This window comes from Perca fluviatilis, chromosome 18, assembly GCF_010015445.1.
Source record: "Perca fluviatilis chromosome 18, GENO_Pfluv_1.0, whole genome shotgun sequence".
In the NCBI taxonomy this organism is placed as follows: Eukaryota; Metazoa; Chordata; class Actinopteri; order Perciformes; family Percidae; genus Perca; species Perca fluviatilis.
This window is the reverse complement of record NC_053129.1, coordinates 8,436,824-8,576,945: the sequence shown is the minus strand read 5'-3', so window position 1 is coordinate 8,576,945 and position 140,122 is coordinate 8,436,824. Positions and strand designations below refer to the sequence as shown.

General features: G+C 39.8%; 6 protein-coding genes and 1 long non-coding RNA gene across 7 annotated transcripts; 4 read left to right on the top strand and 3 right to left on the bottom strand.

Annotated features, from left to right (window-relative positions):
* Window positions 1-3,625: 3,625 nt before the first annotated feature.
* On the top strand, window positions 3,626-4,543 carry LOC120546382 (trace amine-associated receptor 1-like). The gene is made up of 2 exons (XM_039781309.1): window positions 3,626-3,869; window positions 3,942-4,543. The coding sequence occupies exons 1-2, from the start codon at window positions 3,626-3,628 to the stop codon at window positions 4,541-4,543; spliced, it is 846 nt and encodes a 281-aa protein (XP_039637243.1).
* Window positions 4,544-10,804: 6,261 nt separating this feature from the next.
* Window positions 10,805-11,803, top strand: LOC120546380 (trace amine-associated receptor 1-like). Its single transcript, XM_039781307.1, has one exon. The coding sequence runs from the start codon at window positions 10,805-10,807 to the stop codon at window positions 11,801-11,803; it is 999 nt and encodes a 332-aa protein (XP_039637241.1).
* A 5,672-nt stretch (window positions 11,804-17,475) lies between these two features.
* Window positions 17,476-18,477, top strand: LOC120546379 (trace amine-associated receptor 1-like). The gene has a single exon (XM_039781306.1). The coding sequence runs from the start codon at window positions 17,476-17,478 to the stop codon at window positions 18,475-18,477; it is 1,002 nt and encodes a 333-aa protein (XP_039637240.1).
* An 8,288-nt stretch (window positions 18,478-26,765) lies between these two features.
* LOC120546378 (trace amine-associated receptor 1-like) lies at window positions 26,766-27,767 on the top strand. Its single transcript, XM_039781305.1, has one exon. It carries the CDS (start codon window positions 26,766-26,768, stop codon window positions 27,765-27,767), a length of 1,002 nt encoding a protein of 333 aa, XP_039637239.1.
* A 5,964-nt stretch (window positions 27,768-33,731) lies between these two features.
* Window positions 33,732-55,220, bottom strand: LOC120547076 (adhesion G protein-coupled receptor F4-like). Its single transcript, XM_039782479.1, has 19 exons — window positions 55,208-55,220; window positions 54,600-54,671; window positions 52,869-52,937; window positions 52,660-52,731; window positions 52,482-52,550; window positions 52,329-52,400; window positions 47,928-48,034; window positions 47,776-47,834; window positions 47,548-47,687; window positions 47,255-47,464; window positions 46,683-46,892; window positions 46,451-46,603; window positions 46,171-46,346; window positions 38,377-38,544; window positions 36,870-38,255; window positions 36,711-36,752; window positions 35,979-36,038; window positions 35,714-35,780; window positions 33,732-35,636 (listed from the first exon to the last, which is right to left on the bottom strand). The coding sequence occupies exons 7-19, from the start codon at window positions 48,018-48,020 to the stop codon at window positions 35,566-35,568; spliced, it is 2,835 nt and encodes a 944-aa protein (XP_039638413.1). The 5' UTR covers window positions 48,021-48,034; window positions 52,329-52,400; window positions 52,482-52,550; window positions 52,660-52,731; window positions 52,869-52,937; window positions 54,600-54,671; window positions 55,208-55,220; the 3' UTR covers window positions 33,732-35,565.
* Window positions 55,221-55,573: 353 nt separating this feature from the next.
* LOC120547077 lies at window positions 55,574-56,025 on the bottom strand. The gene is made up of 3 exons (XR_005637026.1): window positions 55,984-56,025; window positions 55,712-55,783; window positions 55,574-55,603 (listed from the first exon to the last, which is right to left on the bottom strand). It is a non-coding gene; the product is annotated as an uncharacterized LOC120547077 (long non-coding RNA).
* Window positions 56,026-56,090: 65 nt separating this feature from the next.
* Window positions 56,091-117,411, bottom strand: LOC120546377 (mucin-5AC-like). Its single transcript, XM_039781304.1, has 90 exons — window positions 117,328-117,411; window positions 114,250-114,342; window positions 112,249-112,352; window positions 112,097-112,148; window positions 109,549-109,701; window positions 108,511-108,675; window positions 108,130-108,273; window positions 107,869-108,039; window positions 107,570-107,611; window positions 107,254-107,406; window positions 106,487-106,657; window positions 106,178-106,222; window positions 105,908-106,060; window positions 96,108-96,278; window positions 95,799-95,834; window positions 95,530-95,682; window positions 94,726-94,896; window positions 94,404-94,448; window positions 92,752-92,904; window positions 90,553-90,723; window positions 90,244-90,288; window positions 89,975-90,127; window positions 89,174-89,344; window positions 88,852-88,896; window positions 88,586-88,738; window positions 87,778-87,948; window positions 87,469-87,513; window positions 87,203-87,364; window positions 86,912-87,076; window positions 86,760-86,795; window positions 85,999-86,046; window positions 85,460-85,504; window positions 85,193-85,345; window positions 84,383-84,553; window positions 84,080-84,124; window positions 83,810-83,962; window positions 82,996-83,166; window positions 82,772-82,807; window positions 80,870-80,917; window positions 76,641-76,709; window positions 76,430-76,498; window positions 76,287-76,325; window positions 75,274-75,336; window positions 74,994-75,065; window positions 74,848-74,886; window positions 74,647-74,715; window positions 74,438-74,509; window positions 74,293-74,331; window positions 74,021-74,092; window positions 73,875-73,913; window positions 73,674-73,742; window positions 73,465-73,536; window positions 73,320-73,358; window positions 73,119-73,187; window positions 72,910-72,981; window positions 72,765-72,803; window positions 72,493-72,564; window positions 63,284-63,322; window positions 63,005-63,076; window positions 62,855-62,893; window positions 62,412-62,480; window positions 62,203-62,274; window positions 62,055-62,093; window positions 61,775-61,846; window positions 61,629-61,667; window positions 61,349-61,420; window positions 61,201-61,239; window positions 60,921-60,992; window positions 60,745-60,813; window positions 60,392-60,430; window positions 60,112-60,183; window positions 59,966-60,004; window positions 59,694-59,765; window positions 59,518-59,586; window positions 59,309-59,380; window positions 59,165-59,203; window positions 58,885-58,956; window positions 58,739-58,777; window positions 58,530-58,601; window positions 58,385-58,423; window positions 58,105-58,176; window positions 57,958-57,996; window positions 57,686-57,757; window positions 57,510-57,578; window positions 57,301-57,372; window positions 57,154-57,192; window positions 56,874-56,945; window positions 56,728-56,766; window positions 56,409-56,447; window positions 56,091-56,200 (listed from the first exon to the last, which is right to left on the bottom strand). The coding sequence occupies exons 3-90, from the start codon at window positions 112,348-112,350 to the stop codon at window positions 56,091-56,093; spliced, it is 7,281 nt and encodes a 2,426-aa protein (XP_039637238.1). The 5' UTR covers window positions 112,351-112,352; window positions 114,250-114,342; window positions 117,328-117,411.
* Between the last annotated feature and the right edge of the window lie 22,711 nt (window positions 117,412-140,122).

Sequence of the window (140,122 nt, the reverse complement as noted above, 5' to 3'; positions counted from 1 at the left end):
CACTTAGAGAACCAAGGTTACAGTGTAACCGAGTATTCTCTATCATATCGAGACTTATATCTCTCCACCGATACATATTCCATATGTACGGAAAACTCTATAAGACACCCTGTGAGGAAACAGTGCTGCCCAAGCCCAGATGGTGTAAAAACAAGTTACACACCCCTTCAAAGCCCCTGGTGCGCCTGGAAAGGCCACAAAAAATATCCTGTGCACAGTCGCGTACCTCCTGCCCTCACCGAAAGAGGGAGGCACGGAAAGCTGTTGTTGGCATAAGCAGAGGTCGCAGGCCCTGCCAGGGGTCTCTGCCTAATCCCTCATAATAGGTCTCACTGAACTGAGGAAGAAATAGAGGAGGGCTTAATACATCAGAGGGAGAGGCCCACAGGCAACCTGCTCCATAGGATCTAGACCACTTGTGAGTGGCTGGCGGAGAGACACACAAGGTTTGTGAAATCAGGTTTCTACCAGTGTGGAGCGAACCTTTGCACCCTCATAGCTTCTCTTTTAACTGAGAGAGGAGCGCTGACAGGTTTACAGGAAGGGCAATGTCCAGAGATGTGGCTGCCCTGCAGAGACGCTGTTTAAAATCATGAACAATTGAGTCACTGCCATAGTCTACTGCCACATTCTGCAGGACTGAATGAAACAGGCAAGCCTGGATCGGGTCTGTCTATTTTGTATTTAAGTCGACTTGACAGCAGGGTCCCCATCAGGTGTGTCAGCTTACGACTACAAGCAATACGCCAAAGAGGGAGACACAGCCGCTGCAACCGGGAGGCCACTTTTTGAAGGCCTAAAGATAGAGGGAGGAAGGGAACCTGCCAGGACCATGAACACTGTCCCCACTGTACACAGATTTTCTACAGTGGCCCCTCAGAAAGAGAAGGAGTTGCTTGCTTCCTTTCAAAAAAGCAGCAACGGCCCTCTCTTGTACGTTCCTTTTTTAAATTATATTTTAAGATACACGTACGAAAGTTTTCCCTGGGCAATATTGAGTCTTGATGCTCCAAACACAATACATGCCCATCTTCTAAAGACAGAGAAATACCACAGCCATAGAATATGTCCCTGTCGGCTTTCCATATCTGTGGATACCAGAAGGGGGTGGGAGCTAGCAAACACTTCGTTGTTTATAGTAGCCCTGGAGAGCTAATAGCTTTGTGCTAACAGCGACGTCTGCCTTTCCCTTTTCTCTCTCTGTAAAGTGCAATTCTCCCCGAAGCTCTATATGGAAAACAGAAGCACTGTGCACCGTAAACTAACTAACCCAGTGCCAACACAGACCTTTTTAGGGGTCCAAACCCGAGGGGTGGGAGAACCGCAGTAGCAAAGCTACACGGTTCACACAGCAGGGCTGTGGAACCCTATTGTTTTCGCAACGAATATTATACTTCCGCCGATGAAACGCACGCTATAGCCTAAACCGTACATGGTGAGGGGGTGCCATTTTCAGGACTGGTCCAGAACCCTGCACGAACCTCAGGCGCAACAATTGACCCACTTCCACAAGTAGGTGGCAGAAAAAAAACGCTTTTGGCCCTATAACTCCCAAACCGTTCATCGCACATTAAAAATACACATATTCACGCGGTCCCTGAATTTAGCTGAATCTCCGGATATACGACATGCCCATTCCCATTTTTTTTTAGCGGATAAAAATTGCGCAAATTACGCACAAACAAATTTGTGTAGCTAGCTTTGCCATATCTCAGCCAACAATTACAAAGATTGGCCACTAGGGGGCACTACAAGTACAAAAAGTTTTATCTTATAAACGGCTGATCCAATTTTTACGAAATTTTGAGGGTGTCATCTAGGGCCACTCCTAAGGCCACGCATACAGTGGGGTACTAATTCGTCAAAGTGGGCGTGGCCTATGGGACCCAGGTTTGGATTCAAAATTTACACTAATGTGAGCAACTTCAAATTTACAGTGTATATGTACAGGTGTGTGAGGTACTTCCCTCAATTAATTAGACAAGTTCCAACACTAGGTGGTGCTGTAATGACGTCAAACGTGTTTTTGCCTATAACTCCCACATCACACATTAGAAACCCTTACACCCACGTGTTCCTTGAATCGAGCTGAATCTGATGATATAGGTAACGGCCATTTCTGCAAAGATGTTTTTTCGCAATATCGCGCAATGTACTCCTCCTAGGCGAAAGATTGCACAAAACCTGGTACGTAGCATCTCAGATGGACCTGACAAAAATGTATCAAAAGAAATTTGCTACGTTAAACTATGCGCAATTTACCACCAAACTAAATTTCGTAGCTAGCTACGAAACACAAACTTTATCATATCTTGGTCAAATTAAATGCTATCAGCAAACACCTTGAGATTTTAGTTCGACATACCACTGCGATGCTTTCTACCAAATTTGGCGAAGATTGGCCATTAGGGGGCGCTATAATCAGCGTTTATGTGTTTTGGCCAATAACTCAATCCATGTAAATGGGACATATGCGATTGCAGTATCTCTGCCATAGTAATTGCTATCAACATGAAACTTGGCGAAGATCGGCCTTTAGGGCGCGCTATGATTGAGATAGAAGCATTTTGTCCTTTTAATCAATGAATGGGAAATTTGCTATTACATTTCACTACAGACTTTGGAGCTTGCACTTAGTGAAATTTCCTGGCTTTTGCCTTGCCGCTGTCGTGCTTTGGGTTCTCCTTTTGCAGGCTCCGCTTTCATGGGCCATGCTTTCATAAGCTCCGCATGTCATCAGGGACGACTTGCGCCAGGGGGGACTCGCGCCGGGGAGGCTTGGACCCCATCATAACTGCTTGCAGTTCTAGTTTTGTTGTTGTTTTTACTGGCCACTTATAGCTCGAATGTAAGCAGTGTAGCCGATTGTTTCGCGCTCACACCCCGCTTTCATTTCGGGGAGATGTAACGTACAGTTTAGCTGACAGTTTGTTTTTGGTTCTTCTGGCAGGTAGATCGAATTCACCTGCCACCGGCCAAATTCATTCGCCAATTTCCAACCTTGACGTTGGCCCGTTCTTAAATCTTAAATAGATAGGTTTAGGGTTAAAAACAATTATTTTGCCAGGAGACTTTCGGTTTCATGTCCTTAGAAAAAGATCATAGCCTATAAAGTCTACTTAAATGGTATATCTGATTTTATAAGAAATAAGACTTAAATCTGTTTTTATCTATACTGATAAAATTAAAGGTTCAAAAGGGATTTAAAGTGTTTGTCTCATTTACAATACATTGCTGCCCTGGCATCTAATGTCGTCATGATGAAAAGTCCCACATCTGATTGGTGGTGGTAAAGAGACAAACGTTGATAAAAGATTGTGCACAGTGACACAGTAATGAAGAACACCCATCAATACTGATGCAGAACTATCTTGAGCTGTAAAAAGGTATGATATGAACTGAAAATATGTATTTTAGTGTAGAGAACTACTAAAACTATCATTGTGGTTAAGCATTCATTCATCAATCTATTTTAAAATAAATATTTTTTACTTTAAATATTGCTAATCATTCAGTGAAAACTGATTTGCAGGAACCCAGAAACATGGCACCAGAAGTCACTGTCAACCGCTCTGATGTTGATTACATGCATCTTTGTTATGAAATAGATAATTTCTTTAACATAATGAAAGGCAACCCTTCTGCAATGTGTGTTTTATTGTATATTTTCCTTGGCTCATTATCTGTTGTCACAGTATGTGGAAACCTTCTTGTAATAATCTCCATAATCTATTTCAAACAGCTCCACAGTCCTACTAACTCTCTCATTCTCTCTCTGGCTGTGGCTGACCTGCTTGTTGGTGTTGTAGTTTTTCCTGTCAGCATGGCATTTACTGTAACCTCGTGTTTTTATTATAAAAATATATTTTGCAAAATACGAGACAGCGTTGATGCAACACTGAGCACAGCTTCCATTTTGAATTTATTTTGTATTTCTATAGACAGATATTATGCAGTGTGTCAGCCTCTGATGTACAGAACTAAGATAAATGTTAACGTTGTCATGGTCATGATCCTGCTCAGCTGGGGTGTTTCTGTTCTAATTGCCATTGGCTTTATGATTCCAGATTTAAAACATGAAAAATGTGAAGAAAATTGTTTTATTGATGCCCTACTTGCAAACATTTTGGGACCCGTCTTCGCATTTTATCTACCAGTGATTGTAATGCTCTGTATCTACCTAAAGATTTTCCTTGTTGCACAGGAACAGGTACGCAGCATCCAGAATAACACCTGTCAGAGTAAAAAGTCTGGAGCAACTGTCAGTAAGATGGAGAGAAAGGCCACTAAAACTCTTGCGACCGTTTTGGGAGTTTTCCTGATGTGTTGGACTCCTTTCTTTCTCTGTTTTATCTCTCAGCTTTTGCCCCATGTGTCAGTGCCACTTCCATTGTTTGAAACACTTAACTGGCTTGCACTGTTAAACTCCATGCTCAATCCATTTATTTATGCATTCTTTTACAGCTGGTTCAGATCAGCTTTCAGAATGATCGTTTCTGGGAAAATATTTCAAGGTGATTTTTCTAACACAAAACTGCTTTGACATATTCTCTGGAGTACTGAATAAAGATCAAGAATGTGTGATTATACTTTCCTACCTGCATCTCAGCATCATGTTTTGTCATCTTTTTTTATTATGCAATATAAATGACTTATTAAGGCACAACAGTGCATTATAGTGAGCTGTCTGTTTATGCTATTGTGTAAAAGATCATCTAAAAGTAACTATTCACAAGTTACAGAGCAACAACGTCCTGAAGGTTGCAGTCAAAACAGGAAGTTATGAGCATTATTTACTCAGATTAACAAAAAACTCCACTCAGTAGTTCCCCATGCTCCACTAAGGCTGTGTGCAAAAGTTGACGTCAATCTGCCGCTACGTGGCACACACTATGTACACACATAGACTGTTAGATATATTCTGATTCTAAATATGATTGTTGGCCACATTTTGAGCCTCTTGCATAAGATTCATTTTTTCTCTGAGGCTATGTCATCTGCACTTTCATTTTGCGCCACTATAGTTGGCACAACAATTTAAAAAGGTATGAGACAAGCAAGAAGAAGAAAAAAAAAGATTCATCACCACAACTACAACTTTAGTGCTGCGCTATGAATACAATCTTTAGATTTTTGAAGTTGTAGGTATCAGTATATTTTAGAGGCTATAGCTGCACAAGAGGTAAGAGCAGAGCAGGGGGAGCCTGCTTTCTCCTCAGTCACTGAAAAGAAGAGAGAGGTGCCTGGCGAAGACCTTGCACTCTCGCTGGACAATACTGCTGTATCTTTAAAAAACAAAATAACAACACATAATTCTAAGTCTATTTCCCAACAATGTATATAATCTGTATATAATCTGTAGATTTTGAAGTTGTAGGTATCAATATATCTTAGAGGCTATAGTGCGCGACTATTTGATATTAATGAACTTCTGTAACATTCAAGCCAAAGCCAAATTAGTTGATTCAAAGCTAATTAAGCCTATCAGCTCCACAAAAGTTGCAGTATTTCTCAGTATGGATATGTTTACAAAATGTGTTTAAAGAAAGGACAAGCTATATTGATACCTCAACTTCAAAATCTACAGATTATATACATTGTTGGGAAATAGACTTAGAATTATGTGTTGTTATTTTGTTTTTTAAAGAGACACCAGTATTGTCCAGCGAGATTCCAGCGGTTTGTTTATATTGCAGGCTCCCCCTGCTCTGCTCTTACCTCTTGCGCAGCTATAGCCTCTAAAATATACTGATACCTACAACTTCAAAAATCTAAAGATTATATTCATAGTGCAGCACTAAAGTCTTCATAGACTTTGAAGACAAAGGCTACGTTCACACTGCAAGTCTTAATGCTTAATTGGGATTGTTTTGCTCAGATCCGATTTTTTGTTTGGCTGTTCACATTACCTTTTAAAATGTGGCCTATAATCATAATCCAGTGTGAACTGTTTGCGGTTTCGAACTGACCCGCATGCGCAAAAGAACAATAACAATGACATCAGACACAGCACGCTGTTGCACTAAAGTAGGGAGGTTATGGAGGAAGTAAGCATTTTCGCTTTTATTTCAAAATGTTTGTGTAATGGCAGCCATAACATTAATGAGCAGGTGCTGAGGAGGAGAATAGGAATAAAAAAAATAAAATAAAATAAAAAATATCAGATCTGGGCAAGATTTGAGTGTTCACACTACTTCTGAAGAAGTCTGACCTGGTCACTTGACCCCAAAATAAATCTGATTTCCCTGCAGTCTGAACATAGCCAAAGAGGACTGCTGCAACAGGTGAAGGCATGGCTGAAAACCTGAAGAAGCGCACCCACGAAACGTTTCAATCAGTTATCGCACTGCTAAGAAAAGATCTACACGTTCAGCTGGACTAAAATCCAAAAAAGAAAGTGACGACCGCATTTCTGTTGCCTACAAATTATAAGATAATTACCTCTTTTGAAAAGTCCATCATGTTTTTTTAATACTCCGTGTCCTCCTTGATTTGAGGGGATCAGTGTTGCCAACTCTTCTCCAATGAAAGTAGCTAGCTTAACCCTTGTGTTGACTTTGAGTCAAATTGACCCGTTTTCAATTTTTGTTTTAGATCAGAAAATATGCGATGTAGAAATAAGTGCTGAAAGTGTGTAGAATAAAAAATTAATAATTTAAAACGTTGGAAAAAGCAAAAAAATACTGTGAAAAAATGGTGTCAAAAACGTAGAGAAAAAAAAGTGTTTTTTTCAAGGATGACGGGAAGACAACACAAGTAGCTAGATGATGTCATAGAGCAATAATGTGCATAAAGCTTAGTGGTTGTGTCAGGTGCAGCAAGTCAGAGATCAAGAGCAAAGTAGATAGAAATAGATACAAATCTCTAGCCAAATAATCACAAACTCACTACAGTAACTTATATTATAATTACTACTTAGGTATTATTTAAAGTTTTAAAAAAAAACTACAAAAGAGAGGCTGAAGAAGGCTGGCTTGGTTCAGTCCCGAAGGACTGGATGCCCAGCCGTGCCCTGTCCCCCCACCCCTTTTAAGGCCAGAAACACACCGCACGCTAAAGCGCCACGAACAGCCACAAAGCGGAGCTATTTTCATTTCCGCGCCCATGTTATTCAATTTGTCCTATTTCTTGTGGTGTGAGCCGTGAGCGAATGTGTCAAGGTAGGTAGGTAATCACATGCAGGAGGGCCACAGTGCAGCTGGATCCTTTACAAAATTAACCAGTTTCAAAATAAAACACCCAGGTTTATGGTGATTTTTGCTGTCTTGACTTCCCATCTGTGTCGCAATTAGAGACGCAATTAGGCACACGGTGAGAGAGACCGACGGATGGACGGACAGACAGGCAGTGAACCACACACATACACACACTGGGAGAGAGAGTGGTTTTGTAGAGTGGAGAGAAGGATCGCTTTGTGATCGGCATGGAGAAATGCGCGTCTGGTATGAACAGCCAGGCCCGCGATCATGCACGAATCTACGTGTCACGGATATTCGCGGCGCTTCAGCGTAAGGTGTATTCCTGGCGTAACTGCCTGCGCAGTGCTGCTGCACAATAGGTAAGGGCAGAACGGGGGAGCCTGCTTTCTCCTCAGTCACTGAAAAGAAGAGAGAGGTGACTAGCGGCCACAAGGGAAAAAGACCTTGCTCCCTCGCTGGACAACAGAAATCTGGTGACTACAGAAAGTCACCAGATTTGTCACTAGTCGCTTTTTGGCAAAAAAAAAAAAAAAAAACATGCGAAGGGGGTCTTAAAAGTTGCTAAATCTTTTTCTTTTAAATTTTTTTTTTAACCTTTATTTATCCAGGTAAGTCGATTGAGAACAAATTCTCATTTGCAACGACGACCTGTCACATTCACACAGTTCCACATTCATACCTGGAAGCTGCCCAGTACAACCACAGTGTGATCTGCTGGCCACTGAGCAGCTCCACTGGAGCAGTTGGGGTTAAGGGCCTTGCTCAAGGGCACCTCAGTGGTGGTGGTGATGAGAGAGGGACAAGTGCTGCTCTTTCAATTTCCCCACCCAACAACATTGGAGGGAATAAATGCTACTAGCAATTGTTTGGAGGAGGGGTGGGGGTGGTGCATGATCACCAAAGGCTTGCCTCATGTGGATGCGCTGACAGTGTTGTTGTCATTACTTAGAATTCCTCATGGGGGCGACAGAAACTACGCACTATAGCTTTAAAGAACAGATTTGGATTTATAAGTTTGTCATAACATCATCTTTAAATGCCATTATGCAAGTTCAAAATGTTATGGGTTGCTATGAAGTAGTATGGACCAAAAAAGTGGACCAACTAACAGACTGACAGACAAACTGACCGACATTGCCATTTGTCATCATTAGAGCCTTACAGTACTAGCATTGCTAACCGCAAGACAAGTACGACTGCGACTCTCTTTTATCGCTTGTATCTCCTATATGGTCACAGAATATTGCTAGATATCTATATATAAGCAGTTAAAATGAATGAAAGCAGGAAATTCAGGGATACTGACACACCAACGTTTATAGTGGAACAGTGCAGTGAATGCAATTAATTCAAATTAAGTGGACTGATCTTTAAGCAGAGGATCCTCTGCGACTTAAAACTTGCTCATTCACGCTGAAACGTTCTCGTTCCTCTTTTATAGGCCTTTAAAAGTCTTAAATTCACTGAAGCATTGTGTTCTTGGTCTTGAATAATATCAAACAGGTCTCAAACAGGTCTTAATTTTCCTACGTCCATGTACACCTTTAATGCTCATTGTAACGCCTAGAATTTTTGTTTTTTCAATTCCATGGTGTTGTAGTTCTTTCTTTTGCTTGTCCAAATATAATTTGCTGTATTACATCTACAATTGAGACCAACATGCAACTTATTCTGCAGCCAATCAGCTTTCATATTATTGCCGCAAGTCTCTTTCGGATTGTATCATAGGCTATGGAGAAGTGCAAGTTTAGGGATACTTGGCTTGGAAAAAAATAGAATTTTGGGCTTGGTTTAAGTCAGTTACCAATAACGTATTTTGAAGCCTACTGCTTTTAAGCAAGAAAGCAATTCCTTTTCTTTCTTTTTTTAATGTCGTTATATAGCTCTTAAAGGAACACGCCGACGTATTGGGAATTTTGCTTATTCACCGTAACCCCCAGAGTTACACAAGTCCATACATACCCTTCTCATCTCTGTGCGTGTCTGACGGCTCCAGCGGCAGCAGGCCAGCACAGAACAGGCAGGTGAATGGTTCCAGCAATCCTACTGCTCCGAATAAGTGACAAAATAACGCCAACATGTTCCTATTTACATGTTGTGATTTGTAGAGTCACAGCATGTACAAAAAACAACGTAACATGAGACATAGCCATCTTCTAACCTTAAACAAACCGGGAACTAGGAAATAGTTCCCGGTTTGTTTAAGGTTATGGCCGTATCGTATCGGTATCAGGTATGGCCTGATACCGCTGGAGCCGTCAGACAGCATTACAGCACGCACGGAGATGAGAAGGGTATGTATGGACTTGTCTAACTCTTGGGGTTGCGGAGAAAAAGCTAAATTCCCAATAAGTCGGCGTGTTCCTTTAAATGTAATAACCAATGTAATGATGTTTTTAAAAAGTCTTAAATTTGACTTGGTAAAACCCGCATAAACCATGATTTTGTATACTTATTTTGTATTTTTGAAATTATATCAAAACAGACAATATATTACAGTGAAGTATTAATTTGAGCGTGCTGTAACATTTTAATGAATGTGTTGCCATTCAATTTAGACTTGGGTGTTGAAAATGATACTAGCAAAATAACACTGACAACCTGAAGTAAGATGAAATCAAGAAAGCAAGACAGAGGCCATAGACAATGACCCAAGGTTAGAGCCGACACTCTCTCTGTTCTCCCCCATAAAATGCTCCCTCAGGTCTTTTGTTCAAACAGCAATTGCGAATATGTAGTATATTCACATTTATAGTGGGGGCAACCCTCTAGTGACCATAGTAATTATGTTGGGAGTAAAGAAAGAAGTAAGATGACAAAGTCTAACAGTGCCAAATTTCCATATAAAGAGGCCCGTTGGGTCAAACAAGCACAGGACTTTCACCCAGGAGGCTGGAGTTTGTGTCCCATTTGAAAAATCAAAGTAAATGGGGAATTTACATGCATAACCAAAGTGAAGTAAGGTCTGACTACAAGCTTTTTTTTATAAACTTTACTAAGAAGTTATAACGTTTCACAACCTTAAAGATGTGTTTAAAAGCACAACCTTTACGTTTGAAACCGTGACCGATGTTCTGTGGTTTAGATGTTGACGGGAAACGCTCCTGTCGGTTGTAGGCCTCTACAGGGTAGAAAAAAAACAACCCATATCATTGTATGGCCTGAAGATTTTGTTGTCAGATTTAGGCTGAAAATGGATCTCAATCTGGGAGTGTATCAGCGTCTATACAATAATTATGTTAGCATTGTGGACAAAATGTAAATGTACACACACACACACACACAGCAAATTGTTACCTTTCTTTGTTGTAAGGCATCTTACAGGCTGCTGTATCCTCCATCTGATTGGGCAAGAAAAGTTTGCATAAATTATTCTAATTACATAGGAACTATTAAATATTAAGTCCATGTCCTGCAGAGTGCAACAGTAACCAAGAACATCCATACTGGTGTTTAGACTACCCAGAGGGTTTAATAGGTATAGTATGAACTTTTCTTGAGAGGTATTATAAAAGAAAATTACTGTTTGAATTGTACATTAAAACTGAACATTTCTCAATATCATTTTACAATTTATGTATGCTGAATTACAGGAAGACACAAGCATGGATATGGGAATCAGCATTAACAGGACTAATGATCTTACTGTGATACATCCCTGCTATAAAATAGATGCCTCTTCCGTACTGACAAGCAACCCTTCCGGAATATGTGTATTGTTACATATTTTCCTTGGCTCATTATCTGTTGTAACTGTATGTGGAAACCTTGTTGTAATAATCTCCATCATTTACTTCAAACAGCTCCACACTCCTACTAACTACCTTATTCTCTCTCTGGCTGTGGCTGACCTGCTTGTTGGCTTTTTGGTCATTCCTCTCACCATGGAATTCTCAGAAACATTATGTCTGTACTATGAAGGTTTATTTTGTGAAGTACGGAGCACCGTTGATGTATCGCTGTGCACATCTTCTATTCTGCACCTGTGTTGTATTTCTATTGACAGATATTATGCAGTGTGTCAGCCTCTGACCTATAGAACTAAAATAAATGATCATGTTGCTGTCATCATGATCTTGGTTAGTTGGGGGGTTTCTGTCGTAATTGTAATTAGCTTCATAATTGTAGGAATAAACCAAGAAAAGTGTGCCGCAACATGTTTAATTAATGCTATAATGGCAAACATTTTTGGACTTATTTTCTCATTTTACCTCCCAGTGATTCTAATGCTGTGTATCTACTTTAAGATTTTCCTTGTTGCACAGAAACAGGCACGCAGCATCCAGAACACAACCTGTCCGAGCAAAACGTCTGGAGCAACTGTCAGTAAGAATGAAAGGAAAGCCACCAAAACTCTGGCTATCGTTATGGGATTCTTTTTGATTTGTTGGCTTCCTTTCTTTCTTTGTACTACCGTTCGTTCTTTCAGTCATGTCTATGTGCCACTTCCTTTGATTGAATTACTTAACTGGCTTGCAGTGTCAAATTCAATGCTCAATCCATTTATTTATGCTTTCTTTTACAGCTGGTTCAGATCAGCTTTTAGAATGATAATTTCTGGGAAAATAATTCAAGATGATTTTACCAACTCAAAACTGCTCTGATTTACTGTTAGGTGTGCAGAATATGGTTCTACTGAATATGTGTTGAATAGACATGTCTATAATTGAAATGAAAGCAGTCACACGCACAAACACACACAATACTATACACTGTACTCTACCAGAGAAAACAATATAAACATTTACAGTACAGGCCAAAGGTTTGGACACACCTTCTCATTCAATGTGTTTCCTTTTTATTTTCATGACTATTTATATTGTAGATTCTCACTGAAGGCATCAAAACTATGAATGAACACATATGGAATTATGTACTTAACAAAAAAGTGTGAAATAACTGAAAACATATCTTATATTTTAGATTCTTCAAAGTAGCCACCCTTTGCTTTTTTTATTAATAAGGGAAGAAATTCCACTAATTAACCCTGACAAAGCACACCTGTGAAGTGAAAACCATTTCAGGTGTCTACCTCATGAAGCTCATTGAGAGAACACCAAGGGTTTGCAGAGTTATCAAAAAAAGCAAAGGGTGGCTACTTTGAAGAATCTAAAATATAAGACATGTTTTCAGTTATTTCACACTTTTTTGTTAAGTACATAATTCCATATGTGTTCATTCATAGTTTTGATGCCTTCAGTGAGAATCTACAACGTAAATAGTCATGAAAATAAAGAAACACAAACTTATGGCCTGTACTGTACATGTTGAAAAATATATTGTGTGAAGGTTTTAGTAGATTTCATCAACTTTTAAACAATAGGCTAATAAAAAAAGAAATATGAACAACATAATTGTGTCAATCAATTACAGGTACAACATGACACACACAAGGTTGTAATTTTGATTTGAATAAAGTTTAGTACGGAACAGGGGCGGATCTACGGGGGCAAGGGGCAGGTGCCCCCACCCTCAACTTTGGTGATCCAAAAACTGTACTTGTAAAAACAAACCGCCACTATGTCCACAAGCTTCTCAAAACATTGAACTAAACAATACATTTACCAAAAGTGAACAATTTAATTTTTAATTTTATATGTAATCATAGCCCCCTGCCCCTCAAATACTTAATACGCCCCCATTCAATACACAAGCCGTCGGTCGCTCAGCCTTTCTCACACAGAGTGAGAGCAGTTGGGGCCGGTGGCCCTGCAAACCCGGCTGGAGAGACTGAGCTGTCCCCGAGCCTCTGAAGGTGAAGTGAGTTTCCCCAGGTGCAGTTTAAACACACGTTTAACTTAAAGTTACATTTGTAATAAATTATATATAGATTGATTATAAATTGTATTGTATGCTAAAGACGATTCAGCATCAGCAAAAACAGCGAGTCGATTATGTTAGCCAAAATCAGCGGTCAAATCGCTCCCTCGTGATTTATAAGAGCACTCTGCCCTTTGATTAGCCTAATTTTGATTTTAGTAAAGACAAGAATTTTTTAATATAAAATATAAAATCTTGTTTGTATCCATAACATTTACACAACACACAATACAGTGCCAGTTAGGAGATCATCATTGTTATTTGATTAGCTAAGCAGTCCTATAAAATCCACTTACTCTCACATATCACAGCCATAAGGCTGTAATGCAATACAAGGATAACCAGAGGTTTTCACATATTGACTTTTGCAGGCCAGAGTAGCTGAAGAAAGTAGCTGGAGCCTAAACATGAAAAGGAAGGCTAAAAGTGGGGATATTGCCAGCTTTTTTGCTAAGAAAATTCAAAGAAGTACACAAGAGGAAGAGCGTGAGGGAAATGAAGGAGAAGGCAGTAAACTGGAGAGACCATGGAGGGTCAGAGCAGGAGAAGACCACAGAAGGAGAAGATGAAATAAGTGATGGAGAAGATGAAATAAGTGAAGGAGATGAGGAAATAAGTGAAGGAGATGAGGAAAAAGAAGAATGGAGAGGGAGGGATGAAGAGGAGGCTGCAGATTCAGAGAGAGGGACAGAGGCAGGGAGTGATCAGGAGGAGGCAGATGAAGATGACAGGGAGGAAGAGGCCTCTAGTTACCCCTGGACCATATGGTATGTTTTTATTCTTCTTCCATATAAATTGCCGTACAGTAGGATAATATGTAATGTCACTTACATGCATTGGCTATGTCCATTTCAAACTCTAGCAGCAAGATAATGAGGGGTAAACAGGCTATAAACCCATAAAACAATGACTTCTTAAAGGAAGAATTGGTGTTGTTAGTGGCTGAGGAATATGGCTCTGAAAAGTATTAAAAGTATTTAAAAGTTTTTTTGTGTTTGTTTGGTTAAAGCCATTCACATATAGGGAATCCCATGTACCATATACCCATGCCACCCTGCCTAGACCTCTTGCCCCCCCTTTGCCAACCCAGGTAAAAGTTTCTAGATCCGCCACTGGTACGGAAGGCTGTTTTTTAAAAGACCTCCTCAGGCAAGGTTTTCTGAGGCCTGGCTCTGACAGTGGGGTTTACAGAGCTGAGGCTCTGAATATGGAAATCACCTGGACCAGTTCAACCTCCACATTACATTTCTTCAGTGCTGCCAAAAGAGCCACAACCACAACTTGTTTAATGTTTTAATTTTAAATTCTTGGCAAGCACAAAATAAGAGTCACATGTTCTTAGACTAATACTTTTACTATAAAAATACTTAAAAAAAAAAATACATTTACAGCAAACATTGCCACCCACCCATCCCACCTGCCTAAACATGGAGTACACTAACGTAGATCAGAAAGCAAAAAAACACATGACAGGGTTACATTTAGATGTACGCAATGTCATTATGTGTATAGTAAATGCAATATACATACATATTAGGGGAATACCTAAACTATTTTTAACATTTGGATTGCCGTGTGAAGAGAAACAGAGCACCCAAACTATTTCTTATCCGGACCCTGTTGTAAATCCAAATTGACAAAAGCCAATAGTAAATCAAGTCTACAAGTATAAGAATGACAAAGCCACAGCTGTCCCATCAATCAGTAACAGGCCAGCACAAACAGTTTTTTTAAACAAAGATAGAAATAATAATATATATGTATATAATAATAACTTGATGCATTTTGTTTGCTGAGTTTACGATGGGGCACAAATGATCACAAATCTGTCGTAGACAGTGTTTACAGGGTTTAAAAAGTCTCCCTTAACTCAACAACTCACAAAACAATGTGATTTTTGAAGGAATTATGGGGATTTCTGTTTAAGTTGACATGTTGTCCCTCATTAAGATAGTGGGACCTATTTTAATGAGATTTTCCCTTTAAAAGCCAGGCGTGTTTGTACCTTGGCGCATTCCTACTATGATGGCAGCAAAACTCCACAAAGTAACACAGGCGTGGGAGGAGGTAGCGGTGAGCGTGTCCTCCTCTTCTCGCTGCCTCTACCTTCAGTGTGGAAAGGACCGTACTGGAAATAAGTATTTTACTTTAGCATGTTATCCTTTGGATTACTGATCCAGAAATCAATCAATCAATCAATCAACACATGCCACAAAATGAAATAAATTAACTGTAACTTTCATGCAGCTCCGCTGGCTGAAGCTTGTGAGGCCGGTCCCAGTAGGCAGGAACAGGGCGTAGTTGTGGGGGGGAAGAGACGGTGGAGCAACCATCACTGAGGTCGGGAGGAGAGGGTAGCCGACCCACATCTCGACATGGTAGCCTCATGAGGGAGGAGGACCATCCATTCCTCGAAGTCCAGCAGGCTGGATTTAGTATGCTGGAGAGACCACACTGTGCCCTGCTGTTCCTGGAACCTCCCGTGGCCAGTCCCATTGTCCTCCCCGCCTGCGAACCCGAGGAGGAAGAAGGCCAACACCACTTTAAATTAAGAATTAAATTGTTAGTATAATTTTATTCTTTTTATTATCAATCAGGAATTAACAGTTGAAATGCTTAAATATTGGCTACCTGATCACTAATGTTAAATAAAGAATATATGGTAAATATTTGCGCCAAGTGGTAAATATTGTTCAAAGATAGTTTTCACCATAAAGACACACTGAATCCCCTGGCTCGTATTGATAAAAAAAAAAAATAAACATTGGTAAAATGCAATGTGATTAAAAATCCACATAAATGCACTTTTAAATAAACAATTGAGCTTTCTTACCTGGCTACAGATGAAGCAGCTCTTCTGTCAGTTGATCTCTCCTCTCCCGTATTGCTGCTGGCGTATTTGGGTTCATTGGCATCGGCACATGCAGTTCAGCATCACGCCTTATAAAGTCCTGTAATCTGTCAGTGTTATGCAACACACAACATTCCACGAAAAATGCTCCGACCTTCTGAGGACTATATCGTAATGTTCTCCCTGACTTATCCAAACATCTGAAGCCCATTTTCAGCATGCCAAACATTGTATCTATTACAGCGCGTTCTTTCGTTTGTTTTGAAAATTCAGGAGTGGTTCCCCCTGGATGACTACAGGAATGACAGAGTTGGCCAATATAAAGGAGTCACATCCTGATCCAGGATAATTGGCAAATACATGTGTAACCTTACGTTGCATCGCAAATCACCTGGCTATTGTGCCTCCCAACCGTTGGGAGCAAAAAAACACTGATAAACTTGATGGAATGGGTTCCCTTACGGTTCACATAGACCAGAGTGTTCTCTGATGGGGCACATAGTTGCACATGTGTGCAATCTATTGCACCCAAGACCCCAGGGAACCCAAACCTCGGCCACAACTCCTGTTTAAGCCACTCTTGACGGGCAGGTGTCAAGGGTAATTTAATGTAAACATTTGCATGTTGGACTAAGGCTAATGTAACTGCATGTATGGCCAAACTTATGGCAGATTGGGACAGCCTCTAATGTCAGGGGATGCTGGATGCTATATAATATATATACAATATGTACCCTCAAACACCACAGGACCCGGAGCGCCTGAGCGCCGGAGCGCAAGAAGGACTGAAGTTGCGGCAGATGTGACGACATGGTTTGACATTACCAGTACTTTTCTTCTAATGGTATTTGGTTTCTAAATAGTGTAATTTGGTATAATATATTGTCTATATATAGTATATTTTTAGTTTAATACAGCAATATATGCGTTTCTAGTGACAGCATAATTTAGGTGTATGGTTTCTTATTTCATTAGGGTATACAGTAACTGTTCTTTTTCTGTCTAAGAAAAACAACATTATTTCTAGTTTAATTTGATACAAAGTACGGTGCATTACGTCTTTTTAATGTACCGGAAAATAAAGTATGACCAAAAATACATTAAACAAATGATTCAAAAGTGCTTTTGCACACCTCTTTTTTGGGGCAGGTGCGTCGGAAAAGGTAAAGGTTACCAGCAACACGAGGAAGGTCTGTGTGACCGAAACGTTGTGAAATAAAGTATTTGCATGCATAATGGACAGTGGGCAGGACTTCTTCAACAAAAGAAAGTTAATTTAAAATTATTGAAACAGACACACATAGTGTATTATTATTCAAATCACATGCGAACAGAATGCAGTTTATCCCATCTGATTGGACAAGAGACCTTTGTCTCATGGTAGTTAGGTGGGGATTGATTATTTTAATATCAAGTCCAAAGGTTCTTCACAGTGGCACAGTTAATAAGGACTCACACCCACACTGACGCATCGGATAACCAAAGGTATATGATATGAAACATAATAAACTACAAGCGTTTTTGTTTAAGAACACTGATGTTGGTAAATATTCCAAATATTTACAAAGTTTCCTTAATATAATTCAATTTCAGGAATCTACAAGCATGGAACCAGAAGTGACTGTCCCCGGGACTTACAATGTTAATGAAATACATCCCTGCTATGTATTAGCTAACACAACCTACATATTTACAAGCAACCCTTCCATAATATGCGTTTTATTATATTTTTTCCTTAGCACATTGTCTGTTGTCACAATATGTGGAAACTTTCTTGTAATAATCTCCATCATTTACTTCAAACAGCTCCACATCCCTACTAACTACCTTATTCTCTCTCTGGCTGTGGCTGACCTGCTTGTGGGAGTTTTAGTTTTTCCTTTTAGCATGGTATTCACTGTAACCTCGTGTTGGTATCATGAGGGTTTATTTTGTAAAGTACGAGGAAGCTTTGATGTTACACTGAGCACAGCTTCAATTTTGAACTTATGCTGTATTTCTATTGACAGATATTACGCAGTTTGTAAGCCTCTTGTTTATGAAAGTAAAATTAATGATCATATTATTAGGATTATGATCCTGGTGAGCTGGGGAATTGCTTCTTTGATTGGGATTGGCATCATTATTGCAGGTTTTAATCAAGGAAAATGTGAAGAAAGTTGTTTAATTGATGCTCTAATATCAACCACTCTAGCGTGCATATTTTCCTTTTATATCCCAGTCATTATAATGCTTAGTATCTACCTGAAGATCTTCCTTGTTGCACAGGAACAGGCACGCAGCATCCAAAACACAACCTGTCAGAGCAAAAAGTCTGGAGGAACTGTGAGTAAGAATGAGAGAAAGGCCACTAAAACTCTGGCTATTGTTTTGGGAGTTTTTCTCTTGTGTTGGACTCCTTACTTTCTTTGTATCATATTTCAGCCTTTAACATATAACGTTACACCAATTGCTGTGATAGAAACACTTAACTGGCTTACACTTTTAAATTCAATGCTCAATCCATTCATTTATGCTTTCTTTTACAGCTGGTTCAGATCAGCTTTCAGAATGATCATTTCGGGAAAGATATTTCAGGGACATTTTGCCAACTCAAAACTTCTTTGACTTGATGGTCTGAATGTTCAAATACCATTTTAATTATAGAGTTATGGTGAAGGTTGAAACAATAAAGATTCATATTTTACCACTACTGTATAATATATACCGTTCACTGAGAAAAAATTTCTGTATATAAACCGGTATTTTGCATTTAAAAATAATGATACGTTAAGGTAAATATAAGAACAGTTTGACATTTAATTTCAACACAATGACAACATTAACATAATATTTTAGGTTTTGCCCTTACTCAGAAAAAGCCAATTTTCCGACTAAGCTGTTTACATGGCTAATGAAAGCGAATTTTCCACTAATATTCCAGTTTACATGCAGCCGTGAAAAACAGGATTTTTTTCAACGTTTTCTACAGACCGTGCAAACACAGCCTCCCTCTTTCATTCCTTCAACCGCCTTCTTGAAAAGGTCGGCATTGTGATGTTTGCACATATCCAAAAACCTGTTGAACCTGTTTGTCCTTTTCTTTTCTACCCCAGCCATGCAAACTGTTGGCTAGTTGGTTTGTGTACAACAACCATAGCAATGCACAGAGCTGACTGTAAGCCGTAAACAGGCAAAAGGCCGTAAACTGTGGAAAAAACCCAAATTGAGACGCATATTCTCAATGTGCTGTCCAAAGAATGCGTCTAAAACCCAAATATCACCGGCATATTCCACGTCTTAATCTGAAAATGCTAAATTAGGGGGGGAAACGCTGTTTACATGACCCTTATCAAATTCGGAATATTGTCATATTCGGAAAATTTGTGTGCATGTAAAAATACTCATTAACGCATGCAGATAACAGGAATTGGAATTTACAAGGGGGAATTAGTTAGGACCAGCTACAGACAACACAAACATACATAGCACACAAGCCTACATATAGGTCTACACCCTAGAGAGTAGATAAATAAATAAAAATACAAAAAAAAAAATATATATATATATATATATATATATATATATATAGAGAGAGAGAGAGAGAGAGAGAGAGAGAGAGAGAGAGAGAGATATTTTATCCATTTAAAAGCAGGTAAAATATAACGTCTTGATGGCAACAGAGAAAATTTACTCTGAAGAACATGATCTGAAGAAGACAAAATGCTACACAGAAGATTTGTTGATTACAAAGAGAATTTAAATCTCTTCGTTTCATACCAATAATTTTAGAGCAGATTTTGACTAAATTGTTTAGGCTGTTTCTGTCTTACAGTGTAAGGCTGTAAAACCAGCAGATAAAAGAAAAAAAGTCATACAGCTTTCGATAAAAGATTGATAAAAATAACAGACAGTGACTGGCCTGACAGAAAAGGTTCAGTTTCCTGAGTAAGTGAATTCTCTGTTGCCTATATTTCACAATAGCCTCAGTATTAACATTTAATTTAAAGTGGTCATCAAAAATGGTACCTAAATATTATCATATTTGGCATATCATATCACCTCATATATATGAGGTGACCATTTCCAGCTTTTTATTGTGAATGATAGACTCCATGGCTGCAGGTTTAACACGTCTAAAATCGATGAAAAGTTCCTTGGTTTTTGAGACATATCTCAACAATATCTCAAGTCCAAAAAGTACATAAAATATATATATATATATAATGCATTCTTATATCACTTTTCAAAATAGATATTAACAAAGTACTATCTAAAAAATAATAATAATATAATTAAAACAGAACATAGACACATATAACAATAATAGCATGTAACTATAAAGGTAGGAACCCCTGTGTTTTTGTATGAATGTGTGTCTTTCAAACATCCTGCATGCACAGAAGACGTCACAATAAAACGTGGCAGCTAAAAAGCTGAAAAAAAAGTGTTTGCCAAAGTCATCATGCCCCAAAAATTTTTTTTTTTTTAAAAAAATGATGAAACTTATCATACAGAAACACATGTTGAATAATGCCCAGGCTCTCTCCAAAATGTTGTTTTGTTGCCGGCGGTTGCGCACATTTTTCACATTGTAGAATTCCTACTGACCCGACTGTTTTATTACTTAATGATGACTCTAAATTACACTTGCTTGGGAGACAGAGGAAAATTTGGCTAGTCGGCTCAACTGCAACCAAGAAAATGATAGCTCAACGCGGGCAGCACACGCTTTGTATAAAACAGTGGTTGGTGTATTTTCTAGACATAGTTATGCTTGAGCTCTTTACAGAAAGAATTAACAAAGCTAAATCATCAACTGTCAACCTATGGAAAAGCGCAGCAGTGCAAATATCAGACCTAATGACCTCAGGTTTTTGTTCTTGTTCAGTTTGTGTTTCTCTGTTCTGTATGTTTGCATAAAAAAATAAATAAAGTTGATCTAAAAAAAAAAAAAAAAAGTTTACCTTCCAAAGTCTTTCTTCCGAGCAACAGATAAGCTACTTTCAAGTTTTTTAGGGGGAGGTAAAACTTCTACGTAAAAAACTCCTTGAAAGACCAAGACAGAGTGGTGGACTTACCCTCCCAAACTTAATGATTTATTATTGGGCTGCAAATTTACAATTAATTTTTTTTACTGGTTTCAATCTCCTGAAACAGACTGGTGTAAACTAGCGTCACTTGCTGCACTGATTACATCAAAACTCCCCCTCCTCCCCATCACGATTCTCCTCTAGCCCAGTAGTAAGTTCAACACTTAGGATTTGGATACAATTTAGGCAAACGTTCCATTTCTCTGATCTTTCCATACTCAGGGCCTAATTTACTAACACTAGCGCAGTTTGCGCTGCGTCTGTTTATGCGAGTTCGGTAAAAGCGCACGCTATGCTTCCACATTTTGCGTAGTATTTATCAACCCTGACACCCATCAGGCAATCAGCGTCTTTCTCTGCCCACTATACCGTAAATTGCGCTGTAGCAAAGCGGTACTTGTGCTATGATATGGCTGAGTGCAGACTGCGATATTCCCACTGCTGATGCTATGACTGTTTGAAATGATCCTGATGCCAATATTTGTAATGTAGTGAGGAGTTTAACTGGAATGGGATTTGAACGCTGAGTGGGAGATTCAATTTCATTTTTGATTTCATCCAGTAACTCTAATATTGCATGGCTGCTTGTTCTGTAACGCTAAATTATGTTGTGTTCACTGACAAGTGTGATTATTGTGTTAAAAATATTTTCAGCCTCGCCTATGTCTTCGTCTTACTCAAATTACTGTTGCCATTTCACCAGCGGCATAAAGGTCTACGAGGAAACTCGATTGCGGCTGGTTTACACCTGCTTTTAAAAGGCGGAGAATTTTCCCCCGCAGAATAGAGGCGCGCTCTTACTGACAGTCTTTGTAAATACCACGGAATATATAATTAGGTGCACTTTGTGCTTATCCTCCCACCTTTTTGGGTGGAACTCCCACTTTCCCCACGACCCTCCCACGAACGCATATTGAAAGCGCAACTTGTCTCTTCTCGCTCATGTGGCAGACAATCTGCGTGAACCGGTGCCATATTAGCACCGGATTTTAACATGCACCGTTAACGTGAACAGAAAATTTCGTTGCCTGTATCTTTTCATGGCAAATTTGCATGTGGAAAGCGGTTGTTATGGTTTTGGTGTTTTGCCTTGCTTTTGGTTTATGTCATGTTTTCTGTCTGTGTTCCTGTTTCCTGTTTTATTGTGATAGTCTGGTTTTCTGGTTTGTCTTGTCCAATTTACTACCTGAGTTTTCCCACCTTTGTTGATTGTCCTGCCCCACCCTGATGTGTTTCACCTGATGTTACCACCTGTTCCTTGTTTGCTCCCTACCTCATGTATTTAACCTCTGTGAATCCCTTTGTGTCTTGTCGGATCGTTTTGTAGCCATGCCCTTGTGTTTCTTCCCTGTGCCCTGTGCCTTGTGTCTGTTTTTGTGTCAGTTTATTATTTTGTGAGTTTCCAGTCCCTGTACTGCCGCTTTTTTGTTATTAAATTCCTGAGTACCACAACCTCCTGCCTGCCTGCCTGCTCTCTCTGCATTTTGGGTCCTCAACGTCCCTCGCCCCGTAACATAACGATCCGACCAACATGGACCCAGCGGAGAGACTCTGTGTACTAAGAAGGTGTTGGAGTTCGGCTGGACTGTGCGGTGTTTGCTCTGCTCTGAGCCGGACTGGCGTCCTCCTTTCCTGAAGAAGCTTGCCATTCAGCGGCAGTGGCTATCAGAGAGACCTTGGGTGAGTCACTTGGTTCCCCAGCTGGAGGGCTTCAAGCACCAGCTGGACTGTTTCCTACAAGCCACCTCCAGTGACTCACCAACCACCAGCCTGCCTCCTCCCCACCGTGGCCGTCGGTGCGTGCTTTGTCAGCCAGCCTGCCACCTTACCGGCTTCCCCAGAACTCTCATCGGACTGCTCGGACGCTACCCGGTCAGCGTACGCCCCCAACCACCAGCAGTCCTATGAAGGAACCCGCATGGCTGTCTTCACAGGGACCCGTGGAGGCCGTGGACGGAGGAAGGGACGACACGGTTCTCAGCGCCATGTCCCTAATCAGCCTCTCATTGGACCTGAGCCCAAGCTGCCCAGCGGACCTGAGCCTGACCTAACCTGGGTGCCTGAGCCTGGGCCGACCTGTGTGCCAGATTCGCCGCTGACGTGCAGCCGCCCAGATTCGCCGCTGACGTGCAGCCGCCCAGATTCGCCGCTGACGTGTGGCTCTCCCGACCCCGGGCCGACGTGCGGCTCTCCCGACCCCGGGCCGACGTGCGGCTCTCCCGACCCCGGGCCGACGTGCGGCTCTCCAGACTCTGAGCTGACGTGCAGCTCTCCAGACTCTGAGCTGACGTGCAGCTCTCCAGACTCTGAGCTGACGTGCAGCTCTCCAGACTCTGAGCTGACGTGCAGCTCTCCTGACTCTGAGTTGACGTGCAGTCCCTTCCCAGACCCCCGGCCTGCTTGTGGCCTCTCTGACTCTCAGCTAGCTAGCAGCCTTCCTGATTCCCTGCTAGCTAGCGATCTCTCTGAGCCCCAGCTAGCTGGTAACCCCCTTGAGTCCCATCTAGCTAGCAGCTTCCCCGAGTCCCAGCTAGCCAGCAGCTCTCCTGAGTCCCAGCTTGCTGACAGTCCCCCTGATTCCCAGCTAGCTGGTAGCCTCTCTACTGTCCCCGAGCTCTCTTGTATCCCCAAGCTGCCCAGTGTCCCAGCAATGCCCAGCACCTCTGTGACTTTGCCGGTCTCCGGCTCCCATGAGTCCGCCTCTGGGACCGCCTCTGGGACTTTGTCGGCCTCTGGGACCACCTCCGGGTCTTTGCCGGTCCCTGGCGCCCCTGGGACCACCCCTGGGATTTTGCCGGTCTTCGGCGTCCCAGAGACCGCCCCTAAGACTGTGCCTGTCTTCGTTCCTGTCACTGTGCCTGTCTTCGTTCCTGTCACTGTGCCTGTCTCCGTCCCTGTCACCGTGCTCGTTTCCGTCCCTGTCACCGTGCCCGTCCTTGTCCCTGTCACCGTGCCCGTCCTTGGCCCTGTCACCGTGCCCGTCTCTGTCCCCTTCACTATCTGTGTCCCTATGGCTTTCCCTGCGTCTGAGTCTGTCCCGTCTGTCCTGTCTGAGTCTGTCCTGTCCGAGTCTGTCCTATCCGCGTCTGTTTTGCCCCAGTCCGTCCCATCCGAGCCTGTCCTGTAAAAGTCCGCACAGTTCCGTGTTCCCTCTGTCCCCAGCCCCAAAGTTCCCTGTCCCTTGTAAGCCCTCTGTTTTCCCTAGGCCTCTCCGATGCCCCGTGTCCTCTGTGTTCCCTGTGCCCCAGGGTCCTCTGTTCCCTGTGCCCCAGTGACTTTTGGCTCCTTTGTCGCCCTCCCTGGGTTGTTTTTTGTTTTTTAGGGTCGTCTGGGTTCTGTTATGGTTTCGGTGTTTTGCCTTGCTTTTGGTTTATGTCATGTTTTCTGTCTGTGTTCCTGTTTTATTGTGATAGTCTGGTTTTCTGGTTTGTCTTGTCCAATTTACTACCCGAGTTTTCCCACCTTTGTTGATTGTCCTGCCCCACCCTGATGTGTTTCACCTGATGTTACCACCTGTTCCTTGTTTGCTCCCTACCTCATGTATTTAACCTCTGTGAATCCCTTTGTGTCTTGTCGGATCGTATTGTACCCATGCCCTTGTGTTTCTTCCCTGTGCCTTGTGTCTGTTTCTGTCTCAGTTTATTATTTTGTGAGTTTCCAGTCCCTGTACTGCCGCTTTTTGTTATTAAATTCCTGAGTACCACAACCTCCTGCCTGCCTGCCTGCTCTCTCTGCATTTTGGGTCCTCAACGTCCCTCGCCCCGTAACAGCGGTCGCACAACAGCTGTAATGTTGTTACTGTAATGCACGTAGTGTTTAATAATATTGACTTCTTTTGAAATAAATTTTAAGTTTTGACTTTTTTTATATATTGAAAAAACTAATATTGAACAACCGAGGCAATGAAACGGTTGCCAATTGACTCAATCTGGTTGCAAAGGGCAACTGGGTAACTGTTACTGTCGAGCCCTGCCTTGTCACATGACCAATTTATGTTTCCATGATGAAACTCCAAAATTCTGATACAATGGAACCAGCACTGGAATTGTTTTTTAAAAAGTGACAGACTGAGCCTATAGAAAATGTGTATTGTGTTTGGATATACAATTTAAATTAAACACATGAAACTAATAATGAATGTGATATTTTATGTGATGCGATAAGTTCATTTAGCACAATAACAATATGTTGTTCTATCCAATATTTCCGATATTTCTAAGCATATTCCCCCCCCCCCCTCAATAAAGTTAATGAATTAACTTAGGTTTGGGAGCAGGGCCACGCCTCAAACACACCTAATCACCTGACAAGCCTTTATATTCCTCAACAACCCACTCAATGCTGTTTGTCTCCGACCTTTCGACCCACCCACCCTTTCCCTTTGATACCTCAACCTTCTCCTTACCTCATTCCTTCATCCCCTCTTCCATCATCCCACCCTACTCATCCCAGTATATACCTCTCTCATTTCTCATAGGTACCGTCCAGTGGGGTCGGAAATCTGCTCGGGTGAAAGCACCTCAGGAAACCCCACACTGAGTCTCACTCCAACTAGTCTCCAGTCTCAACATTCTATAATCAAGCATTCATTAAAACTTTAAACGACATGTTGTGATGTGTTACTTGCTAGTGAACTGATTATGGGTCCCCCCTGTGCCACCCCACTTAAAAAATCCTGGAATTGGTTGAAGGTAAGGCACCGCTCCAGGGAAACTCGATCATTATTGTTAGCTGCTGTAACGTAGCCCCCCGAAGTCCCCTGGCAGCAGCCGAGAAGCCAGGAGACTGGGTGACTGTCTGAAAGAAGCACGGTCCATCAGATGTCAGATCCAAGAAAAAACTACGGCAAACTGGTTTGTAATTAACATTAAAGATTTCAAATTAACTATAACTGATTAACCGGCACAGACTCTATGTCTAGAACAATTGTAGTTCTGAAGGTAAGTTAAAAGTAAGTAGTTAAAATCGCTTTAATATTGGAGTAGGACAAACCAATCGCTGATCATCCGAGCGAATAATGCGATTAAAAACAAATGGTCCCAATATGATCCCGCGATCAAACTCACACAATTAGCGCCATTGCACGTGCACCATTAGGATTCAAAAATGATAACACAGTCAATAGCACACACTGTGCAAGAAATGTTTTGCCATGTAAGTTGCAAGATCTGGCTTTAGGTTAGCTGGGTATTACAGTCATCATTTTCTTCAAAATGTTCTGAACTTTTTTTACTGTTCAGGAAATAACTATATTTGTATCGATATATTCACTCATTTTATGCCAGTATAATATCTTCATATCATAATGATGTATAATCATTATCATACTGGCGTATAATACTGCAATAAAGGAGACAGTATAACTTATTTCAGTCCATCTCATTTCAAAAACGTTTAGAGATTATTTAAACACTTGCAAACAAGCACAAATACACACACACACACACAGTTGTTGTAACATTACTCTTCACTTTGCATCTTTGTATCTCATGCAAACCCACATCTGATTGGATGACCACATTTTCTGTTCATTTAGGTAATGAGATAGGGGTTTATAAATACTGAATCAAGTCCAAAACCTCGGCACAGTGGTAGTGAATAAGAACACGTAACACTGTCCTTGCATGGGTTATACTGAGGTGTTACATTTACCTGGTAAGGGACACAAACTTAATGAAAAATGCAAATTAACTGAAAATGATCATGCCTTGTTTTCTTTAAAATGATTGCTGTTGCTGTAATTGTACATATATGCTGACTCAATAGATGTTAATGCTTAAATACTAAATAAATATAGATTATTATTTCAGAAATCAAAAAAGCATGGAACCAGACGTGACTGTCAATGGGACTTACACTGTTAATGGCATACATCCCTGCTATGAATCTGCTAATACAAGTTATGTATTTACAAGCAACCCTTCCATAGTATGTGTATTAGTATATATTTTCCTTGGTATACTATCTGTCGCCACAATATGTGGAAACCTTCTTGTCATAATCTCCATCATTTACTTCAAAGAGCTCCATACTCCTACAAACTACCTTATTCTGTCTCTGGGTGTGGCTGACCTGCTTGTAGGAGTTTTAGTTTTTCCTTTTAGCATGGCATTCACTGTAAGCTCATGTATGTATCATGAACATGTATTATGTAAAATACGAGACAGCTTTGATGTATCACTGTGTACATCTTCTATTCTAAACTTGTGTTGTATTTCTATTGACAGATATTATGCTGTGTGTCAGCCTCTTACCTATAGAACTAAAATAAATGTTCACGTAACTGTGGTTATGATCCTTGTGACTTGGGGGGTTTCTGTTCTAATTGGAATTGGCATCATAATTGCAGGATTCAGCCAAGGAGCATGTGAAGGGATGTGCTCGGTTGATGTTGTAATGGCAAACACTATTGGACCTGTTCTCTCATTTTACCTCCCAGCGATCATAATGCTCTGTATCTACCTGAAGATTTTCCTTGTTGCTAAGAAACAGGTGAACAGCATCCAGAACACAACGTGTCAGAGCACAAAGTCTGGAGCAACTGTCAGTAAGATGGAGAGAAAGGCTACCAAAACTCTGGCTATAGTAATGGGAGTTTTTCTTTTATGTTTGACTCCTTATTTTCTTTGTATTGTCTTTCAGCCTTTATCTTATAATCCTCCACCAGTTGCTGTGATTGAAACCCTCAACTGGCTTACACTATCAAATTCAACGCTCAATCCCTTTATTTATGCTTTCTTTTACAGCTGGTTCAGATCAGCTTTCAAAATGATAATTTCAGGAAAAATATTTCAAGGTGATTTTGCAAACTCAAAATTGTTTTGATTATTTTATGGTTTGCTAAAATATATCATTGCTTATTAAGATGGAATAATAGATTATACTTTACTTCTGAAGTGCACATTTTTAAGCATCATATTATTGTGCACTGACAACATAAAATAAAACTAAAGTTTCACCTCTGTGTATTGATGCATGGTATCTTCAGTAGGAACATTAGTTAGTCTGAGTGCTGTTGTGACTGGGGAAGTGTTATCCATTACCCTTAAGAAGCAAGTAAAATGGAGCAAATTGTTATTACACATCACTTCATTGTCTGGTGTGTGTGTGTGTGTGTGTGTGTGTGTGTGTGTGTGTGTGTGTGTGTGTGTGTGTGTGTGTGTGTGAGTGTATATGTGTGTTCATCGTGGCTCTGCGTCTACATGAGAGGGGCTTGTGCTGATATGTGCTTAGAAACACTGATCACTTCTCTGAACTAGCAACGATGTTGAAAGCAATTAAAGGGTCATTCATTGTGTGTGTATATGTTTGGCACAGAGAAAACGTGTTACTGTCAGTGCTCAGATAAAGGAATGACTTTTTTTGTTTTATTTATTTATAATCTTTTTAAGATTTCTAGAGTCTAGTCTCAATTCATTGAGGGGCAAGTTCAAGTCAAGTCTCAAGTCTTTTGCCACGAGTCCTTGTAAAGTCTCTCTGGCCATCTGATCTGTCCCTAACACCGTATTGTTAAGTCTTATGAATTCAAATCATGTCCTGTAGCTACCATCCATACAGTACAGTATCAAAATCAGTTGTAGAATAAGTTCGTGGGGGTCTACTGCAATGCAATCTGAAGAAACACAAATGAAGAACTGTTTCAATTTCATAACTGTATTTTTCAACATTTTGGTATCTGCACCAAAGAATACATGTTTGCCTGTGTTACTAACTGTGTTACAGGGAGATACAGAACAGACCCAAATGCAATGTTCACAAAAACAGGTTAATAAAGGAAAGGAGGGAGGTGAGGAAAGGCGGACGCCAAAAACAGGAGCGAAAGACACAAGGGCTGGGGATAGGATGACGAGGGACGCACTGGGGAGGATGGCGAGGGAGCTCGGGGAGCACGGGGAAATCTGGGCCGAGAGGAACCGAGGGGGAAGCACTTGAGTCCGGGGGAACAGGGGGGAGTCCAAGAAGGGAAGGCTGGAAGCGGGAGCAAAGGCAGGGTGAGGTGGAGAGCTGTAAGAAGGGAACCCGAATGGTGAGGCCAGCTAACTGAAGGCAGGAACGAGGCGTGGAGCGATGACTGCGGGGAGAAACACAAGGAGAGGTCAGGACAGGCACAGGACTACGACAGATAGGTCTGCAACTGTTTCTTAGAGAGCGCTTGTGTCTAGTGTCACCAGTGTGGCGGAGAAAACGATCCAGCGAAGATGGTGAGTGGAGCCGGGGTTGAAATACTGAGCTTGACTGTAGATGGCTGGCAGGTGTGTGTGGCGGGAGAGCGGTGATTGTGGAATGAGGAACAGGTGTGCGTCGTCAGCTGGCAGTAGCAGGCAGGGGAGGGAATACACAGGAGACACGGAGAAGGGCAGGGCCAACATAGAAACGCACAAAAAATAACTAGAAAGCTGGAAACAAAAACCCCAACCACGACAAATTGACTGTAAAGCCCAACCTCATCATGCATTACATTTTTATAATGAATGACTCAATGCTGCTCTGTCCCTCTCCAGTAGTACCTTTTTTAGCATTGGTGAATTCTGTAAACCTGTAGATGGACATTGGAAATTATCTTGCTTGCCACTAATAAAATCTGCATAAAACTGACATATGTGTAGTGTTCTGTGGGGGAAATAGCTAAAGTAATACTAAATGTCATCATCATATCATGTTTATATATTTTTTTTTCTGAAATAAAATGTGGGCACTGCAGCCAAGAGTGGATGTGAACTTGTGATGGGAAAAATATCACGTACACTTTAATGGAGCTAGCTTAATTTTGTTACATCCAGAACTTACCTTGGGTCTCCAACTTAGGACATCATATACTCTAATCTTCTGCTACTAAACACATCCCTCTAGCCCTCGGACCTGGTGAAATATTAACCTAAGTCTGTCACATCATATGGATACAACTATAAAGATACAATTGGCCTGTTCCCAGCATTAGCACAACACTTTGCGATGGTTAGCTTGTTACCTGTGATGATATATGCTAAATGTAACGTCTCTTTCACATTAGCAAGTGACTGACCTACCTGGGTGCGTTTTGAAATGCCTGATGAAGTCCGACGTTGTTGATCCGGCATCGTTTATCTTGGTGTCACACACCTTGCATGTAACTGTTAGCTTACTGCCACTGTTTATGAAGTTATTCAAAGCAAAACTAATGACAAAAGGCACAACTCTGGGAGGACTTGGTGTCGCCATCGTCAATGCATTTTTTTTATATGTGGGTGCGCGCAAATAGGCATAGCGCATGCGTTACGTTGCATATTATTGCAAAGGGCAGGAGACATGCAGCTCGTCATACGTTTCCCCAACGTATATGCGCCAATGAAAGTAAATAGAAATACATGAATACATTTAGATTTAAAACGCAATAATTGCATGAAAACAGATTGTTGACAAGTCTCGAAGTTCGAGTCTGAGTCAAGTCTGAAGTCTTTTGGGTTGAGTCGCAAGTCAAGTCTGAAGTCACTGTTTACGCAACTTAAAGCATAACTCTTGCCAAAATACAACCTAGGGTCTTTCTGTGAATATAAAATTTAAAAGCATAATTAGGACAGAAACGCTACTTTTAAGATTGACCATACTCTCGTTTTCGGTCAAATGGCCTCTTGAATGGGAGTGCTAGGGGCACTACTATGATCGTATCAAAATCACTATTTTTAAAACACTAAGAAGGCTCGACACAACATGAAACTTTGCTGGAATTATCACCAGGGGCTCTACACTGAACTCGAGCATTGAGAACATTGGTTGTGTACACAGAGTTTACCAAAAGCTGTTCACTTTAGCTGTTGGTTTTTCCAGTCGCCGCCATCTTGCCAGTCAAAAAGTATCGATCTCCGAATGCGAATGAACGGACTCCATAGCAGGAAATGTCATTCTTATATGAGGCTCCTTTTTCAACTACAAGGTCAATATTGTTTTTCACTAACGACAAAACAACAAATTATCTGTGCATTTCTATGGAACTAAGCTTTAGGAGATTTCCATCTTTACTCTCCTCCCTGTTACGTTGCATTCGGAGATCGACACTTTGACTGGTAAGATGGCGGTGACCGGAAAAACCAATTGCTAAAGTGAGTTGGTCTCTCTCTCTCTGTGTACACGTGTAGAGCCCCTAGTGATACTTCCAGCAAAGTTTCATATTGTGTCGAGCCTTCTTAGTGTTTTAAAAATAGCGATTTTGATGCGATCATAGCAGTGCCCCTACCACTCCCATTCAAGAGGCCATTTGACCGAAAACGAGAATACGGTGAATCTTAAAAGTGGCATTTCCGTCCTGACTATGCTTTTAAACGAAAGTTTGACTTGGGTACATTCACAAAAAGACACTAGGTTGCATTTTGGCGAGAGTTACGCTTTAAGTGCGACTCGAGTCCGAGTATTAGACTCAAGTCCCCATCTCTGGCCTCAGTACAGTAGTTAGTTAGGTAACAATAACAAAAGTTATAGTTGCAGTCACCATGTCATTCTTGTTATTACTCAGCTGCTCTTATTTTGTTCCACTTTGTAACTTTGTTAGAAAAGTTTTACACATAAACATTACATAATCGCCTGGTGACAATTAGAGAGTTTGCTTTCAACGTACTGTACCTCAGGGAAAAGCACAGCCTTGTGCACCACCAGAGCTGCTCAGGGACCAAAATCTCAACAGTCATTCACACCTCTAATGGGAGAGGTCTCTGTTTACATAATATCATTGCAACACACTTTAAAAAAGCTAAATGTATAACTGTAAGTTAAGATTTTATGAGTAATTACTTAGTAATCTAACAATATATCTGTGTGTGTGTGTGTGTGTGTGTGTGTGTGTGTGTGTGTGCATGTGTGCGCATGTGTGTCTGTTGTCTTTGAAATATCTCATAAACTGTTTATCCCATCTACCTCACACTTGGTTTCCTGGGTACTCTATGAACTTGGCGTTTGAAATTTCAAGCTTTTTGGACCGTTTGGACCTCTGTCAGCATGATCTCCTTTTTTTTCATCATTGTTGACTTCAGCAGACCGCTATCTCAGAGCAATGGAGTTCTTGGATGTGGGACTTACCACGGTAAATGCAGTTAGCAGGTGCAGGTGGCACTCTTTACAAACACCTGAAGCAAAATCCTTCAAATTTAGATCACAGTCAATGGTATTTGCCATCTCCTCTACATCTTTACTGGAAAGAAGCCCACAATTGTAAAGACTAGAGGACATTAACTGTAGGTTCTCATGTGTCTTGCACTGACAAGTTTCCCTGTCATCTTCAGTTGATGAAGCTAAAATGGCCTTTGACTGCAGAAAAAGGAGGACGACAAGCCTGGGTAAACCCTGACGAACTTCCGGCAAATTTGAGATTTGCTCTGCAAGTCAGTCTGGCGAAGAGCCCATTCAAACCCATTTCCAATGTCCCCAAAATCGAGGCACCAATCACAACCGTTGAGGCGGGCTTTACGCGACGACGATAGCGCAGCTTTTTTTCAGCAAGTCCGCTGTTTGGAAATTCTTCAGCGTGTGTGCAGAAGATAACAAGTTTGCAATATGCAACACCTGCAAGGAAAAAGTAGGGCGTGGAGGGACGACACCAAAAACCAAAATCAATTTTTTTTTGTTGGATATTGGATGTGAAAAGAATCACCCAGATCGTTGGTCTGATTAGTTGAAGGACTATCCAATGCGCCCAGAGGCATTTGAGTAGCGTCCGTTTGGAAATGAACTGTCAATGAACTTTTCCCACACCCACTCTCAGTTACAACTGAGAAGGGTCTGATGTCAACCAGGCTAGAGGACGACACCTTGTATTTACTTTCAGAAACACATGTCCTGTATGTTTTTGCTGATGTCTGTCAGCAACCTCTTCTGCATTTTCCATTTCTGGAAAGTGATGGTTTGCCTTTTGCCAGTTGTCATTGAGTGCGTCAATAACAATGCCAAAGGCACCTGACTAAGCGTCCGTATTTTCAACACAGTCTCACGGCAGTTTGTGAAATGGTCACGTTATTTAATCTATTGATTCGTGTAGACTGACACGTTAATCTTGTTTATTTTGTGGTGGTCAGCACGTAATGGGAAGCATCTATACGGAGGTTGAGTTTAGGAAAAGAACAATGGGGAAAGTTAACGTCACACACCGGGACACGATCCGCAATCTCTGGGGGACGCGCGACAACAACGGGGTGGTTGTGTTTAGGAAAAGAAGAACGGGGAATGGACACATCACACGCCGGGACACGATCCACTGTCTCTGGGGGACGCGTGACAACAACAGGACGGTTGAGTTTAGGAAAAGAACAATGGGGAAAGTTAACGTCACATGCGGGACACAATCCCCAGTCTCCGGGTGAAAGTCCTGTGTTGTTTGACCCATCCACCACCCCAACCAACATCCCTGCGCGGGTTTTCGGCATTTCATACTACTCGCTACTGGAGTCGTGCTGTGATCACGAAAGATGCTTCCCATTGAAATACATTAGTTTAAAATATGTGCTGACCAGCACAAAATAAACAACATTAACGTGTCCGTGTACATGAATCAATAGATTATATACCATTTCACAAACTGCCGTGAGACTGGGTTGGTATTTTACACGATGGGAGCGAAAATGTGTTTTTCTTTCGATCATTATAAGTACAGTATATGTTCACAGCATTTACTGTCTAACTGGGATGTGCTAGCAGTTATGGAAAACGTTTTATTTACCAAGCGAGTTTCAAAGAAATATGTAATAAAAGCAATAACATGATAGATTGATCACAGAAAACTATTTCACCCTCATATCTGCTTCATCATCTTAAATAAAAGAGTTCAAGTAGAGTCAAATAAAAACATTTATTACAGCCAAATAGTCATTGAACATGTGCAAGACAAAAGATAATTTCATATGTGATAATGCTATAAATAATCGGCGACTATCGGTAATCAAATGGTTTTGTGTTTTAACAGAGTTAGCAATGTGTTGCGTGTTATCTTGCATGTTATAAAGTAAAAACACATCCTAAAATTTATAACTCAAAAAATACAACAATTAAAACTAAAACAAAATGTAAATGCCACTGTTCATTCACATTCACTACAATGATGGCAATACTTGTGAAATTACACATTGCCACTACTAAGCTAACATACATTATTGAGCTACACTACTACCAAGACTCAATTTACCTTTCCATACCAATGTGCAAACTAGATTTTCTGGTACAAACTTACAGACTGATTGTGCAAACGTGATTTCCTGCTACAAACTTATAGGCTGATTTTGGTATAGTGCAAAGCAGTTAACTGACAGTGCTTTTCAAGCAATGTACATCCATACGGAGAATATATCACACAATACATTTTGTCCCTAAAATAAGTTATAGATTTCAGCCTTCCATTAAATAGTGGTATTAGTGATAAATCCTTATTAGCTACTTTTCAGATAGGAAGTAAGATGTTCTACTTACTTAAGGGGACATAGGCATGGTAGGTAATGTAAGGTAATCACGAGAAACCTAATAACTAGTCAGGACTTAAGTTTACGTAAAAATATTTTACGATTACATACATTTGATATTTGAGTCATTGATTCAGAGTTATTCAGGATCGACTTGTACAACACTCTCAGCGCGTCAAAAACCAATGCTTGGTCAGTGGAGCATCTCAGTCAGACGCAGGGGGCTTTCAATTTATTCCAATGTAATCCCATCCGCAGCGATATATGACGCTCTGGTTACCCCCTACCTCCTTGGTGTCATTTACGACCCTTGATGTCACTTTTTTTGGCATTCACGCTTTGGGTCGATACACCTTGGCTTCATTTTTTTACATGCAGGGTAAAGTTAGGGTAAGGAAAAGAGCAAAGGTGTGTTTAAAAAAAAAGTATGTTCAAGTCACAGAAGGGACAAGAATGAGACAGTAAGGATGAGAAAAGATTGTGGGTGGGGTTACAAAATGTTCATTTAAGGGACACGTGGGACAAGAACAGGACACAAACCCCAGTCTCCTGGGTGAAAGTCCTGTTTTTTTGATACTACTCGCTACGGTTGTCGCTCTTCATACTACGTAATCCCACAGCGCTGTGGTCGAGCTGCTGCTATGCCCATCGCCCCCCATAGAGATGCTAAAGGGTGCCCTTTGCATCGGCATCTGATGCTGAGAGCCACCAACCAAATATCCGTATTATAACTTCGGTAATTGAGTCATTGATCCAGAGTAATTCAGGATCTACTTCTACGACATTCGTTAATTATAAGTTGCTTAAGTTGTTGGCTAACAAAGCAGCAATGGACTTCACATTTAAGAATCAGAAACAGTTGCTTCATGCTGCATCAACGTTTAAAAAAATACATTTCAGTTACATTCACAATATAGTATATCTAAACTTTTTCAGATATGTCTCACTTGCTTTCCTAGAGCTTCTCATTACACAAACGGGAACAGTAACATTACCATGCAATCATTTTGCAATGCTGTTTATTTCGAACCACACCATTTTCTTCTGATTTAAATGAATTAAAAGCTTTTACAATATCATCCCAGTAAGCTTTTAAATTTCTTCACTTTCTGATTTTTTAGTGAATAATCTTACAATAACAGTGATACAATGACCAGATCTTTTGAATCAGTAATTAAATAAATTGTATGTGTACAGTTTGATGTGTGAATTCAGATATTGACAAATGACTCCGATGCACCAGTGCTGCTTGAGTTTGCAGCTTCTGACACACGATACATATCTGAAAGACAAATAAATTGTTAATAAGACAGCTTATTCAAGTAAATGGCAAAAAAGCCATATTTTAACACAACTTACATCTTCTTCCACGCAGTTGATTTATCCAGTTTAGGCCACGGAGAGAGGAAATGCCTCCACTTGTACTCTATAGTAGAAAAAATAAATATATGTAAAATGAAGTTCTTGCAGGAAATTTTAATAATGTCTGTATAATTTCTATTCTTACAGTATATTCATTTCAGGTCTGTAGATTCAACCAAAGGTAGGATACTTTACAAAGAAAACCTGCACAAACTCAAAATGTTTATGCAATGGTTTTGGGATATTAATAAAATGCACTTACTCTTGTTGTATTTGAGCCTGTGCTTGCTGTAGGTAATTTTCTTGAGAGGATAGAACGGATCTACAGGCACAATAAAATGGATGTCAATGTCAAAATCATTAGTATTCAACTACTGTGTAATTTGGAAAATATTTAGCAAGATTTTGGGAAATAACTAAGAAATAATAACTTGAACTATTATTTTTTGGGCATTTTAGGTCTTTATTTGACAGGACAGCTTAAGACTGTAAAGGGGAGAGAGACATGGAGCGAAGGGCCGCAGGTCAGAATTGAACCCACTTCCGCTGCACTAAGGACTGGGCCATTGTTCATGGAGCGCACGCTCAACCAGATGAGCTATCCAGGCCCCCAAGCTTATTTGTTTTTGAATAACATTCAGTTGCTGGATTGTTTTGCTTTGGACAGACCTAGGCTAGCCGCGCCCAGTCTTTATGCTAAGCTAAGTGTCTCCTGTCTGTAACTGCTCTAGCTTCTGCTCCATAAGGAGTTTTTTTATTTTTGATACTAAGTACATTTAGCTAATAATACTTCATTTGAGAATATTTTAGAATCCAGGAAATTAAGTTGTGAATGATTTTTTTTAACATTGTGGTTCTGCTGCCATTAGTTAATAAAGGACTTAAATAATTTCTCCATTACTGTCAGAGTGATAGCTATCTTCTCATCTACGGCAGCACTCTGAAAAGCAAATAAGTATATTTCGCAAAATGTCTTTCTTTGAAGTCAACATACCTTTGAATCGAATAGTGTCCCAAACACTAAAATGAAGAAACCCTAAGGAAAAACAGATGACATGCACTTTTTTTATCACTGGAAGAACACAAAATGTTTTATTACACAAAATACTGCCACAAGTATTAAAGAACTTTGTATTTCAATGAATGCAAATACCTGTAGTGAATTGAAGAATGCAAAAGCAATGTGGATTCCCTTATTTGTTGACGATATCGTGGTTCCCACTCCCAAAGCCCAGGTCAGTCCAAATAAAGGAGTCAAAATGGCTAAACACCTGACAATGACCACCAGCGTTTGCTTTTCATCTCTTTGGGTGGCGTCTCCTACACCTCTTCTCAGCATTTTGAATAATACCACGATCACAATTATAATGTTGATGAAAATGATAGTCAAGGCAGGTACCACTAAGGCCAGCAAAGCATGTGTCTGGATCCAGTTGAGCCAGCAAGCATCGTCTGCCCTGATGTATCCATTCCCTGGTGCTGTGACAGCAACAGTAATAACAGCTATAATCAGAGGGCACCCGTAGCCTAATAAGAAGCCAATGGCCAACATGGTTGACTTGGACATGTGGGAGAAGACCATGACCGTGCGGTAAAAGAGCAGAAGGCCCGACACAAGCATCCAAAAAAACAGAGCAAGGTAGAAAAAGTGCATAAAAAATGTTGCTGTGCTGCATGGTCCAACTGGAACTGGGTTTTCAAGGGGGTTCTTGGCAATAGAGGCCCCGATGATGAAACAGATGTCAGCGATCAACAGAGACAGGGCAGTGTTAATGATGGAAACATGGCGCATGAAGGAAGTGCTATTTCTAGTCATGTCTTTCCACACGTATCCTTCGATAATGAGACATATAACTAAGCTTGCCAGAGATATCCCAACTCCAATATAAGTGATTATATCCAAGGCTTCCCTCAGGTCTCGAGGGATGTCTGTTGCCATCAGAATTGAGAATGAGGTGAGATGGTTGCAGCTGCAGGTTACAATGTTGTTTATATCGGAAACAAACGTACAACCCTCATCATCCCAAACCCCCAAATTATTTAAGAGTGTGAAGTTCCAGAAGACACACTGTGGGTTTAGTAATAGCGAACTGTTAAGCTTGTTGAAGCTCAGAGTAACATTCTGAACCATTGCATTTGTTTTGACTAGCACCACAGCAGCATTTATTGCATTATCTGTAACAGTGTAATTGCTGGTGGTGTTGAAGAGGTTGGCGTCAAAGCTGGAGTTCCGTGCTGGCATAACATTATTAAGGGTGGAGAAGGTGATGGTGGTGAAAGAGACGTTATTGTTGATGTTTGGAACATGTATGGAAATGCTGTTGTTCAGATTGGCCGCGAAGGAGTTGTTAAACGTAGTGGTTCTGTTGAGCGAGATCCGTGGAGTCTCGAAGGCAATCTCCCCTACCAACCTCTCAGACAGGGACTCCATTGAACCCAGTAGTGCTGAGCTTGCATTGCCAGTTCTATTTGCATTCAGAAATGTCCAGGACTGTCTTGATTCACTACCAATGATGACATCAACTGTTTCAAGTACATTCTGCAAATGAAGAGACATTTCATTGTTAAGTGTACAACAACTCATCAAAAAGTTGAAAAGTTTTTAATGACAAAACACATAACCTTTACTAAAAGGCTACAGAGTGGAAGGTTTAGCCTACCTCAATGACAGATGCAGTGACAACACCAGTGGAAACACTTGCAATGTTGTTTAGGATGTCAACGATAGCTGATATGGTTGCAGATGACGTTGCTATTTTGTCTTTTACTTTTTGGACCGTGCTACTTAGATTTGTCACAAAGACTGGTACTTGAGCCTCCTTCAAATTCTAAAAGATAAATACACAGAAAAGTATGACACCACATGTTAGCATTAGATTACAAACTATTCATGATAAACGCAAAGATGTTTTTTTCTTGCCACTAGAAACTGGCAGGGCAGGCTAACAGAATGTGTTTTAAAGCTAAAGTGTGGAACTTTTACATATAACTGAATTTCCGTTACATTCAAGCCCTTGCCAAATGAGTTAACACAACGCTGCTGTCTTTGTTAACAATCCTGCGCTGGCGGACCGGAAAGATGGTAATATGTGGAGAGAGAGGGGCAGTGGTAGACTAGGTAAACCCAGCCCGATCTGCTGGCAATTTGATTTTGCCCTGCAGTTCAGGCTGAAAACCTGTACGTTTATCTATCCTGCTTCCGTTACGAATTTGCGGGAACCAATCACAAACTGGTTTATCCACCTGGCGCGCTATTGGCAGGTTTAACATGATGACGATAGGGAAGCGAAGGCAAGCAGCTTTTTGTTTACATTCAACATGACGGCCACTGGCTTTCACTCTGCCTTGCTCTGCAAAGTACGTCACCCGGATTGTTGGTCTGATTGGTTGAAGGACTATCCAATTACATACAATGACATTTGAACTATGCCCATTGATCCAGCGTGTTGTGCAGTAGAAAATACAGAGCAGACTCCCCAGACTAATGTTCAATCTTAAAAGATTGAGCTTGGTCTGGTGATAGCCAGACTAGGGCAGTGGTGTACCACAAAGGTCTCTGGCACCAGAGACGCTGTGATCACAGCATGATGTTCTTAAGCAGAATGTGACCAAGCAGCCTGCAAAAATGCTTTCTGAAGTTCAGCTGAAGCTTGCAGTCTGAGTTTGCCATGTAGAAAGGGGTATTAAAGTTAGTATTTTTGTTTCCCCACACTGTTTTCTTGCTGAGCTTCAACAGGGGGTAGATCCCAGGATAGAACACCATATATAAATCTACATGTGATTGCCAGCAGAGCCATTTTTGGACATAGCATAGCTAGGCAGTAGCTTAGGACGCCACTAGCTGGAGGGGTGCTAAGGAAGAGGAAGAAATCATTTTATTAATTTACGATGCCAATTGCCCAATCAAACCAAGTCGGTCACACTACTGTCCCAAGTATCCAGCTTACTGCTGGCTGCTGCTTTTTTTGTGACACTGTTGTGTGAATCATGTTCCATACAAACATAATAGGCTTCGGGACAAGACCCCATAACAAGGACAAGTATGTCCCACTTTGTGCACAGGGGCATTTTCAATTCTCACAGGTCCGGTAACAAAAGATACAATGATAAACAAGGATCTACATCCTGAAATTAAAAATAAAGGTATTGGCTATACATGTAACTGTGTTTTGGGTTTGCTCAAACAAGTGACCCGCTCAGCCAAACAATATATGAAAACAGCGGTCAGGAGGACTTCCGGTGCACCTTTACAATGGCATCAGCATAAAAAGTGAGCTCCCCGACTTTAACTTTAGAACGCCCTGCGATTTGTCAAAAAGCAACTGGCATACAGGTTAAATATAATTCGGAAAGGGCGAAGAGTATGCCGAGAGGAAAGTTAGGAAGAAAGTTTCAAAAACCCGAGGTACACGCCAGTGGAAGCGAAGACGAAGATACGTTAGCATCAGAGCTAGCAGATCAGGGCGAAGAGGCCACTCAAAGCATGGCGAGCCTGGAGAAGATACTTTGTGAGCTGCGAGATTCCCGTCGTGAAAATTCAGACACTCTAAAAGGAATTAAGGAAGACATTAGAGTGGCAAATAACAGAATTGATAATGTCGAGGGGCGGATATTGGAGGCCGAGAAACGTTTGCAGGGTGTTGAGGATGCTACACTTGAACTCCTGGAGCTACAGAAACGGTTTGAGAACAGGCTGGTGGATCAGGAGGGACGCTCGCGGAGGGAAAATGTCAGGATTCACGGGGTAAAGAAGGGAGTGGAGGACAACGCCACGTCGATGATTGATTTTATTGAGAATCTCCTGAGAGAAAAGTTGGAGTTGCCTCCATCACTTAACCTCCAGATCGAGAGAGCCCACAAGGTGCTTTTGTCACGCCCCCCCCCCCCCTGGATTCCCCACCGAGGTCCATCGTGGTAAGATTCATGAGTTTTAGAAGCAAAGAAGAGATAATAAAGATAGCATGGCAGGAAAGAGGCTTCGTGTACGGGGAATGAAGGTGTTTCTGGACCATGACTCCCCCCCGGAGGTATTGAGAAAGCGGAAGGAGTATGCAGAGGCAAAGAAAGTTTTGAAGGAGAAGAAAATACGCTTCCAAACACCGTTCCCGGCGAAACTACGGGTGTTTTATGAGGGAGAAATCTGCATTTACAACACAGCTGAAGAGGCGACTAAGGACATGGTGAGGAGAGGGTTTCAGGTGGAGGTAGTGAAAGAGGGTCAGGCGCCTAACCTGGCAGGTCAGCCGAGCTAAAAAGTATTAACCGTCCAAAGAGACAGAATCCAGATTTTAAACAAAAACTGTATACCATTGAGAGGATCTACGACAAAGTCAGATGGTCTTCAGATTTAGGGACAAGGTTTGAATAGTTTCTGTGTACTCTGATTATGATATGCACATGATTAAGGTGAGAAATGGACATCTATTCATTTGAGTTGTGTTGAGTTAAAAGGGTGATTTCCTCTACATATTTTACCAAAATTTTTATATATTTATATTTTTATTTTTTCCGTTTGCTTTTTCTTTGAGCTGTTGGTCACATAGACAGAGCGGACCACAGCAGAGAGAGCCCACCTCCCCTAGGAGGAAGGGGACATCCCTCAGAGCGGATTTGCCATCTGGACTCAGATAGGGTAGAAACGCAGACTCCACGCAAGAAAGTTTTTCTGGTTAATCACTAGTTCATCAGTGATTAGTTTTGTTTCTGTATCATTAATGTTTAGGGCAGTTTGCCAATTTTGTAGCATAAGGGGTAAGCATAGGACGGACTAGACGGAACATCAGCGAATATGGCAACCCAGAAAAGTTTATTAAAGATAGCATCATATAATGTAAATGGGTTACTCAACCCAATTAAAAGATCCAAGTTACTAGGCAAAATGAAGAAAGAGGGGGTGGGGGTGGCTCTGCTGCAGGAGACCCACCTGTCAGAGAGGGAGCATGATAAGCTTAAACGAAATGGATTTAATCAAGTATTTTCTTCATCCTATAGAACAGATCATAGGCGGGGATTGGCCATTGTAATATCAGGGAAAATCATTTTTGAAAAACTTTCAGAAACATCAGACAAACAGGGTAGGTTTATATTGATTAAGGGGAGGTTGGAGGGAGAATTGGTCACCATTCTCAATGTTTATGTGCCCCCAGGGTCAGACTGGTTATTTTACAGGCAAATGTTTGATTTGATGACATCCGAGGGGGAAGGCATTTTGATTTGGGGAGGAAACATGAATCTCAGAATAAACCCACAACTCGACTGTTCGGGCAATGGGATACAGAAGTCCACAATTAGCAGAAAATTCAGAGGGCTATTGGCAGAGTTGGGAGTAATCGATGTATGGAGAGAACTAAACCTTAAAGGAAGAGACTACACTTTTTTCTCATCACCCCATTCGATATATATTCAAGAATAGATTATTTCTTAATGTACAGTAAGGACTGTTACAGGATTGAAAAATGTGAAATCGGGATAAGAGACCTATCAGACCATAGTCCAGTATATTTGACCTTAGCTATGTCAAGAGAAACAAAAGCAACACTTTGGAGGCTGAACATAAATGTTCTAAAAGGACAAATGAAGGAGGAATTGGTTAAGGAAATTAAGACTTATGTAAGGGAAAATGATAATGGAGAGGTGTGTCCATCGGTGCTGTAATTAGAGGGAAACTAATTGCTAAATCAGCATATTTGAAAAGGCAAAAACAGGAAAAACTCAATAAACTTGAATCAGATCTTAAGAAACTAGAACAGAAATAAATGACATCCTGCACAGGAGATTCAAAAAAAGCTGAAAGAAAGAGGTATTACGAAACAGGAAGTAAGTCGACAAAGCTGCTGGCCTATGGGTTAAAAAAGCAAATGGCAATTAATAATATTTACAAAATCAGGGATCCATTTACTAATTCAACAAAATATATGACAGAAGAGATACATAATTGTTTTGGAATGTACTACAAAAATCTCTATTCTCAACCAGACATAGAGAATAAGAATCAAATACTCTCATTGTTAGATTCTTTAAATTTGCCAAGAGTAACTGGGGACCAGAAATCAGCTCTAACCAGGGAGATCTCGACTGAAGAAGTCAACTTGGCAATTTCGAAGCTGAAGACAAATAAGGCTCCTGGCACGGATGGATATACATCCGAATTTTATAAAGTGCTGCGGGAACCATTGATCCCCCTGCTGAAAAATGCTTTTAATTGGGTACTCAAAAATGGAGAAATCCCGAACTCATGGAAGGAAGCCTTCATTTCGGTTATTCCAAAAGAGGGAAAGGACAAATTGGAACGCTCTAATTATAGACCAGTGAGTGTTCTTAACCAAGACTACAGACTATTCACTGCCATTCTAGCCAGACGTTTAGAAACAATTTTGCCAGATATAATTCACCAGGACCAGACTGGATTTATAAAACAAAGACAGACACAGGATAATATTCGGTGCACAATGCATGTAATGCAGACCATAATCAAAAAAAGATTAGAAGCAATAATAGTGGGTCTGGATGCAGAAAAGGCATTTGACTCTGTCAGGTGGGATTTCCTGTATATGGTGCTGGAGCAATTTGGTTTCCACGAAACTTTTGTCAAAACTATTCAATCTCTCTATAATAAACCCACAGCCAGGATTAAGATCAATGGAAATCTCTCAAGCTCCTTCATACTAGAACGTGGATGTCGTCAAGGCTGCTCAATTAGCCCTCTCCTCTTTGCTATCTATTTGGAACCCCTGAGCCAATGGATAAAACAAAACAAAAATATTAAAGGTGTAGTCATAGAGGGGGATGAACAGAAAATAGCATTATTCGCGGATGACGTATTAATATACCTGACGCAACCCACTGAATCTCTTCCAGCACTCATGTCAACACTTGAGGACTTTGGTTTATTATCAGGCTATAAATTGAATGTGAAAAAGACACAGGTCCTCACATTCAACTATGTTCCGGATCGGGCTGAAAGAGAAGGATTCAAATTTAATTGGGATTCAAAATCCATTAAATATTTGGGAGTCAATCTACCTCAAGACCTATCTCAATTGAAATCCATAAATTATGATTCATTAATTTCAAAAATAAAATCTGATATGGTAAAATGGAACCTAATCCCATTCACAAGTTTAGCTTTGAGGGTAGAAGTGATCAAAATGAACGTTCTTCCAAGGTTATTGTATTTATTCCAAACACTGCCAGTAGAAGTAAAAGACAAAGACTTTACAGAATGGGACAGGTTCATCTCTCGATACATTTGGCAAGGAAAGAGACCACGGATAAGATATAGAACTCTACAGCTTCCCAGAATTAAAAGGGGACTAGCCCTGCCCTGTTTTAAGAGCTATTATCAGGCGGCGCAACTAAAAACTATGTGGAACTTGTGCAATCCTGCCTACAGTGTGGGATGGAAAGACATTGAAGGCCATATATCAACCACCATTCCAATACAAGCTATAATAAATGATAAAAAACTGAGAAAGCATCTTAATGAGGAACTAAATCCATGGCTGGGTTTATCCCTTAACATTTGGTTTGAGATTATAGCAAAGAATAACTTTATAGAGCAGAGTAGGTTACTGCGGTGGATTGCACATGATTCAGATTTTACACCCAATACAATGGATGGGAGCTTCAGAAGATGGGGCGGGGGGCCAACAGTATTCTGATAGCTCTTTAAGAAGAAGAAAATTAAAAGTTTTCAAGATCTAAAGAATCAATTTGGTTTAAAAAATCAGGATCTTTACAGATATTTACAGATGAGGCATTATATGGAGCAAACAATAAAAAAAGTCCAGTTTAGATGAGGCAGAGTCTGGAATTATTAAATTATTTATTTTAGCATATGAATCAGATCTGGGCAAGAAATTAATCTCAAAATTATATATAGAAGTGGAGAATTTAAAAGGTCATAATACAGGACATATAAAAGAAAAGTGGGAGAAGGACGGGGGAAGGATGTTGTCGAAGGAGGAATGGAAAGAGATCAATGAACATCAATGGAAGACAACATGCTCCCTCTCATGGAGAGAATATGGTTGGAAGAACATAGCAAGATATTTTATTACACCAGCACAACAGAAATCTCAGGATACGAGATGTTGGAGACTATGTGGAGAAAGTAAAGCCAATCATTTTAATATATTTTGGGAATGCTCCTCTATTATACCTTATTGGCTTGAATTAAAGAAATGCATGGAAAAAGTTATGAAAATGGAACTTCCATTTACATTTTTTGATTTGTATTTGGGAAAAGGGAACCAGAAAATAATATATTCGGGGGACAAATATTTATTCAGAGTAATGTTAGTGGCAGGTAAAAAAGCCATCACCAGGAAGTGGCTGAAAGCGGAGGTACCTAAAATGGAGGACTGGGTTGAAGTAATCTACAGGATGGAAAAGTTGACTTTCTTAGTTAGACTAGAATCAGATAAATTTAAGAATTTCTGGAGTAACTGGGTTGATTTCATAAAACCATTGAGAACAGACTTTATTTGGTGAAAACAATGTATCTTATGGATCCCCTTGGTTCTTGCTACAAATATTGACTGTTAATAAGATTAGGTTCGGCCTTATCCTTCACCAGGAGAGAAAGGTCTTTACAAGAGGGGAATGAAAATGTGGACTGAAGTGAAAAATGTACGCATTTCGAGTCTACGGAGTTTTGTGTTCAATTGTGAATTTTTTGTGTTTGATCCCTGGTGTGAAATATTTGTATGCTCTGTATACGTGGAAAACATATGTGTCAGATGTTAAATGCTGGATGGAATCAATAATAAAGTAAAAAGAAAAAAAAGAAAAGTAAGTTTAAATGAATTATATGACAGATATAAGCATGAACGATGTGAGCAATGTGGTACTTGTAAATCTTTTTTAGTGATGTCTTACTGCAACAGATCCACACCAACATCCACTCTTAATAGATATTATAGAAAATACAATGGGAAATACAATTTTCTTGATGCAGAACTATTTAAATTGCTTCATCATTATAACGTGTGCATTGTAAGTTGCATTATGTAGAACATCACAACTGAAAGGCAGATACTGATACCACCTGCACCTCAGTACATAACAGAAACCACACATCACAGAAACAATCAGAAACCTGCATAATAGCAGAAACATACATAAAGATGAATAACCAGGTTTCATACTGTATGTTTCAGCCACAACTTGATTAAAAGTGAGTGGCTGATTCATGACAGTAGTACGGAACAAATGTAGTGCAGTACCTGTCGTGTGTATGTGACTAAACACCTAAAATTAGAAGCCATTAAGGACCATGAGTCATCAACAAATTTGGCGGTTGAAAAGCCTGTGTGGCTGGTGGCCAAAAAAGTTAACTGCAGGCCCTGGTGACATGGCATTACGTTTTTGTTATTAACTAATATTTGACCGTATGGTATTGTATCTTCAGGGGAGTTCTAATGGGGATGATTTGTTTGCAAAAGATCACCTACCGTTGAAACAATGAACAAATTGTTGATTGCTGTTATGATGCAGGTGTCCTGCAAAAGCATCCACCCTGTTTGCTGACAGACCGCAGTCCTGCTCCCGTCCTGACCTACATCACATCCTATGCGTGATATGTCGCCTACTTGTCCAGACCCATACGGAGTACCAACACATGTTGGAACTAAAGAATTACAAAAATCAATTAGTTTTACACAGAAAAAAAGGTAAAACAGCTAACAGCTATTAGCTAAGCCAATATAATCACATTTCAAAGGTTGCTCTTACCTTGTGTGAAAATGTTCATTACTGTTGTTTTATTATAATCCTTTGGATTATCTACTTTACAAACTAAATTTATTTTATGTAATTCACTGCAGCTCCCAAGCACGTAATCATACGTGATGCAGGTTTCTTCACTATTGGAATCTATAGTGGAACCTGTAAACATTTAACAGTGTTGTTAATAATATAAACTGTTCATAGCTATATCCTGTTTTCAACGTCACTTCATACTTACTTAATTGTTCATTAGCTGAGCTAAACCACGTGACCGTATAGGGGGACTGCACGCAACACTCAAGTGGTTGTTTCTGTCCTTCTGTCCCATTACAATAAACGTTAAGATTACTCTGTAGTTGTACAATGGGAGCTTGTTGGATTTTATTCGTTGTATCTCCTTTTTGGGTGAAATTAATGACTTTGCCTATTAGAGTACATTCGTAAATTCCTGTGATGAAGAGAAGTAAATATTAATGATTGCATTAGTATACTGTAAAATAAAGATTCATTTATAATTTGCCACATTTCACTTTAGCTGACTGAATATTTTGATTATATTATATAATATTTGTGTAGGAATAGGACTGCTGTTGGTGCTTTCAGTCCAACATTTATTGTGAGATGCAGTAAAAATTAGCGATAATGTCTTAATAAAATCCCCAAATGCACTATATCTGATATCACTTCACAGAATCATGAAATGTAAGACCCAGCTTTAGAAGTGTTTATATAACTGCATTGGTAACATTTTATAGTAGTTTCAGGTTTACTGATTTCTTAGTAGTTCAAATCCAGCTATCTTTGACTTACCAATATCAGCAAGAATGACGTTGTCAACTGTAAGCATAGACACCATGCCAGAAGTATTTACTTTAATTCTTGCACTTTCTGTAATTTCCCCTTGATTTAATGTCCACTCAGAACCATTAATTTGTCCCACATTAATCTCCGGAGGCCCACATGTCAGCGTCATGCTTGTACCAGTATACGTGATCTGGGGTATGCTGATTGGAGTTTGACCTTTAAAAAAAATTAAAAAGAGATCAGTTTGGAATTCGGTCAAGCAAAAAATAATTAGGTGCTATTTTTTTTTTTTTACTTACTGTTGTAATATGCAGTAATTGAACCAATGACTATGGCAATAGACTTCATTGCATCAGGGATATTTTTATTTACTTCAGCCACTTCAGTCGGCTTAACTTGTGTTGCCTGAACAACAAAGTCTGTAATTATACTTCCTTCTCTGTAAGAACAACAAAAGACACAGTTGTGGTGTAAAATGTGTACAGAGTCCTGCCGGAAAAAAATATATAAAGCCAGAAATTCCATACCTGAATCTGTTAACAGAAACACCGATAAACCCTGTGATTACTTTATACTGCTCATTTAACTGTGGGAGAGATATGGATATGATATCAGTATTGTAACATGGAGAACAGGAAATACAAGTGACAATTGGATATGGAGTAATCAATGCACTTACCACTGACTCAATGCTTGATTTAAGATTCTTGTATTCAGAACTTGTTGCATCATTTAATGTGGCTGTGAATTGCTTGTCTAGTTCCATTGACATCGCCACTTGGAATACTGTTCATTTAAAAGATATGAAAAATATGAGCAAAGCTATGGATAAATACTTTCTGTTTTTTCATGATGTAAAGAAAAGGATAAACACCAGAAAAAGGTCACGTAGACAGGACACAAAAACAAAAGAAGGGACAGTTGTAAATGATGGCTCCTTTTAGTATTTGTAATACCACTGCAGATCAAAAGGTATATGAAACTATTTCTCTCAAAAGTGCTCATATCTCTTTAAGCTATGTTTATGTCATGTGGCTGGCAGAACTAAGCAGACCAATATTAAAGCAGTGTTTAGTGCAATGTATTGGATAATTCAACAAAATGCACTCTGGTAGCTGTTATTCTGTCACGGCCTGGCCATGACTCGGTATGCTGTTTTCCTTTTTTGGTCATGTGTGGAGTGAGTGAGTGTGTGTAGGCGTGGTCTTTCCATCAGGGCACCTGGCTCTCCAGCGCAGCTGCAGGCAATTCACCAATCAAGCTCCAGCACTAGTACTCCTGTGATCCAGGCAGCCAGCGCCAGTTCGTTTCAGTCCGTCAAGCGGTAACTACTCTCGGTCTCTCTTGCTAGTCTCTAGTTAACTTTGTTGCCATCTCAGTGTTTATCATTTACTTAACACTGTCGTCTATCTACGTGCAGACGCTGAGGGTCTACCAACTCTTCGCTTCCAGCCACGCCTGCCGTGCCTATCTCCACTCCTCCACTCCATTTGGGTCACCATCCTCCTACGTGGAATTACAAGATGTCTGTTCAGCTGAACTTACATTAAAGAACTGTTGTTAACTCCCAACCATCTAGTCTGTGTTCGCTCTCGGGTCCACACCTCACCCTAACATATTCTTTTTGTATCAAGTCTCATATCAACAGTTAATTTGGCAGTCTATTAAACATACAGTATCTTTTGTCTCCATTAAATAAGTTCACATCAAACTTCATATCTGCACGTTGAAAAGTCCAGCAAGCTTACATGACAAAAGTGATTTCTGAGAGGCCATGTTGCACATCAAGCTATTTAAATGAAGTTAGTATAATTAAAACATATTCATAAAAAAAGTAAAGGTAAAAATGGGGACAGTAAGTAGAAAGATGTACAATATGAGACATTACAGCATTATGATATATTTTTACATTTGCATGACAAGTGGTCTTACTGTCATACTGTAAAAGAGCAGCCGCGGCTGTCTACTTAACACATTCTAGCGTGGGCCTTGGCTGCTGCTCCCTAAACGTTAAGCTCCCTGTCTGTGTATAGACAGAATCATTGTGACAGCTTGATAACACAAAAATCACTTCAAGGTAGACAAATGGCTATGTAAAAATCACTATCCAGAGAGGGAGAGAGGGATAAGGTGTTTAAATTAAGATTTTTACGGTATACAACATTATTTTATTAGTTAATGTTGTAATGTGTATGTACATCTTTAAAATATATATATTATTGGTTATGTCTACCATTGAATAAGACTGAAACACCTTCTTTTGCATCAGCACCAGAAACAAGCTTTCCATGTTTCTGCAGACCGCTGATACCCCACCAGAGAGCAGTGGACTCCTGCATGCCTGAATTATTAGGTTAAATAATGACTGACCCAAGTCAACGGGGCAGAATAATCCCCATGGCCACAGTCAGGAGTTTAAGGTAGTCTACCCTCACCCTTAAAGTAGCATAGAGAAACACAATGTTGAGAATGTTGTAATGTTCATATTTTCAGTGAAGTTGTGAATGTTGTGTTATAACGAGAGCTACGAATTTGAGTAGACCCTCAGTTGTTATTTATCTATTATAAGAGGGGAGGAGATGTTTTGTATTTTGGGCCGCTGTGAGATCCGTAGTTGAGATACACCTGAGGGGTATTGCACAAAACCAAGATAAGGGATTAAGCCGGGATATTCAGGTTATCCTGGATGAATTTAGCTTTGACTTGGTTGAATTAAACCCAGCCAAGTAACCATGGTGATTTATTCTTTGCAGCTAGCCTGGTCCAGAGCAGGCTAACAGCCAGGCTAAGATTAATCCTGGAGTCTGATGTGTTAAATCAGCTGACGCTCTGATCCGAAATAAATGTGTTTAACAGTTATTCCGTTGTCTTCTGAATGTGTTCTGCTTCATTTTATTAACATGCATTACTTGTCACTATTGCTGTCACGAGTTTGATTTAAATCCTACTACTACAGACAGTTGTTGAGATGGTAATGGTAAAAAGTGGGACGATACGGAGGAAATGGGCTTTTCCTCCGCTGCTGTCCCCGTGAAATGTGCCCCCGCCCGTGCAAGGCGGGGGGAGGCAGGGGGATCCTCCCACACCGTGCAGTGGACTCTAAAAGGGGACTTTTAGCGTCAATAACGATGACAATGGCACCTGATCAAATGTCCCTTTTTTACCAAATGGGAGTGAGAATGTGTTGGAATGCCACAAAGCTTATTAATAATTTTATTTTGGGGCTGTCACTTGTCATCTTGGGAGTGAGAAAAAAAAACATGAATAACAGGCTACATTTTTTTACAGATATGCTTACAGCGTGTATTGAAGTCACTTCTTTTTCTAGTTTTTGTCCAGTCATGCTTGTTCTGTATGAACATTAATTGTAGAAAGATATTTAGAATTAGACATAGCTTATGGAGATTTGTGCATATGGTTGTAAAACATATTCTCGCATTATGAATAAGCTTTGAAATTAAGCCTAGTCCTTATAAATTTCCCAGGAACAAGACTTTTTTTTTTTTTATTTATATAGTGCTTTACAGGCTACTCAAAGACACTTTACACTAAAACCAGCACATTTAGCGCATAAAAACAGATACAGCAATAAAACCAACACATAAAACAAGCATATTAAAGCAATTAAAACGTGGAGTGACTAAGTAGATTTTTTTTAATCCATACATATTCAGTCGGTCCGCTATTGTCTGTCAGGCTTTTTTTCCGTTTGATAACAGCCGTATTTCCCTTTTTGCATATTATATGTTTCCCCTCCTCGTAATTTTCCATTAGAAGCTGCTGCTCAACGGGTGAAACATATGCTGCACACGTCTTTTCCATTTCTGCATCAGTAAATCTGTGATCGATACCGTGGTCTATTTAAGAAAGCCGTGAACGTGCACTTATCCCAGCTATGTACACCTGGCTTGACATAGCTTCACCTACTTATCCTGGCTCGGCAAACGTGCAACCGATTGAGCCGCAATGAGCAGATCACACTAAGTCAAGCTGTGCTTTTTCATTTATCCTGGATTTCTTTATTCTACTTTTGTGCAATAGGCCCCTGATGGATTGTGGGTAACTTTAGCTTCTGTTGTTGGTGTTAGCCATGCTGCTGTAAAGACATGCTGTTGGGCAATCACAATGTTTGTTTCCAATAACTTTCAGGTAGAAAACTCCTTTGTCCTGTTCAAACAATTTAACGATGCTGAGCATACAGGGGTGAGGAAGAACTGAATAAACTCATCTCATCCATCTATCATGCAAGTTTGATGCTTTCATACGTCAACAGTTTCACTAACGTTAGGTTGGAGAGCTAATTTATCTGTTAGGCCACAGACTAAAGAAAGGGACAACACCCAAACTAGCTGTTAGTCCAACCAATTATGTCCCTAGCAAGGCAACACAGTACAGAAAATAAGCACAGCAGAAACTTCAGCTCACCAGGTTGAACTATATATCGTTAAATGTTACATTTACGGCTTAAAATTACAACAGAAATAAACAAGTTTGTCGATTTCACATATCACGGCAATTCAACTCAACAGTTGTCCACCCGGAGGCGATTTTTGTGTTAGCGCGACATCACAGTGATTCGGTCTATAACATGGAAGAGTAATGTAACAATTCTTTTGAAGCATGCACTTGTTGTTGCGGACATTGTGGATATCATAGCACTCACATGTGGTGTAACAGTAGCTGTTGAATCTAAAAAGAACATTTTACAATCGTATATTACAGCTGACAATAGAAAACAAAATGATTTACACTTAGAGAACTTACTGTATAGCTTTACTAAAATGCATTATATTTTAAGTACCAGTATGTCACATATTCTTAACTTACACACTAACTGCTTTGTTATAACGAGGATGGACATCTTAACAATCAATGTTATTGCTAAAATCAAAAAGATTCAAGCCCAGATTACTTGCTGTAATTTTTGCTACATTTCTAAATTTGGACAATATTTTTAGGTGTTTATATGTAACAAATGTTTGTGTTGTGGCAACTTTCAAGTCAATGTGAATTACTGAAAGATTTCAAACAAATGGTAACCAGGGAAGTGTTAGCCCATGCCTTATTTATGGAAACTCACCGGTAACTGCGGTTGTTGCTGAAGTTAAAGGTGTTGTGGTGTTCAGATGTGTTGTAGAAATAGGTGTTGAATCTAAAAAAAAATATATATATATTTATGTGTGTTAAACAGAGAGGTACAATTTAATAAACAACAATATTTCTAAGCACTTACTTGTTACAGTTGTTGGTGTTGTAGTAGCTGTTGTTGTGGTCACGCCTGTTGTAGCAACTGTTGTTAACTCTGACAAGAAAGAAAATCATAATTATGTATGTTAAACAGAGAGGTACAATTTGATAAACAACAACAACAACTAGTTATGGAATGCTACACCATCTTTTGAAAAACTTACTAGTAACTGCAGATGTTGGTGACGTCGTGGGTGTTGTGGTGTTTGGATGTGTTGTAGCAATAGGTGTTGAATCTGCAACGGTCATTTTGTTACCATATGTTATTGCTTGCAATACAAACCAAATCTATTATAGCCCAAATTACTTACTATACAGTTTTAGTACATATTTTATGGACAAGTATGTCACTTAATTATTTCTAAGAACTTACTTGTTACAGTTGTTGGTGTTGTAGTAACTGTTGTTGTGTTCACACCTGTTGTAGCAACTATTGTTGAGTCTGAAAAAGAAAACAAATCATAATTAAAGCTGCGAGCAGCGATGGACGGGCCCTCGCGCCTCTGCGCGCGTCGGGGTTACCGGCGGACGCCGCTCCTTGCGACCGTGCATTCGCGCGGCACTCGGACGCCGCAAATCGTCACTAATTAAAAGGGAACTCCCCGCCGAGTTCAACGATACCTCACACAAGACTCTACGTCATACGATTCATTAGCTGTGAAAAGGGGCGTGGCTAAAGCATAGGGGGCGGGTCAAACCATCACCAATTAAAAAGGAAGTCTCTGCTGAGTTCATTGATACCTCACACAAGGGTCTATCTTAAAAAGTTCAAATTGTATGAAGGGGGCGGGGCTTAAGCATAGGGGGCGGGTCAAACCATAACCAATTAAAAAGGAAGTCTCTGCTGAGTTCAATGACACCTCACACGAGTCTCTACCTTAAACGGTTCAAATGTTATGAAAGGGGGCGTGGCCTGAGTAAGTGGGCGTGGTCATATTATAGGAGGCGGCTCAGTATCACATGTAGACCACACATTCTAAGTTTCATGTAAATCGGATGATGTTTGTCATATAAGGCAGATTTCCTGTGGCCAGGGGGGGGGGGCGCTATGACCAAAAGTCACTTTTGGCCTGTAGGTGTCCTCAGGCCCGGACCCTTGTCCATCGTGACAAATTTCGGGCAGATACGACAACGTACACTCAAGTTACAACAACTTCTTTGGTCATCGCTAAACACTCAAAATGGCCGCCACGCCACGCCCACACCGTCTGACAAAAAGTTTTTCTTTTAATAACTTTTCATCGTTAAGTTTGAAGTCCATCGGATGAAATCTCTAGGAGGAGTTCGTTAAAGTATAGCACCTTGACTTTTAGGCCTACTTCCTGTTGCCACTAGGGGGCGCTATGACTAAATATCGGCCTTTATTTGTCCTCAGGGTTGGACTCTTATGAATCCTGAAAAGTTTCGAGGTAATCGGACAACGTATACTCGACTTACACCCACTTCCTGTTTCGGCGGCGAAACGCACAAAATGGCCACCCCGCCACGGCCACGCCCTATGACGAAAAGTTTTTCTTTTAACAACTTTTCATCTTTAATATCTTAAGATGGCACAGACCGAGTTTGAAGTTGATCGGATGAAATCTCTAGGAGGAGTTTGTTAAAGTACGACATGTGGAAATGGCCAAAATCGCACTAATTTCGAACATTGAGATCAAAATGGCGGACTTCCTGTTGGGTTTAGGGTATGGCTGTAATGACGTTCTTTGTACATCTTGACATGTTACATATGTGTACCAAGTTTCGTGAGTCTACGTTAAACGCACTGCAGGGGCTCAATTTTCTTAACTTTCTAGGGGGCGCTAGCGAGCCATTTTTGTGCGCCTATTCCCAAAACCCTTAAAATACGTAAATTTTCACCAGACTTGATGCGACCGCCAAATTTGGTGAGTTTTTGAATATATTAAGCCCCTCAAAAAGCCAATTCATTTGACGGGAAAATAATAGAAGAAAGAAAGAAAGAATAATAATTCCTTCAGTTTCAATAGGGCCTTCGCCGCTGTCGGCGCTCGGGCCCTAATTATGTGTATTAAACAGAGAGGTACAATTTAATAAACAACAAGAACTAGTTATGGAATGCTACGCCATCTTTTGAAAAACGTACTGGTAACCGCAGATGTTGGTGATGATGTGGGTGTTGTGGTGTTTGGATGTGTTGTAGCAATAGGTGTTGAATCTAAAAAGAAAGTTTTATAATCAACAAACAGTCATCGAGTATGACAATATGAAAGGCATAGTCACATCTAAATGTAACAGTCATTTTGAAAACTTATTAAAAAAAAAAAATTTTTAATATGTTATGTTTAATACACAATTATTATACAAATATTTATAATTTAATATTTTTTAAATTACTTAAATTAACACTTATTTTACATTTTATAACTGTTGTTGAGTCAAAAAAAAACATAATTATTATAAACTGAGATACAATTTAATAAACAGCAAACTAGTTATGGAATGTATATCTTTTGAAAAACGTACTGGTATCTCAGATGTTGGTGATATGTGGTGTTGTGGTGTTGGATGTTAGCAATATTTAATCTAAAAACGTTTTATAATCACAAAAGTACAATATACAATATGAACATAGTCACATAAATTTAACGTATTTGTAATGTGTATTGTTACACAAATCTATTCTAGCCCAAATACTACTATAAAGTTTAGTAATATTTTATGGACAAGTATGTTTATTATCTAAGCACTTACTTGTTACAGTTGTTGGTGTGTAGTACTGTTGTTGAGTCTGAAAAAAAAAAAAATCATAATTATTTGTGTGAAACAGAGATACAATTTAAACAACAACAACTGTTATGGAATCTATGGATCTTAAAATTTACTATAACTGAATGTTGATGACATGGTGTTGTGGTGTTTGGATGTGTTGTAGCAATAGGTGTTGAATCTGCGTAATTTGTTACCATATGTTATTGCTTGCAATACAAACCAAATCTATTATAGCCCAAATTACTTACTATAAAGTTTTAGTACATATTTTATGGACAAGTATGTCACTTAGTTATTTCTAAGCACTTACTTGTTACAGTTGTTGGTGCTGTAGTAACTGTTGTTGTGTCACACCTGTTGTAGAAACTGTTGTTGAGTCTGAAAAACAAAACAAATCATAATTATGTGTGTTAAACAGAGAGGTACAATTTGATAAACAGCAAGAACTAGTTATGGAATGCTACTACCATCTTTTGAAAAACGTACTGGTAACTGCAGATGTTGGTGATGATGTGGGTGTTGTGGTGTTTGGATGTGTTGTAGCAATAGGTGTTGAATCTGAAAAGAACGTTTTATAATCAACAAACAGTCATCAAATATGACAATATGAGAGGCATAGTCACATCCAAATCATTTTGTTACCATATGTCATTGCTTGCAATACAAACCAAATCTATTCTAGCCCAAATGACTTACAATAAAGTTTTAGTACATATTTTATGGACATGTATGTCACTTAATTATTTCTAAGCACTTACTTGTTACAGTTGTTGGTGCTGTAGTAACTGTTGTTGAGTCTGAAAAGAAAAAAAATCATAATTATGTGTGTTAAACAGAGGTACAATTTGATAAACAACAACAAGAACTAGTTATGGAATGCTACGCCATCTTTTGAAAACGTACTGGTAACCGCAGATGTTGGTGATGATGTGGGTGTTGTGGTGTTTGGATGTGTTGTAGCAATAGGTGTTGAATCTAAAAAGAAAGTTTTATAATCAACAAACAGTCATCGAGTATGACAATATGAAAGGCATAGTCACATCTAAATGTAACAGTCATTTTGTTACCATATGTCATTGCTTGCAATACAAACCAAATCTATTCTAGCCCAAATTACTTACTATAAAGTTTTAGTACATATTTTATGGACAAGTATATATCTTAATTATTTCTAAGCATTTACTTGTTACAGTTGTTGGTGCTGTAGTAACTGTTGTTGAGTCTGAAAAGAAAAAAAAATCATAATTATTTGTGTGAAACAGAGAGGTACAATTTGATAAACAGGTGTTGAATCTGAAAATGCTACGGTGATGATGTGGGTGTTGTGGTGTTTGGATGTGTTGTAGCAATAGGTGTTGAATCTGCAACGGTCATTTTGTTACCATATGTTATTGCTTGTAATACAAACCAATCTATTATAGCCCAAATTACTTACTATAATGTTTTATTACTGTACATATTTTCTGGACAAGTATGCCACTTAATTATTTCTAAGCACTTACTTGTTACAGTTGTTGGTGCTGTAGTAACTGTTGTTGAGTCTGAAAAGACAAAAAAATCATAATTATGTGTAGTAAACTGAGAGGTACAATTTAATAAACAGCAAGAACTAGTTATGGAATGCTACGCCATCTTTTGAAAAACGTACTGGTATCTGCAGATGTTGGTGATGATGTGGGTGTTGTGGTGTTTGGATGTGTTGTAGCAATAGGTGTTGAATCTGAAAAGAACGTTTTATAATCAACAAACAGTTACCAAGTATGACAATATGAAAGGCATAGTCACATCCAAATTTAACGGTCATTTTGTTACCATGTGTCATTGCTTGCAATACAAACCAAATCTATTCTAGCCCAAATTACTTACTATAAAGTTTTAGTACATATTTTATGGACAAGTATGTCACTTAATTATTTCTAAGCACTTACTTGTTACAGTTGTTGGTGCTGTAGTAACTGTTGTTGAGTCTGAAAAGAAAAAAAAAATCATAATTATTTGTGTGAAACAGAGAGGTACAATTTCATAAACAACAACAACTAGTTATGGAATGCTATGGCATCTTTTCAAAATCTTACTAGTAACTGCAGATGTTGATGACATCGTGGGTGTTGTGGTGTTTGGATGTGTTGTAGCAATAGGTGTTGAATCTGCAACGGTCAATTTGTTACCATATGTTATTGCTTGCAATACAAACCAAATCTATTATAGCCCAAATTACTTACTATAAAGTTTTAGTACATATTTTATGGACAAGTATGTCACTTAGTTATTTCTAAGCACTTACTTGTTACAGTTGTTGGTGCTGTAGTAACTGTTGTTGTGTTCACACCTGTTGTAGAAACTGTTGTTGAGTCTGAAAAACAAAACAAATCATAATTATGTGTGTTAAACAGAGAGGTACAATTTGATAAACAGCAAGAACTAGTTATGGAATGCTACGCCATCTTTTGAAAAACGTACTGGTAACTGCAGATGTTGGTGATGATGTGGGTGTTGTGGTGTTTGGATGTGTTGTAGCAATAGGTGTTGAATCTGAAAAGAACGTTTTATAATCAACAAACAGTCATCAAATATGACAATATGAGAGGCATAGTCACATCCAAATCATTTTGTTACCATATGTCATTGCTTGCAATACAAACCAAATCTATTCTAGCCCAAATGACTTACAATAAAGTTTTAGTACATATTTTATGGACATGTATGTCACTTAATTATTTCTAAGCACTTACTTGTTACAGTTGTTGGTGCTGTAGTAACTGTTGTTGAGTCTGAAAAGAAAAAAAAATCATAATTATGTGTGTTAAACAGAGGTACAATTTGATAAACAACAACAACAACTATTTATGGAATGCTACGCCATCTTTTGAAAAACGTACTGGTAACTGCAGATATTGGTGATGATGTGGGTGTTGTGGTGTTTGGATGTGTTGTAGCAATAGGTGTTGAATCTGAAAAGAACGTTTTATAATCAACAAACAGTCATCAAGTATGACAATATGAAAGGCATAGTCACATCCAAATGTAACAGTCATTTTGTTACCATATGTTATTGCTTGCAATACAAACCAAATCTATTCTAGCCCAAATGACTTACAATAAAGTTTTAGTACATATTTTATGGACAAGTATGTCACTTAATTATTTCTAAGCACTTACTTGTTACAGTTGTTGGTGCTGTAGTAACTGTTGTTGAGTCTGAAAAGAAAAAAAATCATAATTATTTGTGTTAAACAGAGAGGTACAATTTGATAAACTACAACAACTAGTTATGGAATGCTACACCATCTTTTCAAAAACTTACTAGTAACTGCAGATGTTGGTGACATCGTGGGTGTTGTGGTGTTTGGATGTGTTGTAGCAATAGGTGTTGAATCTGCAACGGTCATTTTGTTACCATATGTTATTGCTTGCAATACAAACAAAATCTATTATAGCCCAAATTACTTACTATACAGTTTTAGTACATATTTTATGGACAAGTATGTCACTTAATTATTTCTAAGAACTTACTTGTTACAGTTGTTGGTGCTGTAGTAACTGTTGTTGAGTCTGAAAAGACAAAAATCAATTATGTGCTAATTAAATGTGGAGAGGTACAATTTAATAAACAACAAGAACTAGTTATGGAATGCTTCGTCATCTTTTGAAAAACGTACTGGTATCTGCAGATGTTGGTGATGATGTGGGTGTTGTGGTGTTTGGATGTGTTGTAGCAATAGGTGTTGAATCTGAAAAGAACGTTTTATAATCAACAAACAGTCATCACGTATGACAATATGAAAGGCATAGTCACATCCAAATGTAACGGTCATTTTGTTACCATATGTCATTGCTTGCAATACAAACCAAATCTATTCTAGCCCAAATTACTTACTATAAAGTTTTAGTACATATTTTATGGACAAGTATGTCACTTAATTATTTCTAAGCACTTACTTGTTACAGTTGTTGGTGCTGTAGTAACTGTTGTTGAGTCTGAAAAGAAAAAAAAAATAATTATTTGTGTGAAACAGAGAGGTACAATTTCATAAACAATAACAACTAGTTATGGAATGCTATGGCATCTTTTCAAAATCTTACTAGTAACTGCAGATGTTGGTGACATCGTGGGTGTTGTGGTGTTTGGATGTGTTGTAGCAATAGGTGTTGAATCTGCAACGGTCATTTTGTTACCATATGTTATTGCTTGCAATACAAACCAAATCTATTATAGCCCAAATGACTTACTATAAAGTTTTAGTACATATTTTATGGACAAGTATGTCACTTAGTTATTTCTAAGCACTTACTTGTTACAGTTGTTGGTGCTGTAGTAACTGTTGTTGTGTTCACACCTGTTGTAGAAACTGTTGTTGAGTCTGAAAAACAAAACAAATCATAATTATGTGTGTTAAACAGAGAGGTACAATTTGATAAACAGCAAGAACTAGTTATGGAATGCTACGCCATCTTTTGAAAAACGTACTGGTAACTGCAGATGTTGGTGATGATGTGGGTGTTGTGGTGTTTGGATGTGTTGTAGCAATAGGTGTTGAATCTGAAAAGAACGTTTTATAATCAACAAACAGTCATCAAATATGACAATATGAAAGGCATAGTCACATCCAAATCATTTTGTTACCATATGTTATTGCTTGCAATACAAACCAAATCTATTATAGCCCAAATTACTTACTATAGAGTTTTAGTACATATTTTATGGACAAGTATGTCACTTAATTATTTCTAAGAACTTACTTGTTACAGTTGTTGGTGCTGTAGTAACTGTTGTTGAGTCTGAAAAGACAAAAAAATCATAATTATGTGTATTAAATTGAGAGGTAAAATGTAATAAACAACAAGAACTAGTTATGGAATGCTTCGTCATCTTTTGAAAAACGTACTGGTATCTGCAGATGTTGGTGATGATGTGGGTGTTGTGGTGTTTGGATGTGTTGTAGCAATAGGTGTTGAATCTGAAAAGAACGTTTTATAATCAACAAACAGTCATCACGTATGACAATATGAAAGGCATAGTCACATCCAAATGTAACGGTCATTTTGTTACCATATGTCATTGCTTGCAATACAAACTAAATCTATTCTAGCCCAAATTACTTACTATAAAGTTTTAGTACATATTTTATGGACAAGTATGTCACTTAATTATTTCTAAGCACTTACTTGTTACAGTTGTTGGTGCTGTAGTAACTGTTGTTGAGTCTGAAAAGAAAAAAAAAAATCATAATTATTTGTGTGAAACAGAGAGGTACAATTTCATAAACAATAACAACTAGTTATGGAATGCTATGGCATCTTTTCAAAATCTTACTAGTAACTGCAGATGTTGGTGACATCGTGGGTGTTGTGGTGTTTGATGTGTGGTAGCAGGTTTGATGTTAAATTTGCACGTTTTGACCAAATGTTATTTGTGTTGCAATACAAACCAAATCTATTATAGCCCAAATGACTTACTATAAAGTTTTAGTACATATTTTATGGACAAGTATGTCACTTAGTTATTTCTAAGCACTTACTTGTTACAGTTGTTGGTGCTGTAGTAACTGTTGTTGTGTTCACACCTGTTGTAGAAACTATTGTTGAGTCTGAAAGACAAAACGAATCATAATTATGTGTGTTAAACAGAGAGGTACAATTTGATAAACAGCAAGAACTAGTTATGGAATGCTATGCCATCTTTTGAAAAACATACTGATAACTGCAGATGTTGGTGATGATGTGGGTGTTGTGGTGTTTGGATGTGTTGTAGCAATAGGTGTTGAATCTGAAAAGAACGTTTTATAATCAACAAACAGTCATCGAGTATGACAATATGAAAGGCATAGTCACATCCAAATGTAACGGTCATTTTGTTACCATATGTCATTGCTTGCAATATAAACCAAATCTATTCTAGCCCAAATGACTTACTATAAAGTTTTAGTACATATTTAATGGACATGTATGTCACTTAATTATTTCTAAGCACTTACTTGTTACAGTTGTTGGTGCTGTAGTAACTGTTGTTGAGTCTGAAAAGAAAAAAAATCATAATTATGTGTGTTAAACAGAGAGGTACAATTTGATAAACAACAACAACAACTAGTTATGGAATGCTACGCCATCTTTTGAAAAACGTACTGGTAACTGCAGATATTGGTAATGATATGGGTGTTGTGGTGTTTGGATGTGTTGCAGCAATAGGTGTTGAATCTGAAAAGAACGTTTTATAATCAACAAACAGTCATCAAGTATGACAATATGAAAGGCATAGTCACATCCAAATGTAACAGTCATTTTGTTACCATATGTTATTGCTTGCAATACAAACCAAATCTATTATAGCCCATATGACTTACTATAAAGTTTTAGTACATATTTTATGGACAAGTATGTCACATAATTATTTCTAAGAACTTACTTGTTACAGTTGTTGGTGCTGTAGTAACTGTTGTTGAGTCTGAAAAGACAAAAAAATCATAATTATGTGTATTAAATTGAGAGGTACAATTTAATAAACAACAAGAACTAGTTATGGAATGCTTCGTCATCTTTTGAAAAACGTACTGGTATCTGCAGATGTTGGTGATGATGTGGGTGTTGTGGTGTTTGGATGTGTTGTAGCAATAGGTGTTGAATCTGAAAAGAACGTTTTATAATCAACAAACAGTCATCACGTATGACAATATGAAAGGCATAGTCACATCCAAATGTAACGGTCATTTTGTTACCATATGTCATTGCTTGCAATACAAACCAAATCTATTCTAGCCCAAATGACTTACTATAAAGTTTTAGTACATATTTTATGGACAAGTATGTCACTTAATTATTTCTAAGCACTTACTTGTTACAGTTGTTGGTGCTGTAGTAACTGTTGTTGAGTCTGAAAAGAAAAAAAAAAATCATAATTATTTGTGTGAAACAGAGAGGTACAATTTCATAAACAATAACAACTAGTTATGGAATGCTATGGCATCTTTTCAAAATCTTACTAGTAACTGCAGATGTTGGTGACATCGTGGGTGTTGTGGTGTTTGGATGTGTTGTAGCAATAGGTGTTGAATCTGCAACGGTCATTTTGTTACCATATGTTATTGCTTGCAATACAAACCAAATCTATTATAGCCCAAATGACTTACTATAAAGTTTTAGTACATATTTTATGGACAAGTATGTCACTTAGTTATTTCTAAGCACTTACTTGTTACAGTTGTTGGTGCTGTAGTAACTGTTGTTGTGTTCACACCTGTTGTAGAAACTATTGTTGAGTCTGAAAGATAAAACGAATCATAATTATGTGTGTTAAACAGAGAGGTACAATTTGATAAACAGCAAGAACTAGTTATGGAATGCTAACGCCATCTTTGAAAACATACTGATAACTGCAGATGGTTGGTGATATGGGGTGGGGGGTTTGGGGTGTTGTGGGGGGGAAAAAAAAAAAAGGATTTATAATCAACAAACAGTCATCACGTATGACAATATGAAAGGCATAGTCACATCCAAATGTAACGGTCATTTTGTTACCATATGTCATTGCTTGCAATATAAACCAAATCTATTCTAGCCCATATGACTTACTATAAAGTTTTAGTACATATTTTATGGACAAGTATGTACACTTAATTATTTCTAAGCACTTACTTGTTACAGTTGTTGGTGCTGTAGTAACTGTTGTTGAGTCTGTGAAAAGAAAACAAATCATAATTATGTGTGTTAAACAGAGAGGTACAATTTGATAACAACAACAACAACTAGTTATGGAATGCTACGTCATCTTTTGAAAAAAAGTACTGGTAACTGCAGATATTGGTGATGATATGGGTGTTGTGGTGTTTGGATGTGTTGTAGCAATAGGTGTTGAATCTGAAAGAACGTTTTATAATCAACAAACAGTCATCAAGTATGACAATATGAAAGGCATAGTCACATCCAAATGTAACAGTCATTTTGTTACCATATGTTATTGCTTGCAATACAAACCAAATCTATTCTAGCCCAAATGACTTACAATAAAGTTTTAGTACATATTTTATGGACAAGTATGTCACTTAATTATTTCTAAGCACTTACTTGTTACAGTTGTTGGTGCTGTAGTAACTGTTGTTGAGTCTGAAAAGAAAAAAAATCATAATTATTTGTGTTAAACAGAGAGGTACAATTTGATAAACTACAACAACTAGTTATGGAATGCTACACCATCTTTTCAAAAACTTACTAGTAACTGTAGATGTTGGTGACATCGTGGGTGTTGTGGTGTTTGGATGTGTTGTAGCAAACGGTCATTGTGTTACTGTAGAACTTTCCAGCAGGTGTTGCTATTGTTTGTTTGTATATATATATATATATATATATATATATATATATATATATATATATATATATATATATGTGTATATATATATATGTGTGTATATATAAAAAGTAATGGATGTTATGATTATGTTCTGTAATATTTGGGAAAATAAGTGTATACATTTACTACCTTATTCCAAATGCAGGCATGTTTTATGTTGTATTTCATATATGTTATAATCATGCCAGGTTACAGGTTTGTTTTATTATCATTCCTGGTCACCAGACTGTGTGTCTGCTCAATTAGTCACAGTGCGCAGGTTTTTTTTTCATTCAATTAATGGTCAGGACTGGTACGCCTTGCCGGTGAGTGACTATAAACTAGCAGTTTGCTAGTAATTCAAACCAAGGATTAATATCATATGATTGTATCATTTCATTGGTTAATTCTGGGTTTTGTGTTTGTGTTTTCATTACAGGTTTACAACCTGGCTTGCTAACTTACTAATTTGCTAACGTCACTAACAAGCTGACAGGCTAGCATAGCGGTAGCAATCAGGCTACCTAGTGTGTGGATACTTATGTGTTGTGTGCGCAATAAAAGTTCATAAAAGTGGCCCGAGTTGTATCCGCCGTACTTGTCCTGAAACCCTTCCAGTGGGGAGTTTATTGAGCTATAGTGGTAGCTAGCTTAGTGAAAACTGGACAGTTGTAAACCGCCGTCGGAGCCGTGCCAGAGAGTACACGGACCCCGAGCGGAGAATAGCCATCGTTGATGACCGGCGCCGGGACCAGAGGCACGGTGTCTGGGAAGGAAGCGGCCGTCAACAACGCCACTACAACGGAGGAGCCGAAGCCGGGAGCTAACGGGGCCGTTAAGGGCTGGATAACTTCCACAACCGTGAGTAAGGCTGTGTGGATTATATAACAGCTACGAAGCTAATAAAGTGACTTTGTAAACAACGCCGCTACTAGCCGTAGCAGCCGAAAAAAGACGTTCGTGTGTCGTTCGTGGACGAGTCGTTTTGGTTTAAACGAATCTTCAAAACGAGTCTTTTGAACGAGTCATTTGCAAAAAGGTGGTTCTAGTGATTCCGTTCACCAAGAAAAACGAAATGGCAGATGACAAGCCAGATCTAGAGAGCTTAAAGCGGAGGTGCTCAAATGCGCAACAAAACTTTACGACACGGACCGCCTTGATGTTAGTGATGGCCGTTTACGTGAAGTTGAGTTGTCAGAAGAGTTAGCGAGATTGAAGGGTGATTATGACAAACTCCTCGATGTCAGTAATGAATATATCAACGAACAGAGCCAGATAGACCCTACAGGCGACGACAGTGAGTTGCGGGACGCCCTGGCGAGAAGAGACGCCAGTGAGCAACGCTTCCTTGAAACGGAGAGCAAGATCATGGAGATGCTGTGGTCCAAGTATGCAGCGCCGGACATAGATGCTCTTGTAACACAGTTCAAGTCTGCTTTTGATCGGGCTGAGGCGCTCGGGAAAAATAAAGTAGTGCCATGGACGCAGCAAGGGGTCGAAAGTGGTAAATTGGATAGGAAACTCCATGAACTCAGAGAGGCTGTGTACACTTGGAGAGACTATCGGCCGCATGGAAAGGACAAATGGATGCTCCTTTTGTCATTGAGAGAGGACAAGGAGCAACTGATGGATCAGTGGACATGTCGACGTGATAATGAAGTTATGAATAGGAACAGTACAGACCTAAATTACAATGGCAATGGTGACGGAGGTGAGGAGGAAGAGGACGACGATGTGGGAGGCGATGACGCGGTCGGTGGGCATGTCACAACAGCTAGCGAGAGCCTTACAGCCGCGGATAACATCACCTTCACCCAACCAGTAACTCTTGCTGTTGCAACTCCACCTGTTAACACCCAGCCTGCTGTTGTCAATCAGCCAGTTGATGGGCGGGGAACTGTATATGTCACAAGCTCTCCTCCATTCACGTCCACTGACAGAGCAAGCCCCACTACCTGCGCTGCTCAAGGTGCTATTGTCACTAGTCCACCTCAGAGCAGATATGTAGCAGCTACCACACACAGTAACCCCAAACAGACATTGCAGCCCACCTTGCAGTCACAACGGCCTGATGGTGGACTTGGTGTCAGTTTCGCTCTACCACCAACCCTTGCTAGCACGCCACAACTGTTGGGTGTTCGTGCCGCTCCGCCTGTAGATCTCAGCATAGGACAAGGTAGTAGCATTCCATACAGCAGCCCTGGTGCGTATGCTGGCGGGGATCACGGCTCTCAATGGGCCCGACCAAAAATAAGGCTCACACCCATAAGTTTGCCTAAGTTCTCCGGGGATAGGAGGGACTATTGGCGCTGGAAGGCTGAATGGGAGAGTATCCAGGCGCAAGCGGAGCCTACGGGGTCAAGGGAATGCAAGAAACTTCACTTGTTGGACAGTATAGGTGAGACTGTGAAAAGTGAACTCAGACCGTTGCGTTGCAGAGATGCAAACGATATCTTCAGAGAATTAGAAAACCGTTATGGGGATAAAGCACAAACAGCAGAAGAGATTGTGATGGAGCTACAATCACGACCTGCTGTAAAGAACCACCAGCCACGGGAGACATTAGAGTTGATCCTAGCAGTGGAGAGGGCAGCGTTGGACCTCACGGACCTGGGGTGCACAGACGCTATACAGAATCAGCTAGTGATTCGGTCTTTAGAGAGTAAACTCCCTGATGTCATGAAAAGAGAGTGGCTCATGTGTGTGAGAAACCCTATTAACAACATCTACCCTGGAAACCGTTTCGACAGGCTCTTGCTGTTCCTGGAAGACCAAAAGTCATTGCTCGTGAGGTTGGAGCAGTTGCTGCCCAGCAAGCCATGGTCTGCAAATGCTCCTGAGAGACCAAGCTACCGGGGGAAATCAAGTGACAAATGGAGAGAAAAGAAGTCGTTCACTAAGACTACAGCAAGTGAAGTCAAAAGAGACTCCAAGGAGTTACCATGTGCTCTGTGTGTTGATGAAGAACATGGAGGTAAGCTGTTTCGCTGTAAAACTGTCAGAAAAAGGCTCAGGTGAAAAGGGCAAAAGCATGTACGAAGTGCCTGGATGTTCACGGGGTCGACGGTGCCTGCACTCCAAAGTTCCTCTGTCGTAAGGAGGAGTGTCAGAAAGGCGACACTCTGGTTGATCACCACTATTTCCTCTGCCCTAAGACATCAACGAAGAAGGATGCCGCTAAGAGGGAAAACAAAGCAGAGGAAAAGAAGGGACCTCATGGTCCAACGGAGGAGCAAGAGGCTGTGTTCGCCGAGTTGGGACTGACCCCCCACCAGCTAGAGGCTGTCCGCAGAGCCTGTACTAACAAGGCAACGTCAACAGCGTGTTCTGGCAAGGGTCTGGTAGAACAGAGTAGCTTGAAAGAACATCCAGTCCTCATGATGCTTGTACCTGTCACGGCGAAGAGAGGAGACAGTCTTGGAGCCTTGGTCGATCTCGCTTCTGACACTAATTACATTACGCACCAAGCTGCTGAAAGACTTGGACTGACAGGTGAACCGATCTCCCTTGTTGTGTATGGTGTCGGCACGATGAAGGTGAAAGTTGATACAAAAAGGTATCTTGTAACTATAAAAGTGTGGACCTCACGAGGAACCCTGAAGTTCCACGAGATGATCTGCTACGGGATGGAAGACATCGCCAAAGTGGATAGAGTGGTGAGATCGGAGCGGCTGGAGCAGTTTTTCCCTGAAGCTAAGCCGGGAGAACTGGCCCGCCCAGAGAAGATCGATCTATTGATCAGTACTCGAGAAGGCCGATTGGCTCCACAAAGACTGCAAAGGGTCGGCGACCTGGTGTTGTGGGACGGTCTTCTAGGCAAGATCGTGAGTGGTGCGCATCCAGACCTCTTCGAAGTAGTGGAGGTTACCACATGGCAGTCAGAGACGCACTTCGTGCGCTCCATGAGGGCGGTAGCCGTCAAAGTTGATGAACACTTTGTGGGAAGGTCAGGAGGCCATTTGGAGCAAGAAAACAGTGTGGGAGTTCGAACGACAGCAGTGTGCAATAAAGAGGTCCTTGAGTGGCTAAGATGGGATAGCATTGGTGCTGCCTGTGACCCTATCTGTGGAGGGTGTCGTTGTGGAAAGTGCCCACCGGGAGGAAAGGAGATGTCCCTGGCTGACGAGAGAGAGCTGGAAATAATAAGGACAGGTCTAACCTTCAGAGAGAGTGACGCCCACAGCGACCAGCCACACTGGGATGCGAAGTACCCCTGGAAGGAAAACCCAGCCTCTCTCCCCAACAACCGAAAGGCTGTGGAAGCAACGTTCCTGAGAGCTGAGATGCGGCTCATGAAAGACCCCTGTGGAAAGAAGCTTACAAGAAGCAAGTTCACGAGATGTTGGAGAGGGGAGCTGCTGTTAGGCTCACTAAGGACGTGATGGACAGCTGGGATGGTGCCGTGTGGTGGGTGAGCCACCTAACCGCTCCGAATCCCCACTCAGTGACTACGCCGGTGCGACTCGTCTGGAATAGCAGCCAGGAGTTCAGAGGGGTGAGCATGAATAGCATTTTGCTCAAAGGCCCAGACGTCCTAAATCCCATCAGAGCGGTGCTCCTCAGATTCCGGGAAGGAGAACATGCAGCGATTGGAGACATCACCAAGATGTATAATTCGGTATGGTTGGAGGAACAAGAGGTCCATGTGCACAGGTTCCTATGGAGAGACTCACCGAAAGATGAGATTGAGGATTATGCTGTCGTGAGGGTGAACATGGGAGACAAACCAGCATGATGTATTGCGCAGGTTGCCATGCGAGAGACCACGAGGTTGCCCCAGTTCTCTGGCATGAAGGAGGAAAGAAGAGTCATTGAGGAAGATTCCTATGTTGATGACCTCCTCACGTCCCACAACGACCCTCACCGTCTAGACAAGATCCTAGAGGGAGTGGAGAAGATACTGAAGGCTGGAGGCTTCTACCTAAAGCCCTGGGTCCGGTCTGGTCAAAGTGGGAGGCGGGATGGGACAGAGTCCAAGCCAGTGACTCTGACGTTACCCAACCAGTTAAGGGAGGAAGATAACAAAGCCCTGGGGGTTAGTTACCTCGTGCAAGAGGACAAACTCTTTGTGATGGTCTCCATCAACTTCTCCAGAAGGAAGAAGAAGATGAGAACTGAGATTGACCTCACTGAAGATGAAGTGGAAGTAAAGACACCAAACCCACTGACTCGTCGTGTTCTACTGAGCCAGATCGCTGGGCTGTATGACCCGATCGGTCTAGTAATGCCTGTGAAACAGAAAGGAGTGATCCTTGTGAGAAGAGCCTTCCAGGAAGCCGGCAAGCTTACTAAAGACACCTGGGATGAACCTCTGTCTGACGAGCTCAGAGTAAAGGCAATTGAATTGTTCAAGGAGTACCCTAGTCTGGGTAGCATCAAGTTCCACGGAAGCCTCACGCCCTCCGTTTGGATGGGTAAACCCTGGGGTATCACGTTTTCTGACGGGAGCTGAGAGTCCTATGGCGCTGTACTGTACTTGCGATGGGAAACATCACATGGTGTAGTCACTCGGCTGGTAGAGTCAAAGGCCAAGTTAACCCCTCTCAACCAGAAAGGTGATGCGGTCAAGGCTGAGGTCTGTGGGGCTGCCTTCGCCACACGTCTAAAGGGATACGTATTGAAGCATGGACGATTGGACGTGGAGAAGTGGTATCACTTCATTGACAGTCAGACGGTGCTGGGCGCCATCCAGAGAGAAAGCTACGGATTCCAAACCTTCTTTGCGAACCGAGTCGGGGAAATTCAGAAGGCTGGGCCCGTAACTGACTGGTGGTGGATACCAGGCGAGGTCAACGTCGCTGATCTAGTTACGAGGGGGTGCTCTCCTGAGCTGCTGGGTGAGACCTCTGCGTGGCAGAAAGGTCCCAAGTTCCTGTCAAGTCCAGTCGACGATTGGCCCATGAAGTCCGCTTCAGAAGTGGCAACTGATGCTAGGGAGATGGTGAGTAAGCTCCAGAGAAAGGCCTTTTCGGCAGTCCTCACCAGAGCTCAATCCAAGAAGTTGTTAAGCCCTGAAAGTCCTAGTGGCGAAGATCCAATACTCGCAGATGGAGTTAGCAGGGCTCCAGCGTCCCCAGGTAATGGGAGGAAATCAACTGAGACCAAAGAAACGGAGATGCTGTGGGGAGCCACGCTCATAGACCAAGTGGATCCAACAAGGTGCAGTTCTCTAGTTAAGCTCTGTGGAGTAGTCGGTTATGTCCGCAGAGCTGTGAAGACGTGGTTGGCCCGTGTAGGCAGGGCCTCTACGCCAGCAAAGTGGGAGGCAGTATTGACGGTAAAGGAACGCAAAGCTGCATTCCATGACCTGTGTCTAGCCGCCCAGAAGGGAGTTACGTTTCCTGTGACGACACTAAACAGACTCGTTGTCAGCAGGGATGAAGCTTCAGGGCTCCTGAGATGCCATGGTAGGGTCCAGGCCATTACCCAGGGAGAGACCGGTGTGCCCCTGGTCCCCTACAATGCGTGGATCAGCACCCTTCTCACACGAGAGGCCCATGAAGCTAACCACGAAGGTGTTGCTGGCACACTCCTCCGGGTGAGGTCTAAAGCATGGGTAGTGCTCGGACCAAGGATTGCAAGGAATGTCATTGACTCCTGTATGAACTGTCGAAAGACGAAAGCGAAAATGTGCAAACAGGTGATGAGTGAGCTCCCCCTCGAACGAACTGAACCTGCCGCGCCCTTCGAGTTTACGGCATTGGACCTTTTCGGCCCCTATGTTGTTAAAGATACTATAAGACGAAGGACAAAAATGAAAGTCTGGGGTGTGGTGCTCAGCTGTATGGCTTCGAGAGCTGTACATGCCGACATTGTGGAAGATCTGTCAACGGAAGGATTCCTGAAAGCATACCAACGCTTCACAGCTCTCAGGGGTCACCCAAGAAAGCTGTGGTCAGATCAAGGGACCAACTTTGTGGGCGCCAGGCCAGTATTACAAGAGCTTTATGAGTTCTTAGGAAGCATCGACAAGGATCAGGTCCAGGAGAAGGCGGCAGCTGTGGGAACCGACTGGATGTGGGTGTTTCACCCGGCGGACTCTCCCCACCGAAATGGGGCAGCTGAGGCAGCTGTCCGTGTACTAAAGAGAGCGCTGAGCAGTGTTGGCAAAGAAGGTAACCTGACGGCGCTGGAGTTCCAGACCCTCCTGTACCTGTACCTGGCGGCTAACCTGTCAAATGAGAGACCAATCGGTGCCAGAGCCCAGGTACAAGATGAGGCCGTGGAAGTTATCACTCCCAACTCTCTTCTGCTCGGTCGTGTAGGACCCAGGGGGGACTCCCGAGGGTTTGAGTATCCAACTTACCCTGTTGTGCACCTGAGAGCAATCCAGATCGAGGTCGACAAGTTCTGGAAGCGGTGGAGCCAGTTGGCGGGTCCGGGCCTCTACATCCGTCAGAAGTGGCACGCGCCTGCTAGGAACGTTGCAGTGGGGGACCTGGTGTGGTTAGCTGACCAGAACGCGCTGAGGGGCCACTTCAGGCTGGGTCGAGTCGTGGAGGTGCGTCCTGACGTGAAGGGCGTAATACGAGATGTGAGAGTAAGAACATGTCGAAGCTGTCCGTGTTTTGCGCGGACAGCCCAAGAGAAGCCGAGGTGTGGAGAACTATCCCTCCACCATCCTCCACAGGACGTTCGGAGGTTGGTGGTCCTGCTTCCAGTGGAGGAGCAATAAAAGGCTACCCCACCATGGTGTGTTTCGGTTGGTAAAGGACGGTAAAGGATCCCCACCATGGTGTGTTTCGGTGAAGGATCAAGACCCCCCCCCCACTACCATCCTCCCGGAGGCTGGTGGTGTGTTTCGGTGAAGGAGGTCGTAATGTCAACGAGGACAATGTATGTTGTTTATGGACATTAAAACTGCCTTGAACCTAAAGTTATTCATGTTGTGACATAGTATGTTCATATGCAAGAATGCGATGTTATATGCATGGTCATGGAGAGGATTTCATGGTTAGAAGTTTAACTGTTTATTATGGTGGCCTATTTGGATTCTAGAATCAGTAGGCCAAGTGGGAGGTGTAGAACTTTCCAGCAGGTGTTGCTATTGTTTGTTTATATATATATATATATGTATATATAAAAAGTAATGGATGTTATGATTATGTTCTGTAATATTTGGGAAAATAAATGTATACATTTACTACCTTATTCCAAATGCAGGCATGTTTTATGTTGTATTTCATATATGTTATAATCATGCCAGGTTACAGGTTTGTTTTATTATCATTCCTGGTCACCAGACTGTGTGTCTGCTCAATTAGTCACAGTGCGCAGGCGGTTCGCCTTTAGGTTTTTTTTTCATTCAATTAATGGTCAGGACTGGTACGCCTTGCCGGTGAGTGACTATAAACTAGCAGTTTGCTAGTAATTCAAACCAAGGATTAATATCATATGATTGTATCATTTCATTGGTTAATTCTGGGTTTTGTGTTTGTGTTTTCATTACAGGTTTACAACCTGGCTTGCTAACTTACTAATTTGCTAACGTCACTAACAAGCTGACAGGCTAGCATAGTGGTAGCAATCAGGCTACCTAGTGTGTGGATACTTATGTGTTGTGTGCGCAATAAAAGTTCATAAAAGTGGCCCGAGTTGTATCCGCCGTACTTGTCCTGAAACCCTTCCAGTGGGGAGTTTATTGAGCTATAGTGGTAGCTAGCTTAGTGAAAACTGGACAGTTACCATATGTTATTGCTTGCAATACAAACAAAATCTATTATAGCCCAAATTACTTACTATACAGTTTTAGTACATATTTTATGGACAAGTATGTCACATAATTATTTCAAAGCACTTACTTGTTACAGTTGTTGGTGTTGTGGTAACAGTTGTTGAGTCTGAAAAAGAAAACAAATCATAATTATGTGTATTAAAAAGAGAGGTACAATTTAATAAACAGCAAGAACTAGTTATGGAATGCTACGTCATCTTTTGAAAAACGTACTGGTAACTGCAGATGTTGGTGATGATGTGGGTGTTGTGGTGTTTGGATGTGTTGTAGCAATAGGTGTTGAATCTGAAAAGAACGTTTTATAATCAACAAACAGTCATCAAATATGACAATATGAAAGGCATAGTCACATCCAAATCATTTTGTTACCATATGTCATTGCTTGCAATACAAACCAAATCTATTCTAGCCCAAATGACTTACAATAAAGTTTTAGTACATATTTTATGGACAAGTATGTCACTTAATTATTTCTAAGCACTTACTTGTTACAGTTGTTGGTGCTGTAGTAACTGTTGTTGAGTCTGAAAAGAAAACAAATCATAATTATTTGTGTTAAACAGAGAGGTACAATTTGATAAACTACAACTACTATTTATGGAATGCTACACCATCTTTTCAAAAACTTACTAGTAACTGCAGATGTTGGTGACATCGTGGGTGTTGTGGTGTTTGGATGTGTTGTAGCAATAGCTGTTGAATCTGCAACGGTCATTTTGTTACCATATGTTATTGCTTGCAATACAAACCAAATCTATTATAGCCCAAATTACTTACTATAAAGTTTTAGTACATATTTTATGGACAAGTATGTCACTTAGTTATTTCTAAGCACTTACTTGTTACAGTTGTTGGTGTTGTAGTAAGTGTTGTTGTGTTCACACCTGTTGTAGCAATTATTGTTAAGTCTGAAAAAGAAAACAAATCATAATTATGTGTATTAAACAGAGAGGTACAATTATAGCCCAAATTACTTACTATAAAGTTTTAGTACATATTTTATGGACATGTATGTCACTTAATTATTTCTAAGCACTTACTTGTTACAGTTGTTGGTGCTGTAGTAACTGTTGTTGAGTCTGAAAAGAAAAAAAATCATAATTATTTGTGTTAAACAGAGAGGTACAATTTGATAAACTACAACAACTAGTTATGGAATGTTACACCATCTTTTCAAAAACTTACTAGTAACTGCAGATGTTGGTGACATCGTGGGTGTTGTGGTGTTTGGATGTGTTGTAGCAATAGGTGTTGAATCTGCAACGGTCATTTTGTTACCATATGTTATTGCTTGCAATACAAACCAAATCTATTATAGCCCAAATTACTTACTATAAAGTTTTAGTACATATTTTATGGACAAGTATGTCACTTAGTTATTTCTAAGCACTTACTTGTTACAGTTGTTGGTGTAGTAGTTAGTGTTGTTGTGTTCACACCTGTTGTAGCAATTATTGTTAAGTCTGAAAAAGAAAACAAATCATAATTATGTGTATTAAACAGAGAGGTACAATTATAGCCCAAATTACTTACTATAAAGTTTTAGTACATATTTTATGGACATGTATGTCACTTAATTATTTCTAAGCACTTACTTGTTACAGTTGTTGGTGCTGTAGTAACTGTTGTTGAGTCTGAAAAGAAAAAAAAATCATAATTATGTGTGTTAAACAGAGAGGTACAATTTGATAAACAACAACAACTAGTTATGGAATGCTACGTCATCTTTTGAAAAACGTACTGGTAACTGCAGATGTTGGTGATGATGTGGGTGTTGTGGTGTTTGGATGTGTTGTAGCAATAGGTGTTGAATCTGAAAAGAACGTTTTATAATCAACAAACAGTCATCAAATATGACAATATGAAAGGCATAGTCACATCCAAATCATTTTGTTACCATATGTCATTGCTTGCAATACAAACCAAATCTATTCTAGCCCAAATGACTTACAATAAAGTTTTAGTACATATTTTATGGACAAGTATGTCACTTAATTATTTCTAAGCACTTACTTGTTACAGTTGTTGGTGCTGTAGTAACTGTTGTTGAGTCTGAAAAGAAAAAAAATCATAATTATTTGTGTTAAACAGAGAGGTACAATTTGATAAACTACAACAACTAGTTATGGAATGCTACACCATCTTTTCAAAAACTTACTAGTAACTGCAGATGTTGGTGACATCGTGGGTGTTGTGGTGTTTGGATGTGTTGTAGCAATAGCTGTTGAATCTGCAACGGTCATTTTGTTACCATATGTTATTGCTTGCAATACAAACCAAATCTATTATAGCCCAAATTACTTACTATAAAGTTTTAGTACATATTTTATGGACAAGTATGTCACTTAGTTATTTCTAAGCACTTACTTGTTACAGTTGTTGGTGTTGTAGTAAGTGTTGTTGTGTTCACACCTGTTGTAGCAATTATTGTTAAGTCTGAAAAAGAAAACAAATCATAATTAAGTGTATTAAACAGAGAGGTACAATTATAGCCCAAATTACTTACTATAAAGTTTTAGTACATATTTTATGGACATGTATGTCACTTAATTATTTCTAAGCACTTACTTGTTACAGTTGTTGGTGCTGTAGTAACTGTTGTTGAGTCTGAAAAGAAAAAAAAATCATAATTATGTGTGTTAAACAGAGAGGTACAATTTGATAAACAACAACAACTAGTTATGGAATGCTACGCCATCTTTTGAAAAACGTACTGGTAACTGCAGATGTTGGTGATGATGTGGGTGTTGTGGTGTTTGGATGTGTTGTAGCAATAGGTGTTGAATCTGAAAAGAACGTTTTATAATCAACAAACAGTCATCAAGTATGACAATATGAAAGGCATAGTCACATCCAAATGTAACAGTCATTTTGTTACCATATGTTATTGCTTGCAATACAAACCAAATCTATTATAGCCCAAATGACTTACTATAAAGTTTTAGTACATATTTTATGGACAAGTATGTCACATAATTATTTCTAAGCACTTACTTGTTACAGTTGTTGGTGTTGTGGTAACTGTTGTCACACCTGTTGTAGCAACTGTTGTCGAGTCTGAAAAGATAATTACATATGTTAAGCTGAAGATAGACTTGACAAGTCATTGTGGGTTTTGTAGTGTTCACATGTGGTGTAACAGTAGGTGTTAAACCTGAAAAGTGCATTTTACAATCATAGGTAACACATTCTTTGAAGGGGTGTGCATAAGACTGACATAACGGTCATGAACCTGGAGTCTTAATAAATGTTTATGACTGTTACATTAAGTGTAATTTGTTAAATCCTGACATTTTTAATGCAAAGTTAGCATTGTTCGAGACGTTTGTTTTTTGACATCTTCTCATTAACATGTTATGAGACCAGACTGACGACAGTGATAACAGTACCAAGGGGATTTAATAAGTTTTGGACAGATAAAGTTAGCTTTAGGCTAACATGACTTGTTACTTAGTCTCTCATTGTCAGACCTTCCTCCACAGTGCTGCGGAGGAGGGTCTGGCTAGTCCACACAGCATTCCGGGATGGGAGAAAAACGTGCTGTGGTTTATTGGCATTTTGTTTTGGTGGAACATGTGTACGTTCTAAGGTTGTTTTAGTCATGCAACCGAAAACTCAGATTGGACAGATAGTCTAGCTAGCTGTCTGTATTTACTCTGCAGAGATCTGAGGAGCAGTTAACCATAGTCCTCATAAATTGACCGGTGTTTAAAATTTAAAAAAAGAAAGCGGAAGGTAATGGACATCTGGCCAAAAAGTATGATCATCTGTTATTGCTGATAATAAAAATCCAAATATATTACGTACTGTAAACCTTTACATTTTTCAGGTAAAACTATTTGACATTTCAATAAAGTCAAATTTGGACTTTATAAAATGCCATGAAGTGATTTCACTATTAAATGCTTTTATAACTGTGTCATGAATAATTCCCTCAACCTCAAGTAAAGTGGAGCTCAGATCAAGTACTGTACTTTATACTATAACAATTATTTCTAAGCACTTACTTGTTACAGTTGTTGGTGCTGTAGTATCTGTTGTTGAGTCTGAAAAGAAAAAAAAATCATTATGTGTGTTAAACAGAGAGGTACAATTTGATAAACAACAACAACTAGTTATGGAATGCTACACCATCTTTTGAAAAACTTACTAGTAACTGCAGATGATGACATCGTGGGTGTTGTGGTGTTTGGATGTGTTGTAGCAATAGGTGTTGAATCTGCAACGGTCATTTTGTTACCATATGTTATTGCTTGCAATATAATCCAAATCTATTCTAGCCGAAATGACTTACTATAATGTTTTACTACTGTACATATTTTCTGGACAAGTATGCCACTTAATTATTTCTAAGCACTTACTTGTTACAGTTGTTGGTGCTGTAGTAACTGTTGTTGTGTTCTCGCCTGTTGTAGCAACTGTTGTTGAGTCTGAAAAGAAAAAAAATCATAATTATGTGTGTTAAACAGAGAGGTACAATTTGATAAACAACAACAACTAGTTATGGAATGCTACACCATCTTTCGAAAAAAAAATTCTGAGATTATTTCTGATCAGTCAAATAATTATAATGACACATTCAGATTTTTTTGGTCAATATCATTGTATGTAAAATGTGACCAAAAATCGAGCCTCTTCCTTATTTCATCCATAAATTCCTGTTAAATGAAAAAAACAACCAGGGGATGGGAAAAGGGTATTTTACAATAACTTTGAATGCAGCACGAGGCTGGCGGTGCGCATCTGTTGTTTTTCAGACAACGGCAGCTACAGGAATCCTCTACAGTGAAATACAGACAAACTTCTACACTTAGCTGTCAGCATTTTAACTGTGTTTACTCCAGCTGCTAGCTAACGGTAGGCTAATGTTACCTGCTGCAAAGTGTAGTGTTAACTAGCGTGACATGCGGCAATGTTTTGGTTGCCTCTAAGGTCCATTTAGGAGCATCAGAGAGAAGCGCAGGCATTTAAGTGGAATGAGGCACCGGTAGATAACGGTCGTTAAGGCACCGGTGCCGTAACAGCTGAATATTCTAAATCATGATGAAAAAGTAGAGACGATTGTAGACGAAAATGAAGTAGGTTTTATTTTATGCAAAACATTTGAGTCTCGTCTTTTTTCATCAACAATAATGCATGTTAATTTAGTCTTAGTTAGCCTTTTTGGACATTGGTGCAGTCTCGTCATCATCTCGTCTTAATCATGGAAAAAAGGTCGTTGACGAACATATTTAGTCTCGTCTCGTCTGACGAAATTAACACTACTCTGAGCTTAGTGGTCTGTGGATGGTGGCACCTTGATGCTGTTTGTTGTGTTTTTGGCGTAAAGGTTAAGGGTCCAGATTAACTTAAGTCACACAATAACACAAACTAACAGAGACAGCAGGAGACCATCAACTCCTGTATAACTGCAGTTGTTGGTATAGCTGTGGGTGTAATAGTGTTGAGTGTTGAATCCAGAACAATAATAACATTTACTTAATTTATTTAACATGCAATTCATCTAGTTTTGTTGTATAGCTTCTAGAAATTCTGCATTGACCTGAATATAATACGTTTTTGCACCCCTTTGAATAGGTTGCCCTATATTCCAACAGGTTCTCACTCCCATCTCATAAAATACGGACGCTTGGTCAGGTGCCTTTGTCGTTGTTAGACGCTAAAAGTCTCCTTTAGCGTCATATAACGCGCTTTAACTAAACGCCTTTTGACGCAGTTATGTTAAGGAAAATGTCGTGGGTGGGCTTACATTTCCGTGACACGTGGGAACGGGACGGTTGAGTTTAGGAAAAGGTCGTGGGGGGCTTACGTTTCCGTGACACGCGGGAATAACGGGACGGTTAAAGAAGAAAGCGACTTTAGGAAACGTGACAAGCGGGGACACGAACCCCCGTCTCCTGGGTGAAAGGCATGTGTTTGACCCATCCGCCACCCTATATACCCTCCCTACGCGGAAGTTTGGTCTTACATACTACTTGCTAAACCTCGTTTAGCTGCCTGCTCTCCCCGGTACGTTATACAAACACGCTGAAGGAGGCCTTTTTCGTCGCTTCAGCCACTGTCCAAACGTCCGTATTTTACGAGGTCGGAGTGAGAACGGGTTGTATATTCGGGGTCTAGACTTTTAAACACCAATATACAGTACATCCACAACAACAGGTGGCGCCAATGACTGTAACCTGAATCAAGTCAATCAAAACTCATAATAATAATTCAGACTGCAGGCAAAAGTGACCCAAATCCGACTTTTTTGCTCATATCTGATTTTTTCATGACAGTTTCAAAAGCCCAAGTCACATGACATCAGATCTTTTCCGGTTCTGATTTGGGCCACTTTCATAGGCAGTCCAAATCCGTTACAGGTCGGATAATTAAAAAATGTGACCTGAGTCTGGACAGTCAGATCGGCATTCATGCAACTCTGACGTCACTCTAGAGCAACCGTCATCACAATTCTGTGCCGAGAACAGCAAGCCCCCAGGAACAGCGGCAGGCTTTGATACAGAAATGAGCATAGCAGCCAATGGTGGAATTGCAACATTTTTACCATAGACTTTACATGGCAAAAGACACTTCTATATATCAGTGAATAAATGTTTGAGTTACATGAACTTACAAGTTGGAAGACTTAAATAGTCTTTATTTAAATCATTATGTTTTAAAAGTTGTAACATGTAATAATAGCCAAATCCAGAGTTCTTTAACTAGGCAGACCCACGGGGCAGATCCGCCCTGCACTACAGGCTCATATGACGGTTTTCCCGAGTTGCTGTAGCTGTAATAATGGATATAATGGCTGTAATTCATCATGTGTATTATCTTATAATACATCCGAGCGCTGTATGCTATAAAGCCTTTAACATGGATGTAATGTTATTAATGTCTCTATTCCCAAACTGCAGTTAAAAAAAAAATTGGATCTGTGAAAATATCGGAATTGAGCATTAAGGCCTGCAGTCTAATTGTAGCCGAATACTTCTTGAGGCCGTATGGGTTGTGCAATAATAATATCATGGTGTTCTGTTTATGTGGCCTGTGCTCTTATTGATTTGCACTTTGCACACTTGTGGATGTTTTTTTTTTCTCTATTTATTAAGTCTTATTCTATTTATTGATTTTTATTGTTATTGTAAGTGCAACTAATGTTGTCAATGCCGGAGTCCAAAAAGATTCCCTAAGTGGACAATAAAGTACAAATAAGTAGTGAAAATTAGCAAACAAATGACAGGAAGTTTTGATGAACACATTTGTCAAACTACAAAGCAGCAAATTAATTGTTGACCTATTATTTTCCAATAAAAATATTTTCTTCATTAAAATAAGATTTGTTCTTCATTAAGTCTTTTTCCAAAAGATGAGACTTAAAAAGGGGGGGGGGGAACTGAACCTTGATGATGTTATGTGAGGATTTGTTTGGTGCATTTTCAGGTAAGACTGACATATTTCTGCAGATAATTAAACATATTATTAAAATGTTTTGGGGGGTGTCTGAGTAGGGCCAAGGGTAGCGCACGGCTAATCCTGTACTGTATCCAGTACTAGCTTCCTTTTGCCGGCTCTTGTAAAGACAAAGCCTAAGTAAATTGTTAAATGATATTCCATTAGAAGTTACACTTTAGTTTGATCATTAAATCAACTGCAAATATTCATTGATATTCAAATTTAAACAGATAGAACATAAGCCCAAAAGTGGACATGTTGTAGGAATGTTTACATCTGTTGTTACAAAAGGTGTCGTGTCTGTAACGAACATTTTGTAGTAAAAACACATTTCAGCCCAGATCATTCACAGAATCATAATGATTCAGCATTTTTATTGTATATGTTTTAGATATAAAAAATTACGTAGTTCATGTATAAAAAGTAATAGTAATGTTAACAAATGCATTTACTTGTTACAATTGTCATTGGGGATGTTGCGGCTGTAGTAGTGTTTAAATCTGTTGTATCAGTAGTTGTGGGTGTTGTAGTGTTCAGGTCTGATGTACCAATTGATGTTGTGTCTGTAAAGAACATTTTGAACCATTAGCAACTGTTAATAATGGAATACACAATCGCTTCATTTAAAATCATAAAAAGGACTACAACACTTGTTAGAATTGTTGGTGTTGTAACTGTTATAGTGTTTGCAGTGTAGGATCTGAAAAGAACAGGCATTAGTTATATACTTATAATGACAATCTGATCTTGTCAGTGGCAAAAACAGCACTTTAAGCGGACGTACTGTATATTGAGAATGCGCATTTGCCCTAAATGATTACATTGCAGCATGGTTCACAGCTGCCGGTTACCGCACTCTCACTCAGTACTGAAACAATTTCAAAGCTCTTTCTTCATATTAGTTACTTGGACACAAATGCATGGAAAAATAGGTTTCAGGTTAAAAAATACCAAAATTCCACTTAAAGTTTATATCATGTTTACTATACAATTCTTTTGCATAAATAACACTTAAAAATATGCTGTAATTTAATAAGAAACAACACCTAATTTAACCCTAACCACAACTCTGTAGTATTGGTGCGGAATCTAAAAAGTATGCCGATAAAATCAGAGGAGTGTTACCTTTACCTTATTTGTAAATACTTACTGGTCACAGCAGTTGTGGGTGCTGTTGTCGTATAAACAGGTGTTGTGTCTGAAAAGACAATTTAAATACCATTTTATTGAAATCAAATTCATTGGACTACCCATGCACTATGGATTCCACTGTTCTTTGCAATTCCATGCTTGATTGGTGATAGCAATATAGACATAAATATGCCAGTGTTGTCTTTTAGTTTACTGTATGAGTTTATCTCTTCTGTTATTGAATGTATCACTTAGTTGTTGTGGTAGTTGTAGTGACATGATTGGTTCCAGCAAAATCTCTCTAAGTTTAGGCACCAAAACATCTAGTTAAGATTAGAAAAAAACATTGTGGTTTGGATTAAAACACCGGTCCCCGTAAGAATTACTCCAGGGACAAAACCCCCTTTTCCTGGGTGAAAGTCTTGTGTTTTCCCTGGGACACACACTCTGTACCGCCACTTGAAACCCCTGTGTTTTATGACCCACCCATCCACCACAACCTCCTCCCTAATGGAGCCGAGCGGTCTTATGCAGCAGCAGTTAATGTAGTACATACAGCAATAAATACAGTACGTGAAATACATACAAATTATGGTGCATTACTCTTCATAGTTGTATGTACGAATGGTTCATGAGAACAGCCAGCAGAAGCTCGATATATCAGAGTGAATAAGCAACAGACTGAGTAAAGAGGTAGAAAAAGTAGTGGAGCACCAGGCAAAAACACATTTAGGGCCCTATCTTGCACTCAGCGCAATTGCCTTTGTACACCGACGCATGTATCATTCCTATTTTGCACCCGACGCACAGCAGACTTTTCCCTCCACAGACGCACGTCAGTAAATTAGGGAATGTATTTGCACTTCCGGGGGTTGTTCAGCGAAAAGAGGAGGCGTGTTCAGGCGCAAATGTTCTCTGGTGCTATTTTGCAGTTTCAGAAAACAATTCCGCCACTGACCAGGAAAAACCTGGTCTAAAGTCAGTGGCGCTAGTCTAAAGTCAGTAGCGCATTATTCAGATGCTATTTTAGGGGCGCATGCTTGGCCATAATGTAGCGTGCGCACAACACGCATACACTTTGCTTCTCTCATCTACAGAGCAGTTCCCATTTTTGCAAACCATACATTATTACAAGGAAAAATATTACTGAAAATGCGCTTCAAGTGTTTGGATAGATCAGGAGGCACTTTACAGTACAGTCCTCAAAAAGTCGCAGCATTCTTTGTGGCTTGTTGTGTTTTACACAACATTTCCATGAATCATGGATGTGTTGATGACATAAATGAGGAAATATTAGAGGACTTAAGGAGACGTGATGTTGAACTACGGTGGGATTGGACAATTGAAGGTCCGGGATTGGCAATGCTTGATGCGCTCCTAGTGGAGCGGGTGGACGGAGATGGAGTGGGGGGAGGAGGAAGGGGCACAACAGGAGCAGGTGTTGCGTTTGGAGGCCCACGCTCCATGGCTGCAGCAATCCTCTCCAGACTTGAGGAGATGCGCCCGAGAGGCCGCAGCAACATTGCCACCCGGCCAAGACATTTATTACTTTGCCGCATCCCGGACAGCTCCCACTGGCGTGCGCCAGGCAAATCCACCATCATAATAGCAACCCGCCACGGAACAAGCGTGCCTGCTCTTAAAGGGAATGTGAGATGACGCTCTGATTGGTTATTTTCACGTTACACCCAAACCACACCTAGCTACTTCAGACCAACCCATTTTAGATTTGCGTCGGGCGCAAGACTCATTTATCCCGCCGGTATAATAGCAACAGCGTCCACAACACAAAGTTACGGTTTTGCTTTACTGTACTCGATAAAATAGACTTTGGCCCCTGATCGAAACAAGTAGGCGAATTTAGTGTGAAGAAAAACTTTACAATTCATACAGGTCTGAAAAATACACTGGTATTTCATACCATTTGGAGTAGTTGGTGATGGGCAAATGAAGAGATCTGTTTGAAAAACAGATGGAGACAGAGTCATTCCTGAAAACAAGTACTTGTATCTTATTTTCATAACATCTTAGTAGTGATAATAAGTTAGCTCAAATCCCTTTAATATTGGTGTAGGTAAAACCAAATGCCGATCATCCCTTTAATCGTCAATATATGAGTATATAAGTTCAAAACTGATTGCTTACTGTATTGATCAGCAGGCCGGCAGTATTGTCCATCAGGAGGAATGGCATTGATACATCCACATGTGTCATCAGTGATGTTGTCACAGGATCCATATAGGAAACACTGGTCACATGGCCAACGATACTGATCCTCACATAAACACTGGTAACCACCACTGCTCGGATAGCAAACTGGAAACATACGTATTCATCAGTGTTTTTAAGGAACACAATAACACGTGGCTTTTTTGTGAAAACATTTATATAGCTAAACAAATGTTTTCAATCTACACTGTTTAAGCAAGAAGTGGGCAAGAAAGCAGTGATTGTAAAATAACAGAAAAAACTGGGTTTTTGTAAGCGCCCTATTCACACAGGACTAGTATTACCAAGGAACCTCATGTGATTCAGAAGTTACCCTGCCACATCTGTGTTTTGTGCGGCGCATTTTTCATGTGATAAGTGAAGTCTGTATTTTATTTAATTTACTGACGTTATCCCCCACATATGATTTCAAGGCTTTCCTTTATCATTGCCAACACAGCCAATACAACCCTGAATCACAGAGATGCCAATTCGCACAAGACTAATATTATCACACTCTGTGTGCCTCTGTGTTTGGCAAAATATGGTAGGTAATTTGGGGTACAATTTTTATTTGACAAATTACAGCTATGGCAGATTCGCACGGATTTAAGATCACGACCACCGCCGTAATTATTACAAATAACGAGAGGTCCCCAGGTAATACTAGTATGTTACCGATATAGCTTTGAGAGAGCATACAAAATAAATAATGGTAAAAAAAAAAGTTGTGTACAGTCACTATTCTTACCTGTAGAAATGTTGGCCTCAGAGATTTGTATGTGGTTGTTGATGCTGAAGGGGTAACTGATGCTTCTCAGAATGGTCCTCAGTTGATTTATTAACGTAACATCTGTGGTGTTCAACTCAACAGAAATTATGTATTCATAAACAACTGGAGGAGCTGCAGAAAAAGAAATTAAAAGGCAAGATGAGGGACAAGATAGTCTCTTGTTTCACAATAAGGTATAACACATATTTGATGATGTTGAATGATTAAATATTGTCCATTAAGTCTTACTTGTAGGGGGTGGAGAGGGTGTTGTCACAGGACAAGCTGTGAAATCTGGAAAAAGAGAGAGGAGTAGACATTAAGTACAATAGAAATCTTGCAAATCTGCTTTTCAAGATGTGAATTTTGCTCATTTTGTGAAATGATTGTTCATTAATTATAGACAGTACCAACCACAGACGTAATAAAAGACACTGTAAATTATGCACAATGCGAGGCGTCGGCCATGATTGCTATTAGAATTGTTGCAACATATTACATGTCAAAGTTATTAACTAAATTCTTTTAAAACAGTTGCTTAAACTGCCTTACTGTATTGATCAGCAGGCTGGCAGTATTGTCCATTAGGAGGAATGGCATTGATACATCCACATGTGTCATCAATGATGTTGTCACAGGATCCATACAGGAAACACTGGTCACATGGCCAACGATACTGATCCTCACATAAACACTGGTAACCACCACTGCTCGGATAGCAAACTGGAAACATACGTATTCATCAGTGTTTTTAAAGAACACAATAACACGTGGCTTTTTGTGAAAACATTTATATAGCTAAACAAATGTTTTCAATCTACACTGTTTAAGCAAGAAGTGGGCAAGAAAGCAGTGATTGTAAAATAACAGAAAAAAATGGGTTTTTGTAAGTGCCCTATTCACACAGGACTAGTTTTACCAAGGAACCTCATGTGATTCAGAAGTTACCCTGCCACATCTGTGTTTTGTGCGGCGCATTTTTCATGTGATAAGTGAAGTCTGTATTTTATTTAATTTACTGATGTTATCCCCCACATATGATGTCAAGGCTTTCCTTTATCATTGCCAACATAGCCTATACAATCCCAAATCACAGAGATGCCAATTCGCTAATTCAAAGACTAATATTATCACAAAACCTCTGCATTTGGCGAAATACGATAGGTCATTTGGAGTACAATTTTTATTAGATAAATTACAGACATGGCAGATTCACACAGATTTAAGATCACGACCACCGTCGCAATTATTACAAATAACGAGAGGTCCCCAGGTAATACTAGTATGTTACCGATATAGCTTTGAGAGAGCATACAAAATAAATAATGGTACAAACAAGTTGTGTACAGTTACTATTCTTACCTGTAGAAATGTTGGCCTCAGAGATTTGTATGTGGTTGATGATGCTGAAGGGGTAACTGATGCTTCTCAAAATGGTCCTCAGTTGATTTATCAGCGTAACATCTGTGGTGTTCATCTCAACAGATATGATGTATTCATAAAGAACTGGAGGAGCTGCAGAGGGAGAAATTAAGGAAGAGGAAAATATAGTCTCATTCTCGTTTCATAATAGGGTATGACATATATTTGATGGTATTGAATGATTAAATATTGTCCATTCAGTCTTACTTGTAGGTGGTGGAGAGGGTGTTGTCACAGGAAAAGCTGTGAAGTCTGATGGAGGACAAAGAGACAAGAGTGGACATTAAGTACAATAGAAATCTTGCAAATCTGCTTTTCAAGATGTAAAAATGTTGCTTATTTGGTGAAATGATTATTCATCAACTATAGACAATGCCAACTACAGTACATATGTGATAAGAGATATATGATTACATTGCAGCATGGTTCACAGCTGCCGGTTCACAGCTGCCGGTTACAGCGCTCTCACTCAATAAACCAATTTCAAGGTTGTTTATATATAGTTACTTAGACACAAATGCATGGAAGAATAGGTTTGAGGTTCAAAAATACAAAAATTCCCGTTTAAGTTTATATCATGTTTACTATACTAAAAAAGTATTTTACATAAATAACACAAATCTGCTGTAATTTAATAAAGAACAGCATTTACCTTAACCGTAACCCCGTAGTATTGGTGCGGAATCTAAAAAGTATTCAGATAAAATCAGAGGAGTGTTACCTTTACCTCATTTGTAAATACTTACTGGTCACAGCAGTTGTGGGTGTTGTTGTCGTATAAACAGGTGTTGTGTCTGAAAAGACAATTTAAATACCATTTTATTGAAATCAATTCATTGGACTACCCATGCACTATGGATTCCACTGTTCTTTACAATTCCCTGCAAGGCAGTTGATGATAGCAATATAGACATAAATATGCCAGTGTTGTCTTTTAGTTTACTGTATAAGTTTATCTCTTCTGTTATTGAATGTATCACTTAGTTGTTGTGGTAATTGTAGATGCTGTAGTGACATGATTGGTTCCAGCAAAATGTCTCTAAGTTTAGGCACCAAAACATCTAGTTAAGATTAGAAAAAAACATTGTGGTTTGGATTAAAACACCGATCCCTTTAAGGATTACTCCAAAGACAAGACCCCCTTTTCCTGGGTGAAAGTCTTGCGTTTTCCCTGGGACACACACTCTGCACCCCCACTTGAAACCCCTGTGTTTTATGACCCACCCATCCATCACGAACTCCTCCCTAAATGGAGCCGAGCGGTCTTATGCAGCAGCAGTTAATGTAGTGCATACAGCAATAAATACAGTACGTGAAATATATACAAATTACGGTGCATTACTATTCATAGTTGTATGTACGAATGGTTCATGAGAACAGCCAACAGAAGCTCGATAAATCAGAGGTAGAAAAAGTAGTGGAGCACCAGGCAAAAAACATTTAGTGTGGTATAGAATAAAAACTTTACAATTCATACAGGTCTGAAAAATACACTGGTATTTCATACCATTTGGAGTATTTGGCGATGGGCAAATGAAGAGATCTGTTTGAAAAATAGACGGAGACAGAGTCATTCATGAAAACAAACAGTTAGTACTCGTATCTTAAATGTAACTGAGGCACGAAAGTAAAAGTTCAAAAGAGGCGTTCAGCTCCTACCGGGCAGTGGCTGGCAATAAGCCCCATCTGGAGGAATGGCATTGATGCATCCACAAGTATTGTCAATTACATCATCACAGTTGCCAAAAGTGGAGCACATATAACAAGGCCAACGGTACTGTTCTTCACATCTGCATTGGAACGTTGTACCATTTGGGTAACAAACTACAAAGAAAATGGTAATCAGACAGGCAGCTTAGCATATAAAACATGATGAGATATTTGTTAACGTCATTTGCAATGATTTTCAGTGCATGTTAATACATTTTGTAGATGTGTTACTGTTCTTACCTGTAGTAATGTTGATATCATAGATTTGTATGTGGTTGTTGATGCTGAAGGGGTAACTGATGCTTCTCAGAATGGTCCTCAGTTGATTTATTAACGTAACATCTGTGGTGTTCATCTCAACAGATATGATGTATTCATAAAGAACTGGAGGAGCTGCAGAGGCTGAAATTAAAAGGCAGAAGGAATAGATAGTGTCTTGTTTCACAATAAGGCATGACACATATTTGATGGTGTTGAATGATTAAATATTGTCCATTCAGTCTTACTTGTAGGTGTTGGAGAGGGTGTTGTCACAGGACAAGCTGTGAAATCTGATGGAGGACAAAGAGAGAGGAGTAGACATTAAGTAGAATAGAAATATTCCAATTCTGCTTTTCCAAATGTGAATTTTGCTCATTTTGTGAAATGATTGTTCATTAATTATACACAGTGCCAACCACAGATGTAATAAAAGACACTGTAAATTTAGCACAATGCGAGGCGTCGGACATGATTGCTTTCAGAATTGTTGCAACACATTACATGTTAAAATTATTAACAAAATTCTTTTAAAATAGTTGCTTAAACTGCCTTACTGTATTGATCAGCAGGCTGGCAGTATTGTCCATCAGGAGGAATGGCATTGATACATCCACATGTGTCATCAGTGATGTTGTCACAGGATCCATACAGGAAACAATGGTCACATGGCCAACGATACTGATCCTCACATAAACATTGGTAACCACCACTGCTCGGATAGCAAACTGGAAACATACGTATTCATCAGTGTTTTTAAAGAACACAATAACACGTGGCTTTTTTGTGAAAAGATTTGAAATATAGCCAAAGAAATGTTTTGGTTTTAACCTGTTTAAGCATGGTGTGGCCAAGAAAGCACAGATGGTAAACTAATAGATAAAATAGTGTTTTTGTAAGTGCCCTATTCACACAGGACTAGTATTACCAAGGAACCTCATGTGATTCAGAAGTTACCCTCCCACATTTGAGTTTTGTGCGGCGCATTTTTCATGTGATAAGTGAAGTCTGTATCTTATTTAATTTACTGACGTTATCCCCACATATGATGTCAAGGCTTTCCTTTATCATTGCCAACATAGCCTATACAATCCCAAATCACAGAGATGCCAATTCGCACAAGACTAATATTATCACAAAACCTCTGCATTTGGCGAAATATGGTGGGTAATTCGCAGTGCAACTTTTATTTTACAAATTACAGATATGGCAGATTTGCACGGATGTAAGATCACAGCAACCTCCGCAATTATTACAAATTAATAGAGGCCCCCAGGTAATACTTTTATGGTACCATTAGAGCTTTGAGAGAGCATACAAACTAAATAATGGTACAAACAAGTTGTGTGCAGTTACTATTCTTACCTGTAGAAATGTTGGCCTCAGAGATTTGTATGTGGTTGTTGATGCTGAAGGGGTAACTGATGCTTCTCAGAATGGTCCTCAGTTGATTTATTAAGGGAACATCTGTGGTATTCATCTCAACAGATATGATGTATTCATAAAGAACTGGAGGAGCTGCAGAGGGTGAAATTAAAAGGCAGAAGGAATAGATAGTCTCTTGTTTCACAATAAGGCATGACACATATTTGATGGTGTTGAATGATTAAATATTGTCCATTCAGTCTTACTTGTAGGTGTTGGAGAGGGTGTTGTCACAGGACAAGCTGTGAAATCTGATGGAGGACAAAGAGAGAAGAGTAGATCAATACAGTAGACATTAAGTAGAATAGAAATCTTGCAATTCTGCTTTTCCAAATGTGAATTTTGCTCATTTGGTGAAATGATTGTTCATTAATTATAGACAGTGCCAACCACAGATGTAATAAAAGACACAGTAAATTTTGCACAATGCGAGGCTTTGGCCATGATCGCTATTAGAATTGTTGCAACCCATTGCATTTCAAAGTTATTAACTAAATTCTATTAAAATAGTTGCTTAAACTGGCTTACTGTATTGATCAGCAGGCTGGCAGTATTGTCCATCAGGAGGAATGGCATTGATACATCCACATGTGTCATCAGTGATGTTGTCACAGGATCCATACAGGAAACACTGGTCACATGGCCAACGATACTGATCCTCACATAAACACTGGTAACCACCACTGCTCGGATAGCAAACTGGAAACATACGTATTCATCAGTGTTTTTAAGGAACACAATAACACGTGGCTTTTTGTGAAAACATTTATATAGCTAAACAAATGTTTTCGATCTACACTGTTTAAGCAAGAAGTGGGCAAGAAAGCAGTGATTGTAAAATAACAGAAAAAAACTGGGTTTTTGTAAGCGCCCTATTCACACAGGACTAGTATTACCAAGGAACCTCATGTGATTCAGAAGTTACCCTGCCACATCTGTGTTTTGTGCGGCGCATTTTTCATGTGATAAGTGAAGTCTGTATTTTATTTAATTTACTGACATTATCCCCCACATATGATGTCAAGGCTTTCCTTTATCATTGCCAACATAGCCTATACAATCCCAAATCACAGAGATGCCAATTCGCACAAGACTAATAATATCACAAAACCTCTGCATTTGGCGAAATATGGTGGGTAATTTGCAGTACAATTTTTATTTGACAAATTACAGATATGGCAGATTCACACGGATTTAAGATCACAACCACCTATTATTACAAATAACTAGAAACTCCCAGGTAATACTGGTATGGCACCAATATAGCTTTAAGAGAGTTTAAAAAATGAATGATGGTACAAACAAGTTGTATGCAGTTACTATTCTTACCTGTAGAAATGTTGGCCTCAGAGATTTGTATGTGGTTGTTGATGCTGAAGGGGTAACTGATTCTTCTCAAAATGGTCCTCAGTTGATTTATTAGCGGAACATTTGTGGTGTTCAACTCAACAGAAATTATGTATTCATAAAGAACTGGAGGAGCTGCAGCAAGAGAATTACAAGGTAAGGTGATGGCCAAGATAGTCTCTTGTTTCACAAAAAGATATGGCACATATTTGATGGTGTTGAATGATTAAATATTGTCCATTCAGTCTTACTTGTAGGTGGTGGAGAGGGTGTTGTCACAGGACAAGCTGTGAAATCTGATGGAGGACAAAGAGAGAAGAGTAGACATTAAGTACAATAGAAATCTTGCAAATCTGCTTTTCCAGATGTGAATTTTGCTCATTTTGTGAAATGATTGTTCATTAATTATACACAGTGCCAACCACAGATGTAATAAAAGACACTGTAAATTTAGCACAATGCGAGGCGTCGGACATGATTGCTTTCAGAATTGTTGCAACACATTACATGTTAAAATTATTAACAAAATTCTTTTAAAATAGTTGCTTAAACTGCCTTACTGTATTGATCAGCAGGCTGGCAGTATTGTCCATCAGGAGGAATGGCATTGATACATCCACATGTGTCATCAGTGATGTTGTCACAGGATCCATACAGGAAACAATGGTCACATGGCCAACGATACTGATCCTCACATAAACATTGGTAACCACCACTGCTCGGATAGCAAACTGGAAACATACGTATTCATCAGTGTTTTTAAAGAACACAATAACACGTGGCTTTTTTGTGAAAAGATTTGAAATATAGCCAAAGAAATGTTTTGGTTTTAACCTGTTTAAGCATGGTGTGGCCAAGAAAGCACAGATGGTAAACTAATAGATAAAATAGTGTTTTTGTAAGTGCCCTATTCACACAGGACTAGTATTACCAAGGAACCTCATGTGATTCAGAAGTTACCCTCCCACATTTGAGTTTTGTGCGGCGCATTTTTCATGTGATAAGTGAAGTCTGTATCTTATTTAATTTACTGACGTTATCCCCCACATATGATGTCAAGGCTTTCCTTTATCATTGCCAACATAGCCTATACAATCCCAAATCACAGAGATGCCAATTCGCACAAGACTAATATTATCACAAAACCTCTGCATTTGGCGAAATATGGTGGGTAATTCGGCGGTGCAACTTTTTATTTTACAAATTACAGATATGGCAGATTTGCACGGATGTAAGATCACAGCAACCTCCGCAATTATTACAAATTAATAGAGGCCCCCAGGTAATACTTTTATGGTACCATTAGAGCTTTGAGAGAGCATACAAACTAAATAATGGTACAAACAAGTTGTGTGCAGTTACTATTCTTACCTGTAGAAATGTTGGCCTCAGAGATTTGTATGTGGTTGTTGATGCTGAAGGGGTAACTGATGCTTCTCAGAATGGTCCTCAGTTGATTTATTAAGGGAACATCTGTGGTATTCATCTCAACAGATATGATGTATTCATAAAGAACTGGAGGAGCTGCAGAGGGTGAAATTAAAAGGCAGAAGGAATAGATAGTCTCTTGTTTCACAATAAGGCATGACACATATTTGATGGTGTTGAATGATTAAATATTGTCCATTCAGTCTTACTTGTAGGTGTTGGAGAGGGTGTTGTCACAGGACAAGCTGTGAAATCTGATGGAGGACAAAGAGAGAAGAGTAAGATCAATACAGTAGACATTAAGTAGAATAGAAATCTTGCAATTCTGCTTTTCCAAATGTGAATTTTGCTCATTTGGTGAAATGATTGTTCATTAATTATAGACAGTGCCAACCACAGATGTAATAAAAGACACAGTAAATTTTGCACAATGCGAGGCTTTGGCCATGATCGCTATTAGAATTGTTGCAACCCATTGCATTTCAAAGTTATTAACTAAATTCTATTAAAATAGTTGCTTAAACTGGCTTACTGTATTGATCAGCAGGCTGGCAGTATTGTCCATCAGGAGGAATGGCATTGATACATCCACATGTGTCATCAGTGATGTTGTCACAGGATCCATACAGGAAACACTGGTCACATGGCCAACGATACTGATCCTCACATAAACACTGGTAACCACCACTGCTCCGGATAGCAAACTGGAAACATACGATTCATCAGTGTTTTTAAGGAACACAATAACACGTTGGCTTTTGTGAAAACATTTATATAGCTAAACAAATGTTTTCGATCTACACGTGTTGTAAGCAAGAAGTGGGCAAGAAAGCAGTGATTGTAAAATAACAGAAAAAACTGGTTTTTGTAAGCCCTATTCACACAGGACTAGTATTACCAAGGAACCTCATGTGATTCAGAAGTTACCCTGCCACATCTGTGTTTTGTGCGGCGCATTTTTCATGTGATAAGTGAAGTCTGTATTTTATTTAATTTACTGACATTATCCCCCACATATGATGTCAAGGCTTTCCTTTATCATTGCCAACATAGCCTATACAATCCCAAATCACAGAGATGCCAATTCGCACAAGACTAATAATATCACAAAACCTCTGCATTTGGCGAAATATGGTGGGTAATTTGCAGTACAATTTTTATTTGACAAATTACAGATATGGCAGATTCACACGGATTTAAGATCACAACCACCTATTATTACAAATAACTAGAAACTCCCAGGTAATACTGGTATGGCACCAATATAGCTTTAAGAGAGTTTAAAAAATGAATGATGGTACAAACAAGTTGTATGCAGTTACTATTCTTACCTGTAGAAATGTTGGCCTCAGAGATTTGTATGTGGTTGTTGATGCTGAAGGGGTAACTGATTCTTCTCAAAATGGTCCTCAGTTGATTTATTAGCGGAACATTTGTGGTGTTCAACTCAACAGAAATTATGTATTCATAAAGAACTGGAGGAGCTGCAGCAAGAGAATTACAAGGTAAGGTGATGGCCAAGATAGTCTCTTGTTTCACAAAAAGATATGGCACATATTTGATGGTGTTGAATGATTAAATATTGTCCATTCAGTCTTACTTGTAGGTGGTGGAGAGGGTGTTGTCACAGGACAAGCTGTGAAATCTGATGGAGGACAAAGAGAGAAGAGTAGACATTAAGTACAATAGAAATCTTGCAAATCTGCTTTTCCAGATGTGAATTTTGCTCATTTTGTGAAATGATTGTTCATTAATTATACACAGTGCCAACCACAGATGTAATAAAAGACACTGTAAATTTAGCACAATGCGAGGCGTCGGACATGATTGCTTTCAGAATTGTTGCAACACATTACATGTTAAAATTATTAACAAAATTCTTTTAAAATAGTTGCTTAAACTGCCTTACTGTATTGATCAGCAGGCTGGCAGTATTGTCCATCAGGAGGAATGGCATTGATACATCCACATGTGTCATCAGTGATGTTGTCACAGGATCCATACAGGAAACAATGGTCACATGGCCGCGATACTGATCCTCACATAAACATTGGTAACCACCACTGCTCGGATAGCAAACTGGAAACATTACGTATTCATCAGTGTTTTTAAAGAACACAATAAACGTGGCTTTTTGTAAAAAAGATTTGAAATATAGCCAAAGAAATGTTTTGGTTTTAACCTGTTTAAGCATGGTGTGGCCAAGAAAGCACAGATGGTAAACTAATAGATAAAATAGTGTTTTTGTAAGTGCCCTATTCACACAGGACTAGTATTACCAAGGAACCTCATGTGATTCAGAAGTTACCCTCCCACATTTGAGTTTTGTGCGGCGCATTTTTCATGTGATAAGTGAAGTCTGTATCTTATTTAATTTACTGACGTTATCCCCCACATATGATGTCAAGGCTTTCCTTTATCATTGCCAACATAGCCTATACAATCCCAAATCACAGAGATGCCAATTCGCACAAGACTAATATTATCACAAAACCTCTGCATTTGGCGAAATATGGTGGGTAATTCGCAGTGCAACTTTTATTTTACAAATTACAGATATGGCAGATTTGCACGGATGTAAGATCACAGCAACCTCCGCAATTATTACAAATTAATAGAGGCCCCCAGGTAATACTTTTATGGTACCATTAGAGCTTTGAGAGAGCATACAAAATAAATAATGGTACAAACAAGTTGTGTGCAGTTACTATTCTTACCTGTAGAAATGTTGGCCTCAGAGATTTGTATGTGGTTGTTGATGCTGAAGGGGTAACTGATGCTTCTCAGAATGGTCCTCAGTTGATTTATTAACTTAACATCTGTGGTGTTCATCTCAACAGATATGATGTATTCATAAAGAACTGGAGGAGCTGCAGAGGGTGAAATTAAAAGGCAGAAGGAATAGATAGTCTCTTGTTTCACAATAAGGCATGACACATATTTGATGGTGTTGAATGATTAAATATTGTCCATTCAGTCTTACTTGTAGGTGTTGGAGAGGGTGTTGTCACAGGACAAGCTGTGAAGTCTGATGGAGGACAAAGAGAGAAGAGTAGATCAATACAGTAGACATTAAGTAGAATAGAAATCTTGCATTTCTGCTTCTCCAGATGTGAATTTTGCTCATTTGGTAAAAGAATTGTTCATTAATTATAGACAGTGCCAACCACAGATGTAATAGAAGACACAATACATTTTGCACAATGCGAGGCTTTGGCCATGATTGCTATTAGAATTGTTGCAACTCATTGCATTTCAAAGTTATTAACTAAATTCTATTAAACTAGTTGCTTAAACTGGCTTACTGTATTGATCAGCAGGCTGGCAGTATTGTCCATCAGGAGGAATGGCATTGATACATCCACATGTGTCATCAGTGATGTTGTCACAGGATCCATACAGGAAACACTGGTCACATGGCCAACGATACTGATCCTCACATAAACACTGGTAACCACCACTGCTCGGATAGCAAACTGGAAACATATGTATTCATCAGTGTTTTTAAGGAACACAATAACACGTGGCTTTTCTGAAAACATTTATATAGCTAAACAAATGTTTTCGATCTACACTGTTTAAGCAAGAAGTGGGCAAGAAAGCAGTGATTGTAAAATAACAGAAAAAAATGGGTTTTTGTAAGCGCCCTATTCACACAAGACTAGTATTACCAAGGAAATTCATGTGATTCAGAAGTTATCCTGCCACATCTGTGTTTTGTGCGGCGCATTTTTCATGTGATAAGTGAAGTCTATATTTTATTTAATTTACTGACGTTATCCCCCACATATGATGTCAAGGCTTTCCTTTATCATTGCCAACATAGCCTATACAATCCCAAATCGCAGAGATGCCAATTCGCACAAGACTAATATTATCACAAAACTTCTGCATTTGGCGAAATATGGTGGGTAATTTGCAGTACAATTTTTATTTGACAAATTACAGATATGGCAGATTCACACGGATTTAAGATCACGACCACCTGTGCAATTATTACAAATAACTAGAAACTCCCAGGTAATACTGGTATGGCACCAATAGAGCTTTAAGAGAGTATAAAAAATGAATGATGGTACAAACAAGTTGTGTGCAGTTACTATTCTTACCTGTTGAAATGTTGGCCTGGGAGATTTGTATGTGGTTGTTGATGCTGAAGGGGTAACTGATGCTTCTCAAAATGGTCCTCAGTTGATTTATTAGCGTAACATTTGTGGTGTTCAACTCAACAGAAATTATGTATTCATAAAGAACTGGAGGAGCTGCAGCAAGAGAATTATAAGGTAAGGTGATGGCCAAGATAGTCTCTTGTTTCACAAAAAGGTATGGCACATATTTGATGGTGTTGAATGATTAAATATTGTACATTCAGTCTTACTTGTAGGTGTTGGAGAGGGTGTTGTCACAGGACAAGCTGTGAAGTCGGATGGAGGACAAAGAGAGAGCAGTAGACATTAAGTACAATAGAAATCTTGCAAATAGGCTTTTCCAGATGTGAACTTTGCTCATTTGGTGAAATGATTGTTCATTAATTATGCACAGTGCCAACCACAGATTTAATAAAAGACACTGTAAATTATGCGCAATGCGAGGCGTCGGACATGATTAATTTTAGAATTGTTGCAACACATTACATGTTAAAATTATAAACAAAATTCTTTTGAAATAGTTGCTTAAACTTCCTTACTGTATTGATCAGCAGGCTGGCAGTATTGTCCATCAGGAGGAATGGCATTGATACATCCACATGTGTCATCAGTGATGTTGTCACAGGATCCATACAGGAAACACTGGTCACATGGCCAACGATACTGATCCTCACATAAACACTGGTAACCACCACTGCTCGGATAGCAAACTGGAAACATACGTATTCATCAGTGTTTTTAAAGAACACAATAACACGTGGCTTTTTGTAAAAACATTTGAAATATAGCCAAAGAAATGTTTTGGATCTAAACTGCTTAAAGGGGTGATAGAATGCAAAACCGATTTTACCTTGTCATAGTTGAATAACGACAGTTCGGTGGGTAAATAGGACATACATAGAAGCTCAAAGTCCCACTGACACCCCTTTACTATGAAAATTTCATATTTTGAAACTGCCGCTGAAAACGGGCTAATCCCAACAAAGCTGGAAGTTGACGTCAACCTCCCAAAAACCGGAACCTTTGTCAGCCCATGGGTGTATTAAGAGAACGGTCACGCCCCAACATTTACATAGGCGACACAACTGACCTGAGATCAGGTAGTCTTCAGAATCTAGGTCGCGCATATCTCTGCTATTCCATTACAAAATTCACTTCTGAAACTTTTTTATGCGAGAAATCAACTATGTAAGGCTCAAATATGGGCCACTTTACGAAAATGGATGGCTAATTGCAAATTTTGTCCAAACTGTGTGTCGGAATTCAGCTGCCGGTGCTGCCTGTGTTGCTGCCCGCACGCCCCCGCCTTCCTTCACACACCCCGGCTTGCTCTGAGGTACTTTGAGCTCCCTCACGACTGGCAGCCCACAGCACTCCATACCCGCGCCAAAGTCACCGGTTTTTGGATAATGGACTACTAAACGCTGGTGCTCTGACAGAGCTCCAGGGCTTGCAGCTCCCTTCTTCCTGCTAGCTAAATGCCGGGTGTGTGAGTGAGAGCACCGGTCAGCGAGCGCTTGATACGCCAGCAATCTGTTACCACAGGTTCCAGTTAATCTTTTAATGTGTGTAATTATAATGTGTTGAGTTATTTAAACAAACTATTGGGGAAATAAACGCGCTGTCCCCGAAGTCTCATTGATAGAGCCTGCGGCTTGATGTAGCTCTATCAATGAGAGCTAGCTAGCCTCCTCTTAGAATTCCTCTGGAATTCACAAATATTCATTAACTTGAAATCGGACACCGTTGTTAGCTTTATAAGACATATAGTTAGATTTTGTGTAAGTGGCGTGACGAAATTCAAACTGTAAATATAATCGAATTAAGGCGAAAAGGAAGCTAGCTAACTATCCGTGGTTTGTAGCTACACATAGCTAAGATTGAAGGGACAGTCGCAGCTAACGAAACACCTAGTTTTCACAAATATTCATTAAATTGAAATCGGACACCGTTGTTATTTAAAGATACATATATTTAGATGTTGTGTAAGTAGCGTGACGAAATTCAAACTCTAAATATAATCGAATTAAGGCGAAAAGGAAGCTAACTATCCGTGGTTTGTAGCTACACATAGCTAGGATTGAAGGGACAGTCGCAGCTAACGAAACACCTAGTTTTCACAAATATTCATTAAATTGAAATCGGACACCGTTGTTAGGTTTATAAGACATATATTTAGATGTTGTGTAAGTGGCGTGACGAAATTCAAACTCTAAATATAATCGAATTAAGGCGAAAAGGAAGCTAACTATCCGTGGTTTGTAGCTACACATAGCTAGGATTGAAGGGACAGTCGCAGCTAACGAAACACCTAGTTTTCACAAATATTCATTAAATTTAAATCGGACACCGTTGTTAGGTTTATAAGACATATAGTTAGATGTTGTGTAAGTGGCGTGACGAAATTCAAACTGTAAATATAATCGAATTAAGGCGAAAAGGAAGCTAACTATCCGTGGTTTGTAGCTACACATAGCTAGGATTGAAGGGACAGTCACAGCTAACAAAACACTTTGTCTTCACAAATATTAATTAACTTGAAATCGGACACTGTTGTTAGCTTTATAAGACCTTTAATTAGATTTTGTATAAGTGGCGTGACATATGTGTAACATGTGGTAACAGATTGCTGGTGTAACCAGCTCGCTGACGGCGCTCTCACTCTCACACAACGGGCCATTTAGCTAGCAGGAAGAGGGGAGTTGAAGGCCCTGGAGCTCTGTCAGGGCAGCGGTGTTGGTAGTCCCTGCTGTGGGCTGCAGCCGTGACCGAGCTCCAAGTACCTCATAGCAGGCCGGGGTCTGTGAAGGAAGGCAGGCCGGGCGAAGAGGCAGCACCGGCGGCTGAACTCCGACACACCAAATTTGCAATTGGCCATCAATTTGCGTAAAACGGCCCATATTTGAGCTTTATATAGTTGATTTCTCGCTTAAAAAAGTATCAGAAGTGAATTTAATAAACGCAAACAATTTTGTCTCAATAAACAATTATAACTTTGCAGTGTTAAAAATAAGACTTCCTTTTGTGTTTCTATGTAGTTTGCTCAAACCAATCAGCGCGTAGCTCATTCTGAATATTCATGAGCATACCATATTTGGAAGAAAAGCTCTTGTTCCAAATAGAGCCATATTCACAGGGTAGTTAAGGGCCTAATAAAATATCATTCGGGCAATTTTCAGCCCAACCAATGTTACATACCCCATTAGGAGACTTTAAGGAACAGTGTAAAATACCCTATATAATCATTCTATCACCCCTTTAAGCAAGGTGTGGGCAAGAAAGCAGCAATGTAAAATAACAGATAAAACAGGGTTTTTGTAAACACCCTATTCACACATGATTAGCATTACCAAGGAACCTCATGTGATTCAGAAATTACCCTCCCACATCTGTGTTTTGTGCAGGGCATTTTGCACGGGATGAGTGAAGTCTGTATTTTATTGAATTTACTGACATTATCCCCCACATATGATCTCAAGGCTTTCCTTTATAATTGTCAATGCAGCCAATACAACCCTGAATCACAGAGATGCTAATTTGCACAAGACTAATATTATCACACAACCTCTGTGTTTGGTGAAATATGGTAGGTCATTTGCAGTACAATTTTTACTTGACAAATTACAGATATGGCAGATATGCACGGATTTAAGATAACGACCATCTGCGTGATTATTACAAATTACTAGAGGCTCCCCCCAACTATTATGGTACTAATTAGTGGGAATGCTGTTCAACAGCATTGCTGTTTTACAGCATACAAACACATGCACAGACAGACACAAACACAGACAAAAACAGACAAACACACACACACATGCACAGACACAGACAAACACACACACACGCACAGACAGACAAAAACACAGATAAACCATGTTTTTTTCAACTTCCTTGTCATACAGTTTTTTACAATCACTTTGCTACTAATTTCAGAACCTTGACGTCATTTTTCAAAACTCTAGACACAAAACTCACAACCAATGATCAAAATACACATTTTTCAAATAACTGAAAACATGTCTTATATTTTAGATTCTTCAAAGTAGCCACCCTTTGCTATTTTTGATAACTCTGCAAACCCTTGGTGTACTCTCAATGAGCTTCATGAGGTAGTCACCTGAAATGGTTTTCACTTCACAGGTGTGCCTTGTCAGGGTTAATTAGTGGAATTTTTTCACTTATTAATAAAAAAGCAAAGGGTGGCTACTTTGAAGAATCTAAAATATAAGACACGTTTTCAGTTATTTCACACTTTTTTGTTAAGTACATAATTCCATATGTGTTCATTCATAGTTTTGATGCCTTCAGTGAGAATCTACAATGTAAATAGTCATGAAAATAAAAAGGAAAACGCATTGAATGAGAAGGTGTGTCCAAACTTTTGGCCTGTACTGTATATATATATATATATACTTATACCACATTGGTCTGTAGTATTCTCTCTACTACTGCAGTACTTTTACAGGGATGTATTTACTTGTAGTACCATAATGAAACATGTATCACCTATTTTGTACTACAATATTTAATGATTGTACGAACGATGACCCAGTGAAACTAGGGGTAGCTTGTGTGTGGGTGATCTAATGTAATGTTTCAATGGTATTTCACAATATATTTGTTTTTTGAACCAGTGATTGTGCAAGTGCAAGACTTCTTTAGAGATATGAATGCACAATCCAATGTTTTGAACATTGGATAGCCTGTGTTACAAGTGATGACTGTTTTGAGTTTTGTGTCTAGAGTTTTGAAAAATCACATCAAGGTTCTGAAATTAGTAGCAAAGTTATTGTAAAAAACTGTAATTGCATTTAATTTTTCATTTTCAGTGCAAAGTTGTTCAGCCCCCTTCTTTTCAGGCAATATATTTCACATCTCATCTCAGCTAGATTGATGTTTTTTCCTATGCAGTGTATACGTCTGATAATAATACAAACTATTTCTTCTTTCAGCCTTTTAAGGCAATTCATTTAATCTTTCATCTTTGACAGTATTACAATTCAGGTTCTAGCTTTTCTAAGAAAGTATTTTAGCTCTTCCTTTAGGTAATGCAGTTTAGCTTCCAACTCTTACAATTATTTTGAAATTCATACTTATTAAAACGATTTCCACTTTTTCAGCTATTCTCACTTCTTCAACTTCTTCTTACAAATTTAAGCTATTCACCAAGTTTAGCTTTAGCAATTCAGCTATTCAGCATTCCCACGCATTTTGTACAGGAAATGCATTTTCTAGTTATTATTCCGTATGTTTTTTGGCTCTGCGTATCTTCTGCATACTTTCAGCTATTAAAACCATTCAACTTTTAAAATGTTCAGCTCCTTCAGCTAATGATGGGACTTCTTCAACTTCTTTTTTACTATTTATACTTTTTTAAATATTCAGCTTTTTAACACTTTTTTTAACATTGAAGTCAATGAGAGCATGCTTCAAATCCTTCAAATCCTCTTCTGCTTCAAAATGTATCTCCTCCTACATTCACCCACCTACAGACGTGATTCAAACTGTTCACAAAATATTCAGGTATTCGGGGTGTGCTCAGTGTTTTGATATCTTTTACAGTTTTTGTGAAAAAGCTGTTTAAGTTTAGTGATCATTTCAGGATTTTTTATCGATTAAACAGAGTGGGTATGTGGCTGCTTAGAGTCATGATGTCATCATTCAGAGGGTGAAGCTTCAAAAAAATAATCTTTGTCCCTTCTCTATAAATGGCTGATAATAATACAGTCTTCAAACTTTCAGCCTTTTTAGTCAATTTTAGTCAAGGTTGCTCTCTTTCTCAATGTTACTATCTTTCCTCTCTTTCCTCTCCTCTCTTTCCTCTCTCTCTCCTTCTCTCTTTATTCTCTTTCTCTCCTCTCTTCTCTCTTCTCTCTTCTCTCTTCTCTCATCTCCTCTCTTCTCTCATGCTCTTCTTTCTTCTCTATTTCTCTCCTTGTCTCTTTCCTCTCTTTCTTCTTGTTCAGCCCCATTCTTTTCACCTAATATGTTTCACATCTCATCTCAGCTAGATCGATGCTTTTTCGTTCTATACAGTGTATATATCTGATAATAATACAAAGTATTTCTTCTTTCAGCCTTTTCAGGCAATTCATTTCAATTTTCATCTTTGACAGTATTACAGTTCAGCTTCCAGCTTTTCTAACAAGCTCTTCACTTATTTACGTAATGCAGTTTAGCTTCCAACTCTGAACATTTTCCAGATGTTTCAGCAGTTCAGAGCAATGCATTTGAGCTTTAAGATTTTTCATACAATTTGTTTGATATTTCTGCATATGTGAGTCATTATCAGTTAGAAAATCTACTCAGACCTCACAATGTTCTACATATTTTGTCATTATTCAACCTTTAAAGCCAACAGTTCAGTTTAGCATAAGCTTTTATCTTTTTAATGAAATTCATACTTATACTTATACTTAAACCGATTTCCACTTTCTAAACTATTCTCACTACTTCAACTTCTTCTTACGGATTTAAGCTATTCATCCAGTTTAGCTTTAGCAATTCAGCTATACAGCATTCCCACGCATTTTCTGCAGGAAATGCATTTTCTAGTTCCATACGTTTTTTGGCTCTCCGTAACTTCTGCATACTTTCAGCTATTAAAACCATTCAACTTTTAAAATCTTCAGCTTTTTCAGGAGATGATGGGAATTCTTCAATTTTTTTCTACTATTTATACGTTTTTAAATATTAAGCTTTTAAACATTTTGTTTTAACATTAAAGTCAATGAGAGCGGACTTCAAATCCTTCATATCCTCTTCTGCTTCAAAATGTATCTCCTCCTACATTCTTTCACCTACAAACATGATTCAAACTTTAAACTGTTCACAAAATATTCATGTATTTGGGGTGTGTTCAGTGTTTTGATCTTTTATAGTTTTTGTGAAAAAGCTGTTTAAGTTTAGTGATCATTTCAGGATTTTTCTCCGTTTCTAATGAGTATGTATTGGGCTGCTTAGAGTGATGATGTCATCAATTAGAGTGTGAAGCTTTGAAAAAAAAAATCTTAGTTCCTTCTCTATAAATTGCTCTCACACCCACAATTTTTAATTGTCATGCACAAATTATACATCAAAACATCCATTCGCTGCTCTGTTAAACATTCTCCATATTTCTGAGTGAAATGCAGAACGGACCACTTTTTTAAATCGCTGATATGCCCACATTTTAAAGTTTATCCACATAAATTTTATACCGATACATTCACAAAGGTCTTGTGGTGCTCAGGATGATGTCATTTGACTGATAGCAGTTATCGTTCGTCAGTGTCTCTGAATAGCTGCAATGTGGCACAGGTGACATATTAAGAGCAGGTGCTACGATCGTTAACTGATTTAAGATCAAAGGAATCTCAATACATACAGTACAGGCCAAAAGTTTGGACACACCTTCTCATTTAATGCGTTTCCTTTTTATTTTCATGACTATTTACATTGTAGATTCTCACTGAAGACATCAAAACTATGAATGAACACATTATGTACTTAACAAAAAAGTGTGAAATAACTGAAAACATGTCTTATATTTTAGATTCTTCAAAGTAGCCACCTACTTTATTTTTTATTAATAAGGGAAAACATTCCACTAATTAACCCTGACAAAGCACACCTGTGAAGTGAAAACCATTTCAGGTGACTACCTCATGAAGCTCATTGAGAGAACACCAAAGGTTTGCAGCGCTATCAAAAAAAGCAAAGGGTGGCTACTTTGAAGAATCTAAAATATAAGACATATTTTCAGTTATTTCACACTTTTTTGTGAAGTACATAATTCCATATGTGTTAATTCATAGTTTTGATGCCTTCAGTGAGAATGTACAATGTAAATACTCATGAAAATAAAGAAACACATTGAATGAGAAGGTGTGTCCAAACTTTTGGCCTGTACTGTAGATCAAAGCGTTCCATACTGTGTTTACAAACATGGTAACCATGACAATAGTAACCTTGACAGAATGAACTACAGACAGTTTAATATGAACAGAACAGAACATCTCACACACACACGGACACACACACAGAGACACACACTCACAGACACACACACATACACACACAAACACGCACACACAAAAACAAACACAGACACACATACACACACCCAAACACACATGCACATACACAAACAAGCACACACACAAATATGCAGACACACATAAACACATAGCCACACACAGACACACACACACGCACACACAAACACACATGCACATACACACACAAGCACACACACATATATGCAGACACACATAGCCACACATTTCCACACACACACACATACACACTAGCAAATACACGCACACACAGACACACATATATACACAGACAGACACAAATACACACACACACAAACGCACACACACAAACATATATGCAGACACACACACATACACAGCCTCACAAAGACCCACACACAAACGCAGACACACACACACACACACAAAGACACTTACACACAGACACAGACATACACACACAAACACACAAACACACAGACACACACTCACACACACAGACACACACGCACACACACACGCAGACACACACACAGACACACACACACACACACACACAGACACACACACAGACACAGACACACATATACACACACAAAGACACTCATACACACGTACACACAAACACACATACACACACAAACACGCACACACAAAAACGAACACACACACAGACACACACCCAAACACACATGCATATACACAAACAAGCACACACACAAATATGCCGACACACATAAACACATAGCCACACACAGACACACACACACACACACGCAAACACACGCACACACAGACACACATATACACACAGACAGACACAAATACACACACACAAACGCACACACACACACATATATGAAGACACACACACATACACAGCCTCACAAAGACCCACACACAAACGCAGACACACACACACACACACAAAGACACCTACACACAGACACAGACATACACACACAAACACACAGACACACACTCACACTCACAGACACACACACACACGCAGACACACACAGACACACACACACACACACACACACGCACATAGCCACACATATACACACAAAGACACTCATACACACAAACACACATGCACACACACAGACACACACACACACACACACACACACACACACAGACACACGTACAGACAAACACTCAGACACACACACACATAAGTCTCTGTATTGATAGAATGTACTGTGTTGGATTCATTAAGGCTTCTTTGAAGGCATCCTCAACAGCTGTCAAACTGGGTCTCACTCATTACCATTAGCAAGTGTGGTGATTAATGATCCAAGATGGGCTTTATAAGTGCTGAAGGAACACCAATTATCTATGCTGATGATAGTGTAGTGGATATGGTGCATTCCTATGGTGTGGTAGACCTTGGTTCAAATCTCACTGTGACACATCATTTAATGTGTCCCTGACCAAGATGTTGTTTCACTTTTTCAACTATTCTCACTACTTCAACTTATTCTTACAGATGTAAGCTATTCAACCAGTTTAGCTTTAGCAATTCAGCTATTCATGTTTTATTTTGGCTCTCCGTAACTTCTGCATACGTTCAGCTATTAAAACCATTCAACTTTTAAAATGTACAGCTCTTTCAGCATGATAGGAATTCTTCAACTTTTTCTACTATTTATACTTTTTTAAATATTAAGAAATTTTCAGGTAATTCATTTCAACTTTCATCTTTGACAGTATTACAGTTCAGCTTCCAGCTTTTCTAACAATGTATTTTAGCTCTTCACTTTTTTAGGTAATGCAGTTTAGCTTCCATCTCTGACAATTTTCCAAGTATTTCAGCACTGCTGAAACATCTGGAAAATGTTCAGAGTTGGAAGCTAAACTGCATTACGTAAATAAGTGAAGAGCTTGTTAGAAAAGCTAGAAGCTGAACTGTAACTGTGTGTTGCATTTGGGCTTTAAGATTTTTCATTCAATTTGTTTCATATTTCTGCATATGTGAGTCATTATCAGTTAGAAAATATACTCAGACCTCACAATGTTCTACATATTTTTGTTGTTTTTCAACTTTTAAAGCCAACAATTCAGTTTAGCGTCAACTTTTAACTTTTTAATGAAATTCATACTTATTAAAATGATTTCCACTTTTTCAACTACTCTCACTACTTCAACTTCTTCTTACGGATTTAAGCTATTCATCCAGTTTAGCTTTGGAAATTCAGCTATTCAGCATTCCCACGCATTTTCTGCAGGAAATACATTTGCTGGTAGAGCTTTAAGAGAGTATAAAAAATAAATGATGGCACAAACAGTTTGTGTACAATTACTATTCTTACCTGTAGAAATGTTGGCCTCAGATATTTGTATGTGGTTGTTGATGCTGAAAGGGTAACTGATTCTTCTCAGAATAGTCCTCAGTTGACTTATTACCGTAACATCTGTGGTGTTCAACTCAACAGAAATGATGTATTCATAAAGAACTGAAGGAGCTGCAGAGGGAGAAATTAAAAGGCAAGGTGAGTGACAAGATAGTTTCTTGTTTCACAATAAGCCATGCCACATATTTGATGATGTTGAATGATTAAATATTGTCCATTCAGTCTTACTTGTAGGTGGTGGAGAGGGTGTTGTCACAGGACAAGCTGTGAAATCTGACGGAGGAAAAAGAGAGAGGAGTAGACATTAAGTAGAATAGAAATCTTGCAAACATGCTTCTCCAGATGTGAATTTTGCTCATTTGGTGAAATGTTTGTTCATTAATTATACACAGTGCCAACCACAGATGTAATAAAAGACACTGTAAATTATGCACAATGCGAGGCTTCAGCCATGATTGCTATTAGAATTGTTGCACCACATTACATGTCAAAGTAATTAACTAAATTCTTTTAAAATAGTTGCTTAAACTGGCTTACTGTATTGATCAGCAGGTTGGCAGTATTGTCCATCAGGAGGAATGGCATTGATACATCCACATGTGTCATCAGTGATGTTGTCACAGGATCCATAAAGGAAACACTGGTCACATGGCCAACGATACTGATCCTCACATAAACACTGGTAACCACCACTGCTCGGATAGCAAACTGGAAACATACGGATTCATCAGTGTTTTTAAAGAACACAATATCAAGTGGCTTTCTGTGAAAACATTTGATGTATAGCCAAACAAATGTTTACGATCTAAAATGTTTAAGCAAGGTGTGGGCAAGAAGGAAGTGATTGTAAAATATTCACTAGTAATTACCAATGGCCCTCATGTGATTCAGAAATTACCCTCCCAAATCTGTGTTTCCTGCAGCACATTTTGCAGGATAAGCAGTCTGTATTTAATTTAATTTACTGGCATTATCCCCCACATATGATGTCAAGGCTTTCCTTTATAATTGCCAATGCAGCCTATACAACCCCAAATCACAGAGATGCCAATTTGCACGGGACTAATATTATCACACAACCTCTATGTTTGGCGAAATATGGTGGGTAATTTGCGGTGACATTTTTATTTCATAAATTACAGACATGGCAGATTCGCATTGGAATTAAGATCACGACCACCTCCGCAATTATTACAAATAACTAGAGGCCCCCAGGTAATACTAGTATGGCACCAATAGAGCTTTAAGAGAGTATACAAAATAAATTATGGTAGAAACAAGTTGTGTACAGACATTATTCTTACCTGTAGAAATGTTGGCCTCAGAGATTTGTATGTTGTTGTTGATGCTGAAAGGGTAACTGATTTCTCTAAGAATGGTCCTCAGTTGATTTATTAGCGTAACATCTGTGGTGTTCAACTCAACAGAAATTATGTATTCATAGAGAACTGGAGGAGCTGCGGAGGCAGAAAGTAAAAGAACAATTGTAAAACTTTAAATTAGTATGATCACGTTTAGAGAAAAGAAAAGCATAATAGACATCAAATGGATCCTAGGTAAACAAGATTCTTGGATTCATGTGTTTTCTGATTAAAATCAGCAGCGACTTCTGAGCTTTACCCGTTGATGGTGAAATTGTTGTTCGAGGACACACTGAAAAGTCTGTTGAGAGAAAGAAAGATATGTTGATGAAGAGGTGTCTACTTTTGTCAAAATAAGCATGCATGAGGTAAAAAAGAAGAAGAAATACACCTGTGAGGACTCACTAATAAAAATTAACTTACAAACAAGAATATAGCCAAGGAGAGTCACTTACACACAATTTCTTTCATCATACCAAGTAGAAACATGTTTTAAACATTAGAAAAATTGAATTTGGGCATTAAAATTGGGATTGGTGTGTGACCATAGCTACTCACTTTGATGGTGTATTGACTGACAGTACATTCCATCTCTGGGAATAGCTTTGATGCACTGACATGTGTTGTTTGTACTGCCATCACATTCCCCATAGGTAGCACACTTGTCACAAGGCCAAAGGTTGTCATCCTCACAGCGGCACTGGAACCCAGTTTCATCTTGGCTGCAAACTTTAAAAATAACACCATATTTTCTTTTATGAAAAGGTGATTTTTTTAAGGGAGAAAATAAAACAAATTCTACCATCTATTTTTTCTCACCTGTAGTGATATTAGCATCTAAGATGGTCATTTGGCTGCTGATTTGGACGGGGAAAGTTATTATTGTCAGGGATTTTCTCAGTTGATCTATGTCTGTGGTGTTCACCTCAATGGAAATCTGGTATTCATACACAACTGGAAGTACTGTTGGAAAAAACAGTGTAATTAAAAAGTATTTTTGCTAAATGAAGACGGTGAAAGCGCTGAATAATCAATTTTTTCTTTTTTTTGCATGTTGTTCTGAACACTCAAGAATGAACTGCCATGCTCATATTTGTTTGCATAAATTTCCACATAGAACGGAAACATCAAGATGCTGTTGAAATATAAAGGTACACTATTAAGCATAAGCATAAAGTAACCATTTAAAGTCTCTATTACCTTTCTTTGGCTGGCAGTATTGTCCATTGGTAGGAATACTGTTGATACACCCACATGTTTCGTCAGTGATCTCATCACATGCCCCATATGTAAGACAGTTACTATGTGACCAAACATACTGGTCCTCACATCTGCACTGGAAACTGGTACCATTTGGATAACACACTAAACAAAACAAAACACAAGTAAGAAAAAAAAGTAAGAGCACAAACTAGTCTGCAATTAAAGATATGCAGTAGTTTCAAACATTTCATATTTCACACTTGGTTGTGAACTATGAGGAAATGAAAGACACCTATTAGATTAATCATTGATTGCCCACATATCTTTGGTCTCTGCAGTCACTGGGCTGAGTAGGTTCCCCTATGCTGCCTAGCGACTGCAGGATTATATATGGTTGAACTTTTCTTGTCTCGTCTTTGAAGCTCAGGAGGAACTTTTTGTTGACATAAAGTGCAGTTCAGAAGTATTTGGACAGTACTGAAGTGTCCAAATACAACTCGTTCTCACTCCCAAGTGGTCACATAATGACACTTGGCTTTCAGCGTCCAATATCGTATATACTTTTCAGCATCTGTATGGGACGCACCAGGAATAGCAGCAGCTCGACTGCGGCGCTGTAAAATGACGTAGTATAAAGAGCAACAATGGTAGCGAATAGTATTAAAGACTGAAAATCTGGATATGGAGGTAGGTTGGGGTGGTGGATGGGTTAAACAACACAGGACTTTCACCCAGGAGACCAGGTTTGTGTTAAATATTTTTAATCCCACCCACGATCTTTCCTGAACCCTAAACAAGGGGTTTTACCCAGCATGTTAAGAAATGACGGCAAGGGTCATGTCTCAGAGCCTTAAAAAGTTAGTTTCGATGCTGTATCACTTCCTCCAGATATCTTGAGTTAATAGGTTAGACATTACATAGTAAACACTTGAACTGCAGTAAAAGGGCAGAGTACACTTGACTTAGGGCATCCTGCACCTTGATTTACAAAAGTAGCAACCATGGTGTTCTGACCAGAAGAAGCTCCATTCTTACCTGTGGTGATGTGAATGTCTGTGACATTCACAGTGGGACCCAAGGCCAGGGTAAAGGCGCCGTTGTCCAGGAGGCTCCTAAGGTAGTCCACCGTCTCGATATTGGTAACATTCAGCTCCACATCCACTTCGTACTCAACCGGAGCCAACAGCGCTGGATGAAAAATACAACGTGATGTATAAGGGACTTCATTAGGCACGGGAAGCCAGTTAGGGATCATGTATTTATCACTACAGTAATGACTCTCTCTGGTTGGTCAGACCACCTGTGCAGCGTAATGAAAAACCTCCACATTTATTTATGTGTTTATATAATTGTTTATACATTTATTTATACTTTTGTCTATTGTGCTTTACTGACAAAGTGTGTTTGTCGAATTAAAGCAACAAGCATTTAATTGCACTAAATTGAATTAACTCAAGCTATAACTCAGCATTCAATGAGGAACGAATCAGCTTAAATGTTTCTACATTAGAGACATTCACTACAACATCAATAATGTATTCCCATTGGCCTGTAAGCACTGCAAAGATAGATGGATAAAAAAAAAACTGTGAATTTTGACAACCATGCATACATTAAATACAACAGGTCGATATTTTGGAAAATACGCTTATTCGTTTTTTTGAGTTAGATGAAAATATTGACACCAGTCTCATGTCTGTACACTAAATTTGGAGCTACAGTGCCTTGCGAAAGTATTCGGCCCCCTTGAACTTTTCGACCTTTTGCCACATTTCAGGCCTCAAACATAAAGATATAAAACTGTAATTTTTTGTGAAGAATCAACAACAAGTGGGACACAATCATGAAGTGGAACGAAATTTATTGGATATTTCAAACCTTTTAAACAAATAAAAAACTGAAATATTGGGCGTGCAAAATTATTCAGCCCCCTTAAGATAATACTTTGTAGCGCCACCTTTTGCTGCGATTACAGCTGTAAGTCGCTTGGGGTATGTCTCTATCAGTTTTGCACATCGAGAGACCGACATTTTTGCCCATTCCTCCTTGCAAAACAGCTCGAGCTCAGTGAGGTTGGATGGAGAGCGTTTGTGAACAGCAGTTTTCAGTTCTTTCCACAGATTCTCGATTGGATTCAGGTCTGGACTTTGACTTGGCCATTCTAACACCTGGATATGTTTATTTGTGAACCATTCCATTGTAGATTTTGCTTTATGTTTTGGATCATTGTCTTGTTGGAAGACAAATCTCCATCCCAGTCTCAGGTCTTTTGCAGACTCCATCAGGTTTTCTTCCAGAATGGTCCTGTATTTGGCTCCATCCATCTTCCCATCAATTTTAACCATCTTCCCTGTCCCTGCTGAAGAAAAGCAGGCCCAAACCATGATGCTGCCACCACCATGTTTGACAGTGGGGATGGTGTGTTCAGGGTGATGAGCGGTGTTGCTTTTACGCCAAACATAACGTTTTGCATTGTTGCCAAAAAGTTCGATTTTGGTTTCATCTGACCACAGCACCTTCTTCCACATGTTTGGTGTGTCTCCCAGGTGGCTTTTGGCAAACTTTAAACGACACTTTTTATGGATATCTTTAAGAAATGGCTTTCTTCTTGCCACTCTTCCATAAAGGCCAGATTTGTGCAGTATACGACTGATTGTTGTCCTATGGACAGAGTCTCCCACCTCAGCTGTAGATCTCTGCAGTTCATCCAGAGTGATCATGGGCCTCTTGGCTGCATCTCTGATCAGTCTTCTCATTGTATGAGCTGAAAGTTTAGAGGGGCCCGGCCGGGTCCGTAGATTTGTAGTGGTCTGATACTCCTTTCATTTCAATATTATCGCTTGCACAGTGCTCCTTGGGATGTTTAAAGCTTGGGAAATCTTTTTGTATCCAAATCCAGCTTTAAACTTCTCCACAACAGTATCTCGGACCTGCCTGGTGTGTTCCTTGTTCTTCATGATGCTCTCTGCGCTTTACACGGACCTCTGACACTATCACAGAGCAGGTGCATTTATACGGAGACTTGATTACACACAGCTGGATTCTATTTATCATCATTAGTCATTTAGGTCAACATTGGATCATTCAGAGATCCTCATTGAACTTCTGGAGAGAGTTTGCTGCACTGAAAGTAAAGGGGCTGAATAATTTTGCACGCCCACTTTTTCAGTTTTTTATTTGTTAAAAAAGTTTGAAATAGCCAATGAATTTCGTTCCACTTCATAATTGGGACCCACTTGTTGTTGATTCTTCACAAAAAATTACAGTTTTATATCTTTATGTTTGAGGCCTGAAATGTGGCAAAAGGTCGAAACGTTCAAGGGGGCCGAATACTTTCGCAAGGCACTGTACATCCAGGATTTAATGTCATGGTCAGTGCACAGTGCCATTTTCTTTTGGCAAACAGTTCAATATCCATTCTACTCTCATTATATTCAACTAATCTAATCTTCTGGCTGTAGCTTTGTATATAGTGAGAAATATATCAGAGTGGTATCAATCTTTTCATCTAATCATTCGTTAGAAAGTGACTACAGTAAGTGTATTTCTCAATATTCATATCATATTTATTAATCGGACTAACCACTCCTTTTCTCCCTGGTGTGAGGTAGAAAGTGTTCTTCTCCATAGGGTACCTGAGACAACAGATATCAGGTTCAAATAATTGCTTTGTGTCATTATCAAAAACTCTGATCCCATATTTTCTGTTCAGAATTGTAAATATAGTCAACCTACCAGTAAAACCGGACTTGAACATTCAATGAAGTTCCTTGTTTCCAAAATAGTTAATGTCAATAGAAGGGAAAATATGGTGAAGCCATTCTTAGATATTGCCATTCCTTTGAAGAAAAGTTAAAAGGGACAGAAAAAAACAGGAAATTATACAGTGATAACATCAAGCTGTACTTGCTGCATTGTTTCACAGCCTATTGATTATATTGCTAAACAGTCACATGGATATGAAACTTCTCACACATTAGTCATAACTCTACTAACCACTATCAACCACTAAACAACTGAAAGTCAAGCCAGTTATTAATGCAATGGGGGTTTCTGAACTTAATAATGTTCTTATTACATCAATCAGTGGTTTACATGCAGTTTAAAAAAAACGATTATATTCGGGTTAAGGCAATATCCCGGTTCAAACGCCATGTATACATCTTACCCGTTAAAATCTGAGTTCTCATAACCAGGTTAACAGACCCAGAGAACTCCTTTAGTAACCAGGGTATTTTTGCATGCATACACCTTAACTGGAGTGAGATCAGGTTAAGAGTCTGCGCATGCGCCGTATTGCCCCTGCCCACTGGTAAATCCTTAATCAAGATCTGCTAGACTGGTTGACGTAGTTAGGTTTAGGCATGAGTGGGTTCAACAGACTGTCCATCTCCGGAGCAGTCATCACTTAGGGTTACGTGTCTGCGAAGAAGTGGAGGGAACGAGCCGCCCCCTGCGACCGCAGGCTAACTTTAACGTTAGTTAGCTTGCTTGATAATTCCACCGACACTGGATACAGATAATGAGCCAAACAAAGTCGTTAGAGAGCACTTTGCTTTCCTATGCTGTGAGTGTGTGAATGAAACATTAAGTTGTTAAATTTTAATAATTTAGGGGCGGGTCAGTGTGATTTTGACATAGGTCAACTGGAAGAAAAAGCCTTATTCTGACCAGATGTGCGTTGAGCGCGTCTCCAAGCAACGTCTGCCCTAAGATAAATGCCTAGAATGGGAAATGTCCACTTAGAGGACCAAAGCTTAGACATCCTTTCCACAAATACACTTTTCCTCACACACAAATGAGGAGAATTCAAGTCACAGTAAAAGATTAGTTGACCCAAACAGCAAAAAAGAGACCTGTTTGCTGTTAGGCGGTGACCTCTCGTAGCTGTAGTAATTATTGCAGGACCAAACAAGGAAGCGACGTCCAATTTAAAACCAAATGTCAACGGTCACTTTTTCAAAATAACCAACTTATACGGACGTTAGCCTGTGACGGAGTGACGTCCATGACACAGTAACCCCCTCATTTTAGTAGTTTTACGTGACTCATTTTTAACCAATTCCTGATGATTTCCTAACCCTAATTATTTTTGTTGCCTCAACTTAAGTAGTTCCGTTTAACAACGTTAACTATGTGTTTAAAACAGCAGACGTTGTGTTAAATAGAGCGGTCACATGATTAAAACAGCTACCGTGGTCACGTGTTACGATCACGTCAGTAAATAGAACGATCATATATGTTGCTTTGTGAGGGATTGGAAATCGACCTTTTCGTTGTTTAGGTATAAGAATGTGTGGCATCCTCTAGTGGTATTTACTCATACAGAGTTTTTTGCTTTTTCCCAGAGTTGAGATAGCCATCTTTGTTGTGCTCACATCCATCACAAGTGACACTTAACTTTTCAGAATCAGTGTCTGAGTTACACAGGATACCGCACACCTGGAACTACTTCTTCAAATACTAGATCCAATAAAAAAAAAAAAATTCTGACAGCGAGGTGAAATATAATACACCTACTGTACTGAGCTGGTGGCCCAGTGACCAGGCAAATTAAACCACAACTATTAGCATGGCCCAGTAACATTAGTGGTAACTTAAATTCCATGATACAGACACCTGATTGTTCTGCTGACTCAAAGCCAAGCCAAGTGTGACATGAATATCAGACATATTTTATATCAGTTGTTTTTTTACAATAAACACAAACCTCATATTGTGTTCCAGTATACACACCTCTAATGGCTTGTCCTCTTCAAGGTAACTTTAACTGCATTAGACAGGGAAGCTTCCACATTGTGCTGGCTGAGTCAACAAGATCCAATATTGCTGGATGGCACAACAGCAGAAGATGAGATTAAGATGAGATTTAGATGTTCAGAATTGGAAGTGAGTGAGAAATGCATTAAGATAGGCTACTTATACTAAAATTATACTAAAATCTAATGGGGGGGGTTATTGTTAAATGTACTGTAAGTCTCTGCTACCAACATTAATTCAGCTTGCTTCATGTTTTCTGCCTCTGTCCGTTCCTTTGTGATGAAGGAAGAAATCGCCTGTGTGCCCTTATGTGCTTCTTCTGCACGATGGTGCCGCTGTGTTTTAATGTGCTGGGTAATGTCATTTTCCCCGCCATGCGCTACATTAAAATCAATGCGACACACCTTACAAAAAGCGTTTAGCGCCCAACATGTTGAAATTTACAGCTATATTTCTATTGCTTTGCGGGAACACCACCTTCACCTGCCATTTTTATCTGCTCGCTTTCGGGTCTGACTCTGAACTTTCCGCGAAGCTTGCGCAGAGATCAACTGCGCAACTGGGTTATAGGTTGCCAGGTTGAGGTGACAAACAGGTTGAAAATTGTATATGGTGTGTGGATTGTGTGAATAGGATGTGTTTCATACAAAATCTGGCAACTGGTCAACATTAAACAAACATATTGGTCTGGTTATTTATAAAGGAGTTTGGGCCATGCAAATTACGTGAGTTTCCCGGGAGAAATAACAAGCCGGGAGGGGTCCGGGAGATAGGGCTAAAAACCGGGAGAAACCTGGGAAAAACGGGAGTGTTGGCAGGTATGACGTAAGTAGTTCTATACAATTTATTTTGTAGATTAGGGTGAATTTGTGTGTGTTGTGGCAGTGTTTTGCCATTTTAGCTAGCGCTAGCATGCTAGCGGTTAGCCCCCTAGGCCCCTCGTTTCAGCTAGTGTCGTAAAAAGCCGTACAGATTTTGAACAGCTCACCCAGAGACTGAAGGCAGGACACATTCAGAAACACTGATGGGGTGACAGCTAAACGGTTTAAAAGTTTGGGGTGTTATTCACAAAATAACACCCCAAATCCTAGAAAAAGTGTTTTTTTTCATAATATGTGCACTTTAAAGGTCCAATATGTAATATATTTACTATAATAAATCCAAAAATGACCCCAATGCGTCATCAAATATTAAGGAAACATGCTAAGTTGAAATACTACCTTTTCTGACAACAATGCTAATGCCAGTATTTTCTTATTTTGAAATTTCCGTTCCGTGACGGAATTTCTGTTTGTGTTTTGGCCTGTGTGTTGTTATTAAATGCCCAGTTTGACACCCAGTCCGGGTTGCCAGATATACCTGTAAAACATTAGTACAGCCATGAAAGCAGCAAACAAATGAACGGGATAAATAGAGAAAGATTCTACCCGCCCTAAAAAAAACGGCATGTTTCGGTTGCGTGACCAGAAACAAACCCCTGGTAAATATTGGAGATGTATTTTGAAAGATGGACAGCTTAGAGCCCAAAAGGACGCAGAGTTGGCTAATTTCCTCCAGAACAGGTAAACTTCAGGCTAATTTATCACAGCCACTAGGGATGGGCATTTTATGTCATTTCAATTTCTTGTGTACTCACATTGAATTATATAGCTAGAGTACCTGAGTTGGTTACTTGCAAAAACAATTGAGACACAGCCAGCAAAGTGATCCCAACTGGTCCTGACTAGTCCTGGCTAACGCCGCCATGCTAACCCTGCTAACTGCTAACGTTACCGGAAGACCAGGCAAGCAGCCCATGGTGGTTTACAAAGTGTAGTTCAGCAGCCAGAGCCGACAATGGTGAGTTATTTTAATAATTTTACAATGGCGACCTGGGAAAGGGGTAGGGGGAGTAGGGACTAAAAGAGAAATGTCAAAAGTTAAAAAGACAGCCGCACACCTCCAAACATTTCCAAAACATCCACTACTAACACACAATCATAACAAAAATTACATAAATGACATTCACTATTCGCTATATGACAGACACTGAATAGTTAACTCTAAAGTGAGCAGTAAATGGAGATTTTGGACACTTTCCAGTCGTCATCATTTTTTAGTCCTAGCACTAGCCTGAACCCTTTTTAGAGAAAATATCCTACATTTAAATAACATTTCATTCAACTAAAATGTGTGTCACAGCTTACGTACCTCTATGGCCCGGCGCCTTATCCTCTAAATTTTGTCCCTCACTGCAAAGACTGTCAGACAGGGCCATAAAATGGCAACAAACATCACCATATTATTGAATGCTCATTTAGACTTATGAGTAATGTTGATAGGCCAATTTACACTTAATAGACTGTGTTACCTTCATTATAAGGCTTCAATAGGTTTTCCTTTTCATTATGTACCCTACCTATCTCTTTAGATTAGTCTTGTGCTGATGTAATGCTAACTTTCCTTCCTTTGCTGGGGATCAGTAAAGTTATTATTATCTAATTAGTATTATTTAATTTCATTCTAGTGACAGCTTGTAATGCTGGTGATGCAGTCATTTTATTATTACATTTTCACTGAGGATAAAGGAGCCAGCAAAGTATTGAAATACAAATGTAAATACTATGAAAACAAACATATCTTAAGGTCAACCTGCTGAAATGTCACATAAATCAAACACTCAGTGAGTATATTCCTGCTTTTAGTAACACAAATAAATGGGATTTATTTTGACCCACTTTAAATGTCAAAGAATAAGTGTGTATTAGTACTGCCTCAGTCCACAAAGGCATTGGTAACACTAAGTCAACAATATACAATAATTTAACCCAAAAAACACACCAATTCTGCCCAGCCTAAGTCATCAAAGACGCAGATGAGTCAAAACAAATAGATTGACTATCAGGGAAAACTATTTCACTTTAACTTCAATCATTTCACACACATTTACAAAACTATGGTTTGTTGAAAAGGCATCATATAACATTCTAACATTCCTGAAAAACACCAACACTAAAAAAAAAATCCCAACACATAGGCATTTTCACAAACATGTAAATCAGCCATTGTCCTTACCATAGCCTCTTACTATCCTCTCTCTTCAGCTGTATTCATCCACTCTGTGTGTAGAAAAAGAAACACTTCATTACAAGAAGGCTGTCAACCTGCAAATGGAACTATGGGAAACATGCTGCACGAATGACTTCCTGAAACATAGTAAGGGACACAGATTGCTGGCAGTGGCTCAACAGGTCTATTTGTTCCCTCAGCTTCCTTGTCTGATTTTATCAGCTACTGTGTTTTGAATTTGCACCTGTAAGTATTTGTGAAACAAAGAAATAATATCACAAGAAGAAATATAGAAGGAAGAATGATTTTTAAAGAAAAAGTTTTTTTTATTTTTTCCCTCAACAATTCATAGGAGAGCATTACATAAAGTTGCATTGGCAGCAACTTATAAACAAGGGTAAGATGATAACACAAAGCACCAGGGAGACAGTGACTCTGTTTAACAAAGTGGCAGCTATTTAAATAAATCCACTGCAACAGACTGACTTCCAGTTAATGCACAGGTGACTCACTTTTATTCTGAATACATGAATTACCTTATTATTATTATTATTATTATTATTATTATTATTATTATTATTATTTAGGTATAGCCAAGAAATTACCCCTTCAAATATTAAGCCTGCTGGAAAACACGCAAAGCCAAGCCCAGTCAGTGCACTTAAGCAAAACTCTTAACACTTAACAGCCAACGGCAGACAGCACACCTCCCAAATGTCAGCAATGCAATCAAGCTGATCAAATGTATGTGCAGCCCGAGAAGCATGCTCAAATCTGAAGACTGAAGCTAAACACTGACTTACACTTGCTGTGTCCAAAATCACCTTCTTGTTCACTCTTTCAGTTCCACTATTTTTCAAAATTTCCTCTAGTCTGCAGTTAATTGAGGTTTCAGACAATTATTATCATTTTGTCAATATCATCACCGACCACTGTAGGTGCATTTCCCCAGCTATTTAATGGGTAACACTTTATTTGAAGCGGTGTGCATAAGACTGACATGTATCTGCCATTACCATGACATGATACCCGTCATGAACATGGAGTATGTATGAATCTCTATGACTGTTGTCATTAAGTGTCATTCCGTCAATTATGTCATTTTTTTATGCACAGTTGACATTGTTTGAGATGTCTTTGTTTTTGTGTCACCCATTTTTTATTTAGTCTTAGTCTTAGTCTTGTGCCAAATGTCCTTGTTAGTTTTAGTCATATTTAGTCATTCACATATCTTAAAAAAGGCTCGTCATTTTAGTCTAGTTTTAGTCAAAAGAGAACTCGAGGTATCTTAGTCAAGTTTTAGTCGACTAAAAATCTTGTCCTTTTAGTCTAGTTTTAGTCAAAAGAGAGCTCAAGGTATCTAAGTCAAGTTTTAATCGACTAAAAGTCTCGTCATTTTAGTCTAGTTTTAGTCAAAAGAGAACTCAATATATCTATTTTCAACTTTTTTAAATAACAAATTATTTCTGAGATTATTTCTGATAACTATTTCAGTCAAATAGTTATATAACAATACATTATATAAAGTTATATAAATATCGAGCCTCTTCCTCATTTCACCACTAAATTCCTGTTAAACGACAAAACAACCATTGAATAGGAAAATTTTATTTTACAATAACATTGAAAGCAGCACGAGGCTGGCAAGGCGAGTTTGAAGTGAATGCAACATATGTGTTGTTTTTCAGACAACGGCAGCTGCAGACTGTCGTACGTCCCCCCTGTTGGAATCCTCTCCAGTGAAATACAGACAAACTTTTAAACCGTTTAGCTGTCAGCATTTTAACCGTGTTTAATCCAGCTACTAGCTAACGGTAGGTTAACGTTACCTGCTGTCACGTGTAGTGTTAACTAGCTAACGGTAGGCTAACGTTACCTGCTGCCAAGTATAGTGTTAACTAGCGCCCCATGCAGCGATGTTTCGGTTGCCTCTAACGTCTGTTTAGGAGCATCAGAGAGAAGCTCAGGCATTTAAGTGGCACCGAAATCCGCGTTGCTATTGGGTCCGCTAAATAACAGTCGTTAAGGCACCGGTCGTATTAGCACCGGGTCTCGGTACCCAACCCAGTAACAGCTAAATATTCTATCTCAAGATGGAAAAGTAGAGACGATTGTAGACGAAAATGAAGAGAGATTTTATCTTAGTTTTTATTTCATGCAAAAAATTTTAGTCTTGTCTTTTTTCGTCAACAATAATGCATGTTAATTTAGTCTTAGTCAGCGTTTTTGGACATTGGCGCAGTCTCGTCATCGTCTCGTCTTAGTCATAGAAAAAAAGGTCGTTGACGAACATATTCAGTCTCGTCTCGTCTGACGAAATAAACACTATTTGTAATGACAACTTGACATTAACCACAACAATACATGTCATAAACATGCCAAAGCAGGCCTAATTATAAAACTGAAAGGAACTACTTTGCTTTATGTGTTAACATTACATTAGTCTGAGTCACCGGATGTGAACTGTTGGGAAAAAGCCTGCCATTTTGCCTCCTAACACAGAGCTATTTCTAGGTACCCAACCCTTGCTGATGTGTTTGTGTATAAACATTACAGGGCACTCCCAGGCCCTGGGAAACACCTATTACTGCCATTAGTTTAGCTGCAGTTAAAGGTTTAGGAAGGGTTTAGACCTGTGTAAAATGGTGTGGCAAACACCACTGTACCCCACTGTAGTAAAACCTGTGGTAAAAATGATAGGCTCAAAGGAGGAAATCAGGTAACATTGTTACAAAACAACAAACTCTGCTGTTTTCCAAATTTTTTTTCAAAAGCATGACCACTATCCTATCACTATTCCTTAACCTTGTGATTGTAACTATAACCTAACCTTAATAAAAGTAATAATTTTAACCCAAACCATGATCTTTCCCTAAACCCTTTCCCCTTTTTGACCTAAATCTAACCAAACATAAAACAGATTATCTTTGAACAGTGATTTGTAAGTTTTGAGTTTGTCAAAGAAAATAATAAATTAATGCAATCATAGTGCAACACACATTCCGACTGTAATTTTAATGTAAGCCATTCCATTTTAAAGAGTATTGATACTGCTGAAGCTTGTAAAGAGTGCAACTAGACTATAAAGATTAAATTTATATGTATAATGTAAAAAAAAAAGTTCTCATTTTCCAAGTGATGTTCAGCGAAATTAATCGGCCTTCTCCTGAATCACTTCATTTTAGATAGTTATATATTATTTTAAATGTAAGGTTTAAGATGCAAGCAGCTCTTTATAGTGCACAGTGTCCAGAAGTTTGTGCTTTGACCCTGTTTACAGCATTCAGTGTATCAAGCTCAAAGATACAGTACAACATTTAGGCGTTAATTTATTTAGCAAAATCTTTGCTGGATGGCTTAATTATGGTGGAGTCAATTATATAACAAGTTGGAACCACATTGTAATGAGTTGTTGTTTTAAAAAGCCAACAAGGAAAACAATAATCTAGAAAATGCAACACCTATTGCCCTGGCTTGACCTCAAAATATTTTTGCCTGAGGTTAATGATCCTTCAATGAACAGTTATCTGTCTATTTTCAGTGTGTTTTTGTGCACAGTGTCAGTGCTTAGAGCTTATTTTGAGCATCTAATACGATAATTTAAAGTACAAAACCTGGCAGAAGAGTTGAGCATCTTTAATGTGTTATGAAAAATTTAAAAATGGTTGCCTTTAATTGGCTGTATTATACTATATGCAATGCATGTGGCTTGGAGTTAGTACTGTGGCAGTCTACCTTGTGTCTGTAAAAAATACCTTTAGTCAGGCCACCCAACCGCTTCCTGATCCCTTCCTGTTTGCTCAATCTCAGCATCAGACTTCCCACTGTAGCTGCAGTGGTGCTGTACACAGTGGTAACATCAACATAGCTAAAGGAGAAATAGCCACCAGTCAGCATCAAGCCTGGAGAACTTGCTCTGCAGGTTTATTTTCCCAGGGAGATTCCTCATGTCATTGTTGTGGCAGTTTACATCCCACCCTCAGCAAACCCAACGTCGGCGTCTGAAGTCACTCGCGTCAGCGTCATGACAGCATTATCGCAAAACTGCAAACTAAACACCCCAATGCAGTGATCATAATATCAGGAGTTTTCAATGATGTCACCATGGAAAAAACACTGACCAACTACATACAGTATGTGAGCTGCCCAACCACAGACCCTGGACTTTTTGTATGTTAATGTGAAGGAGGCATACAGCTCTTCACCCCTCCCCCCTCTGGACAGGTCAGACCACAACCTAATCCACCTCAATCCCTGTTATGTGCCCTTGGTTAAGAGACAGTTTGTAACCACCAGAACAGTGAGGAGATGGTCTGAGGAGTCCTTTGAATCACTGCAGGGCTGTTTTGAGGTGATGACTGGAATGCACTCAGTGAGCTGCACGGAAGGGACATTGATGGGCTTACTGAGTGCATAACAGACTACATAAACTTCTGTGTGGACTCCATTTTCCCACCAAGGACTGTTCATTGTTAATCAAACAACAAGCCATGGGTAACAAGGGACATTAAGGACATTTTAACTCCAAGAAGAGGGCTTTTAGAGCTGGTTAAAGGAGCTGAAAAAGGGGGTTGCCGCAGGTGGGATACTCAAAGAAACACAGCAGGCCTGCAGCGAAAAGTTGAGACTGACTTTGGAGAAACGCAACCCCACGTCACGCTGCGGTGGCCAATCGTGTAACCTGTGTTCAGACTTTTCTGTGTGTTTTGAGCTTTGGTTTGAGGTGGTGTGAGAGTCCCATACAGTAAACGGGAAACATCACTGCCTTTATCGCTGCTGTTGAAGATAAAAAAAGTTAAAACCATGCTTATGTTTTGAAAACAATGTACTTTTGGTTTTATGTAGCCTGCAGCTAGATCTAATCAAATAACTACATTAGCGTTTGTCTGGCTCACATCTTCTCAAGCTTCTAAAGAATCATCAGGTCTTGTCTGACATTTAGCATACTGGAGAAGACTCACAGTCCCCACAGGAAAGGTACCTGTTGCTTCTGCCTTTTGTGGAGCCACTCCCTGCTGGGCCAGACTTGATTAGAACAAAGGAAATGCATATCTCTGTAAAGTTGAATAGAATTGGCACTACCATGATAAACGACCTTTGTCTGTGACCTGGAGTAAGCCTGAAATCAGAGGTGTGTCCTTAACCTGGGACAGTTTCCATTCAAGGAAACATCCACAATCCTAAAGGAATATTCTTAAACAGAGAATGATTCAGGGCTGCAAACTGTGACCCCCCCAAGGGAAGCAGGTTCTGCAGACCGCTGTTTACAGTGTATTGTTTTGTCATGTTACAAGACAAGTTTTTATGTGACTCCCACAAGGAGAAGCATGATTCAGTCCGCTGTCAGCTGCAGTGTAACATTTGCGTTTTGTCTTGTCATTTTCATTATGTTGTTTATTAAACCTTTTGCTTAATCTTTCAATTGGACTAAGCCTCTCCTTCCTCCTCGTATATCAAATGATCACGTCATTTAGATTTTCTTAACGCTGCCAAAAGAGAGATTTAAAAGTATAAGGGTAAAAAACATACATTACACAAGCACAGAACTGCCCTGGAGTTATAGCTAAATAAACTCGCTATGTCTGTCTCCTCTCTTTTGTCTCTCTCTCTCTCTCTCTCTCTCTCTCTCTCTCTCTCTCTCTCTCTCTCTCTCTCTCTCTCTCTCGAAATAAAGTTGCCTTCAAGTGCGGTAGGAAATGTCGAAATCTAGTGATCTAATTGAAAACTTGTAAACTTGTGCTTTGTTGGGGGGTTTAAGAACATAACAGGACGTCACAGAAATAGGCCGTTTCATTAACACTCCCCCCGCCGCACTACCATGCGGAATTGACTCAGCGGCCACCACCCTGCCACCCTCCAGGGTCAACCCCCCCCTCAAATCTGCTCTCCCTCCTCCATTAGGGGTCCTTCTCCTCCCTCCAAGGACATCATTGCTATTTGCCCTTTTCAAAACAGCAACTCTAGGCTATGGTTAGGGTTAAGGTTGGTTAGGTGCCTTGAAATCAACGGTCACAGCGCTGCCTGGAAGGAGAAGTTAAGGGCTTAAAATACCAGCCCACTAATTACCTGGTATTTAGCTGTTAATTACATGGAAATAATATTACATTATTAGGTAACTACCACTGGTAATAAGTAGGCAATTAAAGAGAAACTACAGCTGAAGTACGAGGTAAAACCTCAAGTATTACTCATCAATTCAGCAAAATACCATGTAGTTCTGATCGGTTTAGGATAGTAATAACTCAGATAAAATTGGTTACTTCCTAAGAAAATATCCAACTCATCCTTAGAAATGCCCCCTCAATTACTCAGCAATGAAATGTTATCCAGGGAACAAACAAGACTTCCTTTTTAAAGTCCATTTTCAATCTTTTTAATGTGTAAATATTCATGTTTTTCAGTTATTTTGTGGAACCTGTATGGTACAAGTTGGTGTTGACTGTACAAACAAAGGTAGGAATCTATTACAAGGTATATGGTAATAACCTGGAAACAAGGCTAGTTTCAAGTTATACTCAAGTTGGGGTTGACTGAACCCAGTGAGTGTTACCAGGTAAGTACTGATGTAATGTTTTATATTTTCTAAGGTAAATCAAATAAAGCTCATATAGCCTTGACCAATAACTTCATAAAACTAATTAATTGGAAAGGACTATTTAAATTCATAGAAAGTACACAATAAAACTGGGGCCGTTACAAAATAAACCCTGGATAACTAAATTTGTACCTTTTATTGCTGGGTAATTGAGGGGGGAATTCTAAGGATAAGTTGCCTATTTTCTAAGGAAGATACAATTTTATCTGAGTTATTACCATCCTAAACTGGTCAGAACTACATCGTACTTTGTTAAATTAACGAGTACTACTTGAGGTTTTACTTCAGCTGTAGTTTCTCTGGTACTCTCTGGTAGTTACCTAATAATGTAATATTATTACCATGTAATTAACAGCTTAATACTCGGTAATTAGGGGGCTGTAAAAGGAAAGATTACACTACAGGGGACTGTCCTGTCTCCCTTCCTCATCACTGTCCACACCACAGACTTCAGCTACCAGTCAGAGTCCTACCATCTTTAGCAGTTTTCTGATGACTCTGTGGTAATGGGATGTATCAGTGATTGTGAAGACTCTGATGGTGCATGGACAATTATCAATCTTTTTCTAATAATTTTAGCGCCTAAAGTTAACTGTCGTCGCAGGACAGTCACCTTTTCTTGGCTAAACTTAACTGCAATGGCTCTTTTAGAAAAGACCCATGATAGGCCTACGTATCTAGTCACAGGCTAGATTATCTAAAGCCTGAAAACAGAGCCAAAAGGAGGTGCAAAAGTCTAAAAAAACACCTACAACAGCTTTAATTCGCTCTATTTTCTATTTCTTTGAGTTACCAGTGCAGAGAGTGAAGCTAAGTGTGTTGAGAACATGACTGTGCCTGTATAACATTTACAGCCAGGGGCATAGGACTTGGGGGAGAAAAGAGGGACTGAGTATACAGGGCCCTAATTTTATTTTATTTCTATCTTTATTTTTAATTTAATACATACTGTGTACATATACTTATATTGTTTATACCTATACTTATATTGTTTAATATTACATTTAGAGAATGTGTGATGTGCACCAACAACACCAAAACAAATTCCTTGTATGTGTCAAAAAACGTACTTGGCAATAAAACCCTTTCTGATTCTGAATGTGACGAGGAGCCACACAGATATGAGAATGAATAGCTGCCGATGAGACCTTTGCACAGTATCCAGAATTGTGTGCTACACACGTTTACAACATTTGGGTATCAAGCTAAAACATACAGTACAACATTTGGATGTAAATTTATTAAGCAAAATCTCTGCTGGTTGGCTTGATTATGGTGAATCACTGGGATGATTCAGAATCAATTATATAACAAGTTGTAAAGAGTTGTTTTAAGAAGCCAAAAAGAAGAACAACATTCAAAAAATTTTTGCCTGAGGAAATGATCCTTCACTGAACAGTTATGTCTATTTTCTGTGTGTTTTTTTGTGCAACCTATTACACAGATGGGATTAATACACTAACTAATAAGCACAAATTGTATAGCTTGAGTAAAAATGACTTTTAAACTTGTTCCATACAGATAGATAGATAGATAGATAGATATACTTTATTGATCCCCAAGGGGAAATTCAAGGTCCCAGTAGCTTAAAGACATCACACACAACATTCACATACATCACAAACAGGATGATCAAATAACAAATCCACATGAATAGCATGGACAATAAAAGAAAAGATACTAAATAAAAAATCCACATGAATGTACTAAGGGATGTATAAGCATGCATAAAGCTACACCATAAAGACATGAGTCTGTGCTGTTATAGCACTGTAGGTGTATTGTACAAAATGCTTTTGGTTGGAACACAACCAGGTTGTTAAAACTAGTTTGTCACAGGAATATGTGAACTAAAGGTTACACCTACAAGTTATAGTTGATTAACTAACGAGATGGATGTCAGATAATGCTAATAAGAATAAAACTAGTTTGTCAGCATTTGGAGACATAAAGAAGAAAAAAAACTGAGTTAAGGTAGGGCTAATGTGGAAACATCAATCACACCACATCATATATCATCCCATATGCGGGTAAAATCAAGGGTGTCACTTTGTGTTGAAAATAGGCCTACTTAGCATAAAACTCCCAACAACGTTGACTGCAACAGTAACTGTCATCCGTACAAGCGTGCAGATTTAATTTAACATTGAGGGACACATGTTAAAATGTTTTTTCTAATATGCTACTTTATGACTTTATGGCTTTACTGCCAGTTCTTCACACTCAAAATTGAAGATGAAATTTGGAAATTGTCATTGGAGTCAACCTGCTGAAATGTCACATACATCAAACACTCACTGAGTGTATTCTAGCTTTCAGAAACACAAAGGAATTAATTTTGACCCACTTTAACGTCAAGGAATAATTAGCCTATGTATTACTATTGCCTTTGTCAGTCCACAAAAGCATTGGTAACAACCACACTAAGCCGACAATATACAATCCAGTCACAAAAAAGCACACCGCAAATACTGCACAGCCACCAGGCAGCATCAAGCCTGGAGAGCTTGCTCTGCAGGTTTCACACCTCTTCCAGTAAGAATCTGAGAATATAAAGTACTTAAAACACCTGTTTTTTCCCCCTGTCAGTGTTTTTTACAACCAGAACAAGGTAACTACTGAGCCTTCTGGTAACTACAGCTTTTCACAGTGGTTTGAACAGTGCTGGAATTGTGCATACAAATGGTAAAACACAGGGTACATTTTATTAATCATCCTTTTGAAATTATAAATTAGTCACCAAATATACACTCACCTAAAGGATTATTAGGAACACCCTACTAATACCGTGTTTGAACCCCTTTCGCCTTCAGAACTGCCTTAATTTTTCAACAAGGTGCTGGAAGCATTCTTTAGAAATGTTGGTCCATATTGAGAGGATAGCGTCACGCATTTGATGGAGATTTGTGGAATGCACATCCAGGGCACGAAGCTCCCGTTCCACCACATTCCAAAGATGTCCTAGAGGGTTTAGATTTGGTGACTGTGGGGGCCATTTTAGTACAGTGAACTCATTGTCATGTTCAAGAAACCAATTTGAAATGATTCAAGCTTTGTGACATAGTGCATTATCCTGCTGGAAGTAGCCATCAGAGGATGGGTACATGGTGGTCATAAAAGGATGGACGTGGTCAGAAACAATGCTCCGGTAGGCTGTGGCATTTAAACGATACCCATTTGGTACTAAGGGGCCTAAAGTGTGCCAAGAAAACATCCCCCACACCATTACACCACCACCACCAGCCTGGCCAGTGGCAACAAGGCATGACGGATCCATGTTCTCATTCTGTTGACGCCAAATTCTGACCAGGAATAATTATGTATTACTATTGCCTTTGTCAGTCCACAAGAGCATTGGTAACAACCACACTAAGCCAACAATATACAGTACAGGCCAAAAGTTTGGACACACCTTCTCATTCAATGTGTTTCTTTATTTTCATGACTATTTACATTGTAGATTCTCACTGAAGGCATCACAACTATGAATGAACACATATGGAATTATGTACTTAACAAAAAAGTGTGAAATAACTGAAAACATGTCTTATATTTTATATTCCTCAAAGTAGCCACCCTTTGCTTTTTTTGATAGCGCTGCAAACCCTTGGTGCTTCATGAGGTAGTCAACTGAAATGGTTTTCACTTCACAGGTGTGCTTTGTCAGGGTTTATTTGTGGAATTTCTTCCCTTATTAATAAAAAAGCAAAGGGTGGCTACTTTGAAAAATCTAAAATATAAGACAGGTTTTCAGTTATTTCACACTTTTTTGTTAAGTACATAATTCCATATGTGTGGAAGTGGCTCAACAGGTTTAATTTTTCCTGATTTTATCAGCTACTGTATTTTGGCTTTGTACCTGTATGTATGTGAAACAAAGTCATAATCTCTCATTTTCCCCTAAACAATTCATAAGATAGCATTATAGAAAGTGGCATTAGCAGCAACTTGAAAACACAGTTAAAAGGTAAGGTGATAACACAAAGCACCAGGGGTCCATTTCAGAAAGCAGGTTTAGTGAAAACTCTGAGTTTGTTAACCCTGAGATGAGGGGAACTCTGGGTTTTCTGTTTCAGAAAGAAATTCATTCAGTCTGTATCAGGTGCATTTTAGCGCTGTTTGTTATCTGCAGAGGTGTCAAAAGTATTCACATTCATTACTCAAGTAGAAGTATAGATACTAGGGTTTGAAAACACTTCTGTAGAAGTTGAAGTATCAACTCAAGCTTTTTACTTAAGTAAAAGTGTAAAAGTACTGGTTTCAAAACTACTTAAAGTATAAAAGTAAAAGTAATGTAAGGGGAAAAAAATGCCATTAAGGACAAAACCCCACCTCCACAAAAAAAAAAAATTCTAAAGGCCATAATGACTATAATGTTATATTTAAATCATACCTGCAAACTCAGAAGGGCTGAAAAAGGTGACACATCTCTTCTCTCTCTCTCTCTCTATTTAAAAAGGAGCACCTTGTTCAATTGTATTTGTCTGTTCAAAAATATGGTATATATCACCTATGGTCATGAAGGCTGGGTCATGACCGAAAGAACGAGATCCAGGGTACAAGCGGCCGAAATGGGTTTCCTCAGGAGGGTGGCTGGCGTCTCCCTTAGAGATAGGGTGAGAAGCTCAGTCATCCGTGAGGAGCTCGGAGTAGAGCCGCTACTCCTTTGCGTTGAAAGGAGCCAGTTGAGGTGGTTCGGGCATCTGGTAAGGACGCCCCCCTGGGCACCTCCCTAGGGAGGTGTTCCAGGCACGTCCAGCTGGGAGGAGGCCTCGGGGAAGACACAGGACTAGGTGGAGGGATTATATCTCCAACCTAGCCTGGGAACGCCTCGGGATCCCCCAGTCGGAGCTGGTTAATGTGGCTCAGGAAAGGGAAGTTTGGGGTCCCCTGCTGGAGCTGCTCCCCTCGCGACCCGACACCGGATAAGCGGACGAAGATGGATGGATGGATGGATGGATGTTCAAAAATATAAAACAATAAAAAAAAAAAAGGAGCACAAGGCAACATTAAAGAACGGCTTGTGTATTGCTAAGGCCACAAGGTCAAAATTAAATGATTTATTAAAAATGTAATAATAACATTACATCCTCCACCTGTCCCCTGGACCCTCTCCCAACCTCCCTGGTAAAAACCCATATCACTGTCCTAAGTCCCCTGATCACCGCTGCTATTAACCATTCCCTCCAAACTGGCCACGTTCCCCCTGTCTTAAAAAAAGCCATTATCAGACCACTGCTCAAAAAATCCACTCTTGATCCAGAAGTCCTATCCAACTATAGGCCCATCTCCAATCTCCCTTTCATATCAAAAGTACTTGAGAAAGCAGTTGCCATCCACCTTCAGGATCACCTCAAACATAATAACCTCTTTGAAAAATTCCAGTCAGGCTTCCGCACTGCCCACAGCACAGAGACTGCCCTCATCAGAGTCACAAATGACCTCCTCATATCATCTGATGCTGGCGCTCCCTCTCTCCTCATACTCTTGGACCTTTCTCCTGCATTTGATACTGTTGACCATGACATTCTTTTAAACCGGCTACACCTCATCACTGGACTAAATGACACTGCTCTCAGCTGGTTCAAATCATACCTCACAAACCGGACAGAATACGTCTCCCTGGGCCACTCCAAATCAAATCCACACACAGTTACTTGCGGTGTCCCCCAGGGGTCAGTCCTTGGCCCCATCCTCTTCATTCTCTACCTCACCCCCCTTGGCCAAATCATCAACCGTAAAATAAAATTTCATTCCACTGCTATGCCGATGACACACAGCTCTATGTAAATGCCACAACTGAAAACCCACAGTCACAGTCATCCCCATCAAATCTCACCACCTGTCTGGAGGAGATAAAGGTATGGATGGAGCACAACTTCCTTCAACTCAACAGCTCCAAAACCGAAGCCATCCTGGTTGGCACTCCTCACCAGACCAAATCATCATCCATAACCAGCATCACCTTTTCTGGCTCCAATATCCCCCTCTCATCAACAGTCACAAATCTTGGTGTAAAAATTGACTCCCAACTCACTTTTGAAGCCCATATAAATCACCTATGCAAGACCTCCTTCTACCACCTCCGTAACATCTCCAAACTTCGCCCCATTCTCTCCATCTCAGATGCTGAAAAGCTGGTTCATGCATTTGTCTCCTCCAGACTGGACTACTGTAACGCACTGCTCATTGGGATTCCTGGAAAGAGCCTGCAGAGGCTTCAGTACATACAAAACTCTGCAGCTAGGATCCTGATGAGAGTGCGGAAACATGAGCACATTACCCCCATTCTCCACTCACTCCACTGGCTTCCCGTCTCCATCAGGATTGAATACAAGGTTTCCCTCCTCACACATCAATGCATCCATGGACATGCCCCTCCCTACCTCAAAGAACTCATCAACCCTCAAAACACTACACGCTCCCTCCGCTCCACTCACTCAAACCTCCTCCACATACCCAGAACCAGACTAAGGACTATGGGAGATAGGGCCTTCTGTGCTGCTGCCCCACGTCTGTGGAATGCCCTCCCTGACACCTTGAGGGCACCTCAACCCACTGACTGTTTTAAAAAAGGCCTTAAGACATTTCTCTTTTGCAAAGCTTTTGGTCCCTTTAAGATGTTTTATTTTTATTTTTATTCTTGTATTTTAAACTACTTATCTTTTTTGTTTTTTTTTATCGTTTTTATCTCTAACCTGTAGCACTTTGAGATCTCTGATGAAAAGTGCATTATAAATTAAATGTATTATTATTATTTATTATTAACATAACAATAACTTATTTCAGGCTGAGTCTGTGTTTTTCACACAACGGCAGCTACAGTCTGGTGTTACAATCCTCTCCAGTGAAATACAGACACACTTTTACACCGTTTAGTGGTCAGCATTTTATCGGGTTTACTCCAGCTGCTAGCTAGCGGTAGGCTAACGTTACCTGCTGTCGAGTGTAGCGTTAACTAGCGTCCCTGTGCGGCGATGTTTCAGTTCCCTCTAACGTCCGTTTTCGGAGCATCAGAGAGAAGCACAGGCATTTAAGTGGCACCTAAATAAGGCACCAAAATCCGCGTGGCTGGTCCGGTAGATAACCGTGCCATATTAGCACCGGATCTGTGCAGGTGCGATGGATCGCGTACAAACCAATAGGGTGACGGAATGGTATCTGTTTATACTTAAATTCAATCTCTCCGGATGGCGCAATTTATCTGGATAGGTTTTTTTTGTGTGTGTTTTTTTGAACGATGACAAGCCAGAATGAAAACAAGCCAAACTGAAATAGGAGTAATGAGGCTATTTTTAAAATGTAAGGAGTAGAAAGTACAGATAAATGCATGAAAATGTAAGGAGTAGAAGTAAAAAGTCTACTGTAAAATAATTACTCCAGTAAAGTATAGATACCCAAAAATTCCTACTTAAGTAAGGTAACGAAGTATTTGTACTTGTGTAGTGAATGTGACATACATAATTCACCTTATTTGTTAAATGTGGTTCTACACACTGTTGATTATTAACGCAGCACCTTGTTGTTAATACGGTTCTACATGCAGTGATAAATGTAATACATATACATGTTAGTAATTTACTGTCTTTACTGCATGTTATTATGACTGATCAGGGACCGCCCTAAATGTGAGTGATGACGTTAGACGGGTCAGTCTTCTTTGTTTTTCTTGCAAAAAAAACACACTGTGCACGGATCCTCTTTAATAACTCAATTTCCACACTGTCCCACGAGCTCTACACAGAGACACGAAACGAATACCACTAACGTGTAGATCCAAGAATGTGGCCGCACCTAACTGAAGCGCATTTCTCTGGATCACCGGACACAACAAAACTACTACGCCCAAACAACATAGGTGGTAGCCTTCTAAACTCTCCGCAACGAAAAACACCCAAAGACCTGTTGAAAACTACTGTGAGAGAAGCCACACAAACCTCAACCTGATCTCTTGGGTGACACACCAATTTCTTCATCCCTTCTTCATGCCAACTCACTAGCAACACCACAACACTACTGCTGAAGTGATAATTTGGCGAGCAGGGAAGGTGGCGCTTCCCACACCCCGGGACGACCCACCCCTTGCTCAACAACGAAGTGCCCAAACTTGTGTTTTACCATCAAAGGGAACCAACTAACAAATGCGTTCGCATGCAGTTTGGCAAACGGCAGAGCCGCCAGAGCATAGCTCGGCCGCCATCTACAGCATCCGGTGGCACACGGACAGAGACCCCATGAGAGAGTATTACACGCAAAAACAAGGTACTTTTAAAAAAGATAGAATCACGCCACTCTGTTCTTATACTGCACGCCGGCACTCCACCCCCACACTTCTCATTCTTGCATGTGTGACACCACCACCCCGTCGCTGTTACGCGCGCCCACCCACCAGCGCGTCAACGAGTTCCAATATGAACAACATCGACAGCTCTCAAACCTGCGTGGACACCGTATGGCAAACCTACCACCCACAAAAAATTATAAAGTGACCTCGCGGGATCAAGGTGCCTGTACACCACTGATCCCAAACGCAGTGATCACGCCGTTTGGTCTTTTGTGCTCTCATGCCGTTCGGCCTTAAAAACCACTCAATCTTTCAACGCCTCATACTTGTTTGCGACCTGCTTTTTTTTTACAACATCTTACGAGCACCACACACCTCACACCCAGAGCCAGCCAACATGGCTGATTGTCAACTCACAGTTTGGTCTCCCACCATTACTTGGACACAGAGCACTAAAACGTGCAGTTCTCTCCCTCAAAGGTGGACGTGCACATTCCCCCACCACTCAAATCCCTGCAGGAGTTCCCGCATATTTACCACCGTTCATCCCTCGCCAGCTCATGCAGCCCTTGCACGAGGCCTGAAAGAAACCAAACCGCTGTGGACTGGACTGAGAGCAGGGACAAGGCTTTTGCTGCCACTAAGGCAGCCCTGGCAAACGCCACCATGCTGCGCATCCTTCTCACGGCCTCATCGCATCACCCAACGCCTCAATACGTTTGTCTGTACGACAGTGGTGCGGAGACTCTTTCAGCCGTCAGTTGCGAGCAGCGGCGAAGTACAGCACTTTCGACCGGGAGCTGCTGGGTCTCTACCCACAGACACTTCCGTTCCTGCTGGAAGGTCGACACTTCACTGCTTTTGTGGACACAAGCGCTGACTTTGCTATGGCAAAGGTGGCTGACCATGGTCGCCCCCAGCAACTCATCTGTCCTACATTTCAGAGTTCACTACACTGCAGCACCGTTGCGGTAAGGACAACCCACGTGGCGGACTGCCTGTCGCGGCTGTGACTGCTCTGGTTTGGATTACACCCGCACACAACGGATCAAACTACGGACCCGGACGTGCAACGCCTGAGGACCTCCTCCGGGGCTGCAGGTCGATGAGGGTTTGGCGATGCGGCGCCACACTGGCGTCTCCACAGGCAGTCCTCGGCCTCTCGTTCCCAGGTGGAGACGACAAGTTTTTGATGCCGTCCATGGTCTCTCCCACCCGGGTTGGAAGCCTCACAGAGACTGGTTGCAGCAAAGTTTGTTTGCACGGCCTCAAGAAGGATGTTAGGGCCTGGGCTAACACCTGTGTTGAGTGCCAACGGGCCAAAGTACACCGCCACACTAAAGCCCCGTTGGAGTTTTCCCGGTTCGGAGAGACGCTTTGACCATGTCAATGTGGACCTGGTTGGTCCCCTACCCTCCTCCCATGGGTTCACATACCTGTTAACCATGGTTGACAGGACCACCCGCTGGCCTGAGGCTGTGCCACTGACATCAGTGGCGTCTGTCGACATGACACCGGGCATTTATCAGCACCTGGTTGCGCCCGTTTCGGCACTCCCCGGACATATCCTCTGACCGTGGCGCTCAGTTCACTTCTGAGCTGTGGAACGCTGTTGCACAGAGCCTGGAGTGAACCTCCACCGCCACGACCGCATATCACCCACAGGCTAATGGGCTCTGTGAACGTTTTCTGGAGTCGATGAGGGCTGCCTGCGGAGCCGCTTAAGGACAGCAACTGGGTTGACAAGCTCCCATGGGTCATGCTGGGCATCAGGACTCGCGGAAGGAGGACCTTCAATCCTCTTCCGAGAACTTGTTTATGGACAGCCTGCGGGTTCCAGGGGATTTTGTCCCTAGCACCACGGTTCCTTGGTCTGCTACACCACGGTCTACTCTGCTGGACAATGCAAGGCTTTTCGCACCTGTCCCCACTTCCCATCACGGCCTCCCTCAGTCCACGTCCCGCCGGCTCAGACGGCCACTATGTTTTCATTCGCCAGGATGCCCACAGGGGACCGCTTCTCCGCCCTACGAGGCCCATTCCGCGTTCTGGAGTCAGGGACAAACATTTTGTGGTGGACAGGGGCGGTAAGCGGGCCTCTCCATTGACCGCCTTAAACCAGCTCACTTGGGCGGCCGGCCCGCTCCGTACGACCGGCCCCTGCGGGGCGGCCTCCGGCCCTGTCACACCCGTTCCCCTCTCGGGCCTCTCACACTACACCCCGCACCCGTGTCAGGACGGGAAGCCCGGCCATGGCCTCCCGACCTCGGTGCGCGCACCCGTTGTGGTCGGTATCCGACCACCTCCCCGTTGACTGTTTGATTATTTTCTGATATGGTGAATTCTGGGGGCGTTGTAGTGAATGTGACATACATAATTCACCTTATTTGTTAAATGTGGTTCTACACACTGTTGATTATTAACGCAGCACCTTGTTGTTATCACGTTCTACATGCAGTGATAATGTAATATATATACATGTTAGTAATTTACTGTCTTTACTCACTGCATGTTATTATGACTGATCAGGGACTGCGGCCCCTTTAAATGTTCTGAATGCGTGATGACGTTAGACGCTGGTCAGTGACTTTTTTCCTTGTGGAGTTGTGTTCTTGCAAAAAATAAACTACACACGCACTCGTGTGCTAAACGTGAGAAATTGCCTCTGTTAAATATACTTCAATTTCCACACTTTGTTACTTGACACCTCTGGTTATCTGCATGAATAAAAAAACAGTGTTGGTTTATTAACCATGTTAGGCAGACTATAAAATGTTTTTTTTTGTCCTCAAAACATGGCATTTCCTTTTGTCGACGATCCCGTTGATGAAGAAGCTGTATTACTTCGCAGAGAGATGATATTGAGGCCCCGACGCATTTTAATTTCCAGATAACTACCTATTTGGTTTCCTTCATGGCTCCATTAATGCTGCCTTTTTATTGTGGTGGTGCACGTGCGTGAACATACTCTGAGTTGATTGCACCAACTCAAATCAGCTGTTCTGAAACCGAAAACTCAGAGTTTCCCATCTCAGGGTAAATCAACTCAGACATCAGGGTTAGACTCAGAGTTTGTTAAACCTCCTTCCTGGAACGGACCCCAGGGAGACAATTTGTTCAACACAGTGGCAGCTTAGTTTAAAGGTCCCGTGGCATGAAAATTTCACTTTATGAGGTTTTTAACATGCGTTCCCCCAGCCTGCCTATGGTACCCCAGTGGCTAGAAATGGTGATAGGTGTAAACCGAGCCCTGGGTATCCTGCTCTGCCTTTGAGAAAATGAAAGATCAGATGGGCCGATCTGGAATCTTGCTCCTTATGAGGTCATAAGGAGCAAGGTTACCCCCCCTTTTTCTGCTTTGCCCGCCCAGAGAATTTGTCCCACCCATGAGAGAGAGACATCATGGCTTTCAAACGCAGTGCCAAAGTGGCAGTTGACAGACACAGAAATGGCACGTCCTAAAGAAAGCTCATTGTGGGACTTGCTTTAGTGGCTGTAATTCTGCACCAAGGCTGAATTTCGGGAAAGAGACTTCAGATACAGTATTAGGGGACCACTAAGGCCTATATAAAAGAGACTTCAGATACAGTATTAGGGGACCACTAAGGTCTATATAAAAGAGACTTCAGATACAGTATTAGGGGACCACTAAGGCCTATATAAAAGTATCCAAAGAGCACAATGTCTTGGGACCTTTAAATAAATAAATCCACTGCAAGAGGTGTAGCAGAGTTAGTTAATGCACAGTTGACTCACTTATATTCTGAATACATAATTTAACATAAATTAAATTATGTCGGTATAGCCAAGAAATTACACCTTAAAATATTAATTATTTTTATTCCTGGAGGAGGTATGTAGAGAGATGTAGGTTGTGAAGGGCTTTACTTGAGCAGAAGATTTTGTGCGGGTAATGATCCAGGCAGCAGAGTTCTGAATGATTTCAAGCCTGGTGAGGAGTTTGGTGGGAAGGCCAGACAGAAAAGCACTACAGTAGTCAATCCCGGATGTAACGAATGAATGGACCAAGATTTCAGTGCTGGGTTCAGATAGGGATGGACGGAGTCTGGAGATATTGCTAGGTGGAAGAAAGCAGTCCAGGTGATGTTTTTTATGTGAGGTGCAAAGGAAAGGGTACTGTCCAAGGTGACACCAAGACTCTTGACTTGGCTGGAGAAGGGTACAGGGAAACGGTTGGTGACGTTTAGGGCAGTGATGTTTTGGGCTTTGGAGATTGTGGTTTTGGAGCCAATGAGCAGGGCCTCAGTTTTGCTGGTGTTGAGCTTCAGGAAGTTCCTGCTCATCCATTTCCTGATGTCCTGATGGCAGGTGGTGAGGGAGGGGCGAGGAACAGCAGTGGTGGGTTGAGTGGAGATGTAGACCTCTGTGTTATCAGCAGAGCAGTGAAAGTGGACACCATGGTGGTGGAGGATTGTGCAGAGGAGAAGGAGGTAAATTCCAAGAGTAGTGGGTGAGAGATGGTGTCAAAGGCAGCAGTAAGGTCGAGGAGGATGAGCAAGCCAGCGTCTGCTGCACGGAGGAGGTCATTGGTGATTTTAACCAGGGCTGTTTCAGTACTGTGTTTAGGGCGGAAACCCGATTGGAAGGGTTAATGAAGGTTGTTTGAGTCAAGGTGGGACTGAAGTTGAGTGGCAACCACCCTCTCAAGAGTAATGCACAAAAATCGCAACACCAACATTTTCAAGAAGGTGGTTAAAGGAACGATAGAGGGAGGCTGTGTTTGCACGGTCGAACAAGTCCACCGCCGGACAAAATACTTGTTTTGCACAACTGCATGTAAACTGGAATATTAGTGGAATATTTACTTTCATTAGCCATGTAAACAGCTTAGTCGGAATATTGTCTATTTTGGAATAACCGCAAAAAACGGAATATTGTAGTCATTGTTAACACTTAACAGCCAACAGCAAAGAGCACACCTCCCAAATCGCAGCAATGCATGTCAAACAAGCTGATCAAACTTATCAAAATCAGAAAAATAAATAATTTGCCTTGGTGATTGGTGCATTCATACACAAACATATTAAACATTAATATTGGGCGCCTGGGTAGCTCACCTGTTAGAGCAGGGGCCCATATATAGAGCTTTACTCCTCGACGAGCGGCCGCAGGCTTGACTCCGACCTGTGCTGCATGTCATTCCCCCTCTCTCTCCCCTTTCATGTCTTCAGCTGTCCTGTATTAATAAAGGCCTAAAATGCCCCCCCCCAAAAAAAAACATAAATATGAAATAAACAACTACTGATATAAATATACACAAAATAGCTGTTTAACATAAGAAAAAAAGAGGCCGAATGGTTTAGTGCAGAATGTGCAGAAATATATAGTGTATGCAATGGACAGGTGTATAGTCCAGGATGTAGGTTAATCCAAAATGTAGTGACTAAGGGTGGGGGGGTTGCTATGCCCTGAACTGCTACAACTGTTATTTCTAGTCATAGTTCCATTATCTTTATTGTGTGACAGCACGGCACATAGAAATACGGAAAAACATCTGGTCAAAACTTGTTGGGTAGGCAGACAGGAATGTTACATTAAGTGATCATTAGTGATCATTGACTTTTGTTTATTCTGTTAAGGCCAAACATGTTCAACAGTTAGCTTTTCCTTTACCGAGTCCTTTTGCTCCGGTTCTGAGCGCCAGCACTTAAAACGTTGTTGTGGACGTAGTTGAGGACTATCGACTGTCTGCTGGGCGGGAATGGTTAACAAAAGAAATTGCTGCATCACCATTCACCTTCAGGATAGAAGCAGAAAATGGCCACTCTGAAATGTTGATATGTGTCTAAACTAAAATCTTAAAAACATTTTTCACCAGTTTACTTCCTAGATGTTACAACACACTCACCAAATGCCTACATAATCATTATATGATCTGCATTTTGTTTTTTATACTTTTTTATAGTGGCCTTTAGTAAGTGATCGTTAGTGGTTTTTGCTTATTCTGTTAAGGCCAAACATATTCAATTGGTCATTTAATTGCAATGTAATGTTAATGTTTTAATAAAACAATTGGTTTACATTTACATCCGTAGAATCATCATAATTTTTCATAATTTTTATGCTAAAAAATCTCAATAGAGCTGTCTCCAAAATATGATAATTAGTCATGTTGAATGTCCATTAAGACTCCATTACACCCATAACTGTAACTCAAACAAGCAGTATAACCAATACGGTAACTGTTGTCAACCCTGTTACTGATGTGTCAACCCTGTTACTTGTATAATATTCTAATATCATCATATGAAAAAAATAAAAAAAATAAGATAGCCTGAGATGGCACGGCACATTTTCCTGAGAGGTAAGGATCTACTTCATCCAAAAAGGGGCTTAAAGATTTTCAAAACAGTATTTTGAAAATCAAACATTAAAAGTGGGAAATGGCATGTTTTTGTATAATGACTGCCACTGTTCATCATACCAGCTGCTATAGTTATTATGAATTATACTGTATTTCTGTATCTGTGTCTTTTTGTCTCTGTGTCCCAACCGGCACCGGCAAATGGCCGCCAACCAATAGCCTGGGTCTGTCTGAGGTTTCTGCCTTAAAGGAAGTTTTTCCTCGCCACTGCTGCACTAAATGCTTTGCTCTTTGGGGAAATTGTTGGGTCTTTGTAAATTATAGAGTGAGGTCTAGACTTACTGTGTCCTGAGATAACTCTTGTTATGATTTGATATTATAAATAAAATTGAAATAGCAACGACTCTTTGTTCTTCTTCTAACTTCCGACTTTCAGGCTTTTATGTAGCTAAATATGAATGTGGATAGGGTTAGTGATAGAGAGATACTTGCTACAGTTGCATATCTAGTGATAAATTGGTGAAAACATTTTACTAATGTGATTCTTGGCTTTGTTCTAGGCGCTCCCTTCTCTTCAGTCACTCTCTAGCTCGCTCGACCACATTACCGTGCTCGTGTGACCTATGTGAGATGTCTCCTATATCACTCGGAGCCAGTCGAGTTGGTAACAGCCAGTTTATTGCGCCTCTGCCTGCATTTACAATGGAAGACAACAGTGTGTGAATGCTCATCTCAAAGGACAACAGCTAGCATTCTCTGTCTTGTTGGAAATCCTCCGTTGCTGTGAGGAATTTCCCATAATGCTGCGCTACAACTACTCGAAGCAGGTACGGCTTTTAACAGTAGGTGGCGTAGTTGTGCCAATTTAGTAGAATTTAACCTGAACCCATTCAACTATGTTACACTCGCGGGCGCTCGTTGAGCCTCTGTCTAATGGCGTTTACCCACTGCTAGTACCAGCTCTACTCTACTCTACTCTACCGTGGTGCCCCGTCCTCCATTTTCCATTGCAGATTTAGTACCGCCTCATGTCTGAGGCAAGCGTGGCTGGTCGTCATACACGCAACACACACACAGAATGTCGAAGGTGTGTTGTTTGTGTTGACTCTCGGTAGGTGGCTGTTGCCACAGCCAGAAGACAAATTTAGTTTCAAAAGAAGCTGGAGGCAGCAAAAAAACTATTTAAAAATGGTGGGTTTGTTCAGGACAACCCCGTCTGTCGCTAGCAATGATGAAGCAGTGATTAGTGACAATTCTCTCTGACCAATCAGTAGTCAACCTCAACGGAGGTGATACTAAAAAAAAGTACCTGTTAGCAGGTACGAGGGACTTTTTTTCGTAATGGAAAACCAAAAGAGGCGAGTAGATTCGAGGCAAGTCGAGCAGGTACCATGTAATGGAAAAACGCCATAAAACTTTGCCATTTCGACCAGTTGACAGTTGTTACATAGAAAAAAAAAGGATTACGGATCATTTTATTTCTATAATTTGTAGCCGACTTTACAAGCTGACTTTGCTATTGGCTGTTGAAACAGGTGACGTCCCTTACGTTCTTAAACAAGAGAAGAGATGGAGGCAGCATCACTTGGCTGTGCAG

Bases quoted from the DNA above. Each gene is read 5' to 3' on its own strand.
- LOC120546382 (XM_039781309.1), top strand. From the start codon at position 3,626: ATGAAAGGCAACCCTTCTGCAATGTGTGTTTTATTGTATATTTTCCTT. The intron at 3,870-3,941 runs GCAAAATACGAG...GTATTTCTATAG, and splicing joins TTATTATAAAAATATATTTT to ACAGATATTATGCAGTGTGT.
- LOC120546380 (XM_039781307.1), top strand. From the start codon at position 10,805: ATGGATATGGGAATCAGCATTAACAGGACTAATGATCTTACTGTGATA.
- LOC120546379 (XM_039781306.1), top strand. From the start codon at position 17,476: ATGGAACCAGAAGTGACTGTCCCCGGGACTTACAATGTTAATGAAATA.
- LOC120546378 (XM_039781305.1), top strand. From the start codon at position 26,766: ATGGAACCAGACGTGACTGTCAATGGGACTTACACTGTTAATGGCATA.
- LOC120547076 (XM_039782479.1), bottom strand. From the start codon at position 48,020: ATGTCAATGGAACTAGACAAGCAATTCACAGCCACATTAAATGATGCA. The intron at 46,347-46,450 runs GTAAGAGCAACC...GTAATTCTTTAG, and splicing joins AATGAACATTTTCACACAAG to TTCCAACATGTGTTGGTACT. The intron at 35,637-35,713 runs GTAAGTTGTGTT...TTTGTCTTTCAG, and splicing joins TCAACTGCGTGGAAGAAGAT to ATATGTATCGTGTGTCAGAA.
- LOC120546377 (XM_039781304.1), bottom strand. From the start codon at position 112,350: ATGGCAATATCTAAGAATGGCTTCACCATATTTTCCCTTCTATTGACA. The intron at 88,739-88,851 runs GTAAGACTGAAT...CACCCTCTGCAG, and splicing joins ACCCTCTCCAACACCTACAA to CTCCTCCAGTTCTTTATGAA. The intron at 87,949-88,585 runs GTAAGAATAGTA...GTATGTTTCCAG, and splicing joins TGAGGCCAACATTTCTACAG to TTTGCTATCCGAGCAGTGGT.